The sequence below is a fragment of the Bombus vancouverensis genome, chromosome 13 (assembly GCF_051014615.1).
Source record: "Bombus vancouverensis nearcticus chromosome 13, iyBomVanc1_principal, whole genome shotgun sequence".
NCBI lineage: Eukaryota > Metazoa > Arthropoda > Insecta > Hymenoptera > Apidae > Bombus > Bombus vancouverensis.
The window spans coordinates 3989171-4133349 of record NC_134923.1 but is presented as its reverse complement, the minus strand read 5'-3'; the positions used below and the strand labels follow the sequence as shown (position 1 = coordinate 4133349).

The window sequence follows — 144179 nt, the reverse complement described above, 5'->3', positions numbered from 1 at the left end:
TTCTTTCCATGGAATTTTTAAAATTTCCCCTGAATTTAATAGACATTTTCGTGAAATGGAGCAGAATGTTATTTACAGGAGTAAGTTTGGTTCTGTGTGCCGTTTATTGGCGCTGCTCCAGCATCATCGCCATAACCAGCGCTACAACCAACAAAATGACCCTCGAGTAGGTTTGCTTAAGCGTGATGCAACCCTAATCAATTTCCTTCTCCCTCGAAACTTGTCCCTTTGTTCCGTCGCAAGTCAAACCTTCGAGGTGTCTGATCTATTCGATGAGAAATTTCCTTTAATCACGGCAATGGTCCTGATGATTCCGTCTGTTAAGTTAATCATGGATCCTGCTGTTTAAGCTAAAAAATTTTGCCGATTCTTCTGCTGGGATTGAAATTAATAGGTGCGGAGGTTCGTACGAACGATCGTACGTTAAAGAAAAATGTCGAATTTTTAAATTTATTCCCACAATGTAAGTAAGGTTATTCGAATTATTTTTGCGTTGAAATTTATATTATATATATAAAATATATTGAAATTTAATTCGTTCGATTTGTATATTTCAAAGAAATTAATTTGAAATGTGGAATTATTGAGATAATTTGTTCAAAATTTAGCAACGATTATTCGATTAATTTTTATATTGAAATTTATTTTTTGTTTGATTAATGACTTTTAAATAAACCGATATAAAATACTGATTAATTGGCTGATTCGATGTGATATTTAATTCCTAAAGACCTTCGATTGAATTATCGATCACCGGAAATTGTATATCGAGTTTCTCGTCGAAAATAAGTTAGCCAGTTACAACATAATAGTTAATCTAATTAATCTAATGCATCGCTAGAGAGTTTCGTGGATCAGTTTCGAGAGCCGGTGCCAATTGAATCCAATCAGCGCCAGTCTGTCGATTTGCAAAATCAATAGGCTACGAAGTTTATTAAAATGTTGATTCTATTCTAGAAATATTGAATAAACCATCTCCGTAAAATTTGTATTTACTTTGATTATTATCTAAAAAAAAAAATTATGTATACCTACGCATGATAAATTATTATTTATAACTATATTTGAAAAGAAATTGTTACAATATTTTAATTATTTGAATTATTTAAATGTAAAATAATTAATAAAAAGTTAATATAATTTTTAAATTATACAATGAGATATAAGATGGCTATTTAAAAAATTCAACCACTTACATAGCTATCATGTCATTTAACTTCCCTGCATTTTTTCGTTCATTTTCGCCTAAATTGTATTTTTACATTTAACATCTCAATACCTACTAAATCCCGAAATATATTCTCCTTTCGTCAACAATTTCAAAAAGCCACCTTACAACATTCCATACACCACCTTCTGCATATATTCCCCTTATCACATTCAAATGAATATTCATATTCGAATCCTCCAAACTACACCACTAACCCGTCCCATTTAGCATCGAACACGACGAACCAGCGACGTAGTTAGCTTTAAACACCAGCGAAGTGAAGCCAAAGTCCTCGACAACTATTATATGTACCTCGTTCTATCGCGGTTGTCTCGTTGCCTCTTTGACTTCCTCCCCTCTTCTTTTTTCTTTTAATTAGTGAGCAAGAAGAAAGACCTGCAGGCAGTTCATTGTGTCCCAAGTAAGGTTGATTCCTGTTAATAGAGTGTAGATGTTAATACAGAAACGCGCAGACTCGTGACTAGAAGCAAAAGAGGGATCGGTGTTCTGGAAACTCGATTGCAGCCGACTCAAGACGTCTCTTCCCTCTATCTTCTTCCAGCTTCTTGCTCGCTTCCGTATCCGCCGTTGGCACATGAATACGGCCACGAGAAAACGGAGGCAAGCAGAGATTCTACATTTATTTATTTATATCGGCACACGAAATCTCGTTGCTACTTAAACGAGAGAACCTTATGCTACCTTTTATTATTCACGCGCATACAGTCACGTTAAAAAGTTTTTGGAGAATAATTATTACGGTTTAATCCTGCTGCGATCCTTCGATTCTGTATATTGTAATCTTGCCTTCGCCTTAGTCGAATGAGAACGGCTCATAATATTTCAAGAAAATTTGTAACACATGTAATGTAGTTTCCTCGAGTTTAAGAAATTTTGTAACGATAGAGAAATACAATTCGGTCAAAACGGATCCAAAGAACGCAGTAGGTTTAGCCCTCCAGCGGCGAACAATGCCAAAATCGACTCTACTTGTTCTGTTAATTTCGGACAACCACCACGTCGACTTTTTTGCGTTTTCTTAAGTGTTTCCTTATGATAGACCTATACAAGGTGTGAATTTTCTCTATGATTTTGTATAGAAAAATATAAAAATCGGACGGGTCTGGAGGATTAATCATTCTAGTTTATTGACCTTCCCAATTTTTGCTATTTATCTTCCACATTTTCTTAGTCTGGATTAAATCTGGGTAAAGTTTCAGTAAATAAAAAAACAAAAAAAAAAAAGAAAAGAGAAAGAAAGAACAGCGCGCCGTTAGAAAAGGGAACGCTTCCTCTTTCCTAAGACAGTCTCCTTTCACGCTCGATTGGGATCTAATTTCGACATTAAGATCGCGCGCTAACGCGGCCAATAGTTATTTTCGGCCCCAGAGTCACCATATCCATAGAATTGAAATGGAGATCGAGCTGACGACAAATCGGCCGTGACTAAATGGGCTTCTCTGGCGACGAGGGTGTGGGGGTTACTACGAAAAAGGGGGGAAGTTGTTGAATCTAAACAAGCCACGCTTAATATTAATTTTCTTCCGTGCTAGGGAAAGGGCGGAATGAATAAAGTGTAAAAGTACCTGTATCTATATTCTCGCTCAAATGTCCTAGGGTATCGTTTATCTTTAATGAAATTTTAATATTTGATACAAACTATGAATTTTAAATTACAGTATATTTGATATAAATTATTACAGTAAATTTGATATAAATTATAAAGTTCAAATTACAGTATAAACTGTTCTTAACCACCCAATAAATTTATTGCGTATTTCATTCATCTTTTTTCCCATCTCTTCAAATTTACTGAAGATAGATGAATTGGGAGAGAGTCAAGAATCGATTTCGTGGTGTAATTGCAACGAAGAGGACGAAGTCGAGGCGCAAGGGTTGGAAAGGGTTCTTGCGAACGTTTTAGTCAACTATGTCGACTTGTCTATTTGTGCACGTGTATTCTAGATGTCAGCCGCTCGGAGCCTCGCACATACTATGTTAATTAAGCAGTCTCACTTACCGCTTAGATGTGCGCACCCTTTCCAGCCGCCTTTACACTGTCATGATTCTCCCTTCGTGTTTGCGGTCCCACGAAATTACGTGCGTCACAGTAATTTCTAAAATTTGTACCACGACGTTGTGACACGTCCACAACCGGCCTTTGGTCTCGACATCAAAGCAGTAATAACGATTTACGTCCCTCGAGGTGCAGTCGTTGTCCAGGATGGAGGTGACCAAATATTGGAGATGGGACGGGTACTTGTCCTATAAATATATGATTTAATCTAACTATTTACACGCTACTAGCATTGTCTTAGTCATATCAATGATGTGTAAATTGTATGGAAACCTTGAACAGGTCCTATAGCGTATTTTGGTCAAAGTTAAATTAACGGTAAAGTTTGGTTCTACAGTTTCTGTTGATCGATTTAATGCACACAGATTGTAGATACTTCGTCAAAAGTCGATGTAATGTTAAACGCATGAAGCACCTTAGATATAGGGAATTATGTGGAATAGTGGAATTTGAAAGTCACTTTCCCTTAAAATGTGTTGAATGTACTTCAGGCCATTAGTTGAGATTTCCATTCAATTGTTATTTGGCTCCTTATTTTTAATATACTTTCAAAACAATTAAAGATAGTTTTTCTACGATTTTATCATTATACATATACATCACTCGTATTGAACATTAAAAAGGTGAAGCTGTATAACATTGTTTACTGTCATGCAAAATAGGGTTTTATCAACTGTTACCTAACTCAGGAAGCAAATGGAATCTATGTAAATGTGGCTATACCTCTGGCACATATGACGGTAATTTCGGCTGCAATTACACTCGTAAAGACTTAACACATACAATACACGTGCTACCAAATATGCAAATTCTCGTTCTAGTCTCTTTTTGTATTCTTACAATAACTTTGCATTGCTAGTAAATATACAAATTTTCATCCTAATTTCTTTCTGTATTCTTATAATAATGTAATATCGGAATATATTAAAGGTGTAATTTTGTCCGATTAATTATAATTTATTAATAATGGATTGAAAATATAGGAATTAGTTAGACAGAGAAACGATGTTTGATTAACAGGAAAACTAACTGCAACGCTCGTATTTACATCAAATAACTTGACAACTATTTGATAACTCTCTCTCTCTCTCTCTCTCATTAGCAACTCTAACACTCGACACATTCGCAACTCAATTCTAACGACTCTATGCTTCGACGTCTCGATCAACTCTGATCTTCGCCAATACACTCCTGCTCGGTCGTGCTCGCTCTTGCCCTCGTCCTCTCACACACACACACACACACACACACACTTTTCGGCTCACATACTCTGGCCTCTCGATTGCCACTCCTTGAAATATGAAACCGTACTTCTGTTTTGACGCTGCTTATCTTTTCTCACGTCACTGTTACTAGGCGCTCTTGGATGTAAACAAACCACAAAAGACGACGTACACGGTGTTTTCTAATTTCAGCCGATCTCCAATCAAAGCTATTCTACGATATTACAATAATTTGAAACTTTCATTTAAATCTCAACTATTCGTCCAGCAATTTCTCTTCGCGGCCACTGACACGATCTCACATACTTATTACGGTATATCGAAGAATTGGAAATACAAAATGATCATTTTGAACTGTTGAAGTTACTCTAACTCTCTATCACGTGTACAATGAGATTCGTACGCGATAGCATTATATTAGCTTGAAATACTTCCTTATTTTTTAGCAACATCGAAACTGAACAAAATGGTCCGAGGGTTTGAATTTATAATGATTTCCCTTGTGTAGTCTCTATTTAACGAAGGTATGCGAATTTTTAATGATTTCCCCTGTGTAGATGTGTTTAATACACAACGCGCTATTGTATCGCGCGGCAAGCAATTTTCTTCCATTTTTTATTACACTACTATCCCCCAAAAAGAGGAAAATAGAGAAGCTTTCAGAATTCCCTGTACAAATGAAATTCTAAATAAAATCAATTTAGTGACAAGTCCGTTAAATATATTACAAGCTCGCCGAATGGATCTAGGATCCTTATAAACAATGCCGGACGAGTGTTTCAGAGTCGAGTACTTTCATCGTACACTCTATTTACCCAGACCAGCTCGGACACCCCCTTAAGCTACCCTCCTGGTAGTTTGCTAGGGGTGTTCAAGTGGCTCGAAGAATTATATATAGTAGGAAGATTCGCTGGAATAATTCCCCGGGCGACCAGACCTCGTTTCAACGTGTCATCTCCGTAACGCCGACCAAGTTTGCTTGGTGCAAGCACCAAATCCTTTAAGAAACCGTATAAAACGATCCAACCTTCTTCGAGTTACGAATCATGCTAGCTCGGCCATTGAAAGTGGATACGTTTCCGAACTTCGATCCAATATTCGAGCTTACTCGCGTGTATGTGGTATACAGTCTGCTTCAAAAAGTTGGGATCAATTCTTACGTAGTACCGATGTAACACTCATTAAAGTAAATAAACATGTTTTAACAAACGTGTAACCAAATCGTAAACTAACATAGTAAATCTACTTGCAAATTAAAGCTACGAACTGATTTCGATCTTGTACAGTCGTACGTCAAAAATTACCTTTCAACGCATCAGTTTTCCTTGATTGTTGATGTATACCATTGAACATATTACTGGTTGGATGCCATGGTCCGAAAACGTTTCTTTACCCCACGGTTCTTTATTGAGGATGGCCTATAAATCTTATAACTAATGATATTTGGACCCTAACGTATTTCGACCCTGACTGAAGTTAACGACCGGAATGAGTCCGCAGAAACTACCGAAAATCTCGCGAACAGGACAATGTATACGTATGTAGGTGCGGGAATATGTATATGAGAGAAAATACAGAATGTTTCGAGCGAAGTTTAAATTTGGTTAGAATCGAAGGGAGTTGGTTCAGAATGGTTAAAGTTAGGAGAAAGGGTATGGTTTCTGGAATGGAATCGTCATTTTTGTGGAAGGAAGTTTGTGGAGATAGGTTTTGACAGAAAAGGATATTTATTTATGTTTTCGAGAGAATAATGGAAAATTGCGAAAAAGAAATAAAAAAAAAATGAAATGCAAGGAGAATAACGAAACAAGATGGAAAATAATGGAAAGTACATGAAATACTAGAAGATAATAGAAAATGATAAAAAATAACGAGAAAAGACAACAGGCAGTGAAAACTAACATAAGGCGATAGAAGATTGTAAAAATTAATCGAAAACAATAAATAACAAGAAATAATACAAGAAACAATAAATAATAACAACAGTAACAAGAAATAATAAAAACTAAGGAAAATTAAAGGAAGGTGGCAGAGAATAAGGAAAATGTGTCACTATAAACGTAAAATATTCCAAAGAAAATAAAAGTATGGAGGAAGGCAAGTTCTATAGATTAGAAAAGTTCTCCGTTTAGAAAAAAAATCAAGATTTCAGAGTGTAAGTGATACTCTTCCGGCAGAAATATCCCAACATTTACAATTATTGAACATATATTATACAGGGTGGTTGGCAACTGGTAGTACAAGCGGAAAGGGGGCGATCCTACGCGAAAAAAGAAGTCGAAAATATAGAATAAAAATTTTTCGTTTGAGGCTTTGTTTTCGAGAAAATCGACTTTGAATTTTCGCTCGGTACGCGTGCACCTTATCACGTCTCGTTATAACGGATCTCACTGTAGATCGTTGTCTCGATGGAAAAACTAAAAAAGAAAAAAAAATTAAAAAAAAATTTTTATTCTATATTTTCGACTTCTTTTTTCGCGTAGAATCACCCCCTTTCCGCTTGTACCATCAGTTACCAACCACCCTGTATATGCATAATTGTCTTCATCAGGGGTTGAAATACAGACTGATACTATATCAGCTTGCGAAACACTTTTTTTATCTGTAATCATTTCTGAGTTAACTCTTAAGGGTGACTTTAGAGGGTGGTTTCACCCCCTAAATTTGAGTTATCGTAACAACAACAAAAATACATATGCAATATTTCTGGCTATTTTCCAAGCCTACAAAGTAGCATTTAACTATTTAGTGCCTGATAATAAATATCTGATAGCAAGTATAACATAATTTACTACTTAATTAGTTTCTAATAATAATTAATGTAAATAAAGCCCGAACAGTAAGTATACGTCAATATCAGCGAATACATTGTATAAATGTCGGTCATTCACCCATGTTCCGAATTCAACTTGAAAAACTTCGTGCAGCTAATACTACTGCTAGAATAATCGTTGCTATTACCATTAATAGCATACTTCCTAAAGTTCGCTGATTGTGAGTAAATAACTAGTTGGTTAGTGGATCGGTGGACTAGAATTATTGTTGAAAGGTAGCAGAGATAACTGGAAGGGTATAAAAGTGATGGAATTTCAGCAAGTCCTTGAGCTTCTTAAATTTTAATGGAATATTCGTTCATTTTCATTACTGTATGAATCCAAAATTTATTTTGTTTCATCGCAGAATAATTCGACCTGAATTAACGAAATTCCTCGTTATTCCAATGAACGGCATGTATCATGTCCTAAAATGTAATTAAAATTGAGTTAATCGTATAATATTATAAAGAAAAATTCGTTATGCTTATTTGAGAATTTTACCGTCTGTTTTTAATATCACCTATCATTATCTCTAAAGATTTCTATAATATCGTATTCTTAAAAAATTTTGAAATTTTTTATTCGTCCACGTGTACTTCTAAATGAATATTTAAATCTTCATCTTAAATTTTAGTTTGTTAAGTACTAAAATATTGTTGACCCATAAAAGCGACTTTTCTGATCCAATTAATACTTATATTGCTAATAACGAAGAATTTAAAATGCTTAAAGTTCCTGATAATATTATTATTAATACCTCTTTGCGAAACAAGTTTTACGTAAGCTATAATGAAACATAAATTGGCTTTAGGATCTTAAGTACACAATATTAAACGCTTGTTGAAAAGAATGAACGCGGTACAAAGGGAAAATACTGAAGATTATTAATATTCAACTTATTTAGTAAAAAAGTAATACTATTTTTATTATTGTTAATGTACAATAGTTCATAAAAGTATCTTAATACTTGTAAAAACTTTTTGTAAATATATTATGTGTGTTACGAATGATTTTGCGACATTCAAGATCACATTGGTAAAGATGCGGATCAATCTGAAAATGTACGATACATAGAAGATACAAAATATCTAATTGCAAATATACGCTTCATGAATTTTATAAAGTTATTTAAATCCAATAAAAAATTATCCATTATATCAATAAGCTTCAGTACTTAATGGAACTATTTCTTACATTAACTATATGTTTAAGACAACTAATTTTTTATATTTGTTCATATCTATAATAAACATATTGTAACTTTTACATACATTTCAAGACTCGTTTCAAATTCTATCCCAATGATCATGATAATCGTGTCTCATTACAATGCTAATGAAATTTCAAAAAGTTTTCATACACGTATATTACGTTCATAAAAATTTTCTAGTCAGTGTATGCGTCCTATATTGCAGCTTCACCTGATTACTTGCATCATACAAATATATTATATCACAATATAGCCACAAACATGTTAGAAATATAAATAAATGTCAAGTAGAGAGAATGAAAGAGAGAGAGGGGGGGGGGAGTGCTTTGGTTATTCAACGAACTTCTTTTTTAAACGCTGCCTCTGAAGTCTCGCCCAGAAAACTTTCCGTTTGCCCTTAAGAAAAGAACTTTCCCTTCGCTGGTGTGCACACACGCGTACAATTACAACCGCCATTCAACCTTTTCTCCTCCATCTCTGTGTTCTTATTTTGAAAACGTTGCTTTAGCCGTTTTTCGTAGCGAACCCTTTCGCCTGCAACGGGACTCAGGTCGATCTGAATGCAAGATAAATTAAAGTGTTCAAAGGGTGAAGTGAATCAGGCTGTATACGTTCGAACTCTAAAGTCACCCACTAAAGGGAACGGAGTTTTCCTGTTCTCTGATTTCTCTAGCAACAGTGTCAAAATTGAAAAGGAAGTATCGTTATGAAATAGGATCTTGGTGCAGTGATGCGGAATTTACAGGGGTTGCAAGAAAGTGGTATAATATCGTCAGAAAGAGAGTAAGGGTGTTGGAACATGCGAGACCATTCCGAACGTCGGCTATGATTTACCGTTTCGAGAAACTGTACCTCGCACTTCTCGCGAACAAATGATTTGCTCATATTTACTGCAACAGTTTCCCGTGTATCGAGCATGTGGAACACCGTTTTAAATTCTGTAATGTCTCTCAAGATTCTATGAATGCGCTGAGAAAAGAATGACGCTGTCATGATAGGTATTTGTAGGAGCAGAATTTCTTATAGCATAACTCCTTTATTTTGTATATATATTGATTTGTAGACATATCTTTAAAAATGTGGAATACTTCTTTAAATTTAAAAATTTCACTAAAAGAATGTTACTATTATAATCATCATTTACAAGAAAATTTCTTATGTAGTCTCTTAAGACTGTATTTTAAACTTTTCAAATATAGAATATCTTTTTAAGCTTTCTTTTCATTTTGAAAATTCTATGAGAAAGGACGATATTATTATAGTAGCAATTTATGGGAGTGGAATTTCTTACACAATCTCTTCTTCCGTTATATGTAGTCCTGCACACTATTTGCTATGAAATATTCTTCTAAGCGTTGTGGGTGTGACTAAGAACAAAATATAGACAACTTTTCAACCTCGAAATTCAACTTTCAACACTGCAATTCCACTAGAGACCCAAGCTCGTCGAGAAAGGGGAAATACATCGCTTCCTTAACCAGAGAAGAGCATTTGATCAACCAGTTGAGTCCTGCAATCACGTTGTAACGTGATCGAAGGGTGATTTGCACCCTCGGTAAAAAGTAATCTCTTCTAATTTCCGAAAACTACGGGACCGTGAAACGTGAGCTCTTCGTTTCCTTAGCCAACCGTACCAGGTCTTTCTTCTCCTTGGAAAAAAGTGTTTCCTCTGTAAATAAAGTGTCTGTGTTAAATAAAGACGTTCCTCAAGGAGGAGAAAAGAACAGCCATAGCAGAAATAGAACTTCTGGCCCGTGGTCATAGCCAGCCTTTGAAATATTTTGCGAGAACACCTCGTGACCTATAGCCATATCTGTCTCATGCAAGGGAAATAGAGGGAGAAGACAAGAAAGGGTAGCGAATCTACGACGGCCGAAAACGCCCAGCCAATAAGCTTAAGCCAACCTCCTCGTAATTTTAGTCTTATTTTATCATTGTCTGCGTCCTTCACCGTGCAAGGTTTGGTCTGAGAAAATTTTTGCAGATCTTTGACCCGCTTTGGCCGCTAGACATCGAGTTGAAGGAAAAGTAATCTTTCTTATTCTTCTTGCTAGGAAAAATTTATTATCTTTCAGATAGATCTTATAAATCAAATAAATTGTTAAATGAAATCTATATTTTATATACGTAATAACTGCTGTATGTTTCTAACAAGAGGGAACTTTATTGTATTTTTAGAACAAATATTATTTATTCCGAAGTTTTGTTATTAGATGTTTTACAACGGGAATATTATAAATTATAGAGAAATTTGGTCTTTCTAATTATAGAAGAATTTTACACCATATGGTTGTGGATGGTGTGACGTTAGCGAAAGACGTGGCTGATTGTTTATAAACGTTGTTAAGATATGTTAATGTTGTCAAGGAGTGTTGTGAGCGTTACCAAAGTTTGTTAAGGGAAAAAATGAGCGTGGTAATGCTGTCAGAGTTGAATTAATCGTGATCGAGAGAAGTTCATCGTTTTACTGTGACGTAGAAATAGTGATAAGCGAATTCGTGAAGCGCGATATTATATTCGATTTTGTGAGAGTATTACAATATTGTGTTTATCATACTGTCTTTTCTGTTAATTTATAATAAACATTCCTACATGATTCATATCTTTTAACGAAGACGTTTCAAAATTACAATTTGATTAGAAACTTTTCATACTCGCTATACATAGCCCGAGAGCGAAAGTATCAACAAATTCTATGGTTACATTCACCTTATCTTCTAACTAACTTCTAACTGCAGAAGAATTGTACTATTACAGTTAAACTCTCCTGACGAAAACATTAAAAAGTTACGATCTGACAAGGAATCTTTGATGGTCATTGCACATAATACGAAAACGAATGTATCAACAAGTTCCATAACAATATATAACCTATTCTTCTTCGATACTCATCTACATAAGAAACACCAGGAAGTCACCTCTCGAAGATTATATGTGGTTTCCATAGCGTATCATACGGGTCGTGGAGCATTGTCTGCGAATTCATTTTCAGAAAATAACTTTTTACGGCGAATCCGATAAGTTTCGTAGGTTGCTGAATGACTGTCGGGGAGATCCAATGGACGCGATAACTTCATGCTGCTGATGAAACCGACACAGGAAGGAGGTCGTTCTTTATCAGAAGAACGAAAGCACCCTTCGACGTGCCTCAAACGGAACAGATACCGTGTCGTTTACCATTCTGCGGGGAAAGTTTTGTACAGAACAGCTTTGCGAAGCAAATATTCCTTCCTTATCATTGTAATGAAAAGTTTAGCTGGCGAAGTCGGTTAATTTAGGGCGATTTCATAGGGCAAATTCGGAATAAGGTTTTCATAATTTTATCGGTTATTGTGTGAGTAAATTTTGTGAAATTCCTTTAGGTTGTTCATAGTGTATATTTTGTCAGTTTCTTCGGTATGTTTGCTATATTATTATAATAAATATGTCGGAGAAGGAAAGACAGCGGGATTTCCCGTCCGGAATGTTGGGACAAACCTCAATACACTAGTCCAGACTTTTACTATAGCCGCCCTTAAGTAATAAAAATAAGAAATAGTCTTAATGTTCCAATCTGACTTTATGACGATGGGTTTGGGCTCGAAGTGACATGGCAGGTCACCGGGCGTAGCCATGGTCACGGGAGGGACATGTACCTGACAGAGGTATGAAATGAATCCTTAAAACAAAGATCAAGCCGAGAAGCGGGGACAGGAGTATATAAGGGCAGCCTCTTTTGGATTGACGGAGTTAGAGCGAGAGTTAGAGCTAGTCAGTTAGTTAGTGAGTCGTTGGACGATTGAGTCATCGGGAAGTTACCCGAATCGAGTAGCACGTTGATACGAGTCCTCCTGTGGACCGTGGATTCGTTATCGAACCTGACTTCATCGTCACCATCATCTCGACCATCCTATTACCATTCCTCATAGCCTCTTGTAGCGTCCACATTCGTACTGATAAATATTGGCTACATTCGCGACAGTAAAGTAAGACGGTAAAGGTTCATCGAACGCCCCAAACTGCCAACCTGCCTCCGACAAATATATATACAGCATATAGAGCGTTGTGTCTAACGCGATGCGTGATTTTCCAATTGCGGTTATGTAGTAAGAAAAATTATGGATCACAATTTATTCGTTTAACATATACAACAAGCAGTGATGATTCAAATTTCGAAAATAGTTTATTTTCCTAGCAAAATCAAGGTCAATTTGTGTTTTTTAAATGAGATTTTATATTTTTCTTTCTAATGAATTGTAGGGGATATTAAGGCGAATTAAAAAAAGGTAACCCAAATTACGTGATATTTCTATTAACACAATACGTTTAAACAGTGTAAACATAGTTGAACCAGTTTAAATTTCTGAATCTAATACAGAATGATCTTTGAAAGTGATTATTATTCGAAGATCACCTCCAACATCATCTCACATTGCACAAATCCTTTCAAACGAGCACGAACCGAACAGGATTTCATCAAGATCTTGTTCCACGTCACCTCACCTTACAAATCATTTCAAATTAGCACAAACCGAGCGGAGTCCAATCAAAATCTCGTCCATTACCAAGGACAAAGAACCTCGGAAGCCAGCCACCTTTATTTTTCTTTTTCTCCGCCCAGCCAGCTAATGTCTTCGTAGATACAACCTATCCGTGGAAGAATTTTGTCTAATGGAAGGGGATGATGGAGTGAAGCCGTTCAAAAGTACCATAAATTCGACTAAACGCGTTTTCCCGGGTCCGCCAGGGTCGAGATGCCGCGCAGGGTGGCACAGGTTGACGTTACGGGGTGAATATATATCAGTTGAGCGTAGTGCTGGTAATGGCGATGGTAATGGTGGTTGTATCCACAGAATTCTATAGAGGGGCAAGCGAGTTAAACAGCCGGAGGCTACCAATCCCCTGGCTGCTAACTGCCTTTAACGTGCAACCCTCGGAGCTCTTTTCGGTGCTCCCGTTCAAGGATAATTCACTACCGTGTGTACACTGTGCTATATTAATCATTCTGTCTATGTACACGCCAATTGAGTACGATAGTAGCTAGTCGAAGCAATTTAACTGAGATTAAGATTCAATCGATCGATTCTTCTCGGCAGGTCTCCTTTTTTTTCTACGTTTCTTGAGGTATTTTATTTAGCTGTTATGTTTGTGAGTTTCTTGGAAGATTCTCTTGGTCGTTTAGCTTTGTTCGGTTGATAAGCTTTCGTTGATAGTATTTAGAATACTTCTGGTATCGACTGACACCGACACCGAGTTAACCGAGCCTGTTAGAAATCAAGTTGATGAAATGATCACTTTCTTTCTGCAAATATCTCAATTTCAGAGTCGAAATATGCAATTAATGCGCAAAACAATATGTGTCTCAAAATATCAACAATCGATTTCCATGAATTTATATATTGTAAGTAACTGTGAATGAATAATGATATAAATTACTGTAAATTGCAAGATGAATTTTAAAAATGTTTGTAACAGCGTCACTTTTCTCTGATTTTAATTTATGCAGTTAGTCAATGCGTATAACTTTTATGCAACCTTTACCAGGCCAATTTCGTGTCTCGTATACAATGCTGGAGTATTGTCTCTTCTTTTAGCACAATATATTATTATATGTATGTAGTAACTGATGGATTCTTAGAGTAAGGACAAGTAATGATGGTAGGTTCAAAGTTTAATGTATTTTAAGAAGTGATATTCAAATACACGAGGAATATAAATAGAGTTTAGGGTAGTTTAAATAAGCGATATTCAAGAGCAAAAGGACCGATTAGAATATCGTCGCGCGTCGATTCACACTCTGCGTCCGCTCAACTCACACTCTGCTTCTCAACTGACTCTCTGGACGTTGTAGCATTCTTTTGTTTCTTGCTAGGCCCATCGCACACGTGTTCCGCGGACGCTTGTAGCCAGGATCACGTAGGTCTTTTCGGCGAAGCTATTTATTTGAAGGACCCGATAACGCATTGATGGAGCCGACAGCGCCTCGGCTCTCGCGGCATTGTCTATAGTTGGCTCGACGTTTCTTAGGCCCTTCTCCCCGATACTACATGTAGTTGTAATGTGCATTCCTGTTCAGGACACCCGAATAATCATTAGAGAATTATCAAAATCTTCATTCAAAGTGATGGGCAAAAGATACCAGAATATAATAAAAATGGGTAGTAGAAGTAGGAATAGAAAAATGGGAAGTGTTTTATTTGAATATTTGAACCAATGGTTAACAACGTCGAATTTTTAAAAGTTAGAATAAGAATAATAGTTATTGTTCATTCAAATATAAAAAGCTCTCGAGGGGTTTTACAACGATTGTTTCATTTTGCTAATTCTTTTATATCGCTTCCTTCTACATTGTTCTTTCAAAATGTTTCTCGCGAATACAATGAAACTACTTTAGACTTTAATGTAACCCAGCTTGTACGTTGGTAGAAAATGTACACGTAGGATATTGCATTCTTGATGCCTTCCAAAAATAAATAACGCAATATTGCATACTTACTTTATTGCAGTGAAGTATACCGTGTTACAGAGTTTTGTGGCAATTGTCAAAAATTTATGATAATAGCAATCGTACTTCTGGTTTCTTTAAAGTTAAGTGATGCAAAAAGGCGGATAAGAGATATGCCGGGCAAAATGCAATTCTATGTAGTAACGCAGCGTTCAACTTACTAAGATATTCATTATGTTGTAGTTTTATACCTTTAATATTCTTCTGGATGAAAAACATTGGCAATTTTATATTTATCGAAAGAAAGAAGAAAATATGCACAGGTAAGAAACATTTCATGCATTCTAAAATTTCATATTTACATCGAATTTTCTTCCCTTTTACTCCAAATTTGAAAATTAATGAAATAACAAATTTAATACCTTCTTAATTAATAGAACATTTCATATTTGCATCGAACCTTTTTCCTATTCGTTTTAAACCTGAAATGTCCTTTAAAAATCAATGACAGGAGGAAAAAATAAAAAATTAAATATCTAAAATACTTAGCACATTATAAAATTTTACTTTGACATCGAATCCCTCTTTTTTTTTGTTCTTAAATCATACAAATCAACGAAACAGTAATTTAATTATCAGAATGTTCTCTCGAACTCCAACATCAGCGATACAGATCACGCAACTTCCGTCGTTCTTCAGCTAAATTTACTCCTGTTGCTGCGGCGCACATTAATGTACCTTTATACACTTCCGGTCTGCACAGGAATTTCAGATGAGAACGAATCTAGTCAAAACTAATACATTTTGTGTCTTCAGTTTGATACACCGTATGTGCATGACACAAGTGTCTTCGCGTTCGTATGTACGAATAACGTGTACACACAACCAACAACGCTGTCTCTTTCCGCTAGCCAAGCTGTTGATCTACCATGGAAGTCAACAGGATCGTGTACAAAAGTACTTTAGAGTCTGTTCTGGTGAAATGTTAGAACGGATTACCGTTCGATCGATATAGAAACTCAAAAACCAACATGTCTAGTTGGCGGAGCTTAAATATATTTACAAACCTGACGTCCAATAGAATTAATATAAATCGTTATTTTTGTTTGTAAGGAGGAAGACATTAATCGGTTACGTTAACATAAATCTGAAACCGAACTCTAATGTAATCTCATCCGGAACTTTCCTATACTCAAAGCTAGTATCAACGATACATGAAAGTGTAAAAATTGATCAAAAATTGTCTATATGCCGTAAACCAAGTTTAACAAGAAAAGGAAACGAAAAGTATGAAAAGCTACGAACAAAACGAGGATTTCGAATCGGGAAAGAACTTCCAGGCAAGCAATATTTACCCAGAAAAGGTTATTATAGAGGCGTGAAAGAGCAGGAAGCTTCGGAACAAAGCGACAATAGAGGAAAATACAAAAACTCTTTATACCTACAAACAAAATTTGACCAAAAAAGGTAACAGAACAGTGTGAAAGAGGTTGAAGAACTGACAACGAGAATCTGGAATCCAGAGGGGTAACAGCATCGCGAGCAAGCGAAGCAAATCGATGAAAGCCCTCGAAGATGTGCAAGAAAGAGGTTAGAAAACAATTAGCCTGACAGCCTATCTCACATCGGCATGCATCAGGAGATCCGCATCCGAGGGTAAGACGGTCCGCTGCTCCCGAGGCAGGAAAAGGACACTGCTGAGGATGAACCTTCATGAATATATCGATATCCCATTAGAGTAGGTTCCATCCTGCAACCCACGTTCCACCCTGTAGTTGGTGCTTCCTGCTCGACTCTGTTTAAAGAGTGGCTGGCAGCCAGTGTGCAGCATCGAGCGACGGTCTCTTGACGAAGGAGGGTAACTGAGGGACGCGAGGAGGAAGAAGGGATTGCCGATGGTTTCTAGGGTATTCCAGGTCCGCTTCCAAGCAGAGATGCAGTTTCGACGGCATCGAAGGACTAACGGCCTCGACCTAATCCCGACATTAATGCTAAGGCAGGCAACCGCTATCCATTTTGCACCTACAAAACGTCTCGATCTCTATATTTGTCCCTCTCTCTCTGTATTACGTCGGATAGCTGTCACGCCTCGGCCAACTGCTTGCACTGGAACACGCTACGTACTCCTTATTTTTCTACACCAAAACCGAACGTATCGTGAGCTGAATATTGGCTTCACGCTAAGGTTATCGAGTAAAGTATAAAACTTCTTCGAAAGTAATCAAAGGAAGAAGTACAGTGGATGAAAGTTTGGAATTATTTCTAATATATACGGTGTATATGTATTACAGAGGCAATTCAAATCTGAGATACACTTTCTTTCATAAATATTAGGACACCTGCTGTTTAGAACTTTGCTCACGCAAACGTGAATCAAGGAATTTAATTGAAGTATGTTTCTTATATTTACAGTAACATGGAAGTGTCCAAACGCTTTTGGACGGCAGTGTACATACGATGTATATACAGAGAAATACATATAGTTAACGAAAAATTACTCGAGTTCTCAAAAATTCATCGTAAATCCACAAGATCCATAACATTTTTGTGAGATACTAATTTCTACGAAATATCGTCATTCTTTTAGTTTTAGTGTTAAATTCAATACATTTGTTCTTTATTATAGTTTGGATCAGTCTAGTTCTGTACATGGAAACGAACGAGAATCGTGGCTCGATCGGTTGACGAGAAGAGAAATCAATGAACAAGCTCTCGATTAGGAAGCCTGTTCTTCGTTTATCGGACAGCGGACTGAGGGAAACTTTTTTCATTTCGGCCACTCGAACGTCTGGTAGACAGGACTCAAGTAGCGACGTGTGCGCTCGAAATTTCAAGCACGCCTCGAGGATATCGCTTGGTGATGATTTTTTCCCGTGTAATTATTCGGCATGATACCTGGGAAGCCTTGGTCGACAGACGTTTTGGAATTTAATTAACTGAGATTAGTTTTACTTTGTAATTTTGTTTTTGTGTACACTAGTACTGTTGGATTAGACGTTTTATCATTTAAAACAGTATTGTTTCATAGGAGTTATAGTGGTCAAGCTATTTTATTATGTCGGGTTATCATTAGGATTTAAGGCGCGTAATGATTCTTCGTTTGAATTAGCCATTGTTTTACGAAACAGAGAATATATTTACGCGAATAAACAAGATTTTACAAAATATTATGAATAATGAGTTTAATAAATGATAAGATTAACAAACGATAAGTTTAACTAATAATTAGATTAAAGAATAATAAGTTTAACGAACAATAAGAGGAACGAATAATATGTCTTACGAATAATAAATTTAACGAATAATGAGATTAACGATTGATAGGTTTTACGAATAATGAATTTAATTAACGTTATTAACAATGTTCCGGGGTTCAAACGAATCCACGGTCAACGGGATAACTCTTTACTATGCGTAGAATAATTTTAAACACAAAAATACGATTGCTGAGACACTCGGTAAATTGCTCGATGTATCACTTTCCAAGGCGATCACACGAATGAATATCTAATGAAAATCTTTTTTCGCTATACAACTGCATTTGTTTGTTATATGCTCGCTGAAGGCATCGAGAAGGTTCCAATCGTTGTTGCTAGGCAATTTCTGTCAAAAGTTTGTTGTATACTCTTTGGAAACATCGAGAAAGATCCAAACGCCGTTGCTAGGCAGTTACTGTCTGGAGATTGATTCCTAATACAACGTGTGTCCCATTATATCGACATCTCTAAAGTACAATTCTATGTGATTTCTAGGGAGAACAATACAACCGATCCACACCTTCGTCAGGCAAAACGTTTATCCCGTGACCGTGGCTACGTTCGGCGACCAGTTGTCACCTCGAACCCACTTTCGCTTTCACAAATATCAAACAATTACAAATGACAATTGTTTAATTACAGTTATGATAAAATCTAGGCTAAAGCATTAGAAGGCTTTCTCAAAATTGCAAAGGGAAGGCTCCGGTTCTCCTTTCATCTCCGACAATTATAATAACTCACTTAGCGGAATTGTATACTCGATAGTATTTATAGATACATTTATAGATACAAATACAGCAAAAATTAGATTACGAATCCTCGATATTCGTTTATTCCGGAATAAGGTTTTCTACGAAAAAAATATCATTATACATTTTTTACTCAATTTTCCATATCGATTCATCCTTTTTTAAGTTGTCTCCCTAGTATAAAAAACACTCTGTATGTACAGATGCACAGGATATGGTCGGGACTCTACTCGGTATTCCATGAAAGTTCACCGTTCCAGCTATTACACGTGGCCAATGGTAAGGAGGTTGACTTTATTTTTCACCACGTACCGAGATAGCTGGAATTTCATTTCACGCTATTCCCCCTGCAGGGGTTTGTTACATTTTTTGAGATCAGGAGATCGGGAGTCGTCCGACACGACGCGACGCTGAGAAATATTATACCATGCAGGAGATTCGTTTTTCCCTTATGCTTGTGGCAGATTTTATGACACCAAAAGTGTACTGTCTTTGTCATTGTAGTTTTGTGTCCTTTTGTGACGTTAAGGGATACGTTTCAGGGGAATATTTTGGGCTAGTGGATATAAAGTTAAAGATATTCCTAAATCGCGTCGTCTACATGATATTTATGTGATCAATTGCAAAAATTGATCAAACTTAAAAATTTTTTAATTTCGATGTACAGATATTCGATTAACTACACACACCTTGAATTTTCATGTCTCAATCATTTTGTTTTAACTTTTGTTTTAACAAACAAAAGGACTTTTAATTTGGAGGAAACCGCAAAAAGTGGAACGAGAAATTACGCATGTCAGCAGCGATCTTTCTCATATTTTCCTGAAACATAAAAAATTCTTTTTACAATAAAAAAAGAACTGAAAGAACGCAGTAGAGTTAACGTTCAATGCTCAAAAGAAACACAACTTATTTTAATGAGTTTATCTACTGCAAAAAGATAAAATAAATAATAGTGCGATAAATTATAAAAAATAAATTTAAAAGAGTATTTGTAACCACGTTTCTTTAGTTTTCAATTTGTGGAATTTATCAATGTGGTTTCCAAACGACTCATATGGAAATAAAGAAAATTAATTCAATTGTAAGCTTGGGGTAAAAAAATTCTACAGAAGAGGACAGACATTCAAATGGTAGATGATTTCAAAAGGTTTTATAGTGGGTGAAAAAAATATGTGAAATTAGGTCAAACGTCTTTTATTCGAAGAAATAGCAAAATTCATTCGCTTCGCGTATGAAAACGTGTAGTATACAGTACGCTGCGGAAAAAATTCAGTTACTTGGCCTATAAACGCTCATCTGCAAAATTACTCTCTTCCAGCAATAGTACACGGTGCTATTGAATCTTGTTTGCAATTGGAAAATTTATTGTTCTTTTCTTTTATAATTTAGTGGTTGATTAATGTTATAATCTTTCCTGGAATTATTTATGATTTATTTTTGTTAATTTTTAAATTATTTACCGCTTTGAATACTACAACGACATTAATACGTGATATAAAATGTAATTTGTATCAAAAGCGTTAATTAACGATACCTAATATCCTTGGTAGTTACTATATTTCATTTATAAATATCCCAAATGAATAATCCAAATAATAAAAATGACTAAATAAAGTAATTCCATTGAAAAATCCGACGAAACGCATTTACAACTCTTTAATTTCCATTTAAACAATTTTTCAACTTCCATAACAATTCCAACTCTGACATATGTGATATCATATCTAAATAAATAAATGAATAATAAAAATATTACAATATTTAAAATAATTCCACTTAAAAGTCCAATGAAGTTCTCGGAATATTCTTTGGTTCTCTCTGCAACTACCATATATATTTATAATTCCATTTAAAAATCCAATAAAATCTCCTTAAACTTCTTCAATTTTCACTTCAGCCACCTTTCGGCCTTTCTAATAATTCCAACCCTGTAGAAATGTCTCGACTGAACCTTTCTTGCAATCATGCCTGGAACAATTAGTATGAAAAAACTTATTTCAAAGCCTCTTTCAATATTAATACACCAATGATAAATCTTCGTCGTGATTCTATGCCTTTCGACTCAGTTTTATCACAAACATCCCACACATTATTATTATTCGAAGCGCTCGAACTACCCTCTCGAATATCCCAAGCCATTGACCCGTCTCTCGCAACTTTCGCAACGAATTTCCCCCGCTCTTATCAAGCATTTATAAATTCTTCCCGGATTCTGCCAGGCGAATCTCTTGGCCATTGGATGGTTAGATTACCGAAAAGACGCTATTACGCTATAAATCCGAGACCGAGCTGCCAGTTTTATAGAAGCAGTTAACGGTTAAACATATAAAGTGGCGGAAGGGTGTACGATGACCTCGTAAAAAGAATGGAAAAAAGAAGAGTGGGGCGAGGGCAAAGAGCTAATTAACTTGTGACTCGGCGTACCACAGCGAAACGAACGTTTAGTACCAGTGAAAATAAAGGCTGTCGAAAGGTAGTGCCGGTTGACCCTTAATTAGTCATGCGGTTAATTTTTCATACTGGTCTTGCTGTTACTTTTATGTTACTACCGTGTAATTTTTGTTACTGCGGCCAGATTTTGAAATAATTATAACGTAATATATGGTAATATTTAAATCTCTGGCATTTTTTAATTATGATTATATTTAATTACAACATTAATGAACGTTGTAGAAAAATTTGTATCATTAAATAACTTGGGAATAAAATGTGGTAGTCTGTTTTAAAGCGAAGAATGGCTACACATATAGCGAAGTTTCTCGCTGAAAAAATTTGGAATTAGATTTTTAATTATACCTACGGTAAATCTGATAGTTTTGCTATCAATTTGAAATTGACGACATGGGTATCGGAAGTAATTTTCTTTAATTCTATAGATTTTCGAACGTATTTTAGTATTTTCTTTAATACAAGATTTTAATCTCATTTTCTTTCAGTTTCTCCAATTTTATGAAACACTTGAAGATTCCAAATCATTCGGACAGATATAATCACTGGATTAAGATGTGCAATTATTTTAAACATCTCCCTATATTATTAAAGGTGAAGATGATATTTAGACTCTACAATGTGTAAAAAAAAGAGCAAGTATAAAGAGTGAAAGTGAAGTTCAAAAATGTGAAAAATCCTTTGGTATCTGCGCTAAATTTGCTCATTGCTTTACTACGTAAAAGCAAAAATATAAAAAGAAAAAGTGAATATTAAAAACGTTTAAAAATCGTACTTTTCAGTATTTGACGAAATGAAATATATGGTTAACTTTTAATATGAAATTGAAAATACGAGATGGGATAATTAATATTTCGCGGAGCGTGTGATCAATTACGCTCGTACAAAATGAATATTAACATCGATATACTTTCATTATGCGATTTTACGATGTACCGGGCACGCGATTGCGATAATTGTCCATTATTATCGATGCGCCATTATTGTTTCGTTTGGCACTCGAGATGTTCGACAAGTATGACGCGATGGAAATCGATTTGGAAGAGCTTCGAGAAGAGTTTCTATATCGAGTATCGACGTTTACCTTGCTACTCCACCACTACGAATAAAATATGTTTTTACGCTTGATTGTTTTTAATGCTAACGAAGTTTTATAATTGAAGTCGCTGAAACGTTCGTTCAATTATCTTTCGAAAACGTGACTTCAAATAAATAAATCTTATTTTACGATTTTTACGTATTTTCTAGAACAATCTATAGATGTCGTAATAGATAATGTTCTACACATTATTCTATAGTAGATATTCTGTAGAAGATAATGCAGTGGATAATCCTTTACCGATTATTCTACAATCCTATTCTATAAATAATTTTACGATGCATTTAGAAATTAGGCAAGTTCACGTATACTTGGCAGGTTTCATCAAACCGATTATTTCAAAAACGAAGCGTCACGATACATCCTATACTTTCGACTCTTTATTTTTTATCATATATTAGAATCAGCTCTTTTCAAATTTTACCGTAATCGCCGTATGACAGCCATTATAATAAGACGCTATCAACTCCAAATCATCTTCAAAACATAATAGATATTACAGCCGATCAATAATATATCGTTTCTTTGAGCTGAAACTTTCGAACTCGAAAGATCAACAAGAGCTCGGCGCAATTATTAATACAGAGGCTGAGGGATTAACTGCAAATAGAATCGAACGCTAGCCGTGAGTCAGCCAGTTCGTTTCTTAGGACTTCCTCGAGAATTCTGTTCCAGATGCCCTCGTCGAACGAAGGACACCAGAAGCGTTCAGTATCGCGGGGTAATTTTCGTAATCGGCGTCCTAGATCCAACGAATTAAATCCGCAGCCAGGCTTACCCCGACGTTGGCTACGCGGATTTCCTTTAAACGGGTTGCTGCCTCCTCCTTTGAGAAGCAACGAGATGCTTCGCGCTTCGCTTTTGTGGAATGTAATGGGAGTTGAACGGTGTACGGCTCAAAAATACAAGGAGGTATCGGGGTAAGTGGTGCGCACGGTGGAAAATGGCGTCAGGTCTTCTTGAGAGGGTAAATCGAAGCTATGGAATGGGACTTTTTAACGGCGCTACCGGCAGAGTTTCTGGTTGGTCCTTTTAACACAAAGTACCGCCATGTTCTTTCGTGTTTTGTTCTATTCGAGTGTGGTCGTTAGTTGCTTCCAAGGACCTTTTTCGACTTAGTTTTATTTTATTTCTATTTGGAAGTTTTAGGTTTAAATTGGAAACGTCTTCTGTAAGAAGTTATTGTTTCGTACCTGATAATTGGAGAGATATCATCCTAAATCATTTCGATTCTATAAACTACAAGTATCTTTTAAAATTATTATTTTATAGTCTTTCTTACAATTCTTTGCGTGAAAATAATTGTTGCAATAATGTTTTATTTTATTTTAACGCGAAGTACAGTTATGTTATTTTATGTTTTATTGTTCCATTATATCTCTTTTTATTCGCAACGTCTAAGTTGGCAGTGCTTTTTTGAGTAGTCGTTAACCTGTTATTGTTTCATATTGCTGGAAATAATCTGAGAGAATTTTTCTTATTTTAATAAATCGTTACATGCAGCGCTTTTCGTAAAAAAGATACTACAAATAAAAAATATATAAATAAATATCAATATTAATACTTCATTCTCGTATAAATCAGTATCATTCGCGTGTTTCAAAATTACTTCAAATTTAATTAAACATTATATTTAAACTAATTATACCCGAAATTAATGTCGGTTATGTAACAAAGTCACGAATTATCCTTTAATTAAGTAACTTTACATTACGTACAATAACAGCGGGATAAAATATTAATGTAGAATTTTACCACAGGCATAGTTGAAGTCAAATTCAATTACCATGTTGCGCAGGGTTTTCTCCAACTAAGGAATCACTTCAGTTTAAGCTGAAATCACGATTCCCATCTCGTCTCCCTTCGTGAACAAAGTAGTTAGTGTTTACTTAGTAATAGGTTTGAAATTACCGGCGAAACTTAAATTCGCTTAAATTCCTCGTGGATATAATAATAACTGTCATCTCGATTTAAACGTGAAAAGGCCCCGTTTAACCGGGCTCTGTTTCTCTTACACAACCCAGTCTCACAAACAATAACGGCACACCTACCTTTCCATGAACACGATCAAACGATGGCGAATTGACGCTGTAACGTAATAACGTTGTGTCGGATGCTTTTGAATTTATAACATTCTTGTTTCCACGAAACAGTCGATGCAGCTTATCGGGTCGGTCAGCTTAGTTTCTATGCGGATCCATTTACCAAAGCTTGGACAAATTCGTCAATTTCATTGATTAATCCTTCTCTAAGACTCTCATAAAGCAATTCAAAGCTTCAGAAACATATCGCGAAGAGTTCCACAATATCAGTTCACTGTCTCTCTCTTTCGACTTAAAACTTTCCAATCCTAATCCACTCTAACCTCTGCAAGTAACCCACCTCATCCGTGAATCCAAGCCCAATTTCGCACGATTCACTGCGAACATTTCACACAATTCTGGTCCTCCGAAACACACAGAGGTCCCGAAACTCTCTGTCCGGTCAAAGAGCCAGGAGTATATTAAGCCAGTGGCGCGACAAATATCGCAAGAGGTGAGCTTCGTTCAAACACGTAGCCTCTATTAAGTCGTCCTGTCGGTCAATACGCGCACGTTCACATGCCGGAAGTAATTCTCGATCAAATCGAGACGCGGAGGAAGGAGAGAGAAAGAGACCTTTGTCAAATACTTGCGGCGGATTTTCATACACAGCTCGACACCGATTAATGTTCTCTCTTCGTGAGTTCACGAAATCCCCCTCGCGTCGCTGTGTTTCGCCACGAATGCTAGATGGCTTTCTACGCGCTCGTATCTACATTTGCAGGTGGTGCTTCCGGCTGAATTCGACCACGAACGGCCTTAACGTTCCCTGTCGCAGACGATGCCGCCATTGCAATTCCGGCGATCTCCAACCCGCTTTCCGGCGTACGTGTGTACGTGAACGCGAGACCACCTCGATACATTTCGCGTGGAAATCGTGGCTCGCGACTCGTGAATAGGATTTAAACGTTACTCACCGAGGAGAAATTAGCGGCCGTTAGAAACGGTGCTTTATTCCGCGATTCTATCTGAGGTTTTTTCACCGCGGATTTGTGGCTCGCTGGTGTTCTTGTTAGAATGAAGAAAAAAGGGCTGGCTTTTGTTAGGTTTCGTCACTAGTATAAAAATGTATTTGGTAACCAAAAGTGGCGAAGTATATTAAAGTTATTTCGAAGCTTCTTTTATTATTCGAGGCTTCTGCCGGAATAAATATAGTCTCCATTATTCAACTATTTTTGGTAAAATTACATAAACACACATAGCATTTTATTAATATATAAAAATTCAGATTTTATTTACATGTCGTATAACATTAACTTAATTATCAAAATAGGCTTCACTGTTCAACTAAATGTTATAAAATTACGTGAATACACATCGTATATTATTGATTCCATCATAAAAGGAAAATATATTCGTCGGGTTCACGTCAAAAATAGGGTTAGGGGCATTTAACGAACTTTCGCTAGGATTAGCCATGGTTGTTATACAATAGCGGTTATGTTTATTATCACAATCGAGTAACCGCGGTAATTAGACATGAATGACGGTGGCCTCAGATTCGATAACGAATCCACGGCCAATGGGACGACGAATGCGATGTGATACACGATCCTGATGTCACTGAAATTGCAAGTAGTACTGTTCTGAATAGACACTAACTTTATGTCCAAGTGGAACTGCCCTTATATATTCTTCTCCCCACCTCTCGGGTCAATCTTTGTTTTTAAGGAGAACTATATAATTATTCCATACCTCTGTTAGGTACACGTTCCTCCCGTGACCGTGGCTACGTTCAGTGACTCGTTATGTCACTTCGAACCCAAGCCCATCGTCATAAACCTTGAGCACAACTATTTCTTAGTTTCATCACTTAAGTGTAGCAATAGTAAAAGTCTGGATTAGGGTATTGGGGTTTTTCCCAATATTCCAAAAGGGAGGCCCCGATGTCCTTTCATCTCCGACATATTTAATTATTGCAAAACATATAAATTAGTTGTATACTGTTATTATAGAAGAATAGTTGTTGTAAATGAATGCATTACTGAATTAACTAACATCTAATGATAGTAGTGCTTTGCTTAAAGTAATAAAACACTAAAAGTCCTTTTGATGTTTTAATCCTGTGGAAAAAGAATTAAATGAAACATTAAATCTCAAAAAAGGAAGCACTAAATCTGACAATACGACCGCTAGACAATGTACCATAAAACCGCGTCACGAAGCGTTGCTCTAGCGGAAATAAAATTATCATAGCTTAGAGCACGAGAGTTGATAATAAATGCAGCATGTGCTTGACGATCGATTTCCCGATGTTGTATGCGCTCGCATATTGTCAGGTTTTGTCAAACGATTTCGTTGAACGACCAGACAGCGTGATAAAACGTAGGGAGAAGGAAATCAAAGGAAATCTCTATTTTAGAGCGCGATAAAGAGAAGCAGCTGCAAACTTTTATTATACATATATGGCTTCTCTTTTCAACATAGCGACGAAGAAGAAATTTCACGAAAGGAAAATGAATATCCTACTCGATATAAAAGAAAATAGGGTGTATTATATACTTAGTGTCATTATTCTATGTATGGTTCGTTTGTTTCTTAGGGAAAAAACAGATTTCGTTTTACGTTAAATCAAAGATTCAGTTATTATAATAAAGAGATTTAATATATATTTGTTAGGTATGTAGTGGAGATATTTATGTTTATCATAGCAAAGAGAAAAATTAATTAAGACAATGATAAAGGGTTTCTACAAATTCGGAACAACAATTGCATTACAACTAGTAGATGTGCAGAACAGTGGTCGTTGTAATTAAGAGGCGTACCTGTGGCCGACTATATTTGACTTATACTACTGTACGCCCCTATTAAAAGCCTACATTTATTTCAGTCACTCTTGGAGACATTTAATTTTATTTATTAATTATGAATGAATATGGACAATGAAATATGAACGCGTCATATTCGTATTTTGAACACAGATATTAATGATTTATTTATGAATTTATATTATAACACGCAGTAATTGTATTTAATCTTCTGTGTCGCATTATACACACATGACTGAATGTAAATGATCTATTCCACTGTACTATTTGGAACATAATTTTAGTTCATTTATTGAACGAGTGCAGTGCAAAATAATATCAATATTTACTTCAGGATAATTTAACATGTCGAGGATAATTTAACATATACACATACTTTTGATAAAATTAATATCTTTTTCCACTGAGATAGAAACGTAAATATATATATATTTGTTATTCGTTTACACATAATCGCTTACTTTTATCATACTGCTTTTTAATTATTAAATTAATTTTTTAATTATCTTTTTAATTATCACTTATGAATAACATATTTAGATAAACATTAAAAATTGACAGTTTAACATATTTTCATTGCTTTTAAGAGTGCACAAAAAATTGCATAAAGGAATACAAATTTTGATTGATAGAAAACGTTGATTCAATAAATGTACTTCTTATTATAAACCAGAAGCTATAAGAAGATCGAATGATGGTATTAACTATTCACCGTCCAGTCAGTGTGCTTCGTATCTGTCGAACGAGTTATTACATAAAGCTCGGACTAACCTAAACTTTAATCAGAGTTTTCTGAAAATTGTCAATGCCTTGTCTGAACTGCATGAAATTTTAACTAGCCATATCTTGTACATCTAAGATATGTACACCTAATTGCATTCAGTTTTTGGCAACCAGTTTTGTTGTAAAGCTATTAGTAAAGCTACTGGTAGAGACAATTTGCAAGAAAAATAAACTTTGATTGGAGAACGATTTTATTCGTTTAGAAATATTTTCGATGCCTTCCCAAAATTGAATTCTATCATATTTCCAAATCGATTAAACTAAGACGTCACGTTTATTAACTGATTAAAGTCTAATGTTGCGGAAATATAACGTTTTATTTCCGAATTTTTAAATTCTCAAATTTTCTCTGGAAATTATAAGATACGTTTCCTTTAAAACTTTTACGAAACTTTCTTCAAATTTAGGAAATTTCCCTCAAAATTAGAAAACACGATCTCTTCAAAATTTCGGATATACTCCCATGAAACTTAGGAAAATTCGTAAGAACCATAGAACACGATATTATGTTAATTTTTAAGAATAACGAACATAGATATTTACGTGCAAAAAGCGATGCGTTCTATAAATTCTATCAATTAACAATGTGCTTTGATAGATTAAAAATTTCTTCAAAATTTGTCTAATAAATTTGCTAGAGAACGTTTACCAAACGTCACATGAGGACAACGATGACATCGTTGTTCGTCAGTTATTCGCGTTAACACGTCGATTGTCCTGTAATTCAGACGAATTAGTATCGATGCTTGGTAATACGAGCGGAATTTCGGCCGCTGACGGAAATTGGCACTCGTATCAGTGTCAATCACCTAATTGGAAGCCCGCTCGACTTCCCATTGCAAACGGCTCGTCGTTTTAACGGTCTCGTAAACTTTTACGACGTTGTAATTCAATAATTACGATCGGCTCGCCGCCGATAAAGTCACCTCTTCGCGATTCTCAACCATGGAAGACAATAGAGTAAATTATTATTTTGTTTGTAGCTGGCCGTTTTGTTTATGATAATTGCTACATATAATAATAAATAAATAAAATAATCGTCCACGCTGTCCATACCTGTATTGATGAAACAAAATGTTTCGTACATGATTTTTATTTCCCATTTTGGCGACGCAGACGTACTTCGTCTTCTCATCAGTCTTTGTTAAAGTGAAGTTTTCACATGGTTATGTGTGTGAGATAGAGTTGGGAACTTGAAATTAACTGAGCTGGTACGTTCGTTTTGTGATATAGTGATTTAGGATATTGGTATTGAATTAGAGGTAAAAGTTGATTTTTGTAAAAATTTTTGAATGTAGATAATACGTAATTGAAATTTTTTCACTTTTCATTTTCATTACAAACGTTAGTCAAATTAGGTATTAAACGAGTGGCACGGATTGTTACTTGAATAGATTGTTCTGAAATGTTTCGAAGATAATTTCGTTTAAAAAGATAATTTCATTTGTAATATTCGAATTTAAACGCGAAAAAATTTGAAATGCGAAAAATTTTAAAATCCTGCACAAAAATTAAGTTACCTTTTATCAGACTAATGGTACAATAGGTTCCAAAGTAATTTTTATTAAAATGACTGAATTATTACAATATTTCCGACACCACTGGAACTTATTATAGCATACGAATTCTGTCATAAATGGAACTTCACATCTCATTAAAACAATTATGATGAATTTTTTCAAACTTCAGTGTGTCACTGTTTGTATCATTATATTGTTAAGCTGGTTTTGAAAAGAATAATCTGTCTGGAATAAAAGTATATAAAACTAAAACATATAAGTATATAAAGATGTGCATGTGTTTCTAGGAAATTCAAATGTACAGAGACGCGAACGAAGAAACAAATCTTTATTCAGATCTCATTTTCTTAGTCGCAAAAGATATAAATTTCCTCGAACATCTACGATCTACTAATAAAACATATTAGTCACGTAAACGAATTTCGAGCGAAAGAGAATTGCTTCAACGAATCCTTTCCGATAAACCACAAAAGAATCAGTCGAATTGATCCAACTATCGTTCGGATGCTTCGAAAACAAAGGGGAAAAGACACGCGTATATCTATACACTTAATTACCATCTGCGTAAAAGCCACATCAGAGGCACAGGAACCCGCGACGATGACTCCGATCTTACTCGAATGAGATTCGAAGAGCGAGGTTCGAATTTCCAGCGAAAATTAGCTAGTTCGACGCGTAACGACGAGCCATCGCGTTGGCCAGTCCGATTCGCTCGAGTTGTCGCGTAATAGAGTCGATCGTCCGCCGCTCGAACATGGCCGACTACAATGTCGATGAGGGTATGCCACCGTTAAGTATATTACAGAAATCTGGCGTGAGATGACCGGTCCATTTGTAAATGAGATCGAAGCGACCGCGGAAGCGATCGTATCCGGCTACGGTAGAACCGAAAATGGAACGCTGCTATCAAATTGGAAGAGGAAGCCACGTAACGAGGGAAATGGAAAGGGAGAAAAATTGGATTTAAAGGGTTGGTGAGGAGGTTGCGGCGGGGTGTTGGTCGCGGTGCAGGAAATATCGTCGACCCTCTTCATCGACAGTGACGAAGCGTGTATTAAGTCAGACTTCTCTATTCCCTTTTAACCTCTCGTCTCTTGCTACTAGATCTCGTTCCATATGAAGAGGTTACGTAAGTAGGGGTTCTGCAAGTCCTTCAAGCCTTCAGACTTTATCCGAGTGCGTCTGTTCTCGTCGTTTCGAAGAGTTTCGTATAAGATATAAGGCCGTGAGTGTTACTCGAGGAATATTCATTAGCGGCCAACTTTTTATACAACGAGACTGGCACTCGGTGGTCGAGTAATCGCAACACTTGTAAGTACCATGTCGAGGAATTTTGCTTCACAAGTAAATTTTATTGTCACTTACTCAGTATGCGTATAGGAATGAAAATTACTTTCGTCGAGCTCTTTGCTTTGTTACTATAAGATAAATCATCCGATATGTGCGACAGCTATGACCAACGATAAGGGCTTCGGCCAGGCGTGGGTTAATAAAACGTGGAATTTATTGCAAAGATATAAATCTAGAAAAGTGTAGTCTTCCGATGTTTCGTTCGCCATGCTTAATTTACAAATTGATGCACAGATATAGATTCGGAAAAATCCAGTGAGACCATACAAAACTTTCTATAGAATGTATCTACAATATTTTAATGAAAATTCGCAGAATAAATACGTGAGATCCATGAGAAAGAACAGAATATTTGTAGTACAAATTGCAGGCAAAGGAAGCGTAAAAATGACAGAACCAAACAAATACGTATTTGTATTGCGCCGGTTTATTGGAACGGCGAATGCTTTTTGCATATCTAGACACGGGGCTCGCGTTACTCATCTACCAGAATGTATCGCGCGAGTGAAATTTTTAATTAACGCGGCATAAACAAAAGTTATTAAAGCCGACATTCTGGTATACGGTTCGTACTGTCCGCACAACAAACTGCATTACCATACTTGGTAAAAAAATACTGGTCAAATATTTAACGTCTTGCGAGCGAGATACTTTTTACTTATTCACACGAAGCTCCCCTTCCCGTCCTCGTTTCTTTCAGATCACACTTAAATGCATCGTTTACGATCCGTAAATCATTTTCATGGATTTTTCATCGATTATCGATTTGGGAGAACACGTTTAATTAACTCCACGAAAAGTAGAATTTGTTCAAGTATTTCCAATTAAAAAATACATCAATTCTCTTCTGGGTTGATATTTTATCACATTGTCTGTGTTTTTAATGGTATATGTATCAAATGCTTTAACTGGAATGAAGGAATATAAATACAAATTGTTCCCCTTAAAGTAATAAAGTTTATTACAATAAATAAGTTAATTAGATTGAAGTAAACATTATAAATCTCGAAAAAGTTAGAAAGAATATATGCATATGTATACGGTATAAAAGAAGGAACATATAGGATATATAGAAGATATATAACAATATATAAAATAAGATTAAAATATAACAATGCGTAAAATAAAGGTAAGGAATAAAAGAAATGAAGGAAAGGTATTGTTTAACGTAAAAGACGTTGTCGACATCGACATTGCGTATTTGTAAAATATACAAGAAACAGTCTTTTAAAAAGACAATATGTGTGTGTACTTACAGTGGCGAACAGAACAAAATTTAAAAAGTGAGAGGTACGAAAAACTACCAGGAACTTACGAAACTGAATTAACAGCCTTCCTGGAATTCTATTATTGTAAATTCAGTAGAATCATATCGCATTAAAAAGTTTAATAATCATTATAATACAAACAGGTTATAATAGAGGGGAGAATTCAGCTTCAGAGCAATTCTCTTCAGTACATAACAACGATGAAGAATTTTATCATCTTCACGCGTAAGATTTCATTGTTGAGATTGCATAATAAAGATTCCTTTGCAGTTTTCGCACGCTTTGAAATTTATGTATTTAACCGCATCCTTCTACAATCCGCATCACACACGTTTTCGATTCCATTAATTACGCCAATACAAATGAAATTTTTTTGGTTTGCCAGTCGAACGAACCATTCGAAAGCAAAACGACATACAGAGAACGAGCTCGGGGCCATAATTATTAAACCATTTCTATATCTTGATTTTAATATGTAATTATAACCGTTTAAACAATGTTCATCCGGTGAAAAGCGGTTCAATACGCAATTATATTTACGGTAATTAGACTATCCCCGAGTCGACGTAACGCGACTAATTGTAATTAATGCTACTTGCTAATGATTTCATCCTGATTACGTGTGTCTCGTTACGTTGCACGTCTCAAGCTATGATCGCTTCTCTACGCAATTATTTTTGTCTCTTGTCATTCCGACGATGCACAATTGGTCGACGTCTATTAGAAGAATACGACGATACAAAATTTAAATAAAAGTTTCTATTTAAATTTGAATAAGAAATTAAAATATTCTTTTTCATTATTGTAGGATATGTAGCAACATTGTGGCTTCGTATCATTGATTAGGAAATAAGAAAAGGTCGAATTTGTTGAGCTTTTTAAACATTAATTTCGATATAAAAATAATCGAAAGTAATTTTCTAATTATGTCAAGTCATTAAGTTAACTATAAAAAACATGTCATCATAAAAATGCAATACAGGATTTGATGATTCTATTGAAAACTATGAACCACCATAAATACGGAACTTAAAGTCTTCGAAAAATTGATTGCATTATATGATGATCTCTCACACAATATTTGTTCACAGTACAGTTCATGAGTGCTATAAAAATACTGTAAAAAATGCGACGTGTCGTTATTCTCCCCCCCCCCGCCCCTTCCCAAAAAAAGAAAGGAATATAAAGAGAAATGGAAATAGAAGAAAAGTTTCGTTGCTGCGATATCGATACGGAGCTAATCCATTGACGCTCCCAATACTACCAAAAGGCTATTTTTCGTTTTTTTCGGTACTATTGGCAACGTGCATTAACGGCGTGAACAAATCCATTACGAATAATGCATCTTTCGTTGTCCGACGTTTCGGTGGACCGTGGGGGAAACAGATGGCGTGAAGCAATCCTGTCGTGGAGTTAGTCCTGTACAGGGTGTTCGGGTATTATCTAATAGAAGATACAGTGACATTCGTTTTTATTAATAATAATTACTAATGTCCGAATGTTTGTGAAAATCCATATTTTTATCAATACGACACTGATTAAAGATATATTTCGGATGAAACTTAAATAAAGATTTGTTTCACCTACTAAATATTGCAACGTGTACTTACAGATATGCTTTATATTTTATATATCTGATACATTTTTTAATATTATACGGAATTTGTAAATTTTTACACGTCCAAATTTTTCATAAATACATGAACTTCCGCAGTCTAATAATTACATACACTCGGATATAGGTATGTTGTATGTAAATTCATATTTGAAAACTTGTGAAATGGAAATTTTCTTTATCCTTTTAATATTGCAATGAAGTCTTTACTCCGGTTATTTTATATTTATTTGCATATTATGTATGTTCTGTTACTTCTTGATACATTTAAATTTCGAATAAACGTTCGAAGAGAATTTCGTGGAGCTGAAGAATTCTTTTACCACTGTCAATATTTCTTCATGGATATTATATGAACTCCTTTGACACACTCTACTTGTACTGAACTTTTTGTTCAACCTCTTCGGAACTGCGTATAGAGTTACACCTTCTAAAGGATTCTGTAGAAATTCTTTAGAATTAGAAGACATTTGTAAGGCAATTTGTAATTCATTTTTTATACATATATAAATAGATAAATTATTTTCACAAATAAAATACGTAAATTATTTACGTACTAAATCAGATTGATAATCTGATAATGATATGTATAACCCACGGGACTCTATAGAAAAATTGTAGTAAGCACCTGTATCTTTCAAAAAATTTGAATCTCTCTTTACAATTATAGGCAGAGATATTTTTATGCCTAAAACACATTGCAAACTAATTAGAGGATTAAGAATAATCAAAATACTGAAACGCTGAAAACAAACGCGGTGGCTTAAAAATTATGATTCTCAGAAATAACAAAATTACGACATTTCATGTAAAAAATGCTTTCTACTCGGAAAAGCTTTTTATTCTAAAAAGAACTTATTGTTTCCTCTCCTTGAAAAGATTTCACGAATGACACATTATTAACATTGAAATGGTCACCCTATGTAAGGGTCATTCGTCGACCAGCGGGGTATTAACCAGGATTTAAAGCGCTATCAATGGTTGTAAACAGCGTTATCTTTGCAATTCAGCATTGGGAATCCTCTATCAATCAGCCGCGGAAAGAAGTTAAAGTATCGAACTGCTAGAAGTAATTTGTAACAGGAAGAAATCCGTAGAAGGGCAAGGAGATCGACAATAACGTGGCGATTACGAGCAACAGCACATGCTGGTTTTCCCATTTTTCCATCCTTTTTATCTGGTGCTTTATGAAATCTGTATATTACACCACGTACGAAACGATCTGTTGCAAAAACAATTTGTTTGTGAACATATTAAAATATAAACTCGCGGAACTGTTGTTCGATAACATACTCGTCGACTTATGAAATTTTAACAACATGCAATTGAAGATCCGGTCTCTGTTCGCGGAAAGAAAATAGGGAGTCGTGAAATCGTTGAAAAATTTTTGCAATGGGATTCGAGATCTTTGGTGATTTTTATTGTATTGGAAAATGCCCCTTGAGAGTATATCTTATAAACGAATTGCTTCGAATCGTTGAAATTGGTTAATCTAACATACATGCTCATCAGAATTTCGAAATATGTATTGTAAAAAATATCGGTTGCTGAAAGTCGACAATTGTAGGTAAATGAATGCTTCAATCACTCACTATGTATTGTAATCGTAAATAAAAATATTACTTAAATGCATTGTAGATCGACATTTACCGGCGTAATAAATATCTTATACATGCGTGTCATGAATGACAAATATCTATGCATATTTGTTTCCTAGCAATATATTTCTAAAGGTGTTGATTTAATCCTTTAACAGCATAAGCTGAAAGAGACGCGTAAATTATCTAGTACTATGAATTTCACGTAATATAAATAATAAAAAGTAGGCATTCCTCGTATTTGATATCCAGAATGTAGAAAATTTTGAACCTGAGAAGAGAATCATTTTTTAAATGTATTATTCTGAACTCCTCGTCATGTTATTACACTGTGAAGAGACTAGAGAATCTGCAGGAGATAAAGAGTTATTACAGATAGACGCTTGTGACAGGATCACTTGCTAGTAAGCCATGTAAAACTGAAAATACAAAAACCTGAACAGATTGTTTAAAATCCACCGAATAAATGTTAAGTCACGCAATGTACCTGAATATTGACACGCAGATGATAAAAACGTTAAATCTACACTGTCAAAAATAGCTATCATCCCCGAACATGTCATAAATCTTGGTTAACTCTGACAAATGTAGTTGCTAGCGCTTCGACAATTCTGAATGGACTATGATAGATTTTCCCCTGGAAAAAGATTTAAATAAAAAATGAGGAATGTGAGAAAAAAGATTCAAAACAAACAGAGGGGAGACAGAAGTAAATAAACAAATAATTGAAAATATAAACAGGAAAGAGAAAATGTAAACGATAACTGAAAATGTAAATAAACAGAGAAAATAAATAAGCATATTGGAACAGTGATTTGATTACGAACTAAGTCAGGGGAGAAAATATAATGGAAATTTCGTCATATCAATTTTTTAATCTTCTTTCTTACAACAAATATTTTTATCTCTTCAAAGACCGCTTAATGTATAGTTTAAAAATCGAAACGTTGCTTATTCATGTAAAAAGTGAGAATTTTCATAGTACTATTTCAAACCACATAAAAAATATAATTACCAGGATTGATATTCCTTGTAACTATTTTTCTCCTTGTGGATTCATTATTATATGTCTCGTGTGCATTAATATCCCGAACAATATTTCTATATATAACTCCAATTTTTATTTTCTGATCTTAATTTCAATTTTCATTTTCCAATATTTCGAATGGTGTCTCTAAAACTAAAAATTATGTCTTTCGTGTATAACTCTGATTTATTAACTTTCATTTATATAAATCAATATTCCTTAGAATCCAGTAAAATACAACAGAGTAAAAATGAGTTATTTTATCTGGATTTGGATATTGTTATTATATGAATCTTTTTGCATGCAAAAATTCGGAGCAGATTCGTCCCCGCTAATTTCGTATGCATCAATACTTCGAGAATTAACTCTATATACTAACTTTCTCGATCCTTGCTTTTTGCCAGCTTAGATTCTTCGTTGCGCTGTTTGTTTGATGAAGTTCCTTTTCCTGACCAAGGAAATAATTCCGTGGGATTACGTTGCCCGTAGTTATGACAGGCGATTAAGAGTTCGAAGAGAAAGTTTTTACCAACACGTCGAACGAGTTTCATCCCGTTAGTTTCGCTGTGAAACAGTGATACCTTTCTTCATTAGGATCCTGTTCGGGCTATTTCTTGTTGGTAGTCAGCATCTGCTACGGTTGGTAATATCGGTTGCGGTGATTAGGCGGATTATATCTTTGTTTTGGCACATTGCTTAATATCTTGGAAAATCGAGGCATAACCGTAAGTATTCTCTTAAGTGTTTGATCCATTAAGGATCATGCAGTGAAATCATGCATAAAAGTTGTGTTAGTGCAACGTTGTTGAAAACGTAATTAAATTAAGTCACATACTGTATCGTCTAGGTAGAACAAGCTTGTTATCAGATTGCGGATTTTCATACGTTTATGAGAAATTAGCAAAATACACAGATTGTACGTAATATGCAAGAATATATAAAATTGTTTATCTAGATTCCATTCCTTTGATTATATTCGTAAAAATAGGAATTGACATGAATATTATTTATATTTATTATATATATTTTTATATTTATACGTATATTTATATTTATTAGAGCAACAGATACTTATCTTGCAAAAATGTCCTGTATAAATTAGAATTACAACAAGGATTTTCATGATTTAAAGGAAAGGATATTATAGTAGAAAATCCAAAATCTGTAATTTTGCTCACATTTTCGTGGTCCGAATCTCTTTCTAATCAATTTGTCATTAACAATTGAGAAAAGTTAAACAAGGAAAAAGGATGGAAAGGATAGCGTTCGCGTACACTCTTGTTAAGAAACATACACGAAACAAAGCATCAGTCTTTTTGAACAGATTACGTAATAAGAACATGAAACAGAAACGAATAAGAAGTCACTAGGAATTAAGACAGGAGCTGTGAAGAAACATTTCAGAGACCTTCCACCATCTTTTTCCCCTTCTTCTCCTCCATTCTCTGAAAGCAACTGGTCTTTTCCTCAAAATAACGATTCATCATCGGAACTTTTCAACCGCTTTAAAAATTCGTTCGTATCTCCGCTTCCGTCCTTGCGAATGCTTTAATCTCTTCAGAATTTCTTCGTCCTCTGTTTTTCTTCTCTTCTGCGTACCACACTTCGCTGGTAGAGCTTGCTTTTATTCTTGTTAAATTCAGTAACGTCGAGCCAACTTCCTACTCTCTGTCTCTCTTTCTCTCTCGCTTTGTATATATTTTTCATCCGCGAAACGTATTTATCTTGTGGTGCATTTTCAATTCGAAAGATTCAAGTGTTATACCCGTTAATGTTTCTTCGTTAACGTGTATTTATTGTAAAGGACGTGGCTTGAATTTGAATATGCATGTGAATCTATGTGTAGCATCGCGTCATAAATATATAACGCAAATGTTTAACGAGGGTCCATGACGACGTGGACCTCGATAATGAACGAGACGGATACAAATGGTCTTTTAAAAACGCAATCGAGAATGTTTTATGAATATACAGGGTGTTCCAGGGTTTAATGTTTTAACTTTCTTAGCGTATTGCATGACTGTAATGACTACAAAAACCTTGGCACACCATTGCAATTGTTATAAGATTAACATATTGATTAGGTGTAAGAATATTAGAATTCATTTAGCAGTATTTCTATACGACTGTAAAAATTTGATATTATAAAAATAAAATGTAGAACCTGATTGGTAAATTAGAATATGTGCTAATACTTTTTGCGATCGTCGTATATCGAGGCTTATTAATACGATGGATTAACATTATTGGCCTGAAACTGGTCTGCATTGAAGAAATGAATTGGAATGTTCACAACAAGGCGCAATTATTAAAAATTAATATTAAAAACACAATCGTAATCCAAAGAATAACAATGTGACATATCGTGAAAGTTAAAAATCTCAGATTAACATTATCGCTCCTCTTTTCTTATATTTATTATAACTTTTTAATAAAGTTATAAATGATCCATGTTTATCGTAACGCTTTTAACCAAATAAAGGTATAACTATTACCTGTAGAATACATTGATGAAGTTTGGTCTTTAAGTACTGGGACACACTGTAGATTGCTTTAACTGTTGTACATTTGTCGACCACGTTTGTGTTCATCGTTTGGTGCCTGGCAATATTTCTAGAGCTCCTTTTTTAAATTAATACGAAACAGACACCGTTTAGACCTCCTCATCAATATTAATAATCGATCAATTGTACCGTTCCACGAATTATAGAGAGATATTTTAAAAGATATCTCAAGGTGAAGAGATGAAATTGAAATATCAAAGATGGAATTGTTTAGTGTTTGATAAGAAAAAAATTGTTTAGCGCTCAATGGTTGAAAAAGAACGTTCGCTTGACGTTTCTCTAATGTTGTTTAATATTCGAGAGTTTAATGTTCTTGGTGAACGTTTGAAGGAAAAATTGAATCAAGAAGGACGTTATTGTATCGTGTTCGTGCTCCAGTCGAACATTTCTGTTTGATAATGCCCTCATGCGGATGTTTTAAAGTTTCAGAGGTGAATATCGAATATTAAGACTTAAAGGTCGAATCCTTAAAAATCTCTTACTCTCTATCAAAACTTTGTTTCTTTGTGTTGTCTCTTTATCTGTTCTTCTTATGAGATATCCATAAGAAAGATTCCCCGCAATACGTGTGAAATCTGAAAACTACGAAATTCCAACATATCCATTACACGAGTAAAAAATTAATCAACTTTCTTTGTCGAAATAGTCCGCGATGAAATCGTTTAATGCAGCGCCCCGTGAAAAGGAATACGTAATAAATGGGGGATCCGCATGAATTATGAATTTCCATCGAACAAATTTAAATCCGTTTTCGAATTCATTAGCGTTCGGTGTCGTCACATTACGCTTTCCCCTCCTCTTTGACGCTTCCGGCCAAGGTATCCAGGGAAAGAAAAAAGAAAACAAGGAAAACTCACGAGATCGTACAACGAATATTCTTCGAGCAGTGTATGGCTTAAGGTCGCTCGTCTTACTGCTGATTAAATGCAGACGACACCAGTATAAGGTAGTTAATTATCGCCAATTCTCGATTTGCGTGATGAAGGAAACCCTTGAGACTGTGTCCTGAATTAAGTCGATATAAGACGTAATTTAATCAAGCGAAATCGTGCACGAAATTTCGTAGGAAAAATTAGAAAGCGCGTGGAATTTTCGATATAAGAAAATATAATCTAAATTATTTTTGAAAATAGGGTTTCGTAATGTGTTTTGTGATCTATTGACTGTAAGTAATGATACTAATTGGAAATGATACTTAGTCTGTATTTTACTTTCTTTTTTATTTTTAAACCTAAATTATTTTAAATTACTTAAAGCACCTTTTTAAATGTTTGATATTAAATTACTTAAAATTGCTTTAAAGTGTTAGAAAATTGTTAACGATGATCAAAATTGAGCTTTATGGTTATTTTTCTATGATTAAAAAATATCTCAAAGTTGCTCTTTAACCCAGCTTTAAAATTTTGTTTAAATCTTCGCAAAGAACGGAGACAAGAATGTTCTTTTTAGATTTTTATACAAAATCGATAATTCCCATTTTTGTTCGCGTGAATTTTTTAATTTTCTACTTAAATGATTATATTTTCTGCAAGATTCTTCCCTTGACAAGAAGAATTTTCTGTAAAGAAAATAGTGCCCGACGCCTGAAGAATTCAGTTCAGACTTTACTTCGAAGTGCACGCCTTCTTTACCGGCCAGCATTTCCAGTAAACCATCGATGAACAAAATAAAGAAGTGGAAGATTGAGTTACAGTTTCTTTGGCTCTACTGACCCCTGATCCCGTTCACTTTGTACACGGATACCGGAGGATCTGCAAAGAGAAAGAAAGAAAAAGAGAAATTCACGACCTCGATTTCTTAAATCAATTTTCCTGCACGCAACGCTGAAATAACGAGTATCGTTGTAAAATCTCAAACTATCAAAATTACAAATTTCAAACATAAATCTTCAGCTTCGAAGCTCCGAAGTTTCATGAAGAAATTTCGGAAGCTATTTGCTCGGTACACTTCTCTTAAAAACTTTGCATTTCAATCATGTAGTATCAAATGTTTAGTGAAAGTTTGAAATATTTTTGGACGATAGATTCTAACAAATTCGATTTGAAAAATTAATAGAGGAGTTGGTAATATGGAACCAGAGTAAGAATAATATTTTATGTGTCCACGTCGCACAATAATCTTGTCACTACATGCAATGCAAGTATACAATAGCAACGTGGAAGTAGAAGTCTAAAAGATAGCCTAGAAATAATTTCAGCATCTTGAAGTGAACTATCGTGAATTATGAGCACAAAAAAGATTTTAACATATAAAATGGAAACAACATTCTAATTTAACCATTTCATTTCTCAAATTATTCAAAAGGACCACTTTGATCTATTCTATTGATTCAGTATGATACTTGAAGCGCATCACGATAACTAAAGAATGTATTTGTTGTGCCAAAACATCGAAAATAATAAAGAATTCATAAAGATATTCATAGACATGATATGAAACAAAGAAGATAATAAGCTCATAATATACTAAAATGTATTTCTTATCTTCATCTACTGCAAACGTAATCCATTTCAAGAAAGAATTTTCTAATTGATCATTTAACATTGTACGTTTTAACCCGTTAAGGCGTAATCAATCAGTTTATCATAATGTTCCGAACATTTGAATTTCTCTAAATTTCATAAAATCGTAGAATCTATGTAGATGAAAGAAATAGTGACAAAAATAATTGAGCGAATTTCTGGAACTTCCTTTCATAGCTGCAAAGTTAAACAATAGGTTTCAATAGGGCAAATTGATTGAAAGAAAGCTGCAAATGAAAGGTCGCGTTAATACAACGTCGGTGCTTAATAAATTAGCATCATTTTTAATTTGATTTAGAAAAACAGTAAGAGTTATTTATTTATTTTTCTCCGGTAGCTTGACAACCTTTGCATCATCTCTCGTAAGCATGTTTCCTTGGTGGCCAAGTGTACCCGGCAATTTTTCCTCGGTGACGCTAATAAATTGCAGCGTCGCCGCGTTATCTGCCACTTATTTAGTTTCGAGCCCGAACCATAGTACACTCAGGTTAATGGGAATCAAGGTGTCCCCGTTATCTCGCGTGGATCCATTCAAGCAGCCGAGATGTTCTCTCTGGTACGTTACACAAAGTCTTTTATGCAGTTTCCACGGGGAAGAAGGAGCCCGAAGCAAATAAATCAAGCGGCCCTCGGGGCAAAACGTTTCCGTAGGAAGTTGAAATTAGTCGTCGGTGCAAATTGCATCGTTCTCCAAAAGTAATTGTACCCGGTGCCCGCGCGCACACCCTCTCGGAAACGATCCGATCGACGATCCTTTCAATTTTAAAAGCCGCAACGAAACCACGAGAGGAAACTTTTTTTTCTTTCAAACTCCGTACCTTATTGCGTTTGTACGATCCAGCTATATTTTATGCAGTCGTATACTCGTTCAGGATTGAATATTCAGAATGTATTTGAAAGAATCGCTTTCTTAACTTTACGAGGTTAGAGGTGCGTATAGTATTTTGTTACCAGACGCTTGTAGTTAATAAACGGATTTCCGAAACGTTATTAATGTAACGAAATTCTTACCCTAGAATCAATCACTGTAATCAATATAGCGCGGATATTTATGGATTTATGCGAAAGTTACGTAAATGCGCAGAGTACACGTAATATGCAAATATGTACAGAGTATTCAAAATATACCGTCGTTCATAATATTTAGTGGCTGAAGCAAATCTTTGCTTACGTTTCACTTTTCGAGTTGTGTTGATGAAAATATAAATTTGCATAAAAATCTGCAATGTACTAATCACACGTATGGCGACGTAGTTACTTTCACGCTGCAATTGTTACGCTTGTTAAAATGGCGGGTTACAGATTTTCATTTCTGCAATTGAAGCTATACGCAAGTGCTCTTGATATGGTTAAATATCGAATATTGATTAATATTAACCGTAGAAACCTGGAACGTCTTCACGCTTAAAATGGAAATTTTAAAATGAATTCATTTGATAACTCCTTCACGGAGAGGGGGAAAAGGATAAGGGAATCCAAATACAATATACGCTAAAGAAATATCGCCAAAGAAAAATTACCAAAGCACTTAGAAGGGAGGATGAAGTGGAAGGACAGAAGAATATTGGTAAGATTCAGATGTGGAAACGAGAGCAAGGGAATATTGGAAAGAAGAGGGAGGAAAAAGATGCAGACTATGTAGGAGGAAAAAAGAAGACCTGAGACATGTAATGGACGAATGTGAAATAACGGGAGGACCAAAGGACAGAGGAAAAACGCTAAATAAGACCGGAGAAGGTTTAATAGAACTGAAAGCAATAATAGAGAAGAGAAGGGCAAACGATAGGAAAGAAGCACAGCAAGGAGGCTAAAGCCCAAAGTTGCAATAATGTTTAGTCATTAGTTGTTAATTTGTAGTTTCTAGTTTTAGTTTTAGAAGTAGAATAATAAAGGGAGTGCAATAGAATAAAGTGGATAAGAGGGGAGGTAGAAATATAAGAAGCGAAATAGACATAAGAGATGTAAAACCGAAAATTCGTCCAAAGCCGAAAGGCACAGACTAAGCAATAATAAATAATAATAACTCCTTCACGCCCACGAACATAATGACGTATAACGAAGTTGAGTGTAAAACAACATTCCCGATAAAATGATACATCATTTTTGACGATGAAAGTGAAATTTCAATTTCAAGTGATTACAAGCGACGAAATTATTTAAATATATTTTTAGTATTTCTCCATCCAAATTATATACGAAATTGTTATGCGACGTTTCCGTGGAAATAACGAACGGATAGTAAATGCAATATAAGCGTAGGCGGCAACGTTAATTCCGAACGATTGCTTCTTGTGTTTCGTGACCGATGGAAATGTCTCACTCGATTTCCAAGTAGTGCATATTACTTGTGCATCATGCACGAGCGCGTTGCTCGCTCAAGCCTGCATCAAGTCTTCTTTCTCTTCCATCATACCATAAAAGAATACTGGACGAGGCTGTCTGTTTGGAAATCCAAGTAAATGAAATCAATATATACGCATGGTTGCTAATTATCCGCGCGTTCCATGTTTCCTGCGAACATCCTACGGTGCGTTTGTAAACATAATTATTATTTCACGTGATTTTGCGTTACATTATTTGGAAACAACGGTTCGTCTTTAATATTCTCGATTCGAACGCATAAATTTGATCATTTCTTTGATATTAAGAAGGTGAAAGGACGAAGAGAAAATTTACTTTCTACGTAGAACAACTTTATCGAAAGAGAAGATTGTGTAAAAATTTAATATCCAGAAGAATAATGGTGGGTTCGAAAGGTTCGATGGGATTGTTAGATTGTATCGTCGCACAGATTATTATTATCGAGGTTTGAAAACTGTTTCGGAATTGGTACGTTATTATTGTTATTATTATTATTCGATGTACAATATTGGATGTGTAAAGTTGCAATTGTATAAGATAATGAAAATAAACGTATTGCAGAATGACAGAAGTCCATAAAAGTGGTCAGTGTTTTTGCTAAAATTAATATAGATCAACGATGATTGACAAAAAATCGCTGTTATAAAAGTGTCAATTATTGTACTTATCGAAGAAATTTTCAATTTCTGAAATATCGTCGATTTACGTTGGCTTAAAAAATTACAAATTTATACGATGATTAGTGAACTTGCTGAAGTTCGGAGAATCAACCGGAGGCCAAAGATGAAAAAGACGTTAGGCAAAGCGCGCGTGACCTTTCGACGATAAATTCGGGGAAAAAAGAAGAAACACGGAGTCGGAGGAAGCGAATCAAGGGTGATATTTGAAATGCAAATGGGTTTACTTAGTCGAAGACAGATAAATCCTTTGAAAATAAATTTCAGGCCAGGAAAGATTAGAAACGGGACGACCAAAAACATACATATACTAGTGTACGCGCCACCAGAAATGCAAAGGATTACTTGTTTGAACAGGGGAAACCAGAAATCCTGTAGCGTGGAAAATTCAACATATGCATCCTAATAATTTCACCGTCAACTTCAACTATCTCATTTTTCCGATATTAATATTACTTCAATAATAATTTCGTAAAATTTTTTCGATCCGATATTATCTATGCAAAGTAAGAATGCAAAGTCACACCATTATACGAACAATTTTCTCCTCTGACTCGATAGTGCATGAAATAAAGGATTGTTCCAGTAATTGAACGTTGTTCGTAATAATTTCATACAAGCTTTTAACTTTCGTTCGAATTATTTCATATACTTTATCTCATTTATTTCATATCGAGACCCTTCTGTAAAGTATGATAGTAAACATTAAATCTGTATTAAATATTATACTTGTAAAATGTACATTACATGTACATTGTAAAATGTACATACATTATTGCTTTAACAAAATTAGACTTTTATGTAAATAATTGCTTTTTTTGTCGATACCGCATAAGGTACATATCCATTATTAACAATTTCACGCAAACCACCGATTCCATCTAAATATTTAATTTCAAACATCAATATATTAGGATACCTGTATATCGTACACATTCCGTAAATTTGGAAATTTCTCGTAAATATATAAATATCTATATCCCAATATTAATCACGTCAAATCATGCGTAATTTACAGAAAAGCTTCGCATCACCACTATTATCTATTGCAAGAGTTAATAATAATGTCCGTACGTTCATTCGCTTGAAACGCAGAATCCTTCGTGTGCTTACGAACTATCGTACGCGTGCGCTACTCTATACACGCGAAAACAGGCTGTGTGATGAATCAACACCAGTTCGTCTGCAAACCGGCACAAACACGGCCTAGTTAACCTTTACATCCAGCAAAGTGGTGTTTTAGCTTTTGCCGGCGTGTCATCACAGCGATGAAACAGTGCCAAGATAATCGCAGGTTAACTCTTCGAACGTCTCGAACCCAACAGCGTGTGCCATTTCTGAATTTACGTTGATCTCGTTTCATTTTCTTCCCAGCCACAGCCTTCCTTCTACAGCGTGTTAAAAAAATATTGGCTTATAAGATCGATTCCAACCAATGTAATCAAAAATTAACGCTAGAACTGTCAACCTCTAATCCGTACTTGCATCAGGAAGACTTTAATAAGTACTTAATCTGTACTTGTTAAACTTACTTGCATAGAAGGTTGTAGATAAGATATAATAAAGATAAATAAATATACAGCAACTCGCGAAGGCATTCTAATTCTGTGACACTGTAATGAAACCCAACTACCAGGATCATATTGGTAAAGTTCGAAACTTAAGGTAGAAGCTACGAGATATTTAGTGCAAGTATAGGTGCGTATATTTGGTGGAGATCGCAAACAAATTTAAATAGTTAATTATTCGTTACATTAGACGATGCTCATTGTCAGTGACACTATTTTCTTTACATTTATTATATGTTTAAGATGGCTGTTCGTGCTATATATTAGTTTCTTTTACTAAATGTTTGTATTAAATGTTTGTATTAAATAAATTCTGTTTTCGGGTTAATATCGTTATTGGTAAATATTCGCAAAACAGTGTACATAATACAACACCCTATATATTGGCAATAAGAGAATTGGAGGGGATTATGTAGGTCGTTGCAGGTGAAACGAACTCATTGAACTCATTGACGTTTTGTACGATGAAGAAACCAATCGTTGAAGCATATTCGAATATGCTATGCTTGCTCTCGTCGCGTTATATTTCCTTCGTTCGAGAGCTATTTTTTCGATCGTAGTAGCTCGAGCTTTATTTATCCCTACCTGGCCTCGTTCAAAGATGATCGACATCGTGTTGCTAATTACATTTTAACTTGTTTGATTTGATCTTTTATTCGGTTAATTCCGTCAAGAGGCTTTTATATAGAAGGAATTAACGAGCGTTGTTTGAAAATAGTATCGAAACAAAGGATTTCGAAATCGGGTTGTATGAAAACGCAATTTGTGAGATTTAAAGTATAATTCTAGAAGGGTGGTGAAATAAATTTATGCTTATGTTCTATCTCTTTAATTGTGTTTATAAAAACATAAATTTCCATAAATACCCGCAGCCCATTTATTGAGCTATATGTAGAATGTGTATGTATTTGTTTGTATTTATACAAAAGAACATCCAATTTGAAATTCTACAGAACAGACACACGAGATATTTCTTTCAGATATTCGAGAAACATTTCACAAGGCTCGTGAATGCAAAGGGATTAACGACGCTAAATATAGAATATATTATACCTTTAAAAACATAGTTTATTAATTTTTCTATTATATTAGATAACATTCAGTTATAAATAATGTAAAATATATATACACGAGATTCTCGTCCAAAGAGTCGTATAAACGACAACGTATTAGCAGATATCTCATTTGCGAATACAAAGGAGGTCAAGAAGTAAGAATCATTTTACGATCTTCAGACTCTGAACTATACTTAAAATGAATATTATAGAAGTACCTGGAAACTTGGACACATTGAACTAATATTATTAGCGAAATTTTCTAACTCGCGAGTAGTAAGTCGCCTGTGTTAATAAATTTTTTTGAGTAACAGTAAAAGTTTGGTAATAAAATTAGTCAAGCTCTGCAGAATTATACAGTTGAAAAAATTACGTACGATAGAAGTTTTCGTGATTTAAGCCGAGTCTCTAGTTTTCTCAAGATTCACTCATATAATTAATTGTATAGTATATTATTGTGCAAATCCCAATATCTTGGAGATATTAATGAACTATCCTTAAACAGCCCGTAAACTCCATCGACACACAGATCACAGCAAGTAGCCGTAGATGCATTGCAACCATCACCATAGTAATGAATTTATAATAACTGAATTGTATGTTCAACGATTAAAGATTTTATCTACAATTTCCAATATGTCGAGAATATCGATAAACTTTCAAACTCTGTCCATCAATAATGAAAAGAATAACCCTACAACAACGTTCTATTATCCTAACGAGCACACAGACAGCATCGAGAAGCCGTAGGCCATTGTCAACCATCAATTGAATCGATCAACTCGAACCGTTTCCCCATGTATGGCAAACGAGCCCGTCTCCTAGCTGTAACGGATCGTGACTAGGCCAACAGAGCCCCTTTTGTCGATCGAAGCAGCTGTTAACCATTCCCTTAAGTGGTAGGGACACGAATTCGTATCAGAGGGACCAATGGTCGTTTCTCATTAACGCGCTACCGTGGCCTAGTCGTTGAGAATCGGCGAAAAAATGTCATTATCGTGTTCGGTGTCTCGTGAAACGGACACGAATCGGTGTCTCGTTACGCCTTTCCTCGGAAGTTCGACGCTCGAAAGGATCCTCGAGGGCGTCCTTTCAGGCCAGCTATCCTTAATTAATCTGGAAATCGAATCGGGAAGGAAGAGGAACCTGTGAATTCTCGGCCGATAGGTCGAAGTCGGTATACTTCGGCTAGTGGATGGTTTGAGAGTTGGAAGGGGATGATCGAGCTACCGGAAATCCCTCCTGGCGGGATTTGGATTTCCCGTTTCGACTGTTTACCGCCTGCTAAATCGTTCCTCCCCTTTTGCCATCTCTAATCGCTTTTATCCCGGCGAACCTGTTATCGAGGAGGGCCGCGATCCTGACGATGCAAGGTAATTCATTGGTGAAGACCCGTGTTACCGGAAATGAAAACTGGCGGAGAAAGAACAATATGTACATTGAAAATTGAAATTCTGTAGGATAGGTGGGATAGTGTATCAATTTTTTTCTTTTTGCGAAAATATGCCTTCTATTAGTTTTTTGAAATGAGAAAGACCGATGCTTCACATTGATTAAAACAGCGACGTGCTGTGAGAAGCCCGGCACGGTTTTAGAAGAAGCTGTCTTACGTGGATCTTATGTATAGTAGTTTATCTGATGGTTACGTAGTTAATATGTAATAATAATGAGTTTAATAGATTTTTAAAGAGTAACAATCACGGGTCCTGATAGTTTATACATCGTATGGAGTTAATAACGAAAAGTTTGAAGAAGAAGTGGTAAAGATGGAAGAAGAAGGTTCTGGAAGAAGTGGATAATTTTCGTAAGAATTTCGGTAACAATTTTTATAGAAAACGTCAAATTTTTATGAAATATTTTGTGGAAAGAGATGGGAAGTAACGAAAGGAAAATAAATTTTTAAAGGATTTGGTGACAATCTTAATGGAATAGTCGGTGTAGTGTCGGATATTTCAGAAAATTATTAAGAAAAGGGAAGAAAGGTAGAGAACATTATTTCTGAGAGGGGAAAGTAATATTTTAAGAGTTTAGATGACAGTTTTAATGGAAGACTTGATATAGTATCAAATATGTTTAAGAATGACTAAAAAAAGGGAGAAAAAGGAAGAAATGAAATTTTTAAGGAAAAAATAATGTATTAGGGAATCGTGTGGCAATTTTAAAGAAAAATAATGAAAGACAGAGTATTTATTTTAGATGATAGTATCTACTGAAAGGGTAAAGCTAAAGGAATAAAAAGTGACAGAAGGGGAAGATAACAGTATTTTTTAATGCAATGAACGTCATAATGTGGCTATGACCGCGAGATTATGATACGAGTACGAAAATTATAATTGGAAGACTTTTAAGCATTAGTGAGTCTAGCGCGAATTTACGATTGTGTTAAGTGATAAGATTATGAAACTTAACAGGAACTGTATTTTATACGTACGCAATCGTAGTATAAGGTGCAGATAACGGACCCATGTAACACCTGGAGGTGTATTTAAGCACTTATGTAAAATATTGAGTGAATTAATGTTATGTAAGGGTTCTAAGGGTTCGGATTATGATTCGAGGAAGAGATAGGGAGGTTTATGGGAATAGCCAAACCTAGTAATCGATATAATTTATGGTTTACGTTACAATACCGCATAACACCGCTTTTTACTATGTTACTCACATTCTCTACTTTAGCAGTTAGCTAGAAATATGAAAGTCGTATATCTGTGAACGAAGAAAACACTTAATTTGAACTAATACTAGATTTATCAATTTTATTATAATGCTTTTGTAGTTGTTAGAAATGGGATGCCGTTTTTGACGAGACAATGTTATCTTTTATTGAAAACATAATTAATACCTATTTATATATATACCTATCCATTTTGTTCATAACTCCACTTTCATAATCCTTTGTGTATTGTATATTAAAGTATATGCATATATACACGCTACAGTACACTCTTGCACAATAATTTATCAATTAATATATTATTAAATTGACGAATTGTAAGTTATTTAAATTATAGAATTCCCTTTCGCAATTATATATCAAACAGGACAATAAGATGATCCGTGATTTATAAAATTTCAGTAATACAATAGTATTAGTACAATTGTGCGATAGCGTCCAAAAATATAAAAATTTTTTAAACCTAAGTTAAAATAACATTAATATGTGGAATATTAAAAAATTTTAATGTCAAATGGCAATCTTACCTGATTCTCAAATTCTAAAAGGGAAGGTTTTAAAGTAAAAGAACATGAACAAAATTCTGCCTGATGTTCCTCTTTATTGTTTGAAATGTCATAACGATCAGATATGGATCATGTAAAATTACAGTAAAACGTAAATATGACGAATTCATCATCGTGTATACATATACGTATATGTATATATATAATATATTTATGTATGTATATATAAATTCTTGTACGCCACCAAAAAGGATGCGTCGAGAGATCCAAGAGAAAAAAAAGAACAGTTCAATTATTCCGAACGCCATAAACGTGAATCACCCTATACTTCAACCGCCAATCGATTCAAATTTATGCCTTTTGTCGTTCGATACCAATCACTCTATCGCTTTATTTTTTAATATTCGTAAAACGAATCACACGTCGCGTGATTGTGATATCACTTCATCCTCATCGAGATCCTAATGAATTCTCCTGCTTACTTTCACCGTGTTTACCCCGACCCACCCTCTCTTTTTTTAATTACACACCGTCATAAATCTAATTCACAATCATACACTATGTACAATGTCGCGTCTTGCGTAAACGACTCGCTGTTTCAATTAAATTATATTGCTATAGAGCTTTTTCATCTTCGCTTTCCATCTCCTCTACATGACCATCGATATACTTGAATCATATACTTCACGTACTTTATTCATCCTATGCATTTATTCACACGTATATTAACATATTACATGCGTGTACGTAAAATTCCTTCGTGGAATTATTTTTAACAAGAGTCTTTTCTGCATGAGCAACGAAATTTCATGGTGGCAGTGAAGAAAAAATTCGTTTCGAGGCTAATTTTCGCCTAACAAACGAATTCAAAAAGCCTAGCAACAGTAATTTTGTCTCTTCTTCTTTTTGTAAGATTTTCTCTTTGTCAGTGAAAAGTTAAGAAAAAAGTTTTGCCCGCGAATGTGACCGAGAAGACATCTAATGCGAGCAATTTTCTGTGATACGATGAATTTCACAGTGATAGCGAAGAATTAAAAAAAAGTTGTTTTCCTGACTAATATCGGCCTAAAATTTAAAAAGGCTAATGAAATCTAATTTTTTTTAGTCTTCAGTTGCATTGAAAAATTAAGGAAATTTCTTAAAAATTGCTCGCACGAAATATCAACGAGAGCTTCCGCAGGAGAAACGAAATCACACACTAGCAGTGAAGAAAAGTTGGATCTTTTGGCTTCTTTCGATATTTGAGAGGCAACAAGCTTGGGCATATTCGATTGATAGTCGTGAATATGTTTTATGTAAATAAAATATTCGTGAACCGATTATTTCATAATTTTTCAAATACGTATTATTAAAATATAATTAGATATAAAATTACTCTGGATGCAAATCTTGTTATATATATTATATAACAATCTAGTTGTACCACATAAGTTTCAAACACATGCCATTTAAAATTCAATTTTATATTAAAATCCAAATTGTTTATACTTTTGTTTGAAAGAATTGACTAAAACATAAAATATACAATTATCGAATTTTGACACAAAATAGTTCTTATGTTACTTTTAAACATTTAATTAATTCCAAAATAAAACTAATAAAGCATCTAAAACGATACAATATTTTTATTTATATTTCAATCAGAGTATACCCAAACCTGTAAAGCAACATTACCGAACAAAGTGATCCCAGAACGATCGAACGAGCTCCAGTGGCGATTTCCAACTGGTCGTAGGTTAAACATAAGAAAGTGCTAATATACCGTGATTAAACGATCGCAGTAAGAAACAGCAGGTCATGACGAACAGGGATGGAAGGTTTACGATGCATCCGGATCTAGGCGGTTCTTGCGCCAGTCGTTGATTGCTGGCGGCCAACGTTGCGGTTTCCGTTCTCTCAAGCGCCCTCGCGTCCATGATCCCTGGCAAAGTGGACTGACAGCTGAGATTCAAAGTTCCTCCGGGGAAATGGTGTCGTTCCAGGCGTAGAGTCAGCCCTAGTCGCGTCGAGGATACGATGTTATCCTCTGAGGAGGCTGAGCTTGGCAATTCTCTGGTCAACACTTTGTTCACCTGTTGATGACAGAGGGTGATAGTGAGAGTGAGATGGTAGTGAGATGATCCTTGTCTTTCGAGGTGAAATTTCATGCAAGAGTGGAGAGATGAATGGCGAGTATACTAGAGAACTCTGCACTAAATTTTCTGGTTAATGGAGGGACGTTAAGATAACGTATTTGGATGACTGGAGAAATTTGATCAATTAGGGGATGCATGGATTTAATGGATTATTAATGCGCAGTTTAGACACGAGCCATTTTAAATGTTAAAGTGAATTTAAATTGATAGGAATTAATTAATAAGAACCATTGATACACATTAATAGATAAAATTAAGCTGGATATGGTTATCATAATTTCAACAGGATGATTAATTGTTTAAAAATATCGTTGAATAATTCTCTATCAGAATGTTATAATGCAGGGAAAAGAAATGAATATTTAGAATGCAAGTTTTTAAGCATTTATGGGAAATTTGAAGACGTAAGAATGCATAGAATGCACATAATATACAAAAGAATATAAAATATCCAAAGTAGAGTGTTTGTCATAATTCTTAGTAGATAAAACAAATTTCTATCTAAGTCCTGTTTCTTTAGTTGCGTGCATACAAATATCAATTTTCATAAAAATCCGCCTTCTATTAATGACAGTTCTTAAAACACCATCGCAATACGCAAAACGTTAACCGACCATCTAACTGAACTGACTTTCTTGGTTGATGGTCGAGGCAAATTTAATAGGGCAGCTTTCCGTCTGTTATTTTTTTTAAAACGAAAACAGCAGCTGAATGCACAGTAAGCAACTTTAAAAGTATGCTCGAGTCTAAACTGACGGTTTTAATTTCTCCATGCCCCACCACGACGAACTTTTTAAGGGGCCTGAATAAAGGGGCGCGGTCACGAGAACACTAAACGAGCACCTTTTAAGCGGTTCCCATGATTTTATATCCTTCGCTAGCGTTGAATTTGCAATTCAAAGGCATCGCGCGTTCTCTTAATTTCCAGGACTTTTTATTCTCAATCCTCACCCCATTCCAGTTCAACGCTCGTTGTTTTACGTTGTTACGTTTACGACACCGTCAATTTCGAGAGACCATTCCAAACATTCCAAAAGTTTCTATGTTTGCAAGTTTCTACGCCTCAATCAAAATCTATCAATTTTTTTGATCAATTTTATCGTGTTTCTGATCACTTAGCAATATTACAGATTGATGTACAATATTATCGGATTATAGACGTTTATGAAAATTAATGTTTTTATGTAAATCGATATATTTATTTTATTCTAATATTCTAAAGTATCCTTTTATGTATATATATATATATATATTTGTTTGATTACAAAATAAGTGTTTATATACTTGTCACACCCACTAAATATTTTATATAGTTTTACGTACATTGTATCTAGTCCTGACATTTTTGCATTTTGAAATTTCTCAGAAATGTTTGAGCATCCGGAGTCGAGTTGTTATTCCCGATTTAAAATAAGTAAAAATTCGTGAAACGATTGTTCAATCTTTAATTCCAAAATAATTCGGTATCATTTCTGTATATCGCCTCTCAATTAAAAGAATTCAATATTCATCATTGTTTTCAATTAAAATAATTCCACTTGAATAAATACTGTTTCCATTTTTATACAAAAAATTCTCCAATTAAGAAAAAACAAATTAAATATCCATGCATACCCATTACCTGTATTTTTTCTAAAAACTGATACGTAATATTCAATACGTAATATTACCATTTATTTTCTATATTTAGGTATTATTTCTTTTCCGTGTTCTTCATATGATAAGTCTTGCGAGATTAGAGTTAAAATACCCTTTAAACAAAATTTTTCGATCCAGGTATCTTAATTCCATTTAAGGAAGCTACATTGACATTGAAATCTGTTTAAATGAGAATATAAAAGAAAAATCAAAATATCTTGTTAAGTTTCCTCCATCAAATCGAACTTTCATCCGAAACATGTTTATTTTTAGTACTTACAAAAATACTTAATCAAACATTTAAAACAAACGTACTTTAGAAAACCCGTTCGTTTAATGGCTAGAAAATCTTTTGAAAAAGGAGAATGCAATTAGGACAGTTCTAATATTGAAACAAGCAATGTGAAACATCGACCAACTCGATACAAGAACGATTCTCTAAAACAAAGTGGGACGGAATCATATTTATCATCACAGACGATCGTTTATCAAGGAAACGATAAACATTGAGATCAGAGAATCGCCTGAGAGCACCTTTCTTCGTATATCTGGTCTAGGCGATACATTAGGATAGACTGCACCGTATTTCACATTGGATATCGCGCGATCAAACGGACCGCACGTACCTCGCGCTGTTTTACAGATAATAAATGTTTATACACGACATGCAGTGTGTTAAATCGCTAGAAACAGGGCAAGTGCTCGTTCATAACAGTGTCAAGAAAATTCAGCGGTTCTCAGCGGGTTAAATCGAGCCAAAATTTGTAAGAAGGATGACGACAGCTTGTTCTCAAGGATGCAAATCGACGAGTTTCGTTTGGATGAAGAATCGAAGGTTTAATTATGATCCACGTTGAAAGGTCGAATGCTTAACAATGTGATATTAAGTGAAATAGAGTGGAATCAAAACTTCCAAAACTTTAAATTACGAACGAAGAGAAACAAATAAAAATTAATTGAATTATATGGGTGATATTAAATTGTATTATAATTAAATCGATAATTATCCAATTCTTAATATATCAAGAAATTCAACAGAATCCACTGTTAAAGCGTTGAACTAGATATACGAACCCACAAGCGAAAAGACACGTGAGGGAAAAATCAGAATCGCGGAAGGAAGTTGAGGAAAAAGAAGTCCGCCTCGAGCGAGTCGTTTTTCCAGGCCGACTACAATCAGGAATTCTGAAGTTCACGGATGGCAACGAAATGTCTCTCCAGGCTCTAATACCCGTACATTCTCATAAAACTCTTTCTTTCTCTTACCTCTTTCCCGTTGAGGATAAAGACGAGCTGGGCTGGAGGGTAGCTGGCCGCGGAACTGCATTCCACTTGGAGTGTCTCACCCACTTCGTAAGACGGTCGAAGACCGCGCAGACTGGGTCGTTCCTTTGGCGGGATAGCAACGCTCATGTTTGCCTCGCCGTAGATCGTAAGAAAACTGGGCCCCTCCGAGGACACCTCGCAACCGTACGATCCCATGAGGTTCACCTTACCTGTCGTGTAAATTACTTTGTTACATCGCTGTTCTTTACTTTATTTTATTCGATTAATACATTGGTGACTGGAGCGTCTTCGTACTTTCATCTTGGTCAATTTTGCTGAATTTTTTTCTTATGAATAAATCCTATTCCTCGAAAAGTAAAAGCAACCTTAGAAACTCAAAAAAGTATAACCTACCTCAGTAGCACCAAAATATTTTTTTCGAATATTGGAAAAATATTTTTCGAGCCACTTTTTTGAAAAATATCGAATACAAATATTATATACCTTTACGAATTAAATATTCGTTGGATATAAAAGAAGAGGAATAATTGAGAACCGAAGAGATAATGTAGGTAGTTTCTGTTACTAAAGTATTGGATAGAATGACTTTTAATGACTTTTTAAATTTATTTTAAATGACATGAACATTTTTCGGATGTAGATTTCATGACAGAAAATTCCTGTCAATATGGAATCAATAAAACAAGAGTAAAATAATACACATAATGGATAGCGAGGGAAAAACAAAGCTTATAATCAATTCGTGACTGATAATGAATCCAACTGCATTTATATAACACCAATGCAGGAACAATGATTAAAACGTTTAATACAACGTATAATAATCATATGCACAGGTAAAAAATTTGAATAAATTGTACTCTCTGCTCGTATAGAATGGGTTTATTGATGTCCTACCGATTAACGCGTGTTTAATTAATGAGCTTTTAAATTGAAAAAAATTTGCATTCCCTTATTTCTGTTAAGCCCCTAATTCCCTGAATAACAGTTAAAGAGGATATTTAAACGAATAAATCGAATTAATCTGTTGCTTTTTACTGTATCGAATTAACAATACTTCATTACCATGAAAATTAACTTCTTTCTCAAATATTACAATATGTATTGCTATTGTTCCGACCTACTTATTTTTAACGCAATATGACATTTTATGTATCCGTATTTCCACAAAGATGGGAAATGCGACAGGATTAATACAAGAATATTAAACAATTACGGAATAATATTGAAATGACGAGCCAGTGTTTTGAAATGGAAAAAGAAACAGAATTATTTTCTCATTTTCTATACCTTCGTTAATCTCGAGATATCAAGTGTTTATTATGATAAGGTATTACACTTTCTTTCTATGATATGAAATCAGAAAGAAGTTGTTTTCAAATACTCTATGTCATCTCTTAAAAAATATATATTTCCGCATAATTCATAACTTCAAAAATTTCTTTTACACAGCCTCTCTATCGATCACCCCTACCCAAAACCTTCCTTCACGTCGAATCCATACGAACAATATCTAGATGAAACGAATCACTCCCAACCATTTCTCGACAGCACCAATCTCAAAAAAGCCTTAGCGCAGACAAAATTACCATGCTGTCAGTTTCCTCTTTCACGACTTACAACACGCTCTAATTCCTTTTAAGGAAACGTTCGATCGTTGCCGTTGCCCCATCGAGTGAGGTTAAACACGAACTCGTGTTTTTTTTGCGAGACTGATTTGAAAAGCATACTTCAGATTTTATTTAGATTTCCAATCGGTGGAACGTGACCCTCGAGGCAGTTGCAAAATGTTTTCTGGGAAATCAATATGGTTATTTTGAATTACAATTTTGTTTCGAACGAAATTTCATTAGACAAATTTTCGACAATTAGATCTGGATATAGTTAAATTACAATGTTCTGAAAAATCTATTTTTAAGCCTTTAGGTGTTTAATGTGTGCTGAATTAAATATCCGAGAGAGGATGGATCCATAGATTTTTACATTCTATAGCTTGATAAATTACAAAGTAAACAAGATATTATTGTACGAACAGAATCAATTTTCAAATATTTTAAAATAATCTTTTTGTTATAATGAAAGAGCGATAAGAGGGCAATAAAAATACAGGTGAGACGTGTACAAGTTCAAGTCCTAAAAAACATGTTTTCTGGAGTAGCTTTTATTACTTTAGTGAGTCAGAGAACAAAGGGTTAATACAATTTTCTTCGCTCGACTAAATACACCTTTTTCTTAAATTTAAGTAACAAGATTTGCAAAACGTCGGGAAACGTTGTTCTAGAAAAGCATCGTCGACGAACGAAGCTAAATAGAAAAGAATAAGGCATCGCGCCATGGAAATTCATCACAAGATCAGCCTTTTCGATTATAATGAATTAAGAAAGTTACGCGGACTACTTTGAAAGCTCGAATGCAAGCACCTTGAAGATTAGAAACCTAATAGCAGGCGTAAGGATGGTGGAAGAACGTAGATCCTCGTGGACCAGTGAAAAATGGGCGGGAATAGAAATTTAATAGGGGCCAGTTTCATTCGCGACGAGGAAAGTTCGTTGGTTATTTAAGTGAAATTTCAGGCAGCCCGTTAACTTTCATCGCCTGAAGTTTCGTAAGATCTCGCAGAATTACTGTTTCGATTTTAATCTAAAATTGCGAAAAAATCGAGTTTCAAGAAGATTTGTTTCTCCTGTTTCACGTTTGCTTAGACATTACGGAGAAGTATTGCAGTTTGTTATGAGGATGAAAGGAAGGAGATGAATTTTCACTGTTTGAGGGAATGAAGATAGTTAATTGCAAGATTAAGGAATATAATAGTGTAGATTATTTCTTATTATTCGCGTTTCTTACTGTATTTTGGATGAAAAACTTAAATGGACGTAAAGAAATGATGGAAAACGTGAGTTCTAGGTGTCTGAACGGCTAAAGGTAATTAAATGTAAAGCTAGAAATACAAATTCAATAATTTAGCCTGTATGATAAATGGATAAAAGATGATGGGAAAGATGTATGCGAGTTTAATGAGTTGAAAAGTCGGAAGAAAAGATATATTAGGACTGATAATGAAATTCATTAGAGTTGAAGAGAAAAACTTACGATTCTATATTTTACACTCTTTTTCTTAAATTTTCCTTGTAAAAGATTTTCATAAAATTAAATATCTTACAAAAACTACCAAGATCAATTTTTAAAATTTCGCTTGTTTTATCACCAATCTCAATTATTATTATACCAAACAGTTTTTTCAATTTCACTAACAATATTGCTTTAATTCTACAAAAGGATCCAGATAATATCCAAACGCAGGATGCCTCAAACCTCTCAGGAAAACTAAGAATCCGTAGAAACAAATCGCGATAGGGCATCCTACTCTTACCGGCATTGAAATGCGCAAACCAATACAGAACCTGAAACGCGCAACCTCGTCGACATTCAATTCAGCTTGAAATACTCCCCGCAGCAGTTAACAATTTATCAACACTCGGTGCACATTAAACCGCATAATTTCTTGGTAAATTGCGCTGCTTTCGATGCTACAGCTTCACGACCTCTCGCTCGACAAACCCTCGACAGTCGATCGTCGCGCATGATTCACCTGATACACCCCTTTCCTCGAAATCCATCGATCCTCAGATGCTCGTGAATTTCCCCTCAGACTACGATCGCACAAGCAAAAGCCTCGTCGAGTACGCACGAACAATGATCGTTAAATCGAGCAAACGGGACAAATCGCGTTTCTCTACGAACCTCTTCGATTGTTCGCCTGTCCCAACAGCGTCACCTGTTTGCTGTCGCTCTTGTTCACGTCAACGTATATTCCATCAACGGAGAAATTACGGCCAGGAGGTCTCGAGCCTGGCATGAACCTGAAGAACTCAGCCCCGTCCTTGTACCATTTGACGGAATACAAATCCTCACCGCCCAGATCGTACTCGCATTTTAGTATCACCTTCTCCCATCTTGGGTCCGCCATCTTCGGCACATCTAGCCTTAGAAGTTGTATGGAGGCTCCTGGAAAAATAAAAGTTTCGTACACGTTGAGAATTTTTTAAAAAAGATGTTAGATTTCGTAATTGAGAATTTTAAGGTTTCACAGTGTAATTCCCGTAGGACGTGCGTGGAAAGAAGGGAAGGTCCTCAATTCGGAAATTCGAAAAATTATCCGATTTTGAAGATACGCAGAGCGTATGTACAATGGTTACGAAAGGTATGCACCATTGTATTTATTATAGCATACATAATTAGGTTCAGGTATATTAAATTCCACGTCATTTGGTAGTACGTTCATATGTTTATAAAACATTGAGTTATTAATAGTACCTTCGTAAGACCGTAAACAATTAGGCAAATAATAGTAGTTTTATACGACTAGAAATAAATCGATACTGTGAAAATGATATGCAAGATTTGCTAAAATAATGCTTGGTGAATAAGTGTGTGTAGTTTTTGTAGCCATTGCAATTACGTCTTACAGAATTTTCTTTTACTGCTCGAATTCATTCCAAGTGATGATAATTAACTTATGTAAATTCGCCTATTTTTTTTATCTTACTTTGTAACTCGTTTTACGACATCAAGCGCCAATAAAGTTTTAACGGATATGCCGATATAAATTTTGAAAGTGGAGAAAAGTGATCGAATGTCTTCTCTTTGGTTCTCTTTAATATGGAGGAGTATTTTATGGGGATAGAAAGGTCGAAAGTTGGTGAAAGAAAGGCAGTAAATTTCAAAGCTCGAGAGTAAAAGAGAAATTGGTTTCCATTGATGTTTGGTTTTCCTTGTGGAACTATGTTTGAGACGAAGAGTATTTCATGGGAGGTGAAGGAAGAGCGGTGAGCTTTTATCGGTATCTTCTACCGGTTTCCTTTAAGGCGAAGAATGTAAATAGGAAAGATAAATCAATGCTTGTGAGTTCGATGATTTCGGAACGTTGGGAATAAAATTTTGCTGCAACGATCCCTTTTTCAGTGAAAATATTATGTATAAGGAAAAAATACTACGCTGTTATCTGCACGTCAAAGAGATTATTATTTTTTAAGTTAAAATTAGTTTGCACTTGCATTAGTTTTGTTTATGACGTGCATTTATTTCCTGTTGTCAATGTGTAACTCAAAGAATTAATAGACATTTAATGTTACCAGAATTAATCCATAAGAAAATTTAGTAGTTTATGTAGCACTCTAATTTATATAATTTTAATTACTTTCGTTCAGCAATATTTTCGTGATTCTACCAATCTCGTATCTTAACCAAAATTTAGTAATTGAAATTCACTCAATTACTAAACTTCATTCAATTCTCTATTAAATTTCGACATTTTGCATCTTGAACTGTGCGATTCATATATTTTACTGTCTTGTTCAAATCAGATACTTTAAAATATATACTTCACCTACGCATATGCCAGACATGCTAGCACTGAGTGCACGGATATCAAGAGAACAGAACTTCCTTCCAAGAAATGAGAACTTCGTAGAAGTTCCTTCATAGCAGTAGCATGTACTCCTAAGTACTATCAGGATTCTAAACACATTTAGTTTATAACAGGATTTTAACGAAAGTGGTATACTTTAAAGTACCTTCATTACATATAATGAGGTCAAAAGTATTATACAGGCAGAAGATGATCGTTTGTGCAAGAATGAATCAAAAGTATGGAATGAAATTATCTCATTTCAAGCTTCATTTCGGAGAAAATCGTCTTTGAAATTCTCAATTAACTTCATATTCTTAGTTTTTAATATCAAATTGGCAGATGAATCGGTATAGCACAATCCTAGCTACAATTGAAAAACAATTACAAATTTTTGGTAAATGGAGTAAATGCATTAGGCAGACAAAAGATTCACGCAATGGATTTCTCGAAAAAGAAATTTTGTACAAAAGGTTTTCATTTTACGCATTTAACATCCTTTCGCTCGAATAATCGGCGTTATTCTGATTAAGAGATCACCGGGCGGAGCTACAGAGAATATTTAAAGCGTTGAAAAAAAGCTAGTTCATTAACGAACGGCTGTGTGAAAGATGTAAATGCGACAGAATTTGTTCAGCTGGCTAGTCGTGTAAACAAACGACAAAAAGTTTACATTGAAAGCAGCTCGCCCCTAGTCGAACTTCGTTTATCGGTTGGCTGAGCGCAGAAAAAAATAGCAATTATCGGCGTAATGAGTGGGTGTTAAAAAAAAAAGAAGCACAAAAATCGTGGAACTCCGAATCTCTACAAGGGAATAATTTTCTCTCGTCCTTCGATCGAGTGTTTAACGCGATTGCATTAATTTGTTTATCTCCCTGCTTCGCCGAGCAATCGTAGCGAATAGTCTGGCTAATTAAAAATATCCGATCGACGAGGTTCGTGTAATTATCGTCCTCCAAAAAGCAATCCAACAGGCTCCAAAATGGGTGTTGCTTGGAAATGGCGCCACGATATTCCCTTTTGCAGCCGATTGTGCGATTTTAACGCATCGACATTTTTAGAATATCGTTTGCATACGTTTCCCAATTGGAGAAAATGGACGCTTGTTTGATTGCATAACATTCCTTTGACTTGATTTTACCGATATCGGGACTTACTGTACGACAACATCGCGGTAATTTCTACATTTACATAGCTCATTCGGATTTTGACATTACTCGAGATTTAAAGTTTAAAAGAAGTTATTTATTTTTCGGATCGTCCTTATTATATTCGGCTGGTAAGTATTTTTATTAATGACAGCAATTCGCGTAATGGGTGTGTGTGGAGGATAAATAAATGTTGATTATTCTAATGATTTCGTTTTTACGGTTACGAAACTGGACTACCAGGATTTTTAATTGTAGAAATTCCTCTGCAACTCAAGTTGCTGAACTCCAAACTATGGGATAACCCTCTTCAATTTCACGTGAGCCATTTTATCGCCGTCCTCTAGGGACCGCCTAGAGAAGAATTCGGCGACCAGTGCCAAAAACGATATTCCTGGAGGCTGTAGCACTCGTTCCGCGTCAAATCGCGAGCCAGCTACGCGCCACTTAAAACAATAACCTAGTCTGTCGTTCACGTCCACACAGAGAGCGGATGTAAAAAAAAGGAAGAAAAATGAAAAAAAAGAGGGGGGAGTATGGAACGTGAAAAGTAATTCTGCAGTCGCGACGTGCGGCTAAAACCGTCAAAATGTGCGAGATCGTAAACGATTTCCAGATCGTACGAATTTGTCATGCGTTTGGCACGTGAGCCGAACCGCCAACGGATGCGATAAAACCGCGAGAACAAGCGGAATTACCTCGGCCCATGGTATGGAGGAGGCAATCGCGACGAAACGATTGCGTCAAAGGCGTCAAAGAACTGGTTCCCGGTATTAAGCAGGCGAATGGCCAGACTATTGTTCTTCTGCTTTTTTACTTTGAAAGTAATCGTATTTTACTTGGTATTCTGAAATGATTCTGTAGAAGTTCTCAGTTGGAAGTGTCGTTTTATTTTAAGAGCCCATTCGCATTTGAAGACGTAATTTTTGGATGGATCTTAGAATAAAAATTGATTACACGGTTGTAGGATTAATTTCTTCGAAAATTTAAATAATATTGGAATTCCTAAGAAGATTGCAGAAGTTGGTGACAAAGCCGCGATTGTTCTATGTAGCAATCGGGGATTGACGATGAATGAAAATAAATATTTTGAATATTTCTCGAAAAAGGAATTACAAATATAGAGAAAGGCTCTTCGTTACTGTAGTTACATTCACCAGGACATATACATAACGTTACACTTTACAGAATTCTGAAAATAAATCATTTTATACTATTTGTCTGTTATATTTCCACAATATATTAAATGATGTAAATATAGAATATTTTACAAAGAAATTTGTCGAGTTATTTATTTTATATTACTTATCTGTACGGAATATTTCTAATGTATTATTAAAATATTTTGTATTCCCACCAACAGCAATTACATTACATTTTTAAATTTACGTTTTATCTACATCTGATTTACATTTGCAATCTAAACTTTATCCACACGTTCAAATTAAAAATATGCTGTCAAAAGAAAAATATGCAGAATTATTTGAAAAAATTTATTCACCGCACGTTCACCTTTCATATACAGATATTGCATTCCCAAATTTTTCGCCGCACACATTTGTTCAGCGGCTTAACCATGGTTGAAATCCATTCGCGCTTTCTGTTTGGCAATACCTCCAGCAATCCGTCAATTAACGGCATAAAGAAGTCGTCCAAAGGCAATAAAACGGCCGTAAAGCCGTGATTGTTCCATGCAGCAATCTCTCCAGTATTTCTGCAGTCTGTTGAATCTCTTATCGTGCGAGAAACTGTGCATTGTTAGAAATCTTTACTCTCTGTTTACGATCCGACGCGAATAGGCTTATAGTTTTATGGGCGAATCGTAAACGCAGAAATTTCTCAAGCATCGAATAACTATTGCCTGAGAAGCAAATTTATTTGCAGAAATTTCAACTTCTGGTCGATATTCTCAATTTTTCGAATCTATTTGTACGATACATCGCAATGTATCTGAGAAATGCGGTGAGTCTAATTTGTGGCAATATTTGTATGAAAGATGTTTTAATTTATAAAATTAGGAGCAATTTATATACGGGAAAAGAACACGACAAACTATTAAAAATTTCGATAGTTAATTATATATGACTAAATTCTATATTATTAAAACTGTTCATTCATTCAGTTTACGCGCAATATTAACGATATTTTCAAATATTTTGTGTAATATGTTCATAGTATATTCATAAAAGTATTCAATGAGTGTTTAAATATTCACAATGAGTGTGTGAGTGTTTTCACATTTTTGTAACAACATGTAAAAGAATTCTTGGAAATATGATTTGTTACTATACTGTGATCACTATCACACATGACCTAAGATTACCGCACAGTACTGTACATCTGTCCTCTATTTAGAACGATGAACTCATAAAAATTTATTGTTAGCGCATGATCATAGTACAATGTGTCAATCTAAAAGCATTTACAAAAAGCTATATAACAGTTAAAGGAATTGAAAAGAAAAATTCTACCTGCGGCGAATCTTATGTTTGTGAAAGTTTTTGAAGATAAGTTAGGCTGACACATGGATTATTGCAAGGGATCAGGATAAAAGTTAAACACGAAGATGCATTTCCCCGGAATGGGCTAACTTCTGACTTTGTCAACTTTTCACGTCCACGGGAAAGGTTTACGAAGCGTTTCTAGTCAAGTGCACCACCTACACCGCAAGCTTTCAACGTTGATTTTAGAGAAAGTAAAGCTGAGCGCAACGTATTATACTTTGAATTTTTTAGAGTTTTTATTGTATCCTTCGTTAAAAATTTGATAACGAGACACTGTCCGCGAAGCATTTAATTTCCTACCATATTTAGCAAGATAATATAATCGTTTATTTTCGTTCAAGAAAAAAAAAGAAACAAAGAACAGTAAAAACAATTGATATTCACATAAAAACAGTTTCGAAGCACGAGGAATAAAAATCAATAGCTGAAACAATTCAAATAACAAAAATATAAAGCAGCACAAGGGAATATTTTTTTAAAAGCACTAGGACAAAAGCGTGTTTTATCAGTTTGGTTGACGATATTTGAAGACAGTACGACACATAGCACATTTCGCTCTTGGCTCACACCGCCCGATTGTTTCCACAGTGTATTTTAAAGAAAATTGCGAATGCGACGGAATTGTAAATTCGAGGTGGTTTTTTAATCCGGCGTTATGAAAGTTTGAGGAGGTACTTTACATTCAGAAACGAGTTTCTTCTCTGGTCGGTTTTTACTGATTACGAGAACCGCGCTCGAAATAAAGCCAGACGTATTAAATATTTATCGCCGAAGAACTCCGGGCTTCGGTCGAAAAATAAATCGAACCCACGAGATATTATACGAATAGATTATGGAATTAATTTCATCCAGCGTAATAAACGAAGAAACCCCTTTCAACGTAAATTGGGGTATTCTTTCACGGATGATGATAGAAATTTTTGAGCCGAGTTGCAAAATTGTTTCGAGTTGCTTTATACTTCAGAACGATGACAGATGATAAAAATTTCTTTTATAGACTATAAAGTTTCATGAAATCCTTTTTTTTAATATATATATCTTTCTTTGTTCTTTTCTTTTTTTTTTTAGGTGATGATTAAAATTGTTGAAAGAAGCCACGAAGTTCTCTTTTTTTAATTTTGAAGCTTTTTCTAGACATTTGATTTTTTTTTATTCCATTTTTTTATTTCTTTATTGTACGCTAAATAGTGAAATAGATCACAAAAGTAGTATTTTAAATAAAATTTAAGCATTCATTTAAATATTAACTAAATCTGTTTCGAAACAAAATTATGTATTCAATATTTTCAAGTATATGATACGTAATTAAACAACATCAAGCACGTAGTGCAACATGTTGCATTTTATTCATCCTATCCTTAGTTCATTTCTTATATCTTGTAAAATTAACAGAACGTAATAAAAGAAAGAAAAATCGTTTCACAAAACAATAAGTAAATTCAAAGTGACAGACAGATTCCTTTTATTTCGCCATAGCGATTAATTTATCATGAGCTACTGAATCGACGAGGAGCAAATAAACAGAAAACTAGGGGAGCTGTACAAGAATGAATGGCCCGACGAGTTAGATTGCTTTCTACGAAACATTATGATCGAAGACCCAAGCGACCGGTTACTCATTGATGCGTTCCATTTGTAGCGACAGTTCTGCCTGGTAGTGGCCAATAAAGTGCCTATAGGTCTAGTTCTTCTCGTTGGAAGATCGAATCTCTATTCTATATTTGATGAAAAAATGATAGTTTCTTGATGGAAATACTTTTATCTGTTTTCAATACAATTTTCCACAATTTCTATTTGTTACAAATGGAAATAAAAATATGGAATATTTTTGTACCTTTTACTTTCAGATCCATAAATAACGAAAGTATAAGGAAAGGAAACGTAAAAGTATCATAAAAGCATTTCCGACAATCGTCCAATCAATTCCAAAAAAACTTCTAGCAAACCCTCGATTCTCAAATTGCATCAATCTTTATTTTTATTCGATAAGTAACTAACCTTCTCTAGATGAAAGTAAAATACAATATATACTGGATATATATTAAATATATACTGAAGTAAAATACAATAAATACATCACACATAAATCTCTCATTTAATTCTCATATAAATCTTTCACTTAATTGAAAATAAATAGCTACAAAACTTTAAAACTATTTCACAAAAAGATCTACTACTGAACTTATCCTCTCCAAACGGAAACAAAAAATAGAGGAAGAGGAAAGTTACAAGAATCGTAAAAAGACCTCGACAATCGTTCAACGAATCCCTAGCAATTCTCTCTTCACGTTGTAATAGTTTTTCATCTTACTCAATAAATAACGGATCCCCTCTAAATAGAAGTAAAATACCAAAACAGAAACAGGAAAAGGATTAAAATATAACACACACATCTGCTCCATTCAACTCGCATAAAACACGTAAACGATACAAAATTAATCTAAATATAAAGTACTTCATTTGAAAAAGGTAGCTGCAAAATTATAGCTTGACTGAAACAATCGATTGATTGACTTCATCGAAAATCCTTTGTCGAACTCGTCCTTTCCAAATAAAGATGCAAAAGGAAGACGAGAAAACACGAAAGAGTCAAAAAATTGTCGACAATCGCTCGACGAACCCATATCCAAACAAACTGGAACAACCCTCGATCCGCAAACTGCAACAATTTTTCTCTTACCCAATAAGCGACAAACAGTCTGGCTCCGGATCCATAGACGTGACGGCTTTAGGGAACAATCTAACGAGGCATTTTGAATAATTCGTTGTCTTTTGAACGCTTTATGCCACAGTAAGCAACAGTTAAACCGTGGTAGAATGAAGGCCAGACCCCTTATAGTTAGGCTACGATTCGAACAGGGGTGGTTCCATTTAGAGTTTTCGAGTACCCTTCCTACTTCGTCGGGACCTACTCCACCCTCCTTTCTTCTCCGCCGCCTACCATTTTTTTCGTCTTTGTCTGGCGCAAACAGAAAAATACCGGCGACCGATTCTTTTGTTTCTGTTTCATTCGTGGGCCCGTCGCTCGTTGAGACAAGTTATTGCATTATGCAAGTCGAATCGTGAGTTCCTGGTGAATACGAGACACAATGCCAGAGTCTCTCTCTCTCTCTCTCTTTCGTTTTCCCAGTGAAGAGCTCCGGGATCTAGGGCGCAGTTAAAATTTTGATATGTTTCGATCCTGCTTTGTTTCCTTCCGTTTCTACGTTTCTTTCATTTTGCTTTCGTCCCACGTTGCTTTTCCACGATGTTTCACGGCGGTTCGTCGATTATTTTTCTGTGATACAGAAAAGGATTTCAACTGAAGCGAAGGAATACGGTCGGAGTGAATGGATGCGTAGGTTTGTAGACGAGATTGAATTTTTCCGACGAACTTGCTGTTTTAAAAGGTTACTTTTTTCGGTGTTTATAATCTTGAAATCGCTGTCCGAAAAATTATTTTCTGCACGCTTAAAATCTCACGGTTACTATTTTAAAATATTACTTTTTTGAATGTTCATATCCTGGAGATAAAATGAAATTTCTATTCGAAAATTATCTTTGACTTAATTACAGAAATTTATGGATATTTAAGATTTTCGTGAAAGTTGCGATCGACATTGTTTTAAGAATAAAAATGTTTTTTTACACATGATATTTAAGATACGTAGTTTATTTGATCCATATAGATTGGTTTGTGTAAACTGTTAATGCCATTGAAACGCATTCGTACGCTTTCATGATACAATGCGCCATGTAAAATTGCCATGTAAAGTCTTTATTAATTTAAACTGTTGATCCGTCGATTTTTCCATCGATCCAGTGTATTTTATCTTTGTCGTTGGCCGACGCGTCAATTGAAGCAATATCTTGATAGCAATTGCTACGCAGCACGCACTAAATCAGTCCTACAGGACGATTCAAAGAGCGCGATCGTCGCGATAATTACGTGGATTTTATTTAACTTTGCCTTCATTCAAAACTGGCTCTTTCATTTCGATTAATTCCTCCATCATACATGTTATTTCTATTATTTGATAGAAACAACCCAATCAAATTGTCGAAGTTCATACAATGACAAGAATTCTTAATCGTATCAAGTACCTATAATACATCCTGCATGAAATTAACAATGGGAAATAGTCTGACTCTAAGAAACCGTTCGAATCTCAAAGTAAACTCATTCAAATTTATTATAGGAGTTGAATAAAGTTGACGTTAAGTCGTTCGAAAAGCAGTTCTCCGTTCTTGAGTTGAGACACAGATCGTCATCGAGTTCGAGCACCCTCGGAGGGAGCAGACACAATGGCAATTAGAGACACGAACAACGAGGTCTTGAAGATCTGAGAAGGCAGTTTGTGCACAGTTATTTAGTATCATGACAGAGATGAAATTCCTACGAATTTCGTGAAACTTTCCGTGAAGAATATTTTAAGAAGATTCGGCTTGTTCATACAGTGTAAGACTATACAATTTTTAAAACTAACATGTACAATCTCTTTTTTGTGCATGATATTACACAAAACGAAATGATATAATAACACACAAATTTATATATTCCATAAAAATGAATTCCACATTAGCTTACAAACGCGATCGCAAAAAATATTCAAATCATCGGACGTAGAAATATGAACAGAAAGAATGTATTTTGCTAACTTCGTTTCTGACTTCGTGTTCTGGTTCTCAACAAGCCGTAAAACGCAAGAATCCTCAGGCTTTTCGCGACACTGTCGAGAATACCGAATCGATGATGTTGAACCAAGCGACCAACTACGCCGCTATTCAACCACCCCTTTCTTTATCTTATTTTTCTTCCCTTTATCCTTTCGCTCGTTTTTATCTTGACCCTTTCCATCCCTCTTGTACCTTCGATCTTGCTTTCGTCTCCTCCGTTAGCATCAAGATCGAGCTGAATAGGAGCGAGCTTTTCGCGAGCCAATTAAGCCAGCAATTAGTTTAATAATTAGCGGATTAATTAACATGCCACGCGACGAGGCGGAACGAGACGAGAGGACAATAGATGGAGCAGCTGAAAGCAGTGTTCCCAGTGAGTGTCTGTCACTGAACGACCACCGTTCGTTGCTTGCTTGATTAAGGACCTTTGACAACGTGTGCGTGTGCGTTCATGAGAGTAGAAGTCTCTGAAGACGGGATTGACGGACTTATTTCTATTAGGATCAAGGCTCGACTCTTGCGTCACTCTTTTTAAATAGATTCCAAAATGTTAAGATTGATAGATATAACGTGTATTTCGATGTGTGTACTAAAGGTGCTTATTATTGTCATTATTTTAAAAAATGTATAATGGAATAGCGGTAATAGCGATGGGATTGGGAATTGGAATTATTTTAGCTAGATGCGTGGTTAATGGATTTAACAATTTAACAAATTAACTGTCTCATTCCGTTTAGGAGAGCGAAAAATCTCGTTGGTATTGTCCTTTTGTGTCGCTTTGTTGTTTGAAATTATGTATATAACCGAATTGAGGAGAAAGTAAAATTACTTTGTATCAAATTATAGAAACTCGTATAATTTAGATAAGAGTATTATTACTTTGTCTCAAAGGATTACTAAAGGTATAAATTTCGAATTTAACTTTTACTATTCCAACGACCAACATTTCATAATCAAGAACAGTAACTACAATAATTCCGCGCGCATATAATAAAGATACCAAGATTCCCTACGCATTAAAAAAGTTTTTATAATCTACCTATTCTACATATATTGTAACGAAGTACTTCTGCATAAAACATGGAGATAAAAATTTCACATTTATCACTCTCCATCCATCCCCCATGCAATACGATTATAAGATGTCCCTTTACATATAAAATATATACGTGAAATCAATTGCCTTCAACGCATAAAAACATAACATAACAAATCCAGTTTTAATTTTCAAACTTTTATTACCACCTTCTTGTCTTTCATAAAAGTAATTTCCTTCTAAAAACGAGAAAGAAAATAAAGAAGAATTTGAACCCACGATCTCAAGTTTCCGCTACAACGTTTTCTTTCTCATCTCCAACGGAATAACTCCTATCAAAACATAAAGAGAAACGAGAATGTACACGAGCAAAATCGGTATTTATCCCTAAGAAATTACAAAGGTCGATAGCAACGCGTTTAAATATGGCGTAAAGAAATGTACCAGGCAATTAGTGGTTTCCCATTTTCCGTGGTGGCGTCGCGACGAGAAAAACAGCCCCTCGAAAAAATAAAAAGAAGAGAAGCAAATACACGAGAGAAATCATTATTTATCGATAAAAAAATTACAAGAATCCATGGCAATATGTTCGGACATCGTGTTAAAATAAAATCTATCGAGCAATTAGTCGTCTCCCATTTTTCGCGGCGATGCCGCGACAAAAATACTTCGGCCATTTTTCTGCGAGCAACAGTTTTCCAGCACTGACATCCTCGGTGTTCCCAACCGGCTGCGACAGCCTATCGCGTACCGGCCGTTCTCTCGTTAATCGCGTTATTTGTCCATTAATTAAGCGCGCAATAAATTCGACAGGCAGCCGGTAGGCTTTATTGGAAACGCCTTGTGTCCTGTTTATTTCGCACGTTTACCCATTGACTTGTGCCGTGTTGTTACTTGATTCAAGATTCTTCCTTCTTCTTTTCCTTCCTTATAATTCTTCTACTTCTTTTTTCTCTCCTCTTTATTTTTCATATCTTGCTGCTTTCTTTTGCGCGATCGTTCCACTAGCAACCGGATAAATTCCTGGTTAAATCGAGCGATACGTAAAAAAAAAAACGACAGGTTATATGCAATCTAAAAATTATTTTTTGAATTACACAGATTGTCTCACAGATTGCGTGTTTTGAAATGTAAAATAATTTCTGAGTAAAATTATTATTTTATATCCAGTTCGCTTGTAAAACGTATCAATTTTCTATCCTCTCAAATACGTTCACACATTCTCAATCAAGTTCCAACTAAACCAAATCAAACATATACATCTTACTCAGTCGATATTATCTCCTCATTAAAAACAACTCTTTCAATTACCAAAATCGAAGCTTCCGAATGAAAATCATATTTTCTCCAAAGAGATGTCTGGAAGAAATCCGTTCATTCTTATTATTGTTTTATTTATTTCAGATTGTTTCTTGAACTGTACGTTATATTACATGTTCTCAAACAGCTTCGAACTAACCCAAATAAAGCGTACTTTCGCTACAAAAAATGTTCTTTCAATTACCAAAATTGAAACTTCCGGATGTAGATGGCACTTTTCTCAAAGAAATATTTGGAAGAATTCCCTTGGTCGAGCCATTAATTAGCAATGGCAACGGAACAGAGGGACTCGTGTCTCGTGGACGCGGGAAGATTAGTGGGAATTGCTGTAAATTTCTGGACTACTTGTGGGAAGGGCTGTAGGGAGCAGTATACGAGATGTGGGCGGGTCGGGATGTCAAGTGGCTGGCCGTCGTAAGTCGTGGCTCGTCGCCGTGAAGACGACGCTTCCTCGTCGTCGTTGCTGCGGTCGTCACCGTTTACGACGTCTATATACGACGTCGTTTTAAAACCGAGCCATATACGCGTGCCATTTAACGACGCGTCCTCGTATTCCGTTTTCCGGCGAGCAGTCGGCTGCGAACGCGCGGCTTAAATCGCGAGCTAACGAGCTCGCGAGCGTTTCTTCAGCGAAGGCCCCACCCTCTCCTCCGTAGCCAGCGTCAACGTTCTCATTTGTGGCATCGCTAATTGAACGTGAACGTGGTATTCATCGTTTTTCGTTGACAGGGATCCTCCACTTTGGTAATATTTTGTTCTCTGTGTTTAGACGAGCCTGTAACCGAATGCATCATCTGACTATTTTGAGGTTTTTTCGGGTAGGCGGACGCGCTTCGAAGCGGAATTTCTCCGGTGACAAGAAACTACTTTGCATCTCAGAGTCGTAGAAAATTGTTATCATCGGGAAGAATAATGAATTTGATATCGGAAAATATGTCATTTTTTTAAAAGGTAGACTCAATACACTAGCTCTGGGACTCAGATATTATTTTTTAGAACGTTTTGCACGAGATTTTTGGTAGATTAATTTAATGCTTTTTAGTATTGGTTTTGTAGATCACGTAATTTGAATCGTATCTCATCAACTCGATAAATTGAAAAGCAAATACAAGTTATGGTGTTGCAGATTTTATTCGTTAAAATTTACCTCAGAATTTATGATTATTTACAACATCCTATCGCAAAAAATAGACTTATGTAATAACTAACTTAAGTTCTAATTCATGAGAATGTAACAACTAATACTTCTCATAACACGCGGAAATAATATTCAGTTCCGTATTCCATCTTCCTCAACTAAATATTCCCAATTACAAACGTTATCCTCTGTTCCCAAATACGAGTATTCACCCAGCTGTTTCATTAATACATATATAAGTTCGTTTATGAAAATTATGTTAAACATTCTCGTAGATCGTGGATTCCATTGTGAGAAATACAATACATACTCTCTTCTTGAAATACGATATTTCATTCTACACATACGGAAGAGTTACAGAGTAAAGCATTGTTTCCCAATTTAATACATCCGAATAAACATTATGATAATAACAATATCACAGCTACCTAAAAAAATGAATGTAAAAGGAAATTCAGAAGCTTATAGTAAGCAGCGGAGCTTATTATGCAGCGAAGAAAGTTCCATTGTAACCTCGAAGAATTCACAATTTCTTAACTCGCCTAACGAGCAATAGCAACTCGCTGTCGTTCTATTCTGATTGCATTTGAAACTAGTTGTAACAGTAGCAAAGGGAAGCTGCTTGAAGGAGGAAATTGAGTCTTTCTTGGCTGCTTGTCGCCAGAAAATCCGCCACGACGTATTATACGTTGCGCCTTGAAATTTTCACGGTACATTCCCTTTCTGAAAGTCGTCGAACACTACGTCAAATTCCTTTGGCGGTGTGTCACAAACCGGGAATGAAAAAGTATCGAGTACGTATATATATATTAACGTGATTATGGTAAACTGTCCAATGAATCGCTTATTTGTCAATTCTGTTAATTCCATAAAATAAATAACAGAGAAAATTCCTGAAATTGTATAAGTATCAATCAAGTGTTCTTGCACCAAAATTTTAGAAATTTTATAAAATAGGGTTAATCAATTCGGTTCAAATAACAAATACTACGAAAAAGCTAATGACACGAATGCCAAAACTGATAATAACAGCGGCTGACAATTACATTAAATACATGTAGACGAAAACAACTGAGAAGAATTTTATTTTAATGTTGAATTATTAAAAGGGGTTTTTTAATAATTTCCTAATAATGTCTCAGTATTAGCCAATTCTTTTAAAAATCTTGTAACAGTCATTATATTTGTTACAAAGCCGGAAAAGTTTAAATAATATGAAGTAGGATAATCTGATACTCTATATCACAAAAAAAGTAACTAAGGCACGTGATGAGGTAGAGTCGTCGTACGTAAATGGAAGATAGTCAACTTTGAGAAATCTTCATTAATTTTTATGATTTCTCGTAATGACTTTCAACGTTTCATAAAATGATTCACATAGACACAAGAAACTGGCGAAATGCACTTGAATGTATTATATTTATGTTCCACAAAGATACAATAAATATTAACCTCGACACTTAGAAACTTTGACTTCATAAAAAGATACTTAACTTCATCGCAATAAAAAGAAAATATATTTCTCCGTTAAATTAATATTCTACGTCACTTCATATTCTCTTCACAGAGGGTAATATTCTCTAAACGACGAAGCAAATAAATAACTGTTCCACAACAGGCCTCCATCTATAGGAACCTTTCGTTGGCCTCGTTGATTAGTGCTTATTAAAAACGATTAGTTTTCAAACGATAGTTGACTCGAACCATCCAAGAGAGTAGAATGTCAGCCGTAGTCGTGAGGGTAAACTAGCAACATTAATTTTATCCAATTTCGGTCGTACGAGCTGCTCGTTCATTGGCCGATCTACTCGGGATAGGTTGTAACAAGACGTACAACTCGAACGGAAGTGCGTGGTCGTAAAAGCAAATGTGACGCTGCGCGATGACGAATAATTCTGTTAAGACGAGTTTGAGAAGCTTGCTCGTCGTTGAAATCAATTTATAGTAATTATTCGTTTACTTTCGTGGAAAAAGTTACAGAGATTATATTAACGAGACTAATGATCCTCTTTTTTTTCGTAGAATAAGTTAGAAAAACTTATATTGACGAGATTATGAAGTAGGATAACGGAGAAATATCTCTTTTTTCTATTGTAATGAAGTTAAGTACTTTTTATGAAGCAAAAGTTTCCAAATGTAAGTCGCACGTATATTGTACGTTTCGATGGCGTATAAAATTAATATTTACCGTTATAAGAAATTTGTCAAACATTTTTTTAAATCTTATATCTTCGTAACTCAAACACGTTCTTAATTTTATAATTAATTTATTATAATTATATTATTTTGTATAATTAATTTTTGTTACTGCATAATGCTATCATAGACTAACGTTAATTTCATTCTTTATTGTAACTTCATCAGTAAAGTTCTGATTCTGCTAGTGAGCGAGTTTAAATTCTAATACCTGCATTTTACTGTAATACGTTTTAAAAACGTGCAAGCTTAATAGTGAAACAACAATAACTCTTAATCCTTAAGTTTTATTATATCTACCTGAATTCTAATAATTCGAAAGAAATTTTAAGACGATACTGATATATGTACGAGATTGGAAGAGAATATAATGACATAAATTGATATCAACGATAAAGCGATATATTGGAAGGATATTTCAATAATGAGGCATAAAGTCGCGAACACTCGAGAACTCTGTGGAAGGTCGGATTTCGCAAAAGGAAGCAGCTACCAAGCTCAATTTAACTTTATTTTATCTGAAAGTAGCTTTCGTATTTATTCTCTTATCCCATTGTTCGATTTTTCATTAATTTAATCTCTTATGATTATCGTAAGATAGAATGTAATAATATACACATAAGTGCTAACTAAACTATAACACACTTCTTTTTTATGACGTATTCTCCATTTAAGTCTGTAAAAATGGAAATGCTAAAATTGTCTATAGCGTTCAAGTGAAATGCATATTCTCTATCAGAGAAATCCTCCACTTTATCCAACAATTCTATTTAATCTTCCCATCAAACATTCAAATTCGAGACCAATCTAACTTCAAACCAAAATCAACGCAAAAACGAAGCTTTTCGGAACGTATATATGCATGGATATATCTTATGAATGAACAACAATCTCTTTTTTCAATCTTCCCACCCATCCTTCCAATCAGAGATCCAAACTTAACAGCCATAACGCTTGAAACCGAAAAATCGATCTAAAAGTAAAACTTCTTGACACGTATATATATGTATCTTATAAAGCAACAGACCTTTCTTTCCAACAATTCTATCTAACCTTCCAATTAAAGGTGTAAGCTCAACAGCAATGATGCTTGAAAGCAAAAGATCAGCCCAGAAATGATTTTTGAAACGCAGATATCTTAAATTTCAGATATCGTAGATATCTTACAAAGTAACAATCCTCGTGGTATAAGCCTTTGGAACGTCGAAATTATAATCCGCGAATCTGAATAACGGCACGAGATATGAATATTCGATAGATATCAGCATGTGTTATCGATGTCCCAATATACTACTTTATATATCGGTTCGCGCATACTCTGCTCCTGTTAATATACCTTGAACATTATATCGAGCCCTCCTGGGTGTCATGACTGTGTCACTATAAATGATAATAGGACCTCCGCTGCGGAGTAATAGTACGTACCCTTAACGTAAGTTAATACATATTACATAGTATGTTATGTGCATGACGTTATAACGACTAGCAAACCGTGATGTATGAAAATAATGCTCGGCACGAGGGTGTGCGCGTTTGAATTTCATAAGTTCAGAGGGCGTGGAGGGGGTTAAAACGCAGCACGGTTCAGATGAGAGGGTGGTTCGAGGGCCAGATTTCGAAATCTCCACTCCTTCGTCGATTTATTAATCCTTCGTGGCTTTCAGTCGCGCACCATGCTTTTCCAAGCTTGCGCACTCATGACCATTATTTGATCCCGCAAATATTTCGTTCGTTTACGAATATAATTTACTTGCGGATTAATTTTCGTCTATTGGAAACTTTGTAATATGGATCATGCTGATTTCCTGATTTTAGTATTTACTGTGATTTACTGTTTAAAATTTTATTACTTACCGTTTTAGTATTTGCTTTTCGTTACTTAACATGTGTTTCTCTACTTATTATTCTACTATTTCATGTTATTTTATATACGATGGGATTCCGTTTATTCAAACTATGTTTACCCGAATCAATGCCGTCAGAATCAGAATTTCCGATTTACCAAACTCGTTGAGCTCTTGCGCGAACCAACTGCCGTGGTATACCGCTCATTCGAACTCACGACATTCGTAGAAACAATCGCAACGCGTTTGAAGGACAGTGGACATTTTTCCTTAAACTCGTTGGTCCACTGTCTATGAATTTAAATAGATCAGTGTAAAACCAGTTATACAAACATCAGCTCCTATTATACGAACGAAAAAGAAATAGCGCAAAGAGTTAATGAATTCCTATTGTCCGAATCGTTTTGTTCCCCGAACGATTTAGATAAATAAAGTCCAATTTTATTATTTGCTATCCTCTACTTTGATGTATAGGTATTATATCTTTCTATTTAATTAACAGTAATATAGTAATAATATTATTACTGTATGAAATTATTACTTTACCACTTTAATATCTACGATTTTATATAATTTCTTAGTGATCTGAAGATAGAACAGTTCATTGATGCTCAAATTTTTCAATAGCGTTAGCAGGCAGATCTGAATCTGTAGAAAGAGTCTTTCGTCGACATAAATTGTTATTGTGACAGTTTTGAGTGATAAAAAAAGAATTGATTTACTGGGCCAGCTGTTATCACCTGGCTTGAACGCTCGTGTTCATAAAAGAACTCGAAACATACAATGTGATAAAAAAAGAACGATAAAACATAAACAGACTGTGAAAAAAATGTATTTGAAACTAACCGTTTATAACGCGCTGCATATATCACTGAAAGAGACATACGTATGAAGACCAGATTTTTTTATATTGAGTTTTTAATATTAACGTCAGTTGATGGCTGAAGGGAAATACATACTACGAATAGCATAAAATTTTACTAACACAGAGTACAGTTTTAAGAGGCATAAAATTTGATCAATATAGAATTCAATAGCATTGAAAATTTGTTAATTAATAGTCCTTTAAATACAAATAAGTTTAATATATTCAAGTACGTCAAATTCAAAAATTTCTCGTCTAAAAAAAAAAATATAACTAATCCTGTTCTGCTCTACAGTTTTTATGTTTCTACAATTCATAAAAGGAATCAGCGTCTTCGTATAATACGATCGCAGAATTTGATTCATTGAGATAATATGAAAATCGTCGTTATTTATCGTAATGGCATTACGAGAGGGTGGACATAAATCCTCCGCCTGTATTGCGAGGATTTTTCGCCGGGAATAAATTCGAATGTAATCAGTTTGCGTTTTCACAAGGAAATCTTTGGCGAGCAACAACAAAGGCAGCCATTTATGCAAAAATTCAGGTCGCCAGTTCGAGCATGTTCTGTCGATGCATCCTCGATTGTTATATCGTAAATAAATTTCAATGTATTATCGATCGCGCACGTAAAGATCGCATGTAGGGAACAGGATAAAAAGAAAACGACAAAACGATTGAAATGCCTGTTCTGCTCTCCTAGCAACAAAACCGTATATATCTTTGTTCTCCATTTTCTATGAAATTGTATCCACAGAATCCATCGAAAGAAAATATAATAGCTATATTTATCTGACAGTGAAAAAGCGAGCTTTTGATCTTGTCCCAAAAGATTGAAATGTTTAAAATCTAACTAATTCTCTCCTACGTTCAGCTTGTATAAGCTGATGTTCATTCAAGCTTATATTTATATATATATATATATATATATATATATATATATGTCTAAAGAAATAGTATGTTTCGTTTTTCGAATATTTTAACAAGTATTTTAGTTTGGATATTTAATATATTTCTAAAGAATCTTTTACCTGTTTATTTTTCAGATTTAAGTCTACTTGCCGACTTATTAGGTATTCGGGTCATTTCATGTCAAATCGATCACTCTTTGACGTGGATGTCGGGGATTTTCTTTTTAAATAAAATATGACGTAGCAAAAAATATTGCTAGAACGCGTCAAACCTTCTACATTTGAACGAAGAATAAAGATAAAAAATAAAAAATTGAATTCAACAGCGTTTTTATAACAGTTTCTAAAAATTGTAAAATTCGAAACTCTTTATATTTTTAAATAAATTCGAAGCTAGCGAAGTGATGATTTAAACCATCCTTTAATATCACGCCCACTATATCATATTTTATTTTGAATAAAAATCTCTAACTTGATGTAAAAGGTTGCCATGAAAAGTAGTTTTAAATATTTGAAGATTTCTTTTCTTTTTAATCGTTTACAAGTATTTGATTTCTAGGGAAATTAGAAGTAAATTAGAAAATGTAGCAAGTAAAATCTCATATAAAAAGGAAATAATTTTACTATAATAATGCTATATTCTTAAATTTCTCCTATATTTTTAATTTTCCACATAGTCGAATCTTTTCATACTCATAAAGTCGTATCTTTTAAGTAAAACTTTCTTTACAGTCTTATCCCCCCATACGTCCTGTAACTTTGAAATATGTTTACTTTTTATTTGCATCTTCTTAATTACATATACTAGTTTTATATAAAAATGAAGATAAATTCCACAAAGAAAATATTTCACGTATTTCTTCATCCATAAAATTAATAACCATCAGTTTCTTTTTAAAACACCTAATTTCTTACTTCAAAACTCTAGAACCTTTTAAATTTCTTTCTTCATAAAGTCAATCATTTCCACTTGATGAAACTTAAAATAATCTTAAAGGCAGAAGGAAAAACAGCACAAAATACAGTAAACTCCGATAAGTTTCATAAAATCAATTCTGATCGCGTAGATAATCATAGGGTTGCTATTCTAACGAAGGCGATTTCGCCACAGGCAAGTTTCGTTTGTTCTTTGGGCGATAATATAATTTTAGGACACGGGCAAACTTGTCGACGTTACTGGCCACTGCACACGGTTCACCAGAGTATACTATCGCATCGGATATTCACTACTTACTGGTATATTTACGCGAATCCGCGTTTACTCCAGTTGCGATAAAGTTTGATAGAATGCCAGTTAACATACGCACGTCTGATCACAGATCCATTTCGCTAGCTGTGCCGCGTTCATGTGTGTCTCGTACAAATCGAACTCTCGAATGTTTCATTGGAATCGAATTTTGTTCGATTAATACGCGCGGCAATCGATATGACTTATGAAAAAATAAAATATATCACGAAGGTAATTTGATAAAATCTCGACTATTATGGAGTGTTTAATATTTATTTGTTACAGATATGTATTCTTCGTCGTAATATGGATCCTTTCAGTTTGTTCTAATCTTGTCTAGTAATAAAAAATAAATGATCTGAGAGAATGTAGAACAATATAAGTTTGAAAGAATAAAAGGAAATAAGAAGAAAACGGGGGAAAATTGTATAAATTATAATCCTGGTTAAAGCGTAGAATTTGATACTGAGAAAACAAAGACCGTGTAAGGGAAAATGAAAAGAAAAGAAAAATAAATAGAAAGGCTCTTAGAAAATAAAGAAAAGGGTTGAAGATATCGAATTTAATAAAGCAAGAATATGTACATACAACTTTATTTTTAAAAGGGTATAATAAAAGACGATGAAAATAAATACGGAATGAAAAAAAATAGAAAGAAAATAAATTTAAAAGAGATCCTTAGAAAACAATAATATGGGATAAGAAAATATAGGATCGAAGAGTAAAATGACAGTTAATTGTTATGTGAAAACATTTAATTCTAAAATGACACATATTAAATATTTTAAGGACTTTCAAAGACCAATTACATATCGGTAAAATTAAAATCTACTTATATCTTTTCACGATCAAATCGATTCATTTCCTCAATCACAAATATATAAACATTTAAGTCTCTTATCTCGTTCCACCCAGTGTATTTTATAACGAAACAATACAATTCTATAAGGAGACACGAATAATATTGATACCGTCCTGAAAATAGTTTCATCCGAAGAGAGAACTTTTTGATGCGTCGTAAGTCTCGCAATTTCTTCGCGAAAGAGCATCTATATTGTACCAAGGACGCCCTTTTAATGAGCCACCCCGTACCCGGCCTGAGTTACACAATCTGTTCCGAACAGTTTTCCCAAGAACCCCTCGAAGTATAACGAGGAAATGCTCGATCGACTTGTCTTGCAAACTCGCTGCAAGACTGCTTTCATACGATGAGAAACTAACCCTTAATTTTTCTAATTTCTTTGTCTTCGTTTTATATCTTGTGGATCAGTTATATTTCGAGTAGTCGCGAGTATTTTCTCTCGAAACAAAGAGGCCAAATCTGCTTAAAACATTTTTTCCTTATTTTACTGTGAATGATAAAGAAAGAGAAAGGAAGGAAATGCGATGAAACATATTTTGACAAACAATGCACACACATTGTACGTGTATTTCCTTCCCATGCAAAAATATCGGCACCGAGAAAAGAAGGAAAAATCGAAGGCGATAATTTCCATTCGTTGAAATGAGAAAGAAAGTGGATATTAAGATCGTTTCACAATTTTTCTAGTGTTTCTATTAGCGAGCCCTCGGACTATCAATACATATTGTCGATATTTCAAGGTTCAAAAGGAAAAAGAAAATATGTATTATCAAAGGAATATTGTCAATATTTAGCAACGAACCGCATTTTCGTTGAGGACTTTGAAATATTGACAATACCATAATTGATTGACTGGGGACACTCTTACAAGCCTGACATGGAATTATAGCGAAGTATTTTGGGTAGATATTACGGATTTTTATGCATTTATGGGAAGTTTATAGAAGCACAAAATGCGTATAATATGTATGCAAAAATATGTGACACGATAGCCAAGTGTTTCGTGCATCTGATCAATTTTTAACATCGATTTCCTACAAAACAAAGCTTCGGACGAGAAAGTTCCACATCACTCTTGTTACATATGTAGGTATTACTATTAGTAGTATTATTAATTGGTTCAGAAGTTCGAAATTCACGGATTATTCTCAGATTTCCGTGCACTTTTTCTGTTCCCTATGACTCTGAGATAATATATGAGTCTAATCGATATTCTGTGCTCCCAATTCAAACACACCAAACAATTAACTCCACGTTTAATAACAAAACCAATTAGCACTCCATGAAAAACATTCCCTATCTCTGTAACGATAACGCTGCAATAACATTATCTCCCATAAAGTAAGGATTTCACATGAAAAATCGTGAGATTACGAGGAAATCACGATCGAAAGGTGCGCGATGCATAAAATCGCAAAGCATTTTTAATTCGATTTTAATGAGAGAGAAGGACAGAGAATAGTCTCGATAATTGATTCTCAAGAGTCGTGCGTCCACTGGCTACTCGCCACGCCTACGTTGCGTTTTCTTTTTCGGAGTAATTCACAGCTGGTTCGTTGGTCGAACCGAACGGTGCTGATATTCTAGCCACGGGTTATGCATTAATTCGGAAATGTTCTCGCGAGAGGAATAAGGAATGCCGTCGGTGCTATTCTCGTATCAGCCGCTCTTTGGCCACGCTCGGATAATTACTTACGAGAGTTTACCCAACTATGAACAATCCTTTGCTTCGTGACCATTCCGGCGGAGCCCAATGGCGGGCTTGTAGATAGTGAAATACAGATTTTGTTCTTTAGTAGGTAGTGGTGGTAGCGTTTTCGCGTTGATAGTGTTTTCTTGCTTGATCGAAGTTCTGTTAATAAATAATTTTTGTAGATTCAATACTTGTCTGGTTTTCTTTATCTGGCTTTCTCTATATTGTAAAACATTGCTTATATACTTTAGATAGATTCGTATAAAAAATGAGAATCACAGATTCATGGATCGAGCAAGGAGGTATGGAGTTAAATGATTTTGTAAGAAGTACTGGGGTAGTAAAATAAGTTGTTATTCAAGTTGAAATTTTAAAGTTGAGACTAGAACTTGTAATCTTTCGTGGGAATAGAGATTCATGTCAGTAGATTTTGATTTGATGTAACGTTAACTAGTGTAATAGCAATTAGTTCGATGGAACTCATCAAGTTTTCCAGATTTATATTTATGAAATTATATAAATTTTGGTCAAACAGAATAAATAACGTTTATTCATAGAACAGAAATTTTGCAATCGATAAGCCGAAATATTTCCCAACCAATTTCCAATCATCTAAAAATCCCGAACTTCTCAAGTACTTCTAGACACTTATACACTATGCTGCTAACAGTACATACATGATGGTCCACCATGTTGCATAATTGCATTTACACGTCCTTGTTTGAGTAATCAAACACAGCCACTATAGAGATAACTTTGGATTGAAACGATGGCAAACTGAAACGCCGTCACCGGTCCACAGTCTACAGAAACTTGAAGGTGCTCGTACTGTGGTACCTATCTTTAACAGTTCCTTTGAGACTAATCGCTTTTGCATGTATATATGCATGACGAGTCGTAGGTAATGGAAAGCTATTATGGCATGTGAGAAGAAGGGAAACGTAGAAAGAGTGGAAAGAATGTTCATGGAAATAGTTGAAACGTTTAACTTCTTCGAAGAATTTTCTGTGTTACATTATCGTTTGGATATTTTGAATCTCGTGCATTTTGTTCGGACTCGATATCGGTAGTCGGTTATAAAGACGAGTTATAAGCGCGTATGGAGAGATTGAATTGTATTTGATTTAGTTTTTTCTCTTTTGTTTTACACATTATTATATATTTATAAATATATATATATTTAGTCATAAATAATATATTTGTAAAACAATTATAGCATACATTGCTTCTTGATGTTTACCCCGAAAGTTTAGATTTGAGAGTATTTATTTGATAAAGCTTGTTATTTGTGTAATCAAGAGCAGCCGACAAGAGCAACAGTCTGGTCGCATAATTTCAACGAAATAATTGATTTGGAATTCGGGAAATGATACACATAGAATTGATGCAAATCTCTTAATTATAGTAGTGTTTATAAATAAACGAAATTGTCTTGCATTTTTCTGTATTTTAGGAATCCCATAAACGGGATGATATGTATACATTTAATTCTGTTTCTAAAAAAATCTTTTTAAGATACAATTTAGAAACGCGATCTAATTCTCCTTTTCTGATTCTCACGATTTATTTTGATCTAACGTGGTTTAAATAATACTTTACTAAAATTGCTACTACCGACTTTAATCCTTTGCGTTTACAGATTTTCTGTTGTACTGTTATTTCATGTTTCAAGCGATGAAAATAATTTAATATCAGTGTTGGCTAAAAGAACTCGTCCATTGTGAAAAAGTGAATTAAATTTACTTTTTCTCTCCGAAGAATAATTGTCTTTACATGTATACCTACAATTATTTCTGTATCTTCATACAATATGAAATGTACTCGAATGAATAAAAATAAAATAAGGATGTAATTAAAGATACGCTGTTTGTACTGAATTTTCACTTAAAAAGTCACGTTTGCATTTTCTTATATTCACTGTTATGCGTTTTTTCGGGATTCTATCGTAAAAATAAAATTAAGTATATTTGCATAGAATAAAATTAGAGGATCCAAGGAAATTAGGAGATTATTTTAACATGTAACATAATACTGACAAAAGGGAAAATAGTAAACTATCAGAGAAGTGAATTGGGATAGATTCCCAGAGCTATCCACGCAACCACTAGCTATCGATTTGCCCTAATTGTGGTAACAGAAACGTCATGAAACGTTTTACAACAATGATCTCCCAACGAAAGCGTAATGAAACATGAAACATTACTACAGAAGTAATTATGTTATAATTGTTTCTGCCTGATTGTCTTTCTTTCAAAGAAATCACGTGGCACAATAAATCCTCCCTATTATTCGACGTCGAACGTACCGAATGTAAAAGCATAAAGGACGAGCATTTTTCGCATAATAAAATAAAGGAAAAAAGGAAGTATGATAAACGCGAATCACTGTTTTAGTAGAAAATTTTTATTTATTTCATAAGAAAAATGCGCAATTATCACGATTCTTTCTATTGTGCCTCAATAAATGACGACTACGAGATCAAAGACCTTCATTTTCTATTTCACATTCATTCGTTGATTGCGACTCTTTTAATTTTACCATGAAATCGCAGTCTGATCAATTAAAACACACGGTAGAATTTGCAATAAAATTACAACTATATCATTGATATTATTTCATTCGTACTTCAATAATAATCAAAAACTAGTTTAACATGAAAAGAATTTCGGAAAAATTATTTGAGGAATTACTCAAATCAAATATGTAAAATCTCCAAGCTAAGCTATCCCTTATAACATTCAATAACTGAAGCACATCTTTATTTAATTTCCACGCCCTTATTTATGTCCATAAAAATATAAACCCGCATAAAGATTCGCAGCCTAATTATCACATAGCCTCCATGCCTGTCAAACAATCCCAAAAATCAACAATCAACGGCACACATCGTGTATCTCACCCCTTACAAACCTGTAATTAACAAGAGATCTCGCGAACGGTGCAATGTTCATAACGAAACCAAGAGATAATTCGATCGTATCAAGCAAACCAGGTTAACGGCTAATTAATTTCGTGTTATTGCTCGACTCGACGCAATTAACGTACACACGAGCCATGTATACCACGTAATTTTAATTGTGAAATTTATTTTACCGCCGAACGCGTTCCAGCGGTTGGCTCAATTATAGTATTAGTTAATCGACTCCGGTATCGGTGTCACGAAAGTGGATTAGCCGCGTTTAGCGATCTGTTCGAGCTCGATAGCCAGTTACAACCTAGCTCCACTTGATTCGGCATCCGCCGACGGAAATTGATCGAAAGTTTCGCCGTTTGATTGGCGTCGTTCGATGTTTCGTTGAACTTTATGATGAATTACGAGCGTCGTTGAACGGACGTGGCAGCGGAATTGCGGCTGATAACTCGATTATACGACGTAGGTTTAAAGAGAAGGAGAGCGCGTGTGTCACGTGTAACAGATCGTTCAGTACACTGTGGCGGATACACGAAAGTTTAAAATTCGTTACACTATGGATTTTAGTAACTTTTATACTAAAAGGTGTTCACCATATTGGTAACAGCCGTCTGTTCCGCGGTATAGATAAGATATATATGTATTCGTTCATTGCACTTATTAAATAGAAATACATTTTGTAAAATTCTGCGGTCTCTCTATATTCCTTATTTTATAAACTTTCTTTTATTCGCCACTGTAAGTATTCGAACATTGTGCAGTATGAGATATGACAAGACGAATTGTGAAAATTCATTACAATGTTACTGAAAAATTTAAGAATCGTTAGTTTGCTTAACAAATAGACAGAGCAACAATATATTTTAATACTTATAATATACAGGGTGGTTGGTAACTGGTGGTACAAGCGGAAAGGGGGTGATTCTACGCGAAAAAAGAAGTCGAAAATATCGAATAAAAATTTTTCGTTTGAGGCTTTGTTTTCGAGAAAATCGACTTTGAATTTTCGCTCGGTACGCGTGCACTTTATCACGTCTCGTTATAACGGATCTCACTGTAGATCGTTGTCTCGATGGAAAAATTTAAAAAAAAAAATAAAAAAAATTGTTATTCTATATTTTCGACTTCTTTTTTTCGCGTAGAATCACCCCCTTTCCGCTTATACCATCAGTTACCAACCACCCTATATACTTATAATGTAGCGTAAGTGACTCGTCGATAACATGGATCGATTCTACTTTGTCTATTGATCAGTTTGGATAAAACGTGGAAAAAGGGAATATTATTATCGGAAATGAAGAGGTGAGGTATATATTCTGCTTATTAAAATAACTTGTTTGTTTGACCAAGCTCGTACAATATCTAAAAGGAGCAAATTATTCTGTCGAATTCGCAGTTCCGTGTTATTCTTACACAAATCCTGACCTAATTATTCACGATGTGAGAATAATTTCGAATTCAACAACTTTTTCTCTGTTTCCTTGCATCCTTTGTTCGACGAAAGAAATCCAATTCCGTCGTCCATTTTCTATTCCGTTTCGTGTTCGTTCGTGTCTCGATACGACGCAACATTCTTTCCCGTTCTGCTCCGTTTATTAGCATAATTCAATGGAAATCGAATTCCAACCACCCAGGCATCCCGGAAATGCAACCAGACGCGTGTGTATTCTGCGAATGCATATAGTGACCATTAACCCTATCGAGGTGCAGATTGAACTTGTTTCGGGGCCGGTAGCCTAATTCTATCGCTGTAAGAACAATGGAAATACCTGATTAAGTTTCACCACAGACGGATACCGGGTCACTAGTGTTGAATCGTAAAAGTAATCTGAGTTAGAATTTACGAACAGTAGTAACGGAGAATATTTTTGTTAGAGTGCCCCAGCGTGTTTTTCTTTTTTTTTTTTTTCGGAAGAAAGTTCCGAGCTACTCCCGTTGGACTGAATTTGTTTAACGAGTAAACCCACCTTTTTCTGATTCTCTAGTTCGAATGTATGTAGTTTGGAACTACTAGTTTGTCGATCGTGCGAAGAACAACCTCCCGTGCAATGTAAGTATCAAGTGGCGAATTGTTCTATTCTTTAAATGTATTCCTCCCTTCGGCTACGAAATTTTCTTTTCCTCATACTGAATCATAAATTTTGTGGCTCTGACGGTTAAATTAGAAAACGTACGTTTTTGATTAATAAGCTAATAAGCCAAAAGAATTTGGAGAGAATAGCAATCTACATATTGGTAGAAATGTGTATTTAGATATGTACAGAGTCTCGAAATCCTGTCAAATAATATAACATCGAGGCTGAATTGTTGCATCTGACCAGTTTAAAACATAATTCACGTTTACATTAACAATTCATTAGTAGAAATGATGGGAATTACTCATAAATATCGAAGATTTGAATGACAAATCAGAAAATTCGTTAATTTGTTAACTGAAACCTCTTGCAATTTCGTAGAAACATCCCCGGAAAAATGTCCAAAACCTAACAGACAGCTACACGCCTATTAGTGTAATTCATATTCGGATAACAATTCGCAAATTACCTAATATAAAACATAATCCAGGGTTTAACACAGTGTGGTTTCGAATCGGTGGAGATTAATATTCGATGCGTGCATTAGTGGCATCGAGCATTGGCGTGAGCCTATCTAGTCATAAATGCAATAGAAAATATATACCTATATTAACGGTTTGACGTAATAAGTGAATTATACTAAATACATTTACACCGTACTTAAAATTTTGTTTGACTTTGGTTATGAATTTAGTAGATACTAATCAATGTCGGTGAAATATTTAAGTACGAAACATTCCTAAAATTGAGCTTTATCTTAGCCTGAATTATTTTATGTTCGTGTGTTTGTATCGTAATCACAAAAATACATAGACACCGGGAAAATTTTCCGCATTATACACTTGGAAAAAGAAAATGGTTGAACGTCGCACAGCCGCGCTCGCATTTAGCATAACGCACATTCTGTTAGAGGAATGTTTGAATTTACTAATTCATAGGGACGCGTTTTCATATCCAGCAGTGCAGTTTCGCTGTTCTACGGTGCCTTGACCGCATGAATTTTTATTATTAACCAGAATTTTTCTGCGTTGAATATTATATCCGGCCTGGATACGTGTGGTGTAATACGATATGTAAACCTTGAAATCGTGGAAACATTCTCTTTTTTTAAAGAACAGGACGCGACAAATTGCGAGTTCTCACAACTTCGTGTGAAAAATTTGTCCGATGAAAAGACCATATTATTCTGCTGTTTCGATGTTATTAAAATTGAATTTTATTACTTAAATATTGAATTTATTACATTGTTATTTAAAATAATGTCACGTAGTAAATAATATTTCATCGCTATTTAGAATAATTTTGAAAGAATACCCTTTCCACAGGAAGCGATACGGTTAGTTAAAATAAAATTACATAGGGAAAAAGTTACTTTATTACTTGAAATTGAATTTTATTATTAAAATTTTCGTTAATTTATTATTATTTATTATTATTTAATATTTATTATTTAAAATAACATTCTATAATAAAATTATCATTGTAGTGACACTTGAGTCAAGGGAAAATTTCAATCGGAAGAGACTCATATTATTATGCCTTGGAATACCAACGTTGTTTTGGTTTACAAGGTCTAAAGGCAAACGAACTCCCGACGAAATATTATTGTCGTTACTGGTAATCTTCAACCGGAGTTACATAAGAACTTTAACTTTGAACTTTCTGTATATCGGATGTCGATATAAATATACGAACGTGCTCTCTAGAATAGTTGAATATTTGAATAGTTAGAGAGTTGGAGAGTTGAATTGTTATCCTTCCTGCGATCGGCATACGAGTATTGAGCGAGCGACGATTATAACCAGCATACACTATCGCTTTACTTGTACTCACACTGATTTTAATATAACTGACTATTACGATTTCATCACTCGTTTCTTTGTAAAACAAACCAACACGTTTAATACCACCTCATCATAAATAATGTAATAATACTTATTATTATTTTTCTTCTTCAATAATTTTCAAATGATATTATTTTCTTAATATATTTTATAATGGTTTCCTGTTCGTGATACTTGAGAATTACAATATAGTTAATCAACTGGTGGATCTAGAGATGGAAGAGCTACAGATGGTGTTCCGTAGCCCGTATCTTTGTTAATATTATTAGAGAGCTTATTTATTTGGATGGTTTTCTTCGTTCTTTCTGAGGAACTCTCCCGCCGTTCGATTACGTCATGAGATTATTACGACAATTTGGTCAGATAACGGCAGAACCTAGTGTCTCGTAGCCTTTCGGTGTTCCGTCGTAATTGATTACGTACCAGTTGATATAAGAAAGGGTGAACGACTCAAGAAATAGGCTACAGCAGTATGAGCAATAAAAGAAACAGAAACATAATATAATAGGAAGAATATAATTAGAAATAGGAAGAATATAATTAATGAAATTAAATAGAATAAACTTCTATATATATTCTATCAGTTAAGAGAGCAATACATTTTTTTGCTCACATAATTATAACTGTAGAAGAAAAGTGCAATCTCTCTTTCTACAAACTATTTATTTATATTTCTAGAACTGTTGAAAATCTCGCGAAAGTTTCAAATGCTTAGAAATTTATATTTTATATCGAAACAAAAAGGAATAATATTGTTCACCAATGACATGGCAATAGAAGTAAAAAAATGAATTAATAACATAGAAGCAAACACTTTGATGACATCACTTGCATGAAAAACATTATGAAATATTTCTTCAAGGATTATGAATCGACGGTTATACTCTCCAGAATGGATCAAGTAGTTATTTTACGCATTACAATTGGCCATATTCATCCCGTGACAAAGAAACTAGTCCACTTACGCAAGGAATGCAGCACGCTAGTCATAACAGACCACTTAATTCTAAACTGTGTTCAAAGTACAATACCGGTACATACATTTATCTTCGCGATGATTGTAAATTAACATATTCACACGACTTCTATGATGAAAAAGTTCGCGATTTATTAAAATTCATAGGAAAGGTAAAATTAACTACGCATTTAATACATATATAGCATATAATATTTTCACAGGTAAAATATTTTCTAAAGAAACGTTCTTTTCTATAAACGATTGATGATTGCTCTAAACGCAGTATGTGTCTGCATTTTTATATTTCTTCCCCTACATATCTTCATGCTTTCATCAAGCTTGACATAATACAACATATGACTATTACCTTTTACCATTTGTTTTTACTTCGTTTTCAACAAATTTAACATATCTTCAACAACTTCTTATGCAAACTATATTTCTTTTAGTATCGATATTTCTATGAATTAAAACAAGAATTCAAGTGATACGTAATATTGATTAAATATAAGAATCAACAAGAATATTTTTAAAAATTGCTACAAACTTGAGACTGCTATATATATCTTTTTAAATTGAAACGTGTTTTCATCATACACTGGAGAAAGTTTCCAATCCAAAACATGATCAAGCGTTAAAAGATGAAAAGGCAAAAAATAGATCGACGCCGTCGAAACAGATCGAATCGAGTCGATTTGAACGTTCTAGTCCCCCTTTCTTCGATGTTAATTAATAGCCAGCCGAGTCGGAGAAGGGAGGTGGGTGTCCCCGGTGGCGATCATCGTCATCAGCAATCTCGTTATACGAGCCAGCAAGCACCGAGCGCAGTTATTCCTTCATTGTCGTGATTACTGTCCTCCCACATTGTCATTCTACAGGCCGTGGCGTTACAATCATGCACTCCCCTAGTGTCTGTTAACGCGGAATGCAGCGGAGTGCAGCCAGTAATTTTAAACGCAGACCGACGGATATAATGGATATCCTTTCAGATGCGTCCCCGTTCTTCTTTTCCGTTGCTTCCTTTTGGATCAGACGCGACGCGTCGTCTCGTTGCCTCCACTGCGGCGAAGGCTGCACCTTGCTCGTAATTAGCTTTAATTTTTTAATCATCGTGGGACATGGTTACTTGGCCCCTTCTTGCGTCGAGTAACGTATGTCGCGATGATTGATGTCGAGAAGGAGACTTACAGTTGATGAAAATTGGTTAAATTCTATTCTTTTCATTGTTTTAGTCGTCTTTGTGTTGTTTTATGAAGATTAACACGATGATTGCTACGATGATAGTCAATGTTTTACTAAATTATTTAACACAATTAAAATTTGAACCAATAGAAAAATTCTCATTTGGCGAAAGCAATTATTTGTCCATTTTATTTTTCCAAGAAAATACAGCGGTAATTAATAATAAGGGATCTGAATGCAAGAGTAAAAAATCTTGAAAGAAGACCAAAATCTGTATGGCTTGTATTATTGGCTTGTCATTAATCCATACAGTCTAGATTCTACATTCTTATATTCTTATTATTCATTCTACATTCATATATTCTTATTATTCATTTGCCATTATAACAAAGCAAGTGGATCTATGAACTATACTTGTGATTATATCGTTTTTACAAGATATTTCATCGCAAAAATTGCATGTACAAGATATTTGAAACATTTTCGTACAACATTCGATTCCATGCGTTGCAAGCAAAAATTTACATTTTACACATTTTTTTCGTTTAGTTCGAATTTCGTATTAAAATTATACACAATGGAATATTGGAGCAAAACAAACTTTGGAAAACCTAGATATTTGAGCTTGCGATATGATATGAAAGCATATTGTATAATTCGATGCTGGGAATAGAGATCGAATAGCTGCGTGGTGATTTAAATTGAAATATATTATTTGAAAATTTCGTTCAGAATACAGAATTTGGAAATTCCTTTTGATTTTTGTCCAGTGACACTAAAAAGGCACGAAGGTTGGCTTTTCACGCGCAATGAGAAATAACTTTCTATAAAACGGAATTGAGAAGCCTGTTTGCGATTGTGAATATGTGCTTGCGACAGAGAAATATCCTGTAAAGGTTTCAAATGAGAAGAGCATGATAATTACACGTGGCACAGAGACGCAGCTCGATCTTCTGCCGTCGTGATCTTCTGCCGTTTGAAAAATTGCAATTTTTCGGCTAATGACGGACCCCTTTCATACGAAAACAATGCAGGCACGTTAAAAGTAATGAGATTTCTCCATGAACCTTTCTCCTCTGGCTTCATCCTTCCCTACAGTGTACTTTGTTGAAGAATATAAAAAGTGAATTTCAACCAGCATAATTTTCAGATAGCAAAAAATTCTTCCTCTGTTTGTTCCAAGTGTAAAAAATTTATTTAATTATTAATCATACTCGCAGCTTCCGAAATAGTGATCCATTTCTTATTCATAAATCTTGATTAAACATTATTCAGAATAGCTTTAGGCGTGCAGTGAACAAAAAAGTATTAGCAACATGTCTTGTAAAATTTGATGAATAGTTGTAAAAATGTGATCCTTTATTCAATTTCTTTATGTAAAATATAAGTAGATTAAAATAAAAAATGGTATAGTTTGAAATGAAATTGTCAAATAAAACGTATAAATATACAGAGCGAGTATCTTGGTTTTGACGACTTCAAATAACTAAAAATTCGCGTGAAAAATGTTTCTCGAAAAAACATATATATGAAGATATATGTACTGTGTGTAATGTTCGTATGTGTGCAATAGGTATAAAAAAAGAAAAGCACGTATGAACGTAGGTAAAAAATTCTACGGTTCTCTCGATTTTTATTTTTTCTCTATATGATTTTACTATTTTATTTATCTTTTTTATTTTAGCGCAATTCAATGTTTTCCAACAACAATTCTACAGTTCATGTCATCAATGATAGCGTGCAAGATAAACACAGGCCTACTTCAGATAGGATCGCGTCGGTCAACACCGTACAGGATTTATTCGCATACCACATATGTATTCACGTCCATACAATTTTTTTCGAAATACAGTGTTTGCCATAGACCAGAATGCCAACACAAAAAATCTACAAAATCGAAATTTATTTTATTCTTACTGAATAACAATCAGTTCCATCCATTTCATTAAGAGAATCCGGGACTTTATCCTTTCCAGTTTTATTTGTGCAGCACAATCGATATTATATACCAAACAACTGGGACAGTTCTATTGCAACGTTATTACAAAAGTAAATAGCGAAAAATAAAATCGCTCTACCTTCTTTTACCAATAATACTACGATTAATTATCATTCTATGGAAAATGGACAAATATCAAGCTATTTTTAAGAGTTACCGTATAACAGATAAAAAAGAATGAAATTATTAAACCCACCATTTTACCTACTATTATCTTATAATAAAGCTGTATCCCACTAAAGGTAAGCAGATCTTATATTTGTAAGCGCTACATTATACATACTCTCACACAAAAAAAAGCGTTTATGCGAAAAAAATTCGCTATTGCTCTCACGATCGCTTTTCCCTCCTCCCTCATGACGATAACGTTAATAAGATAATTTAATCGGGCGGCGTGTGCTCGATTGATTTTTCATTACATTGTAAAGAAAAGAAAAAAAAAAGACGAGAAAGAGAAGCCTGGTTCTTTTTCGCAACAAAAAAGAATCCAGGAGCTTAACGTTACGGAACACTTTGCTCGTCTGCCACGAACAATGCGTTTTTTTCTAAAGTGCGCAAAGAAATGGAAAAAGTAAGAATGCAAGAGAAGAGAGAGAGAGAGAGAGATGGAACACGAACGCTTTAATCTCGAATGATAATAAAAACACCGGAAGTCTCGGATGAATTCAATGTTTTCGATTCGCTAGTTCCATTCTAGCGACGACACCGGAAGCTATCGGGCATTCGAGAATTTGTAATCTATGCGTCCGTACGTTGCCACATCCATTCACCGGGGCCATAATTCACAAAGGATTCCGATTCCCGGAGCGGCCGAGCTGCAATATCGACGATTGATTAATTTTGCCTCATTACGCATCGGATAAATTTCGCATTTCCACGCGGTTCTGCTTCGGACAAAGACGCGCCTCTCACCTTTGTCACTCGAATTGCTTCGTCCTGTTGCTGCTGCGCTCTGCGTTTACGGCTGGTTCGAATGTTAAAAGCATACGGGGCTAAGAACAGTCGATGGGAAACTGTGAATGATTCGGCGCCGGGTTAGATTGTATTATTTGGCTTATTTAGCGTATCTAGATATTTATTGGGATACTGTCTTTTCTGGAGAAGGCAAGTCGTTAGGAGGAAGCTTTTTACTTCTCTATGTTGCAGGTTATATATGTAACTGAAACGATTCCTTGTGAGGTTAAAGCTTGACTGATTACTGCGATTCTCGTTCTTATATAAAAGTTGAGATTACTTTTGAAATTCCTATCTTTGCCGGGTTGCAAAAATTGATCGATGTGAAAATTCCTATTACCATAAGGAACAAATTATTCGATACACATAGCATTATAAACTAAGAACTAAAACATGTACCCATACCTGTACGAGTACACAACTTTCAAATCATATGATGTTACGATATTATAGTTATACAATCGCGTAAAGAACTCGATAAAAAATCTCTTCTCAAAGGAAGCAATAAAAATTGATACAATAATCATCAGGCTACTGTAAACACTTGCAAAGAAAGATGCACAAAATGATCATTTGTAATCTTCTTGATCACCATTATTCCCTCATTCTTCTCAAAGTTTTCTTGGTGTAGACCTCAATAACCTCATCTCGTACCGTAAGATTAGCGAACGTCATTCGAAGACTTGGAGAGGGCAGGTTCTTATCTCACGTTTCGCGACGATTTTACGAGGGAACGCCAGTATATACATATCATGGATCGTTGCTGGAGGCTGTTCTCTTATCTCCCTTAAATTCCAACCCCGCCAGCCGCGAAAAGGTACGACATTCACGAGGTATCACGATTTTCACGTGCCTCGTAATTTTTAATTATGCTTCCGTTTGCAGTCTTTTGTTGCGCGTTCGTGTGTATCGGTGGCGGATAACGAAGTCCTTTTTAGCAACATGCCGAATACGCAATTAAAAGCTGCTACGACGTCGTCGTCGACGACACCAGAACGTTGCACACCCTCTCCAATTCAAGCGGGGTACGACTCGTTGTCTGCTCGCATTCACGTTCTCCTGGCTTGTCGAGGTTTCCTACCGTTTGTTTTATTTTGTCCTGTGAAATCGCTCTCTTCTCGTTTCTCTTCGTCCTTCGATGTTTACAACTTTCATATAAACGACAAATGATTTATTACCTTTTAACAGAAAAGAAAAATAGAATTTTCTGACCAATTCAATGTTACATAATATTCTTCGCCTTTTATTTTGTTAACGTCGAAATTACACGATCGCATCTTTGAACAATAGTTGAAACCATACTGATCACTGTTCAGAAGTTGACAAAGAAGACAAAAGTAATGTCACTGCAAATGTTTCATCTTCAAATTTACTTTCGATCATTTCTATTATTTTCTTGTAACGAATAAACAAACGCGTTGAAGCAAGTTTTCACGTCCATTGGAAAGTAAATAATAAAATTGAGAAATTTACTAGACATGTAGAGTAGACTAATTTCCATACTCAGAAACGCAGCCATACTTTTTAATTTATACTAATATCGAACGAATCTATTGAAATCTTAATTTCGCCGATATTCTATTAGACATCAGACTTACAGAACCTTATGCTCAAGCTTCACATTTTACCACAATCTCCTCTACAACCAGAATCCACGTAGAGGAAGAAGAAAATATATGCAGAGGATCCTTCGTAGTCTCGTAGTTGCTACATGTATCGCAACCCCGTTGCATTTTCGTTGAATAATGCTTCTTGTTAGGACGCAGAACCGCGTTGCCCTCATAATTATGAACGATTGTAAGTACACGTCGTACGGGGAACCGGTACAATGTGCTTGCCCCGTTTTCTCCCGCCGCGTATCTTCTTTCTACGTTTTCGTTCGCTCTCATTTTTCCGGAAGTTCCATACGTAGTTGGAATTTTGCGCGCGTGTTTGTCGTTCGGTTGGTCGTTTCGTGCATCCGTTTCGCGTTCGTCCTATTCGAACGAATTTTCACAGTATCGGCAGACTTTTCTTTTTAGCAATAAATACACACGGTTTGTTCAAAATCGGGCCCGTTATTTTTATTCCTGTTACGTATGGAATAAATGCCGAGATCGTCCGCGCTTTTGCTGGAAATTTGTTTGTTCTTTCTAGTACAAGCGCATGTTCGCGTTCTCTGAGATTTGCAGGTGGTTTTATCTGCGCGATATGATATACGCGCGGAAACGAACGACACGCTCGATAGGAATCACCGGTAAAGATTAATATTTGTAAGTGGTTTCCTTGAGGGATTTCCAGGTGAATGGGGTAAAAGGAAAGGTTCAGCTCGTGATTATCTCGCCAGTGAGTTATTAGCTTCGATTAATTTGGTTGGGTTAAATATGGAGCGGGAGGAAGACTGATGCATTGGAAAATAAGTGTTTGGTAAATTAGTATGTAGTTATGTAAATTAATGGATTTAGAGCGAGGAATAATTTTTTAATGTCTGATCGCGTGGTGGTAGAAGTTTTTGCGCGTTGATTAATCCGTGGCAATAAAGAGGAAGGTGAATCTTGATACTTTCCGTAATTCCATCTTTGTCAAAAGTGAAAAGGAATTGTGAAACAATAAAAATTTAGTTACGTGTGAAGGTATATAGATTAGTTTTTTCTCGATTATCTCAGAAATGTACAGAGATACAAATAAGCAATATAAATTCAATACACTTTTTGAGACTCAATCTTTGCCTGGGCAATCATTTGGGTAGTCATTTATATATTTCTTTTAACAATTTTTTATTTTTTTATTTTTTTGTGAAAATATCACATAACTAGATGCTCGTTCTTTGAATAGTTTTATTAAATATGTGCAACATGTTTTTCAATATTATGGTATCAAACTTATATATTGAAAGACAGGAATATTTATGTATCTTAGTAGCATTTACGCTATACATATCACACTAATCTTATATATACTATAAGTTTGTTATACTGTAGGAGATAAAATAATACTTAAAACTACCGAAAAGAAGAAACTTCTTATCCATATAAGAGATGCTTACTAAATGCTCTTCGTTCAAAGACTAAAAAGGTAGACGAGAGAAGCTAATGTAGAAATTGCCATTATTCCATCATTACAAAATTCTTAATCCTAAAAATACCATTCAAATTAATCTTATTTCTACAACTCCAGAAAGAATTCAAACTTCAAACTCTAAATATCTTACCAATCTCATTTGTACCCAAGTTTTCAAGTAATGTCAAACTGACTCTATCAAACTTCCACGATTTTACTCTTAACCTGCCCCACGAACCTCCACAAACTACTACAAACTAAGTCCCCACGTCCCCAATCACCCGTTTAGTTCCAACCAACCAATAAACGAGGCTATTCTTTCTATATATATTCTATATGTAGTATATTTCTTTGATTCGGTACAAGAAAGCACGTAAGGTAAACAGCAATCAGGGCGATTCTGTGGCTGGAGGATCGCCTCGACGAAATTCTTACCGTTAATTAGGGACGCGATGCAATTTCAATCGGAAGTTCTAGGAGTACCAATCGCGAGAACTGGAAGATCAACGTCCAAGTAACAAGCTAACAGTCAAGGACTGTCCAATCAGCGCGAGACTCAACGCGATAACCAAATAATCGTCGTTCTGGTATCTTCCGTCAGCCGCGAAACTCGCAACCGTATCGTTCTTACCGGTTCAACGAGCTGTAGCGAAACTTTTTCCCCGTTTTAGACAAGCTCGTTGCCAGTGTTTTCGTTCTTCTTCTTCTCGAAGGCAGATTTCAATACGGCTGGGAAGCTTCTACATTTGGAAAGTTGGCGAAAGTCCTCTGGTTGCTTGAGCGTCTCTTTCCAGATTCGATTGCGGGACCCCGTTGTCACGTGATCTTATAAGGAAATTCTTCTGAGAAGAAACTGAGGAGAAACGATGTCTGTGAGTTATTGTCCCCTCTTGGAACTCTTGCAAAGGAAATTGCGCGAGTTGAATTTGTTCATTGTAATTTTCACGAGTTTACCGGGATTGAAGGATCTTGGAGTTGCGAAGTGGATGTTGAAGTTAGCAGACGATTTGTAGGAATTTACTGTGTTTTCTTTGAGAAATGGAAAATGGTATTAATGAGAAGATATTTGACAGGACGGAACACACGTTAATGGATAATTAATATTTATGATGAAGATGCTTTTGTAAAGTACCGAGTGTTGTTGGAGAGGTCGTTAAACCTGGGAACTGTTTTTAGAGATGTCTGTAGGAGACTTATAAACGATAATTGACGTCTATTACGAATTACGAAATGCGAATTTTAAAATTTAAAAATTTTTTCAATCCTACATATGGTAGAATATCGTGAAAAAAAAATGAGACAAGAAATAATTTTGAATTTTTCATGCGAGTTCTTCGAGTTGAAAGGAATGCAAAATTAGGATTTTAGCATTCTCTACAAAATCTAAAAATTCCATTAACTCTTCAATATAATTAAAATTAAAAACGTTCCGTATGTAAAGATAGAGATACAATTTTTTTAATCAGAAATATACGTATAAATGTTTGAACATGTGTTTTAATTATTTTGTATAATTGATTATAGAATAACAGATATTTAAAGATTTCCCCACGAAGAAAACAAAAATATTTCAGAATAATAGAATTCAAATATTATTGAAAATTATTAAAACACACATTTCAGGTACACTCATTCTCTATACTCTTTAATCACTTTGTTTACGCTTTTCAATCATCGTACATCGCAATCATATAATCATTTGTTAATTTGCATTGGCTTGTTCAGCCCTATGCAAACCAGATTTAATTACTTTTAATAATGAATCATTATATACGCAAATTAATTGTTAATTACTAATAATACAAGAACATACAACAACCGGTGTTACGATCTATTTTCACGCGTTTCAATAAAAAATGAAAATTATGAAATGTTTATAAATTTTCAAAAATATACACCCAAATCTAACTACAGTGGTTACAAAAAATATTTGTACACCATTGGATCTATTATAGAATTTTTATGCTAATTAATTAAGTCCAAATATATTAAATTTGTAATAAAATTTAAAATCTAACAAAAAGACGCTTCAGGGGGAAATAAAGGTGTGTTCAAGTATTTTCTGTAGCCATTGTATAACGTTTCAAACTTCTGCATTTGCCACATGCTCTACAAAACTTACTCGTATCAACTGTATAACAAAGCAATAGTACTTAAACGTGACTTTTCAAAGAAATGGCAATTCTAGCTAATACCACAAAGGCACACGATAAACATCGACATAGAAGTGACACTCGATTCACCTTTTCGTCTCTCACAAACGTGTGTCTCATACCCGTTTCACCGTAGTAAAGTGCACCCCTTGAACGTCCGTTCTGTGGACGTTAATTTTTCTCTCTCTCTCTCTCTCTCTTCTCCCATCTTTTCCTCCTTCCTCTTCTTCACGTGGGCGTATGTTCCACGCGATCGTATCTAATTACACAGCGCCACCGCTCCAAAGGATGGTTGTAATTAGCGCTACTCCGAACATAAAACGCGCGCGTATGGGCGCACTGATTTATTTACCGCTCTTAATTTGCATTCGTCCACTGTCCACGGCTTTTAATTTATGACTGATGCGGCAAGAAGCCATCTGTTATCGTTGCCACGTGAAATTAACTGGCTGACTTTGGTCAGTAGAATGAACATGGAAACCGACGTATTCTACTATGCATACTCGTGTAGTAGGATACGTGTTACAACCAAATAGGAAATTGTTCTATACGAACATTCAGTTGAAAAATGTAGAAGAACATTTTTTCACTCGAAGCTCCGTTTCAAATCAAAAATATAAAAGTGTTAATTGAATTTGGAAGCTTGTCAAGTAGCGAATTTGATCAATTACCGGCAGGACACGAGGGAACAATTGTACAGAATGTTATTCCGCATACGAAAATATCTCTGAAACGTTCAATGTAGCTTTTTTTTCAATGCTAGTCCAATGCATGCATACTGAATGACTTTTTAAGTTCTATTGTCTCGTAAACGAGATTTAAAATGGGACGATTGTATTCTGCATGAATTTGGAACTTAATTTTGCATATAGAATAACTTTCTGCCCGATTATGCTGTGTACATGCAACTGAGCGGCCAACAAGTGCTGTCTAAAATTATAAACTACGATGATCTTGAAATTCCAAGAACCTCGATAATAGATTTACAAATTTTAATAAATAAGTCTAGAAAATTTTTAGTAAGAATTAGTAAATAATTCGTAGTAAATAATTTTACTAATTAAGAAGTAACAGGATATCGTGGTAGCTCGTTATAAAAATTTATGTTCTTGTATAGAACAAGTGTAAAAGCAAGGAATCTAACGGCAGGTTCGAGGCAATGATCGCTTCTGCTTCGATAATCACAGCGCTGGGCCTAGCGCTTAGTTTTTGCATCCCGGCCGACTAAGTCGTCGCATCTGCGTTCACATTATTTTCGAGCCGTTGATCATTGTTCTTTGAATTCCGAAGTTCTAACGGCGATGCTCGCCTTACTTCGGCAGTGTTCGGCGGTAATTATTTTTCTTTTCGCGGCCGCGGAGATAAAGGGCACGGAGCGGTATAAATCAGCAAACTGCAGGAACCGGCTTACGTTTCAATCGCGATCTGGCGATAAATAGTGAATAATTTATGTGCTTCGCGTAATCGCTAATCGCCGATCTTGGCCTTAATTTATTCTAATTGGCTTACTGATACGCACTTGTACAATGTTAGCGCCGTTCTCGGATTTTAGAAACATATTGTATACACTCTATAGATTATCAAGTTCTGAACATTAAGTACTTACGTCCTTTGTATTATTTTCTTCTTCTTCGCTTTGTTAATTAAATTTAAATGTCAAAATAAACTCTAATTCCAGAAAAATTTCGCGTAGTCCGATCTTCTTGTTTAAACTTTAATCTAGCACGACGTAGAATTGGTGTTTCCAAACATTCTAATTAAGCATCAAGAAAAAATGAGTAGTCTTGTAGCTCCAGTTTTGTGATTCTTGATGGAGCTTACACGGTCTATGTTTATACTTGCATTGAAGATAAACAAGGAAGTTTTAATTTGTGGAAGCATTGCAACGAAGATTGAAAACTTCTAACGAAGGTTTGAAAACTTGTGTTGTTGTCTTGTAAGCTGTTCTCTTTAACGAAGAATTTGAACTTTCACCGACGCAAGGACGGGATTAAACTTCTCTGTTTGCTTCAGTTAAATCTGTACCTAATTTCTTATATTGAATTTTCTGAACATATCGAAGAAATATTATGATAATTTTGGTATTTATAGATGGTTGAAACTAATTTTTCATGTGAATTTTCTAAGTATAATTTTCTTTTAATTGATTACAAAATTTCACGTTATTGTACAAACAGAAGAAATAAAACATCTAACGAATATTATTTGTAATTCAATCTTCAATGTTTTACATTAAAAATTCTGGATTACGTAATCTTCAACTTTTTATATCCAATGCATCTCGATATCTTGAAAAATGTTGATCGTTCTCGTTTAGAGGAAATCTCTGTCCATAATTTAATCCTCTTAGTGTGTATTTCATTTCTGATTAGTACAGATCAAATGGATAACGCAAAGTAGAACATCAAAGTTAAAAGTTTCATCAGTTGAACGAAAATCTTTGACACAGATTCTATATAACTTCCACATAAAGCATAGCGCAAAATACCAATGTTTTCCTACAATTATCTGTTCCACAGTTCTTTTTCAACTTGGTTTTGAAATTCTGCTAAAACCCTCAATTACGTTTGTATCAGAGAACATACATATTAATTGATTCATTACTTCGTGGAAAAATAAACCATTAGAAAAAGGAAACGAAAAGTAATAGGAAGATAAATTCAAAGAGGACGAAGCTACTTTTTCTAATTAAAATTCTCAAGTAACAGCATTCGTTTTAACGTGTAAAAAGTTCCTTTAAAATATATGGACTGAAAAGGATTAAAAAATGTAAGTTGAGGGGAGGGGATGAAACTTTCTGTAATTAAAATTCTAAAGTATTAAAGCTCATAATAATATTTTCTTTACCGTTAAATAAAGGAAATGGTGGTTCGGAAAAGGATGGAACATTTATTACACGAAACTCATTGTTTTATCTAGCGTGTAAGAACACAAGTATTTAAAAAGCATTGAAATAATGGAATTTTTAAAGTATAAAAATTTTCATTTCTAAGTTCGTTGTATGTTTAAAAGAAAAAAATGCAGAAAGGCATGGGGAAACGAAATCGAAGACATCGAAACTTCTTCCAAAAGGACAGAACTATTTCTCGATTCACTGATCAAACGGTATAACTACGGTAAAACGATTCGAAATATACAAAGTTGTTTTACGATTAAGCATTAAAAAAGACGAAAAAAACAAATTCGAGGGGACCTTTTTGCTGCACGTGTTGAAAACACATCGACACAAGTCAACCAGAATGTTGCACCAAATCGGCAACGTATTGTGTGAACTAACACACACTGCCATACGACCTCGAGCGCTATAGATCGCTCAGATCTGCCGTGAAGCATACGTAAAACACGGTCGTGGAATATTGCACGCACGTACGCACGTTCCTCGTGCGTACGCCTATAATATGCGTGCGCTACCACGTTTCGTCAGCCGATTTAATCATTAATTTAACAACGAACGTACCGGTGGATTCTGTCGAACAATCGGCAGGGCGGTGTAAAAGTACACGGTAAATAATGCGCGTCAGAGAACCGAATCGTGTTTCACGGATGCTTCTATTTTGATTTAACGTCCACTCATGACCGCTCGTTCGCTTGACCGGCTCCTCGATGCTATCGTCGTTTGGATGTTTGACACATTTTAGTTTTTGACGTGCAGTTTAATTTATTTTCTTCGTGTATTGATATGGTATGTATATTAAGATTTTTTAAATATTTGTTTGTCTATTTACGTTATTTTTTTGCCTTGATTGTATTCATATGTATAACACGTACACGTATCACGTATCACATAAAACAGTATCACAGGTAGCATACAGTCTGATTTTTTAATCCTAATATTTTGTAATCTATTTATATATATATCTTTTTCGTTTTAATTGTACTTATATTTACGTTCGTGTTCACAAATGTTAAGATACTTGTTGTTATTAATCGGTTAGATTTATTAATTTAAGATCAGGAGAAATATATTTCTATTATCAATAATTGAATTAAAGAATTGTTTACAAGGGTGTAAGAGGGTTCAATACATGGATAATTATTGTGGTGATTGTTTATAGCACAAAGATAAATTCAAATTATAAATACTTCAAAAAATATCGATACTCGAATATACTTCTAATTGACACTTTAAAATTCCGCTACCTTCCAGAAAAATATAACAACCACCCCTCAAAACTTCCTAACCATCCCACTACTACTACTCGAAACAACTGGAAACAATGCAGAGACCATTACATAGTTTTATCGTCCCAACGTTTCCGAATCTTCGGAAGAATAAAAAAAAAAAAAGTCAAAAACGACACGATAACGTTAACTACACGCTCGACAAAGAAATTCGAAAAATTCTCCACAGTTACACGGTTTCCCGTATACACTTTAAACAAAATGAAAGTTTCGCGTGATGTGTGTGTTTCCACGAGAACTCCTATCGTCAAACCAACTCTGATATCGGAAAAAGCTGGAAATTGCAGAGTCGTGCTGGGAACCACGTGAAAGTAATTCGATGTTGCTTCATGTTGCACGTGTAATGGCTACGACACCACCTACGCTCGTCCGCCATTAATTACGCATATTTGCAAGTTATGTGTAGCCTGGTGTTCCTCCATTCGTTGAAGACTATGAAAGTAAATGAATATCAATGTTTGGTTAAGGGTGTGAAACCAACCGACGAACCAAGATGCTTTTGGTGTACATTCAGGGGACACAGGTGATTCCAAGTTCTCGTTCGTTCTGGTAGGATTATCGGTCATGTTGGATAAGAACGAATGTTATACGCGCTAATGAACGGTAATCGTGCTGACGTTGCTTCTAGCTCGTTCGTTCGGTGAACAAGGATTTAGTAATCGGATGAAAGAATCATGGAGACATCTGGGTGTTGGAAGTAGGTCCTGTGGGTTGTAAATAGAATAGCCGATGACCGATTGTATAGTAAGTCATTTAAGCGGATATCGACGATGAAAGTCATCGAAAGTATTGCATACATACCAGAAATACCAATAAAGAAATCATCGAAAACTCTAAAACATCAAGAAATGTAGAATCGAGAATATATATAGCTAAAATATGGAATATGGAAAGCATCAAATTTCAAGAGCACTGAAAATACCAAATTATTAATACCAGAATGATCAAAGATCCAGGATACCAAATACCTAAAGTATCGAACACTGAAACCATTTACATTATTCATATGTAATTCCAAGGTTCTAAAAACACAGATCACATAGTGATCAGATACAACAAAAAATTCTACAAATCTAGAAATTCAAACAACATCAGCAATAATCAAAAAACGTTTAAACGCAGCAACCTACAAAAATGGTAAAAATCTAAAATTTCAAAAACGCAGACCTAATACAAACCAAAAGCCATCCTCGATTCTAGAAATATCGAAAAAGCTAAAATATACCATACACTAAGTGCATACCAGTATACAAATACCGATGCAAACTTACACGAGGAACAGTCTTCTATTTTACATATTCATATCATGCACCGAGAGATAAAAAAACGCATGCGAATAGATTCAGGTTCAACAGCCTATCACGGCTCGCTTCTCTGGTACACAGACTATTACCATAAAATCTTCAATCTATCGTTAAAATAAGAGCGTCGGTGTCACCAGCAAAGGTTGTATATAGCGATCTCGATTACCGAAGCGGCGCTAACGCGTCACCTGCGCTTCGTCAATCTCATTACTCGCGTGCCGTCGGTCACAACCTTTCTAACCAAGTAAAAATCAAGAGAAAAGAATGTAGAGAAGAAAATCGTCCGAGGCATGAAATTCCAATCATCCTCTCTATCTCTTCCATGATCTTCAGGACCATCGAAGCTGACACGATACGCTGTTCATCGTCAAACGTACGTGCACGGTGCATACGGTCTTATGTACATGTATATACCTGTGTATGTACGGTAATGTACACACTCGCTTAAAACCCTTGTGTTATTTTTTTTTAGCAAGACTTCAATATCAGGTATAAACTATAAATTTTAAATTATATAGTTTTTATATGGTTTTTAGTGGAACTGTCGATATAGCAAGGTTGGGTTATTTTTGAGTCATCTGTGCTTAAAATTCGATTTTGAACTTTGCGCAGAATATTAAACTTATCGTATATCACAAGTGGACAGCGGATTTTTACAATATGCATATAATATACAGATACGTGTAAATTATCCAAGGCAGAATTCTCGTTATATTCCTTAAGAAGTACAACAAATCTCCATTCAAATATTCCTCTAGTCGTGTTCACGAAAATATAAAATTGCATAAAAATCCGTAGTTTAATTATAAGACATAATTAATCTGAACTAATCATCGCATCTTGTACGATCTTGCTGGCTGTCCAAACTCATAAACAGGGGTATAAAGTCAATTTATATTCGAACCATTTCACCTCGTCGTGAGACACCATGCACACTGAACCCTAAAGATATTCTCGATTCATACACGCGTCGATGGCTTTGATCGATTGTCCAGCTCGTGTAGTAGCGCCTCCCTGGACCAGCCACATTGCCGACAAGAGTAGACAACTCGAGACCGAGAGATAGATAGATAGATAGAGAAAGAGAGAACGAGAGAGAGAGAGAGAGAGAGAGAGAGCGAGAAACGAGAGGAGAGAGGAGATCGACAGATGAGAGTGGTCCTCGAACGTTTGCGGACCGACCCGCTTCCTCTCTCGTTTTCCTATTGTTTCTGCGGCCGACGTGAAGCACGCGACCGAATAATAAATTCGAGTTCCCACTCGGCAGACCACTCGCGAGTCCAGCACAGATCCAAGGGACAATGGCGATCAGAGCCACGACGATCAGATCGACCAGAGGAACCTGGCGAACGACACCAGAACCGCCTCCATTACCTTTTCCCCTCATTGTCAATTACCAGGCCTGGTGCCATTGTTACGCGCCACCGCCAATAAACGGATCTTCCCTTTCGTTCGTTTCTTTTTTTCCTACAGCCCATCTCATTCTACATCATCGTCGTTTCATCTCTGGCTATCTTTTTTTTTTCTTTTCTCTCATTCGATCAGAGAGGCCCATTCGCAGCGTCGCGACCAGGCATATCTCGTTTTATATCGATCCACGGAAGCGTTCCACGTTGAACGATCATCGTGTTTTATTGCGTTCCCCTACAGCCACTGACGATTTATTCGTGTGCCGAGATATCCACGAAGAGTGGATTCTTCAAAATGCGAATGGAACTCACGGGATACCGAGATTCGTCGAGATTACGCTTGGTTGGTGAAATTTGAGAAGGTAAATTTTTTTGGTACCGCTTAATGGTACTTGGAGTTTGGCGTTTGGGAGCATCATAAGCATTTTATCCATGATTTTATGGCCTGTGTGATCACTGCAGGTCTGTCTTTGTGCGAAGAGTAAAAGGATCGCAGTGTTTATCGTAGTTTATTTTATCGTAGAACAATGGTGGGAACGTTTCTTTTATTATGACCTTGAATCGATTGACATTCTACATTATTTTTAATTGTGAAATTATTATTAACATTATTATCAGTTGTAAAATAATTTAATTACGCTGTTTACGGCTCAAATATATGCAAATTTCATAGCTTAAGAATTATCGTACGTAACACAAGTATTAGTATTAGTATAGTATTATATTTTCTACAAAAAATTAGATCTACTATTCTTTCGTATAGGAGGAAGAAGCACAAAAAATGCACGAAATCTCGACGATAGAGAAAGAATTTCATCATCTATTATCTCAGTCTCAACTCAGATTTGCTCAAGTCTAGTTATAAATATACAAGGGAAACCTGATAGAATTTTTCAACTACCCTAATATTTCTCGCGATTCAGCAATGAAGATCGTCTTCGACTTTTACAGTAACTTATCGTCGCGATAAGACGCATGATCTCGATACGTTTGATTTGTAGATGCTCGAAAAGCAAATGGATGCCATTGAGAGATTTCGATGGTAGAATCGGGGAGACTATAATAGATTGGAGATAATATTATTATTCGTGATAAAGTCGAATCGAATGAATGTTGCATGGCTTCAAAAGGAACAGAGGGAAATCTTCTTACTGCTGAGAGGTATTGAAAAGTATCGACGAAACTGAACTGCGGCTTCTTGGGTAGTGTCCCAAATATTTCTACAACAGCTTTTCTTTGTCGTAAGACATTGCTTGTTCAAAGTCTTACGTCGGCAAAAAAATAGAGATCAATATCTCTACATTTATCGTTGATCGTATTCAATGATTCTTGCATCATCGGAAAAGATCGAACATCACACGATAACGGTTATTATTAATATAATCTTCGTACATGTATTTTCATGGAAATTTGTAAATTCAGATAAGGTTTTCTCGATACTCTAACAAGATAACTCCTTCTCGTATGTTAAAAGACACGACAAAGGATGTACCTGATTCAAAATATAAAATTCCGTGTATTCTCCATATTTCCGGATTTCCGGAAGTTGAAAAAGGGAAGTGGAAGAACGGAGAGAGGACTGTTTCGTAGAATGAAAATATGACGGAGGAAGCGAATGGAACAGAGAGTATCTATTATTTCTGATGTTGTATATCGAATTATCGACGAGCTGCACAGCTGGCTGCACGCGAATAATAATCGGATCTCTCATTTCCCGCTTTTTCTCTATTGTTTTAGCCCCGTCACGCCTGTACAGACGTAAACACGCGACCAAAGTTCACCGCTTCTACCGTTCCACCGTGTCTGAATAGCGTTTCACGACTTTTTATGGACGGAAACTTTCACGTGTTAACAAACCGTCGCGGTTTAGCGTGGTTTTGGCACTTTGGATTAGCAAGGGGATGAAGAATCGGGTTTTTTGTGAGATTTAATTCGTTATTGTGGTTTTTCTGGTTGAGTTCATTATATTTGGAGGTATTTAAATTCTATTTTGCAGTCCATTGATCTCTTTATAGATAGGTGTATTGATTAACGTGAGAATTTTTAATTAGTTGTGTTTTCATATATACGAAATGAAGAAAGGTACCGGATGATTTTGTCTTTTCTAATCCTTTGGTGTATTCTCGGTATTACCAGTACATATTAGGACCAAAAAAGATAACTTTATTTCTTCCTCTTCTAAGAAAAATAATTACACATACACAGTCATTAACCATTATTAGTGGAAAGATATTTGTATTAATCTTATCTTTCTTATTAAGCTGCGAATAAATGCATAAATTTGTTAAAGAAATAAAAACGTTTAGAATATACAAAATTGTATAGAATACTCCAAAATCCATTCAAACAATCATTCTAATTTCGTTTGAAATTAATTCATACCCAGCTATCCAAATTGAATATTTCTAGAAACAACTCGACATAACATTTCATGAAGAACAAACACCAAACAATATTAGCATACAATAAACCTTATTACTCAAATTAGATATTTATTAAACATAAAAAATCGACGTATGCTGCTCGTTTAAATATTCACTATAGCACACATATGGCTTGAAAATTAATTGAAACATCAAACAATCGAACAATAACCGTACATATTTTCTCACCGTATTTATTCGAACAAATCGAGTCAATCGCGCGAACACGTACCGCGTGGGCAATAGGGAAACATAAACCATGATAAATTATAAATTAGAAGCGGCAATCGACGATAATCGGCTGGACGGATTCAACTCGATCACGTCCATGCGGCGAACTCCAGATAGACCGATTATTCGACAATCGCCGGGCATTTCAAGCCGATTGCTGAACAGAACAAGCTCGATAAATTGATGTCACGCGAATCGAGGATCCCCGCGACGAGAGTTTCATCGGAATCAGCCGAACAGGCTCTCGGTGGAACGTACGGCACCAGACTTAACGATCATTTTCACATGCCAGTTGCCTCGTCATCAAATTAGTGACACTACAAATATTTGCAATGTTGGGATACTGCCTGTTATCGACACGTGAAACGTGCGACACAACAATCGGATTACTGCAGGAATGATGCAGCTATATTAAAAAAAAAAAAAAAACACTTATTGGAATTATAGATAAATAAAACGCGAATCTTACGAAGATTGTATCTCAAAGAGATTAAAAAAAATACATATGAAAAAATATATAATTCGTGGGAGAAAACAAGATTTTATTCACACATATTATCGTTCATAAGTATAGACACATTTTGGTTGATTTGTAGTAAAAATACGTTAAGTTAACTAAAATGTACAAATTAATGATGAGTTAATAATCGTGAACGAAAAATTGCTACACTTTTATGGAATAGATAGATAGAAAATTAATCCAACCTTCTTCCAATTATTTTTCGTACAATTCGAGCTATATGATCGAACGTCCAATAATCTCGCGTCAAACGGATCGCTGCATTTCGATTTCGAATCGATATCAGAGGGTTGTTCGACTTCGATTTTTCATTTCTCACTTTTTTTCGGAAGTTTTCGCTTTCTGCGATTCCACCGTTTTTTATTTTCGTCCGTATAGGTATATACCTATATATTTTTTGTTGTATTTTCAGTTCCGGAGTGTCGATTGCCTAGGGTGATTTTGATGAATCGGCGGTAACTTCCGTTATATACTTCTTTCCGCGATGACGCGTCAGCACGCGCCAATGTCGCATCAGTTGACAGGTCGCGAATTATTTTCGCGACACCCACGAAGCGCGATTTCTTCGCCCCGATGGAAACGCGACCAAACGCGCGCAATTATTGATGGCAGATTCCATCGTGGGTTTCTCGTCGGGCGCATCGCACAGATTTAGACTTTAGTTTCCTGACTACTTGCCCGAAAGGCGATTCGATAACTCTCTGATATGAATTCTTCCGCCACGAGTGTTTCGATTTTTAAACGATTCAATGTTCGTACATTGTCAACGATTCACGGATCGTTCATCTTTGTAGTAGGCATTGTTAATTGTTTCAAAATAAATTTATCTGCAATTACTGTTTTACAAAATTTATTGTAATTGTCCTATACAATTACGCTGTATCAATTAAATTTCTCACGCCAACGAGAAAAACACATATCTACTAATTTTCCACGTTCCTTACGGCATTGAATAGTTGATAGAACTCGATGTCGCATTTCCTCGCGCTTTTTCATTTTGAATTTTTCCACGGCAAAATAAGAGCACTTCACATGTAAATTAATAACGCAACACTTTTTTCTTCCGGTTTTCAGTCTGAATTAAAGTTGATTCCATAAAAACAAGCTGAACGGAGAGAGGAATAAAATTTATTCCCATATTCTGTAATACGAATATCAACTTGATGTTTCGTAATGAATTGTACTATCCTACACGTGTAGTATCGAAATGAAAATTCTATCATTTCCTCGTACTAATACCTTAAATCTTTTTACGTTGCCTCAGAAATAGAAATAAAAAGAAGTAAAAGATAAAGGAAGGAAGGGCTAATTCTCCTGTTATTGATAATATAAATATCTAATAATTGCAATCTGTTTACATTTCTTAAAAAATAAAAGTGAGAAATGTAAGGAAAGAAGGGAGAGACAAAGAAAGAAAGGAAAAGACTCGTCTCTAAGTAAAAGGATACGAGACGTTTCCAAATTGTTGGCATTGGCATAATCAAGATATTAATTAACAATCGGCGATTTCCCTTCATTAAGGGGGGCCAAGGTTAATTCGTACAAAATAAGGCATGTTTTTGTGAATTATTTGTGACGACACAGTTAAAATCTCTTTATTAAAACCAATAGTACATTAAAGTATGACATTCGAAGAATATTGTATAAAATTTTCACGGAGAAATATTAAAAAATACGGCAATGGCAGCAATTATTCGGATGTGTCTGGGAAAAAAGTAGAATTGCTCATAACTTGGTGCTGGATCATCTGAAATCAAAAAATCAAAGTTCATTCGTTAGGTAACAGTTTTCCCCAGGTAACGCTGGGAGGGTTTTTCGAAATTTCAATTTTTCACTTTTTTGGAACACTCTGAAGGGATAAATTAGCCGATTTTGCGAAAATTTGCGGCTAATTTTCAAAAACAAAAAAGTGAAAAATTGAAATTTCGAAAAACCCTTCCAGCGTTACCTGGGAAAAACTGTTACCTAACGAATGAACTTTGATTTTTTGATTTCAGATGATCCAGCACCAAGTTATGAGCAATTCTACTTTTTTCCCAGACACATCCGAATAATTGCTGCCATTGCCGTATTTTTTAATATTTCTCCGTGAAAATTTTATACAATATTCTTCGAATGTCATACTTTATTGTGCTATTGGTTTTAATAAAGAGATTTTAACTGTGTCGTCACAAATAATTCACGAAAACATGCCTTATTTTGTACGAATTAATCTTAGCCCCCCTTAAGTTGTAGCAACTCGACAATCCAAAACAGCTGCGAACTATTTCACTCTCGCAAATAGACGTCGACAGACTTTTATTCCTTGCCATCTTTCTTTCTTTAGAAAAGTTATGCGATTTCTGCCGGAATTAAATTCGCTAATATTCATACATTATAAATCATACAAATGTTTCTACTATTCGAATATTACGAATACTTTACTGCAGCATTTGTATCGTTCCCTCGAATAAATATAGCGGAAAAGAAGATCGTTATCGGATAGAGAAGCTACGTCTTTCTGCTTAGATCGGAAGAAGACGATAATAAGCTGTTTGCGTTTATCAATGTACGTAGAACAAACTAACTTCTTTTCAGCGAAATCGATTGATATTCTTGTTCCAGGATTTTTATTTGTATTTAGAGGAATTTTTATTTTCAACTTATTTAGAGAATCCTTCGTTCCTTATTTTTCAATTCTTACTTACTCACGTGCCGATTTCAGTCATATATATAAGTGGAATCTATGCGGGGAAAATGGTTCTGTTAGATGATTGAAGTCCGCATTTCAAAATATTTTTCCATTTTACTTATTGCCAAGCTTCTATTCACATCTAGTTAAAAAATTCTGCTGAGAAATTTCGTACGTTTCTCGAGAATGAGCTTCGATGGAAATATTTTTCAAAAAGATTCTCTGCAATACAGAATAAAACAAAAATTAATCAAACATCTGCAATAATTTCTGGCATACATTCGAAATAATAATCTCAACAAGATTTCACCAGTAAGCAGACAAAAATACATTTTTCCCCTTCATTTTCAAATTTCCGCCCGCAAATATGGAATAAAAAAATTCTGTTGAAAACTCCTACGCACGCGCACACATACATATACGTTTTAGAAAATTAATTTTTTTCTAATTCCATTCACTCTAATATAACATGCAAAATATATTAGTGATGCGTATGGAAGGGTGCCAAAAAACGAAGAAAATATCGCTCGAATTCGCGATTCTCGGGCAGCCATAGCAATGTTTGCGCATTCGCGCGTGAACGTGAATAAATTACGAGGTGGAGAATTTTCGCGTTGGTATTCCGGGCGCTAACACGAGATACCACGTGAAATACAGCTCATTTACCAAAAATAAACGAACTTTCTAAACAGATAATGAAGTTAGCCGGTCAACTTTGCCGGTTATATTCGAGGTCCGGATCCCAGTTTTCTGTTTGAGGGATTAGCTAGCGCGCCTCGGCATTCGACCCCACTCCTTAATCTAGATAAACATTTGCAACTTTAAATTTAATCCTTTCAACACGTCGGGTCATCGTTTTCATGAAAACGAGGAAGCAGTAGGAATTCTTCGTGATGAATATCCTAGAGAAATTAGTATGCATAAGAAAGATCTCTTACAGACTGAAATTGGACGCCGTCATATTGCGTTCTTAAATTGGGCAAGTAGAAATTCAGGAAGAAGAACCGAAGGTCTGTCTAGTTGGCTTTCTTCGGTTCGAAACTGCCGAAGAAGATTCTTCCAGCAGAATTAATTTTTGATATTAATGAAGTGGTTGATTTTATTTGAATTTTAATGCTCCGTTATTTGAGAAGAATCTAATTTCGAATTCGAAGGGAGAAGGAACTGCTTAAAATAGATTTGTATCCTTAACAACATAAGAAGGTTTACTGAGGCCTTCTTAAGTATGTTAAGTATGCATGATTTACCCGGTACGTATAACTAGAATGGACGATAACTAGAATAGAGTAGACGATAAAGATAAATATTTTAATTATGCAATGAAGTTGACATTTGTTATGTTGTATTTTAAATTTTTATAAGCCTACTTCTATAAATATCGTGTTTAAAGCTTCTACGTATCTTATAATTTACAGACGAGATTGTGGAAACTTTTTTCTTCGTTGTTTTAGTTTCAACAGACTAATTTTAACTAACGGTAATCCCTTAAAAATCGAAAATTGTGAAAGCTTCTAGAAGGGGGTGAAAACATTAAACGTGCCTTTTCTTCCAAACATTAACCTTTATATTCTTAAAATTAAAAACCTGCTGAAAGATATTATAAGGACAGGTATCTCGTGCGAATGCGTTGAAGCGAGTAACAAAGTTTTCACTGTTAGGAGTGGACTGTATATTCCAGATTGGAGGTATAAAAGCAAAATGCATGGTCACCCAAGATTTTCAGCGGACGTGACTGAATGTTCTGTAGGAATATCTGCAGAGTCTGCTTGAATCAAGTGTGAAAGAAGTGTAGAAAAAAGGAAGAAAGATGCAGATGAAAAATGCGTGGGCAAGTCAGTTTTTACTCAACCACGAATCTGTCCTTAAAAAATCTTTAAAAAGCAAGGTACTAATACAAGTGAAAATTATTTAGAATAATTATATTCATATAATTACATATACGTATACGTATTTCGATGGCGCGTGCGATTTTCGGAGATTCCAAGGTAAATTACTTAGGAAGACGCAATTAAAACCTAATAATAAACTTTCGATCAACCTAATATGCATGCATCTCCTACAATATCTTGCAAATTGGCGTTCCATCCCTTTTAACCGAAAACTCAAGCTATCTCATCGAATCAATTAGAAAGTCAGAAACTTCGACAAACGAAAGCCTCGTTGAGGATAATCCTCGATTTCCGGTTTAATTATCCTTCTCTCCGTGGGATTACCAAAGAAGCCTTTCTGGATAATTTTAATTTAATACTCAAGCCTACGGTTGAAGGGGGCGAATAAGTTTGAATCCTTTGAATTTTCGGGTGACATCGTGGTTTCTTGAAATTCGTGGCTCGACGTTGCGTGGAGTGGAAAAAAGAGAAATACTACTGGGTTGTTGTGAAGATCGTAGAAATTCGTGTCTCGGTGTACCTTTTGATCTGACACCCGCGCCGTTGAAATATTCAAGCGGATCCGAAAAGGATGAGGCTTGCAGGACACTTCTTCGTAAATGTCTCCTGCAACACGGAGATATCAGGCAACTCGGGTTATCCGTTCTGCTTTTGTGCCACTCGAAATATTCCATCGCTGTGTTTCCTGTGATACTTCACCAAGCGTCTCTGATGTCCTCTGATGAGGATTCTATTACCGTGGCGATGTGTTTCCACCAGTTTGGTTCACCGAGAATTTCGGGAATTTCTCGTGTGATCGTATTGATTGGTTTTGATATTTACGTATGTTTATGGGGAACGTTCAAAAATATTGAAAGATACTTGCTGTCTCGTAAAAAACGCAATAATAGTCGTAGATTCTCGGAGAAATGATTAATCAATTAGAATTATGCGTTCATGCAAAATATAGATCCAGGCTACGCAGAGAAGATTTGGATAAGCCATTTTTTGAACCACGACGAATAATACGTCGAGGATTATACGTAGATGCTTACAACCCTTTGATTTAAATTTCATTGAGAAAATTTTGGATAAATTTATCGGGAAAATCAATGAAGCCCGCAAGATTTAAGTTTCACACGTGGAATTAAAACAGCGATACAAAGCGGAGACTATCATTTACAGATTCTTGCTATAACATAGAATATTTGGATTTTCTATAAGCCGCAATCTAAAATAAAGTAATAATTATAAAAATCTTAATAATTTCCAATGATTTCTCAAGCTTATCTTATTTCCTGTAAGTGTTCTAATGTTAAATTAACAAGAGTATGTATTCTATCTAGAATTTCGAAATTTCTCAAGTTCTATTGCGTTTAGGAAGAAAATTTGTGTAGTGTACAACCTAAAGACTTCGAAAAAATTAAAATCAAGATAAAGAGATGAAAGGCCAGTGTTATTAAATTCACATTAACCGTTAATAGTACTATAACGTTTCATTCTCGATACATAAAACCAAAATTAGGACGACGCGTCTCCGTAAAACAACGTCTTAACGACAGTTTCTATTTAACCACCGTCAAGTCACAAAGAAAGTAACCTCTTTCCCTGGCTCCGGGATATCAGACTATCGGAAAAGAGATAAACGCTGCGCCACGAAGCCGCGCTGTGCTGCCACACTCGTTAATCATCATTTCGAATTTTTCTCTAAAACGCCTTCCAAAACATAATTTCAATACGCGTAAACATACAAATATAATTTAACCGAAACGAAAAAAGGGGAAGCAAAATCACAAAAAACAACTAAAACCAAAGCCAAAAAATAGGGAGAAGCGAAACATACAGGAAGTGACAGGAATGGGAGTGGATATAAAAATCACGAGTGCCAGATAAGCCAGGAATTCTGTTAGATTTGCTGTGGACTGATCCCACTTCGACAGTGAATCATTTGAAACAGACGAAAAATATAAAAAAAAAAAAAAAAAAACAGAAAGAGAGAGGGAAAATAGGTAACGACGACAGGGAAAAGCACGCGTGACACGAAACTGACGTAAATCTCGTTCTCCAATGTCATTGTGAGAGGTATTACTGTTGGCTGCGCCGAGGCACAAGCAAAGTAAACAGTTATTTAGGAACGCAACAACCGACAGAAAGCGGTTCAACGGTAACCCCCAAGAGACAATCTCCACCGCTATTGCCCTTTCTCGTCCCTTAAGCTCTCCTACGGACAACGGTTACAAATGCATGCGAACACCGTGCAACCATAATTACATATTTCCTTGCGTCTGACTTTGGAGCAAAACCTCTTCGAGCATCCTTTGAAACGCGCTGCTTCCACCGTGTTGGCTTTCTGTGTTTAAAACACACGCAGCAGCGCTTTCGAGTTGGTCGCTGATCAAAGACGACTCTCCTTACCACCGTTAAGACCGGGACTTGGTTTCGATTCTATTCAGACCGGTTTAGCAATGAATATTATCGGAATACAACGGGATTCTCGATGCCTGAATAAGGAATGTTAATGGCGCGAGGCTATTGCAGGGTATTAGGAGGTATTTACAATTCAACGATTTTTAAATTAACATATTTGTTGCGTCGGGCAACACTGTACCTAGACCAGGCCACACACCGCTGGCCAAGCGGGAACTAGATGTCCGCTCATCCTCGCTGCGTACCCTCAATATTCTTAAGGACCCGTTATAAATCCCAGTAATTTGCTAGCTAAGGTCCTTCCGACCCAACAAACATCTGTTTTCCGAATCATTTCTAAACACCATTGCCTACTACGGATTGACAAGGGAAAGTTAGTTTTTCTCACGTACGATGCAACTTTCCTCCTACTAACCACTTTCTATCGAGGGCGGCTAAGACCCTTCTACCCTAGTCCACCAACCTTCGTTTAACCAATTAACAACGAATCCTATTTCCCTCACTCTCTTAGCCAAAATCGTCACCAACAAATCCGATGGTCCCGTGCGCTAGACACACCCATCCTTAGCTTTCCTCCGCTACAGCATCGTCACCGAACATCACTGATTTTTCATCTTTCAAACAGTCAACATTCCTTCGACCGGGTTTACACCCGAAGATCAGTCACTCACTTATCTTATACATACGCACCAGCGTAACTGTCTTCTTCACCAAGTTGTTGGAATAAACTGTCATTTACAACTTGTTACATCAGTGTAATATTCAATTAACCACTTCTATTATCCTAATCGAAATAGGGGATCGATCATCTTCGTGGCGTCCATTATCTAATCGTAACGGGAATTTACGACTCCCGTTGGCGTGCTTCCTCGCGATCGCGTCTCTCCGCGAGTGGTCGAAACAATATTTGGAATTAGAAAATTTCAGAATTGAAATATTTGTGACCAGGAAGGCGTTAGAGTTGGAAGAATTTAAAATTGAGATGTTTGCTATTGGAATGGTTTAGAATCAGAATCTTTGGAAGATTTTAGAATGTACTTTTTAGAATCGAAGTATTCAGAATTGAAGTATTTGGAACTGGAAAATTTTAAAATTGAGGTATTTTTAACTGGAAGGATTTAGAATTGAAGCATTAGAAATTGAGTGATTTTAAAGTTGAGATATTTGGAATTAAATGGTTTTAAATTGCAAGGTATCAGAATTCTAGTATTTGCAATTGGAAGATTTTTCAAAGTAACGAAGCAATAAATGTCGGTTTGACAGTAGGCGAGAAACATTTAGTAGCGTCTATGATAAATTTTTAAGTATACATCCGGAGGAGCTACACACGCGTATCGCCAAACAAATCACTGTATAATTATACGTATTAAACAAAATGTTCAGAAAAGAATGTACTCCGCATATCCTGAAGCTTATGGAAAAAAGTAACGAATAAAAAGAAGAAAAATACAAATATTTGTTACGTAAATAAAGTATCTGATTTTTAATTTCCAACACAACTGATCCATAAACGAATCAGTGGATGTATAACGTTGTTAAAATTTCATAAAAGTCAAATTCTACTCCGAAATAAAACATTCACGATACAGTTTTCAATTAACTGTCAATCGAAAACAGATCCGCAACTCGCAAAACTGTGTCACAATCATTCACGATTAGTCACTCGTGGAACGAGCGCGACACGCTGCGCGATTTCGAGGCGCGTGCGACAGCGCGACGATAATTTCGCAATCGGCTTATGCACCGCTATTATGCGAGTCTCATTGTTAATTGTCCAGGGGTCACTGTGCCGTCCGACCAAGTTAATGCCACATGTTTTGTGCAGGTTACACGCAAACGAAAGAGACCGACAGTAGGATGGAAATGCATTGTGCGCGCGTATCGAATCGAATCCAAGCATCGTGACGAGCGTAGTATGCGACCCTGTACACTCTCATACATAAATCATCGGGGATTTCACGGATTTTAAAACTCGATTCAATGCTTATCGTGGTGGATTTTTAATAACGTTGTTAAAACGTCACAAATTATACAACGCGTGTCCGCACCAGAAGTTCATTAATTCCTCTGTTTCCAATTCTGCGACATTACATAGTATTTACTTCGTTATATATAGCTTTTAATTTGCTTTATAAATGACAAGTTTGCGAGAGAAACAAGGAAAGATGAAGCTTCGCCTTTTTGTTTTATATACAACACGATAGCCTGAACAGATTTAAAAAATTTGCTGTACTTTTCGAATAATGACGAGATAATCAATGTTTTCCAATTAATTGACATAAACTTAACTTTCGTCACAGTTTTGAAACGAATATAAAAAATACAAACCATTCTCAGACTGTTGAGCGCGGGTGTGTCGAGATGACGAATCATATACCGTCATTGCTAAGAAACAGAATATCTCTGATATATCGTTATTTGAAATGAATCGTTTTAGAGTGTAATTTTGTTACATCTTATAGTTTCTGCATTTTGGTGATAATGGCTAATCCACTTACTAATTTGGTGGTGTATAATCAACTTACCAAGTTGGAAGTATAGTAGATAATTGACTTACCTCAGGCTAACGACATAGGTCGAGCCGGAAGGGAATAAAAGGAACCAAGGAGCTCATTCGTAGACCGAAACCTTCCGCGTTTGATTTGGAATGTAATTGTGATTATGATTTAGATGAGGAATTATATTATAATTGAGTCCATTTCAAACATCGTTAGTTTTAATGGAATCGTATAATACGGATGGTGTGATTGTCAGAGTATGTATGTATGGTACGGTGCAAAAGCTTTGGATCAAACAAAAATATTTTATTTTCATGAATGAATGTAAGTTTGAAATTTATTTTGAAATAGAGGCACGAAATAATAATTTAATATATGAATCGTTCTAACTACTTCATGTTACTCTAGAATTAACATAGAGCAATTGCTTCTGTTCACATCAAATAAATAATTTTTTATTTTAAATTGAAATAACTAATAATTTGAATTTTAGATATTATATTTTCCAAGCGTTTGTATTATAATCAATATAACCAAATTATTCTAAAATTTCTATTACTTTTGAGTAATACGTGTCTGAGTTTGTGTATACTGCGATAAATTTAGTATTTCTAATGCACTTGATAATATCGACATTATAGAATTTGAGAGATTTTAGAAAACCTCTATTACTAAAGTACAAAACTACAAGTAAATAATGTGAGATGGATTAAACGTGGATTAAACGCGTTTGTTTTATAAAGAAACGAGTGGATGAATTCGTAATAGTACGATGTATTAAAATCAATATAAGTACAAGAGATAGCGTATTCCAGTTATAATCGTCGCTCGCTCAATACTATTATGCCGATCGAAGAAAGAATAACAATACTCTGTTCCAACCTTCTTATGTAACTCCTTATGTAACTCTTGTAATTGAAGATTACAAGAAACGGCAATAACAATCTGTCCCGAATTCGTTTGCCTCTAGACCTTGTAAACCAAAACAATCGTTAGTATACAAAGGCATAATAATATGGGTCTCTCCCAGATTCGAATTTTCCGTTGACCTTTCCCACGCTCATGTGCCGCTACAAATGAAATAATTCGAAAAAATATCATTTGCTTGTTCAAAGAAGCCAACAGATAATTATTTCAAAATAAAGTCTAGCTAAAGAGAGAGGTATATCATTTATTTAAATAATCATTTTACAAGTATTTCACGAGCTGGAATTTTTGCATTATATTGTACATATTACATGTATTTTCAAGAATTGAGAATGGCTCAAGTAAAGTAACTTTCAAAGATTTGTCCGAAATAAAAATATTTAATTTTAATTATAGTTTGTTTATTAAGTGTACGAACTGTATGTAAATTGATTGTGTGAAGTAATTAAAACGGAAGTTCTATGTTGTTATAATGAGACTTAATATCGGTAGTGAAGTAATTTCGTACATAATATGTTTTTAGAGGCTCATTAAATTTTCCATTAAACTTTAAACGTTCCTATCAGAAAGAGTTTATACCAGTTTCTACCCTTTATACCAGTTTATGCCATCATCTGCAAAATAACAAGAAAGATATTTATTTATGGTTAGCAAAACACGATCGAGAAACTTTAATTCTTAACTTTATAAAGAAAAAAAAAACGATTCGATGGAAAATGAATCAATGAGCGAAACAACGCTAAGAAGCCTATAAAAATACCCTTCTTTGAATGCCTGAAAATTCCTAATTAAAATCCCAAGCTTAATAGCAGTACCTAATCTCACATCTAAATCCCATAATTCCCTTCAAAGGAATAATTATACCTTTTCAACTTTATCATTCACAAAAAAGCACCCTCCACAAAAGAATACTGGAGTTAAAGCCAACTTATATAATATACAGTGAAAATCCACCCTAGAGAATTTACGTTTCCATCTTATCAGAGGCACCGGAGCAGTGCATAAGGACTCACTAATTAAAAAACATCTGTACTTATCGATTGCTAAAATATCAGGTTGAATACGAGACTCGAGAACGTCCAAATAATCGTCATAAAAGTTCCATTTATCTTGTACTACCCTGCCTAGTCCCGTTTCCTTCGAGCGAGTTAACAGCGTCCCTTTGATCTTCGAGCGTTTTGCGAAGACGGCGCCCAAGGCAGCGAAGAAATAGCATTTCGAAATTACTGGCAAATGAAATTGCCGGACTGTTTCGTTACGACGACGGCAGCGTTTTAATCGCGCAGTCTTCGGTGAAAACGCTGCCGTAATGGCAACCCCTGAGAGTGTCTAGCTCTCAGAATGTTACATATGCTTTCGGTCCACGAACAATTCCAACTAAGACCGAGAGCAATCTTTAAGGAATTTCTTGTCATTGATTTGTTCGAGAAGGTTTTCGGTGATGTATGATGATGCTTTGCAGATAGGAAATTGAAATTTGAACAGAGGACTTTGGATGAAAAGAATGAATTTTATTGTGAAATTTACAGATTTCTTACTGTAATACTATAGAGGAGTTTTAAAAACCAGATCACTCTTTGATTTGGTGGAAATTTTGGGAAGTTTATTATTACGATAAAGTAAATTAATCAAGTCAGTTGTTTAGAATTGCAGACACTATGAATCCTTACTGTATCACCAAAGTTCGAACAACAACTGAAACAGTAGAACGGCCAGAAATCACTGGACTACTTCAAAACTTTACACTTCATTCCCCAAATCACCAAATAAATTCATTTTACCTCCATCTACCACTAAAGTTTCATCTAAATTCCTTCATCGCCAACAATTCTCCATCAGTTCTCCAACTATCCTTAAAACGATAGAAATCTACAACAATAGTATAATATAAGAATTATCTGTATCGAATAAGCGAGTCTACAATTTCAAGTTAAGAATCAACGAGACGAACACCTTGACTCCTTCGAATTAATAGCCCGCGTGAAATTGAATTTTCCAGCAGACAGTGGCATTATCTTTGTGGTAATTCAAACAGAGTAGAAATCCGCTAGGTCGGCGAAACCGCCTCGGGATAACAGCAGCAACCATTCGTCTTATTGCCGTATCCCAGCCCCGCCCGTTTTCTCTTTATTCGTACATGTTTACGTATGAAAATGATGCGACCTAAGTAGACGCAAGGACTCTCTTCGTCTCGGTGTTCCTCTGGGTTACTTGTGTTTCCTGTCGAGAATTTCCATCTCTGTTCCTCTGTCTGAGATTCTGTCCGCCTCTCTCTTTTTGATTACAACGGTATTCCGCGCGCGCATACGTTCGTTACCACGGTATTATTACATCCGGAAATCATTCGGACCGTGAACCTTTGCGAACTAACCGGCAGCGCAAATTGCTTCCAGCTAATCAGATTTAAAGAGACTCGCATAATTAAGCTCGTTTCTGTGGCTCGATTTCGCTTCATGTCTAGGCAATGTTATGATTTTTGGAAGATGGAGGATGGAGAATGGATATCGCTAATGATTAGATACGAATGTCACTAGATCGCGAATTTTTATACATTTATGGAGAATTTAACACTTAAAGGCTATATAAGTTATCAAAAGATTTTTGCTTTGTCCATAATTTACCAGATTACAATAATAAGACCAATGAGAATAATACCAGATACAAAAAGAAGGTGCTTAACAGAAATATGGAAAAAGCAAATCCTATAATCTCTCCTACCAAAGAATAAAAGAAAGCGTTTGGTATTAATATCCTTTTAATAACAAACTATCGCTTTCGTGAAATTTCGCAAGAAGATTCTTTGGAACATAAAATGGCATCCACCGTGTCGAATTAGCCAATGCAATCTAGCCTCAAAAACTCTAAAACACGTGACAAAGATACCTTATCTGTTGGATTTCGTTCTTTACTGTACAAATTTCTAGGAACAATAATATCCTAACCGGAAGCGTCTACACGGAAACACGGTCGAATCACGACCGAAAGGAGCGAATCGTTGCGAGTTGTGAGACACGTATTGTTGGCGGAAACGCCTGAGAAAAAAGCGGGGATTGTTTGGCAAAACTTCTTTCGCCGGATTAGAGTTTGACGACGCGAGGATTACCAGACCAACTACGTGTGCTCCGTCTGATTGCTTCTGGCTGCTTTCGTTACCTTTCTCCGGGAAGACTTCTAAACTGGAGGTGAGATTTATCGAGCTAAAGGGATTAGATGCGAGGATATCAATGAAGACTGGTTATTTGAAGTTTTCCGGATATTGTTGCCGATATTGCGAAGCATGGATCTTTTGTAGGATTATTAGGTGAAATTAATGATTTTGTTACACGCTGAAGAGTCGACAAAAATATTCAAAAATGTCTAGTTAAAAAATCTCACTTCTGAATCCACTCGAAAGAAGAGCTGCACGCTTCTAATTCATATTTGTTCGTAGGAAACGTTTAACTAATATTCGAATATGGAGAAAGCTTCGCAAGTATTAAGTTCAAACTTCGTTTCTCGCTACTAATTGTAGTTTTTAATTTTGTAATCACAGGATATCGCAAACTGTGGCAATTTAGTAGGATTGTTTAGTAAAAATGGGAAGAAAAAGATTCTTTCCTGTTGAATCAAAGCTTTAATAATTGTTAAACCAGAAATTCCCTACCTTTATTAATTTTAAATTCTTAATTAGAGATGTTACTCGCGATATCGATTGTTTGAAGGTTACCGGATGTTGTCACAGATATTTTGAACCATAGCTGCCTTTGGAGGTCGTTTGGTAAAATAGATATGCAAACTTGGGTGCGCAGGAAGAGTCTTTGTCGTTAAATCGAAACTTTATCTAATTATTAGTTCGCAAGTTCTGTTATTTATATGAGATTGTAATTGTAAATTCTTAATTGCAGTATTGTTGTTAATATTATTAATCGTATTTGTCATACTTAACCATGAAGGAAGTTTTATTGATTAACTTTTTACAATTTGCAAGCCCACAACTTTAAGTTTATTATTTTAGAAAAATATATGAATCCCAAGTGCTACGCTTCTTTTATAATTTTGCTTTATACTGTTTGATTGTTTGAAATTTCACAATTAAAAATTCGTTTACCGTCTAGTAGTCTTTCAGTTTCTCTATCAACTGACTCCGTTCTCAATCATTCCACTTTATTATCCTGACATAGATACATCATCGTCGTTCTTCCACCCCTGACTTGCACACTGCTTAGTCTCCTTACTTGCCTAATTTGTTATAAACGTCCTTCCAAATTCCTATCAGCTAAACTTAAAGCTACACCACCTGGTGTATAAGCGATACTCCAATAAAGCTTAGAGTTACAAAAGTTCAAGTTACACCATCTGGTGTAAGTGATATTCCAATAAAAAAATCACAAACAGGGAAAATCTATTCGCTAAATTTTGCCACCTAAAATGTTGACCTGGAAAAGTAATGTTAGAAAGAATCAACAAATTAAAAGTAGTGCAACAAGCTGAAAAACACTTTCTGGCTTTCGTAAATAAATAAATATTTATTCGCGAACATTTATTTAATTTAAAAAATAACAGGAATACATAATTTTCCGTCGAAACATATGTTTTATTATTTCAACGGAACGCATCAAATGGTAATAATTAACGTGTAGATGTTTGTTGCAAATCCATCCTCTATTTCTTAACATACACAGACATATACACACTTTTACGTTTAAATAATAAAATTACACGCATGAAAGGAATCTACTTCATCAAGGAATCTCTGCCGAAGAGATAATCAAATTTTCATTAAATATATATATCACAGCTAACAAATAATTACTATGTAACAAAAATTCCATATTAATGTTTTGCTTCTAACTTTAGATATAAATTTACGAATGCAAATTTACGCTCAATATGTACGGAACTCGATACATATTGCAAATTCAAAAATTAAAACCTCAAATTCGAAGAAAAATATTTATAAGAACGGTAAAAGGAAACTTTAATATTGGTATTTACCTGTGAGTATTAGTAACTTTTATACCAATCATTATTCGGAATCTGACCATATAACAGCCATCTCTTCTGTACGTATACTATATTTATTATACAAGTACTTATTCGTATCAATTCGTTACTTTTTTTCAAAGAATTTCATGATATTTTAAAGCTAAATATTTTTCTATCTCTTACAGTTTCAAAGCTATAGCTTGTTCTAGCTACGTAAGACTTCCTGTCTACCGATTCCAATCGAAAACAGCCATATCCGTAACGTCTTTATTCTTCAATATGCCCGGAAGTTAATGTAACATTAGCGTCCCAAGAAAACACCTAACCTAGTTCATCGCGTTAATCCTTGGTCTCCCGCCGCGTTCCGTGTAATTAAAGCTGGTCCAACCTGGCGTACATTCAAATTCGCCTCGCAATTTTTTACCGCTCATAAACCGTGACAGTTTATAGTGTCAGCTCCTATCCACCCCTCTGTTGGCATTCCTTGCATTCGTTTTACGTACCACGACTACGACTATGAGACGATGGTGGACAGAAAGAATAATTCCTGCGTTAATCCATTAACCAAGCGTAAGGGAATTCGTTTTTCTCCCGGTGGGAACGCGATATAAACTATTTCGCTTATTTGTACGAGCGATTACAGCCGCCGAGCTGCGGCGGACAGATAACTTTAATCGCTGCGCTGAAGACACCCGACGACTAACTGACAGAGACAGGTTCGAAACTTTCGAGATTCTCGTACGAGCAAGGTTGTATTAGGCGTTGCTAACTGATTTATAAAGTCCGTTAGCGGTGGCTGAGCGCGTCAAACGTCCTCGTTGTCGATACAATTCGCAGTCGTTACGAACATGGAAGACTCGCGGCTAGAAATAGAGCAAGATGTTTGATAATCGGAGAGGTTAATCTGCTTTAGTGGGATTTGAAGCGAAAAGGGAATCATGCTGACCTATTTATAAGGTTGATGCAATGGAAGGTGAGTCTTCGCGGAGGTTATTATAGTAAAGACAGTTTATATTTAGATGAAACGAAAAAAAGTGATCGGAAGATTTGTTGACTCGCTATTATGAAAAAGAAGTATGCGGTAAATATTTGGAATAAGAGAAAGGGAGGACGATATGATATGAGAAAAGTGCTGTAACTCACTAAAGGAAGAATAAAGAACCGTCGTTAATAGTAAAGACTGTTTAATATTCTCGAGGATAATTGTAAAACAACGATAAGCTTCACCGAGCACGCAAAGACATAATAATAATTAATCTTCCGAGGTCACGAACTACAAAAAAGCTTCAAAAAAGAATCGTAAAGATAAAGGATCTTGGTCTTCCTGTAACTAATTCAAAATGAAATTACTTTTGATCCACTTCACAGATCTATACTTTCTACATGAACATCTCATAGGAATTGCAGCAGCAAAAAGTCACAAAGAAAACCTTATTTAAAGTCAAAAGAGGAAGAGATGAGTAGAACGAAACGAGGGCAACTTGAAAAACCTCGAAGAATAGTTACTGAAAATTTGCCGGGCTCTCTGCTGAATTAAAGCAAACATTGCACGAAACAAGAATGTCACTATTCCTCGAATTGTAGAATTCACGAGGAGGCCCTCTATTTTCACTATATGCCGCGAGCGCAAAAATTTACTCTTATTCGCCTCTGAAGCGTAGCTGCGCGACGTGTATTTTTACAAGAGTTTCGCAGAAGAAGCAGAGTCGTACATAAAGCAGAAGATACAGAAGCGTAGCGTCGTCTGTTTTGAAATTTCATGGCGTCACAACCGGAGTCTTCGTAGTAACATCCTTCAACTCACGTCAACGTTTCGTTAAAGGTTCCACGCTCGTCGTAAATCATTCTTTGCGGTACTGTAAGACTCGCGACACTCTTTCATCTCTTCAGAATTCGAAAAATGTGCTATTAAGATGAAAATTCCGCAGAAGCTTTCATTATTTGTTTTCGAATTAAAAAGGAAAACACCGATTCCACCGTTTTGAAACTTACTTTAATTGGATCAAACGTTCTACTGCGTGTCATTAACATAATCTGAGAGGAATTTCATTTCTATTTCACGAGAATCGTACAATGTAGCGGAAAAGCGATTTGCAGGCGTGTACGTCCATTTTCAACGTCAAATGGATTTTTTTATTCATTTAATGGAATAAAAGCGGCTCGCGGAGATGTAATGGGCCGAAAATTACACGATTCCTGGAAATTGCTAGTGTAGGTGTCAACAGACTGATTGACTTCAAAGAGCAACACATATTTCAGTATGTTAAAGAGTATGCGTCTTTTTGTTTCCTTTCTTTTCGACAGATGCAAAAATGGAAAATGAAATTGTATGAAGTTTCGAGATACTGTAAATTGGAAACACAGTTTCTAGCACAGTCAGAAAGATACAAATTTATTTGGTATAATTCTTTATAAGGCTATTACATTTTAGTTAAACATCTCGAACTTTCAGAATCCATCCCTCGAAAGACGGAAGTACCTCAAACAGTTTCCCGTTTAAGAGAGCGATACATACATTTTATGTTTTAAATTATATTTTACAAACTGCTATCCGCAACTCGGAGGGAAGCATTTACAAACTTCCGGAGTTGACCTCCCAAAGGACGAAATTTCACCAAACAACCTCCAATTTAAAATACAAGCAACGAACAACGTATCTAGCTAATTTTCTCAAGTAAAACTAAATCCCCTAGCATCTCACTTACTTCCACCGAAACTAAATTCAACCGTTCCACTTCCACTCAGGCTAGAAACCAGCACCTTCCCCTGAAAGATAAATTCAAACATTCTGCCCACTACTCAAACACAGAATCAACTATAATATCGTACTATACAGAAGCGAGCTTAAATATATCATTCGTATCTAGAAAGCTATTTCGACGATTCCTCTGCTATTTCATCCTTAAACTCAGCCCCCTTCGCAGCATAATCTTTCGGCCGTTAAATCTCGAGGACGAACTGGTACCGTATAAACACTTCCTCTTGCGCGCGCAATCTACCAGACGATAATCGGTGCTTTCGATACTCGTCGAGTAGATAGAAGTACGAAATTCGTCGCGAGATAACGTTCGCTTTACGTGAACCAAGAGGTTCGGTAACACGGCCAATAAGGCGGTCGAGTGGCGTTTACGTTCGGGAAACGCGTTTCCTCGCTCGTCTTCAACCGTAATCCGGAGGACGCGGGCCAATTCCAGTTCCTCTGCTACGTTTAATGGCTGAGACGAGTCGTCTTCGTCGAGAATCCGCTCGTTACGAACGCCAGAGTATCCTCGATAAAAGGACGCCCGATATTGACCCTCTCTACATCGTGATTAATACACTGCGCGTAATCCCTCGATGCTTCCTTTTACTCTTTTCTGTCTTTTTCCCTAGTTGATTTTTGCTTGTTGCGTACGATTGAAATGCGTAGCGTTTAGAAGGTATCTGATCGAGAGCCGGCCTCTAGGATGGATTTCCACTGGGACTGCAAGTTAATTCTACGAGGACGGAAGTTTTAAATACATACGGACGATGGATGTAACAGAAGTGAAGGTTTCAGCGGAGGGGATGAAGGGTGAAATCGGCAAAATGTTTGAGAGGCGTAGAGAGTAATTTCGTGATAAGAAAAATTCGAATGTGGCATGAAACTGAAATATATTCCCGTTTTTTTTTTTTTTTTTTTTTTTTTAGAGAGAATGGGATAAACTTTTTTTCCGTGAAGCGGGGATCGATTTATAGTAAGACATTATTTCCTTGAAGCGAAGAGAAGATCCGGAAAGATTTGTTTCAAGAGGATTCAAGGATAAAGGAAAAGGGAAATTTTTATGAAAATATGAGAAATGTCATAGAATTTAGATATTATTTATTTGCAGACTGATAGAAGAAAAGTGAAGTTGTACTTTGGTGAAAAAGTTGCACGGAAAGTTTGTGGTGAGAAGATTTCGGATAATATGAAAAACGTTATGCAATATAAATATCGGTTATTTAAGGAAAACAGGATGATGATGCGCTTTGCTAAAGAAGCTCGAGGGATAAAGAAAATATTTGTGCTGCTTAATAAGGGAACTTTTAGAGTTCTGTAGAAGCATCGATAATCTTCTATTGTAACAAAACAATGGATGAAAGGTTTCTTTTATAACCAATTGATTGTGAAAATACCACAATGCTGCCTAGTAAAAAAAAGTTAAAAATACTGTGAAATTAAAAGCTCCCTTTTTTGCAAGGAGGAATTTGTAGGCTAGAGAAAAGAATCAATTTGTACTCTAGAGAAAAAGTTCTATCGTTCATTAGCAATCTTTCACATTGTTTCGAAAAGGAACATTCAACAGAAGAGAAAAAAGGGAGACTTTCTTTCATGAGCACTTGATGGTGGTAATACTACTTTGCCACCTGATAAGAAAACTAACAATGTAGTACAATTGAAAGCCTTTTTGACGAGGGAAAGGATCAATTTTTGCTCTGATAATGATACTCAAAGAGCAAAAAATGTAAAATATATAATTAGCCGATAAGAAAGTTGAAAGTACCACGATATCGAAGAGTTTTTTTTTTAGGATAAAGAAAAATGGACAAATCTATACTTTACAGTCGGTGAATTAAAGAAATTTCTTTTTTATACTAATAGAATCATTAGTAATCTTGATCATCGTATGGCAGATTATGGTAGATTCGAAGAAGAGAAAAAGAAAAAAGCTCCTCACAGTGACAAAAGGTTATTCAATGCGACATTCTTAGTAGATCTACGATCCTCGAGGACTTTCTGTCGTATCCAGACATCGGAAGAGAATTTGGAGAATCAGAGACAGAACAGTTCGACTCGAAGCGTCTTTGAACAACGGTGCACTTTGAACTTCTCTCCAAGCAAACTGAGAAATTCATAAGAAGTCCACGGATTATTCGACGACAACTTGGCACTCGCTACGTGTTTTTATTAAACTCTGCAAAGAGAACTTTTCACTTGAACTGACACCTTTTAATAAAACATCTCTTAGCTTACGTATAGCTTTCCCCCTGAAGAAAAACGATGTAGCTCGTATCCCACAGATCAACTGAATTTATATGACATTGAATTGTCAAATTTTAAAAAGGAGGACAAATATCTTGAGCAAAATTTGAAAGATAAAAACGACCTTTATCAAATTTCGTCTTATTTTTGTGAAAAAAAACTTTCGTTTAATATATTTAGAAGTAAATGTACGTTTTAATATCTTCAATTTTCTTTTTCAATAAATTCCAATTGTTTCTAACGTTCGATCTATTAAATCGATCAAAATGTCTGATTTCATATCTTTTGTGTTTGCAATTTATTATCTAACGTTATTTAATTTGACATTACTACGTATATTAATTTATTTTTATCACATTATATAATCCTTCAATATATAAAAAGAAAAAAACAAAATCGGTCAAGTTTTGATTTCGTTAACAACTTCCAGTTGAAAAATATCGTCGAATGGTATTCGAAAAGAAGATTTTAGCCTTTAAAAGGAATATGTAATCAGTCTAAAGGATAAAATGAAAGTTAGATGGATGTTAAAGAGAGGCTTATCATCCAGCTCTGAACAACTTTTCGAAAGCGTCAATGAAAGGTAGGAAATGAGAGAAAGAGGCGGGATTAGAGTCGAGTGAACCAACCATGGTGCTTACGAAAACGATAAAAGCCAGAAAATTGTCCACAATATAAGGTCGAAATATTGCGGTCTGTATATTGCTCTCTTTCACCAACTTTCCCCGAATGATATTTGTTTATATCCCTACTGGCGGCAGTGCTATTCAGATCGCGAGACGACTGGAAACGTAATTTCGATATGAATACGCACGAAACGATGTCATTTCAACGTTTTCGCGCGATCTTTCGGACGCCTTCTGTTTCGCTGAATTACCGCTACAAACGGTCTGTATTTTCTACATTTCCGCTTTAGACGTTCACGAATAAGTAAAAAATATCTCGAAATAAAACATAGAGAAAAGCGATATGTTTGAAACGAAACGTGCTTTAACGACGAGTAGAGAGCACTACTATCTGTGTGTTTTTTCTAGTTGTATTTCTAGGGGGCGGAAAGAGGGCTGAATAGATAGGATTCCATATAAAGGAAATTTGTATACGTATCTACCGTAATGCTACGGGTAGGTACTTTAATTTCTTCATACTTTATAAGATTATAAAATAATAATGTTCGAAAAGAAGATAGCATGAAAGAATATTAAGCAAAAACATACATTTCATAGAAAATAATTGCAAATAAAATGATGTCAACTCGATTTTGTTCTTTCATTGTGTTTTCATTATACTTAGGTTAATTATATTTTGTATAAGTATCAAAATACTCATACATCCTAATTTCTTATCACCTCTGATTAATGTAATAGCGACATATGTTAATAAATATACTTAAAGAAGTGTAACCTAGGTAGAAAATTGTTTTATCTACTAAATATTGCAGAAAGTACTGTATTTTGGACATTCTATGTATTTTTGCAAATTACATACATTCTGTGCGTTGTTGAACCTTCAGATTCCCTATAAATGCATAAAAAATCCACAGTCTAGTAATAATTTCACACTATATGAATTTTACTAGAAACCAAGATCAAAGTAAGTGCAGCATTGCATTGGAAGTAATCACATAAGTCTTGACAAAATTGCCGATCGAATCTACAGTCAAACGTATCTTAATCAATTTTATCGGAGGTTCGTTAGTCAGAGGTCGAACGATTCCATGCTTGTCCTTCGGTCTTTATTTTCTTGCTTGATCATGGGAAAGAGTGGGAAGCTCATTTACCTCGCAGGCGGATCACTACGAAGTGATTGATCGCGTTCCGTCGTGAATCCATCGGTCAGCTTACTCTGATCGATTTCGGAGAGAATCCGCTGCAATTTTTCTTGCGGTGCATCCGGACATGAAAAATTATCTCGTACTCGTTACGAGCACGATTACTCATGATCGAGACTTTCTGTTTCAGATAAGATGAAATTAGTTGGTTACAGTTTTTGTGGGAGCCGAACGTTTCAGCATGAGATGAGAGAATTGACGTGGAAAACTTCAAATACCCGGTATGCTTAACATTTCCGATAATCTACGTTTACCTTACTCAGACATTATTTATCAGCTATTTGTAACATCATCTCTAAAACTAAAAACAGAAATGATGCCCCTTGAAGTCTCCGTATATTCGATCTGTCGCATTAAATACTTAAAATACTTCTACTATCCTTAATATTTAATATTTCCAGTGACCCACATTCATCTCACTCACACACAATTACTTATTTAGGAACAATTCCCACTATCACTCCTTAAACTAAAGATTCGAAAACCAGAAAGCAGACTGAAAAGCATACCAAACATTGACGGTTCGATCCAGCACCCTGGAGATCACGCACGAATTAAAGCTTACTGGTGACAATGTTCAAAGAAGCTCGTAATCCGTAAATCATTGGGTTGGTCTGATAATGCAAACTTAATGAAAGAGCCGACACCAAGCTGCTGCGCTTCAGTCGCGTGACCTCGGGACTACGCTGATTCCCTCGCTGGATATTCTAATGGGTGGCAACCCTTATGCGGACCATGAACGCATTTAGTCGAATGGGTTAAAACTGCAGTTATTTGCGGTGCACTTCAATCGAATTGGCTGCCGTTTGCATAATCTCCGGCCTTCTTCGCGTGCACACCGAAGCATTCTGTGTGTGCAGGCAGCTTCTTTTCCGCTTCTCAGCCGGTTCTTCCCTTTCTGCACAACCTCCATCATGCCGTCACCCCTTTCCGCCCTTCGCCGCGCCACTCTCTGGCACACTACCGATGAAAACGTTTCGCGGTTCCATCCTTCCTTTCGCTGCGGCTGTTTACGACCAGATGCAGTCTGATTTATTCCAGTCGCTACTGCTCTCCTAAGGAGCCATCGATTTCCCGATCACAGGAGCAAGATCGTTTCCGTACGCCGTCGTTTTCGAATTATACATCGTATATGTATTATATGAATAGGGTAAATAGAACGGAGTCTACAAAGACTACGTCGTTCGTTTCTCACGGTATTGAGGTGGGTATTTCGACCTGTTTGGATTATTATTTGTTGCTGCATGGAGGGTGGGAGATTGGTTCTGTTTGAAGATCTTACACAAAGAAAATTGATATGTAGGAATTACATAGCATACATGTGATGGATGAAGTAGATAAAACACCTGGAATCCTCAAAGCCAGTTACGTTTCCACCTTAAGGTTTTTTTAAGGTTGTTAGTTAGTCACGTTTGATTAGTTACTTCTGTTACTAGTTGAGGATGGGCAATTAATTCTGTTTGAAGAGCACATACTCGTATAGGGAAAATTTATGTGTTATGGGGTTATATACCATACGTATAATATGTAGAGTAAATAAATTAGAATTTTCAAAGTCAGTTCTTTCTTCTGTTCTTTTAAGACTGATAGTTAGCTATGTTTGGTTAGTTACTACTATGACTCGTTTGGAATGAAAGATTAATTTTATTTGAAAATTATGTGTAAGGAAAATTGTTTGAATACATCTGATGGTAACAAATCAGTTCAGACGATAATGCTGAGGTTTTGTAAATAGAACCAAGGGTTTAATTAATGTTATAACAATAAATATTATCGAGCTGTTTAAATTGTTTTATCAAATAGATATACACGTGATCAGATTGTTGTTGTATTATCAAATTTTATTAACATCATATCAAATATGATCATTAAAATCAGTCTACAATCCAGCATTTAATTGTCAAAGATCTTCTAGCATGGAAGAATCATGAACGACAAAAGCATTTATAGCGATCATAAGATCCTCAAGCACAAGTTACGATCGATATACGTTGTCGAAGCTATGATATCTCTAGAAGGCGTTATTACTTCCTCTCCTTAGGGAGCTCAATAACAGAGGACCAATAAATCAATCTGGTCACCTATCTACTTGATATATTGCCTGATTTACATTCAGCAGATTTGCATTCAAGGTGACTAATGACGAGCACTTCTAAGCACTCGCGAGACAGATTCGTCAGTATTTGTTTTCTAAATTTCGAATGGACAACTATCTGCCTTGATTCAAGTAACGATAAGTGTGTATATATTAATTTAATGTTCGAATCTTAGATTGATTGAAATACATGTTTCTATGTTTCTTCACATTACAAAACATTATATGTATAGTTTTCATGGAATGTCAGCCATTTGTTACGGATAAAGAATTTTGTGAAATTAGAATTTTACATGTACATTACCATTCAGAAGTACAAAAACTTACGGATAAATTGAAAGTATATGTAATAATATACAGCGTAAATAGTAAAATGTATTAGTTCAATATCCATATAAAATATTTTAATTCCATAAAAAGGTAGTGAGTGTTGTTTCTAGTTACTAATTCATATTAATTCAATTATTACAGTTTATAGATTTTGCTAAAATTCACGTGCTTGCTATTATCACAGGTCATTAGAAATGTGTGAATACTCATGAGTGGCAGTACATGTATATATGTTTCAAATTATGTTCCAACGAAATTCGAACAAGATTTTCAAAGAGGAAATCAGAATCCTCACGCTTTCAACTCAACGTCATTTAACTTCTCCTGTAGAAACGCTAGCTAAGCAGTTCCCATTTCACCGATAGCAAGGAATCGCGCAAACGACCAATTCTGCCCCCATTCGAGAAATTCCTTTCAAACGATGGAAACAAAAATTCTTTACAATTTTTATCTCAATAGAAAAGGTTACGCACCTATAAATGATTTGTAGAGGCAAAAGGAACGAAATATTCGCAGAGACAACGAAATTCTCGTGCTCATTCGCATTGAAGCGTGGAATTTTCAATGTGAACGTATTTCGCATGGATCAGCTGCACCTTCAAGAGTGAAATGGATAATATTAGATAGTAGATACAATATTAAGCGGATAAGTTAATTCAATCCCTCTAAATTTATTTATTTCTGATGATTACCCTAAATTTAAGTATTTTATCCGTTTACATCAGCTTTGGAAGACTGTCGATGTTCATGTAATTTCAGATGACTTCCTTGAATAAAGGAGAATATTTTGACAACTAAGTTTGTATATATCACGTAGTCCATGAATAAAATTTGAATTTCCGTCCAAGAGACACGGGATTAATATACACAGCTTATCGGATGAGGGAAAACACTTGCTGTTTACATTAAAAGAGGAAGGAAATACTTTCCTCTAACGTAAAATAAAGCATTTCATTTTTTATACTATTCACAAACGATTTTCCATAATTTAGTCACATTTCAAATTGGAAAATATTCATATTGATGTGAAAAATTAATGAAATACGATTTTAACCAGACGGGATGTACGAATGATATGTCGAGTACAATTTTCCCTTCCAATTTTACGTAACGGGAATATGCTCAAAATTAACCTGGACTTTTCTTCCTTAATTAAGCCAGTAATGAGTTCAATAACGAGTTCGAAACCTTGTTCGCCAACTTCATGATCCAACGTTGCTTGTGACGACACATTAAATTCTCCTCTATAAATTGATTTCCCTCCTCCATTTCAACGGCTTACGCTACTTTCGCTTCATTTCGTCCTTTGTATTTTTTCTTCCTCTTTTCTTTCCGCGTCGTGTTTCACGAATTTATTCGCAACGTAACCTTTGTTCACTACGCGACTCGGTATAACAACGTTTCCGGTGTTTCGAAGCCACGAGTCGATTTCCCATTTGCCATCATTCCTTTACAGTTGTAAAGAATTTGCGCGTAGAAACATATTTCACTTTAATATTTGCTAACATCGAAAAAAAGGTCGGATCTTATATAGAATAAGTGCAAGAAATTACACTTAATTTAAACTTCAATCTGAATTATTAAATTATTACATGTTTGTAATTTTTTGTATCATTTATAAATAGAGAAAAATATGCACGATATAATGTCTGAAGGATCTTAACTGTCAAAAGAAATTAATTGAAGTTAGTACATATTTCACGAAAATATTCTACTCTTACTTGCGAAATAATCATACAAGGAAATATTAAAGTTGCTGTTTAACATAAATATCGATATTAAATTTTTGGATGGTGTAAAAATATTGTGAAATTTAAGTCCTGTAAGATAACACTATAAAATTATTATTTCACGAAAATATACCAATCTTTAGGAAAAACTGAACGTAGGAAATATTTAAACTTGGCAAAATTACGAATAGAAATGAAATTTCTTTAATTGGATTGCAAAATTTTGTAGTTAACGAATTATTTCTAAGTCCACAAATTGTAAGTAAGAAATATTATAACAACGAACGAAAGAACACAGATTCAACTCTAAGGATGCAATTCATGAATATAAATGGAAATGATGAGAGAGTTCAGAACATGGTACGCACATCATGCTAATTTGCGCAATTTGTTACACTCAGATGTAACAACGGCCAAAGCAAACAGGTACTCCTGTTAAAAATAACAGGTAACTAGGTGTAAACAACGCATCGTGACAAATGACGAAACGTGTTGACGACAAATGACGACAAATACACAACCATATGTAAAAGTCATGTTGAATTAATTTTAAAAAATAGCAAAAGCTATGAATAAATAAGAGGGAACAAATACAATTATTTCAAAATCACTTGTGTCTAAGCTTAAGCAAATATATTTAATATTTAAAGTACACATTTAAGTAGGAAATAAAGGAACACTCGGAAGCTTCAAGTCAAACTGAAGACTATTCACATATTCGTGGAGAGCTTGAACAAACCTTTGAGCTTGAAAACTCAAGATTAAACAGAAAGCTCTTTCTTTGCAACGAGGTTAAAAATATTTAACCATAAAAGCTTAAAATTCAGCTGGAAAAAAGATTTAAATTTAAATTCAAGGATGAACTTGAAGGTATTATTTGCATAAAGAAATTAGAAAGAATTTCCCTCTGAAAATTTAAGATCAATGTGAGCTGCAGTGGATGTCATTATCGTAAATTCCACCGTACTACTACTATTGTCTACTGGAAGATTGTACCATATCAAAGAAAATTCTAAACAAGTGATTCTGATTATAAATTCAAAATCAGGTCTATTGAAGTTCTCGAAACATGTTAGAATTCTTCATTTGATTTGCAGTCTTCTGTAAATTAACGTGGCTGCTAATGAGCCAAATAGATCGATGCAAGAATAAAATCTTAATGAAAAGGAAGATATTTTTCAAAATGTAATTACCTGTCAAACTTTACGCGATTCGCTTGGGATTTCTATATGTACTTCCAGTTATGATTTCAATCAAAATATCATGCGTTTGAGTTTTACAACGCGTGGAACAAATATCACCCCGATAAAAAGCGAAGTTGCACCTGGTACGCCTCGTTTCGTCAAACAACGAATTGTGTAGGTGAAATATATTAAAATATTTGGTTAGCTGAAATATTTATTACACGGGATTTCAGTCGCCCTGCCAATCCACGCTCTTTCGCTATCACCAGTCGTTCGTCGAAACATCTCGCGATTCACTTGTACATATATTTCCGTTCATATTTATCGTCCGAGGTGAATGAAAATTACAGAAACGCGCGGCTGAAACGTTACGTTATAAACGACGATTACCGGATTCATTATTTAACAAGTGCCGCGGTTAGTCCACGGAATGCTTTTAAAGCTTCGCCCACGATTTTCAACTCGCTCTTTTGTACGAGTTGAGAGAAGGCGATTGCGTCTGAAAACGTTCGCGTCGAATAGCTCGAATTAGAAAAGTTCGTTGTAATCGCTGCATTTGGCGCGAATTTTGCGTTTCACGCATGTTATTTAGTTTTTACATCTTCAAAATGACAACGAATTAGATAAAATGATGACGAATACAGTGCGCTTCTTAGTTAATATATTCTATTTTGGGATTTCCTTACATTTTTTTTAATACGTTGAAATAGTTTAAATTTTCCATTTTTCTTTTACTTTTTAAACTGTATTCACATTTTTGTGCAAATTATGTTTCTGAGAACATAATTAAAAATATAGAATCTCGATAGAAAATTGTTTTACAAAATATTATCAAATATTACTGGTATTGTACTTTAGATATTTCATATATCTTTCATACGTGCATTCTATATAATTTTCAATTTTCAATAAATGCATAAGCTGTATAGCTGTATAAGCCATTATTAGGATAATAAAACGATGAAAGGAACAATAATATTTTTAATTAAATTTACTAGATATTTTAAATGCGACGTTTTAATTAAAGAGAACATTGCTATGAATTTCACGTTTCGCGTGTATCATTTAATCTGGATATTGATCCTAAAAACAGAACCATGCATTTTCATAAGTATGAAATTGAAATTTAATAAAGACAACTTAATTTGAAATGGGTCGATTTAATTTTTTCAAATGTAAATATAATTTGTTCTCCATGTAACGACGCAGAATATCAAAGAATAGATATTACAAACGTTAGGAAATATTTGAAAGTATATTAAACTAATCGGCTCTTCTCAACATCTCTTCTCAGAAGATGCTTTCTATGGAATCCAATACGTATGCAAAACAATGTCAGTGTTTAGACATTGTGTAGCAGCCATTGGTATGCTCGATAAACGTCATTTTCAAAAGGTATATTTTACACTCGAAATTCATAAAAATATATAAAGTATTCTCGTAACCACTTACGTATACAACAATAAATTTCGGATTCGCCGAGTGTATAAAACATGGTGAAAAAAGCAGAGAGTGTCATTCATCTCAATACATAATTCACTATAAAATATTCTAGAATTTGAACGCAAATGCGCTCTTATGATCAATGTTATCCCAGTAAACATTCAGATGACAGAAATTGTAACAATTTCGATCTGAAAATTTCACTTTGACGTATATTTAATTAAGCTCTAACGTTACATGTCGACAAACGTTGAAATTGATGAACATGTGGTTAATACACTGAAAACTGTCAATTTCTGTTATGATACACTATATCAATGAAAAATCTATTTTTTCGTCAGTATTGTAATATAATATTTCGTTGCAATTCGTCCATCTACTTTCCGAACGAAGATATAATAGAATTATTGATACAAAATAAAATAAAAATTTGGAATCATGGACTAAATTAAACTACTTCTCATTATTTCCTATTAATCTTTTGATTTTTATTCTAGTACGCACAGTATTCCATTTTATAATTGAGTTTTCTGAATATTTATGTTACTGATGGAATGATATTGATTTTCTTCCATGGTTCAGCTGGAATTACTCACTTACAGGGTATCTTCGTAATCATATTACAAACAGCAGAGGAACGATTATACGTGCAAAATTAAATGGAAAATAAAAAATGTAATTTTTCATTGCACGCTCTGTTTTCGAGAAAATTGAAATTATAATAATAAAATTAAAATTATTTATCTTACGAATTGTTATATATATATATATAATACCAACCCAAATCCCAATATCTGAATCCAAGAACACTCAGCTGTCGGCTATTTTTCACATTTCACAAAGTTAACACCTTCATCCTAAAGGTTCTGATCAGTTCGATATTTCCCAACTTAACACCTGTGTCGCAAAAATTCTGTTCAAGATCACAAACATCTAGACTATCATCCATTTCGCATATTTTCAGACCCAACACTACGTTCAAAACTACGTTCTATAGAATCCAACAGATGGCTGGCCAAATGGAAGAATCTTGTCCCGTGAATCATCCTCGTGTCTACATTCGTTAATAACTTCCGCCCCTCGGTTGCCAGTCGCCCTAAAATAAACGATTTCTCCAACAGGAGTAGCGCCAAGGGATCAAGGATGTTTCGTTGCGGGTGAATACAGCGGCCGGCTATATTTCTCAGAGCTGGTTGAATCTCGCCGTAGCAATTAAGCGTCTCAAAGCCAAAGTCTGAACGAAAAACGCGATTCAATTTACCAACCGTTCGGCTATCCGGTCAGATAGCCGGTAAACAGCAGGCGAAAACCCGTGAAAAAGTTTCAATTATCCTAGGCGAAGATTAAATTCCCTGCCGGGCATCAGAGATTAAAGCGTTAAGAAGAAACGGAAATTTATGGCCCTCGATGAATTTGTCTACCAGCCCATCAGCCTTTTGTATTCAACAGAAAGCAAGAAACAGGGAAGAATTTAAACTACATCATTTTGTACCCAATCGCTGCGAAATTTCCTAGTTCGCAGAAAAATATGAAGAACCTGCTTCCAGATTCCAGTCTCACATTAAAAATTTTCTCAAAATTTACTTATTTCTAAACAAGCCTTAATTTATGATTTAATTGGATTTGATTCCTTTCATTTGAGAAAATATTCTCATAAGTACTCAAAAAAATTCCGAATATAAAAATATACAGGAGAAAAAAAAAGACAGTCATTTTGAATAAACTGAATTGTAGTATAGAAATTCTTTGTAATTTTAAATATTCAAACAAGTTAATAATGTGTATACGTATTCACGAATGCTTGGAGATCCGTAAAACGAAAAATAATCGGTAAAATAGAAACACAATTTACGTTTCCTAATATTATCCGAACACACGGCTAACAAGTGTGTACTTCATTTCCTAACCAGAGCATTCTCATTTATCTCTATCGTAAACGTAGTATTGTATATGTTCTGCGACTTGTGAATAGTGGTGTACTGCTTTAGCTATTTCCTGCATTAGCACAATATCTAAAGCAAAACAATGAAATATTATACGCGCGTTCCATCGATCTTTCAATTTACAATTAACACTCGAACTGTTCATGACTAAAGTATGAAATTTGTACCAAACCAAATTAAATTGAAATTAAATTTATTGTGAAATTAAAATGAAAGATATACAAGAAAAAACACAATACAATGAGAAAAACAAGCTTTTATCCAAATATTTTACAAAATATTATCTGTTTCAAAAATCTCTTCAATTGATCATTTTGCTCATGCTTTGTTCAGTTCTAGTGTCAATATCAGAATTAAAATTTCACTTCGATACCGGTATAACCTAATTGATTTCATTGATCCACAATCTATTATCCACACACTACTGTTAGTCACATTAGTCACTATTATAGATATTATAATAGATTTAAAAATCTACATCATAGACTGAATAGAAAAAAATTCTACAATCGTGATTCTAATTTTCTTTATTTCAATACTGTCGTCTCATAATAATACCATTGCAATGCTATTTATATCCACTGCAAGTGATAGATCTTCCGCTCCTTCTCTATTATTAGACAGTAATAATTAGATTGCAGATATTTACGCAGATTCATATGTTTATAAACGTAATTTAAGGAGCGGTACCTAAGTAGTATTCTTTTATTCACGTACTAATTCTTTCACGTACTAAATACTGTAAGGAATAATATATTTCACACATTTTATATTTTATTTTCTGTGTATTTTTGTGCCTTCAAATTTTCCACAAATGAATAAAAATCCACAGTCTAGTAATAATAATATATTAAATTGTTAATGACCTCTAAAATAAGAAAAAATGTGCGACGAGCTCAAATTTCACCCAAAACAGGAATTAACTCTATAGCCCCAGTTCCGACTCCGATTAATTCTACAAACTTCTGCCCATAAGTGTTAAGCGAATTCTTAGAAAGAAGTAGAGACGTTTTCTCACCTGTCCCGAACAGAGAGCAGAGCAGCAGTAGCGCGAGCCGCATTTTCGTCGGACACATCCCCTTGCACCTGGAACACGAATCGCTCGCGATCGAAGTGACACTCGAGCCACTCGCTCGCCTCGAGTGCTTCATCGTTCGCTCGACATCTGAGAAATGTCTCCGCGCAGACCGGTCGTCCCTCGAGGGAACCACTCGCGTCTTGTAATTTGCACCCTGCGACTGTTAATCCAACCGATTGGGACACCTGGATAGCCTCGATCCAGGACACCTCGCACTTCTTTACCACTTGGCGAGTTTCCACCTTACTAGATTACACTTCCTCTCCTCCCTTTTATCCTCTTGCTCTTTTCCGATCTCGTCCTAGAATTTCAAAGGCTCCTTCGAATTCTTCCAGCAATTCGTGGTCGACACCGAACGTCGAAACGTTCGATGGGCGGGGACATTCGGATCGTTTGGATCGAGGTGGCGAGATGTAATACCGTCTCGAACGTTTCCTCCGCTCTTTATTCGTGATTCCAAATTATTGAAACATTGATTTTTGAGCTTGATCAGAAATATCGCTATTATCAGAATTCTTCTATTTTGGATTGATCCTTTGCTTAAAAATTAACAATATAAGTCACTCTTTGGAGATTTAGATTTTCTTTTTCTTTTGTTTTAATCTAGTTTAATGCATGGATTTATAGACAGATAGAATCACTTTAATTACACTTTATAATTATAACTGGATAATGTAGATTGAGGAAATAAATCCTTCATAAGACAATTCGTATCTTTTTCGTGTATCTTTGGATCACAGACTCGATTAGATCGAGTAATCCAATCTAATGAAATTTATAGATACTTAAATCGCTTTTGTCACTTTTTATAATTATGTTTTTATAGCGGAACGTATGTCGGGGAAATAGATGGTTTTTAGGAGATTTATGTTTCAGCAAGAATCCAATTTATCCAGTTCCGATAATCCGATTTATAGACACACAAATCACGTCGATCATCTTTTATAATTATATTTCCATGCTGGAACGTAAATCGAGGAAATAGCTTCTCTTTAACGGATGTATATATATTTTCTTCGTGTAACGTTGGGGCACAAGCTTCAAACGTTTCCAATAATCCAATCTATTAGAATTTATAGATACCTAGATCAGTTCGATCACCATAAATCGAGGCGATAGATCGACTTTGAGAAATTTACATACATTTAATCCTTATATTGGAAATTCATTTCAAACTTGAAATATTCTTAACAAATCATTTTGTCGACACTATGTTTAAATCACCTTTGATCACTTTTTATAAGCTCACGATAAAACTCATTTAATTTTTTCAAAATTCTCACATCACTATTATCCCAGACTCTTGACCATACGCACTGCTGAAGCTCACGGATCGCTTAGTTGCTCGATAATAGCTAAGAGAAACCGGTTGCAGTTGCTCATATACTTCAAGTGACCCACATCTTTTTTCTATCCACTCTCGATGGAAATTGCCAATCTTGCCGATACTTTCCGTTCGTCCTTCCGGTATCTACCGCGTTCTTACGAGAAGCTTTCGAGGCGTCTCCCCGGTCTCATTAGCCCGCCCTTTCATCCGAACACTACCAGGTCATCCGATGGCGAGTTTAATCAGCAAATCCGTCGAACCAACCAGTTCGTCAACCACCCGTATTTGTCACTTTGGTCAGCGACTAATTAGTAACCGAATTAATTATCCACTATTTTCCTGAAAGACACATGTTTTTCACCGACGATACCATTCGACTATATTCCTCTCAGTTCGTTAATCATCCAATTAAACAACATTTAGGTGTTCCAATGGAATTAAATACAATTTCAAAGAGATTGTTTCGTCTAATGATTTACGTACACTCTACTGTACAATGTGTTTACGGTACTGCAGTAGTCGGCTTCCGCGTTGACTTCTGGTAACCTGCTGCAGAAAACTAAGAGATGCTTCCTGTGTCACTCTAAAACGCATTCAAACGAGACACAGCCACGTGCCACTTAGCCGCACACCACGTGACACTGCCTCGCGATATGGTTAATTGTCACCATCTCTCTTCCTATCGATCGATACGATCGAACAGTATCACTGTATCACTCTAATCACACTTGCTGCATCCGATCACTTGTCCTCCATGAACCCATATAATCCTCATAAGGTGTAGGTATTTCGTGATTAAATTATATTCCTCTATCACTATCCGTTATATACACTCGTGAACAAGTTGTGTCGATACTTGGGCACGACTTCGAATGTAAACAGAATCTCACTGAAGGATGTTACCCAACGTTTACACGCACGGAATACAAAACGAAGTGTAAACCGACGTTCACAATCGCACACGGTGTCGAATTTTGTCCGAGTGTTACGTTATCAACGAAACGTTTCACTGTAAAACTGCTAGATTATAGAGAACTTTTCGCGTCGATCGTACACGTTGACAGGGTATCTTTTCCGTCCGAGAGTTCGTAGTTGACAGAAAGCCTTGGCGGGAGCTGCACGACGAATAAGGTGCCACTCCCACCCGCGCATGCTCCTCCACTCTAGATCGTCGTGCCCTCTCGGTCGCACGCGCTCTTTCGCTCTCTCTGCTCGTTCCTTACCTCGCCCTTTTGCCCCATTCCAGTGCACGCGCTCCTTCACCGTTCTCTCTTGTCGCCGCGTGTTTCTTGTTTTGCTTGAACGCGCTTTCTTTCTGTTTCGCCTCACCCCGCTGTTCGTTCATTGCCTTCGTCGATCACGAACCATCCCCTACC

The 144179-nt window shown here is 35.2% G+C and overlaps 1 protein-coding gene across 1 annotated transcript; it reads right to left on the bottom strand.

Annotated features, from left to right (window-relative positions):
* Window positions 1-50534: 50534 nt before the first annotated feature.
* Window positions 50535-143889, bottom strand: LOC117161082 (uncharacterized). Its single transcript, XM_033342311.2, has 4 exons — window positions 141417-143889; window positions 59255-59518; window positions 55493-55722; window positions 50535-52525 (listed from the first exon to the last, which is right to left on the bottom strand). The coding sequence occupies exons 1-4, from the start codon at window positions 141547-141549 to the stop codon at window positions 52190-52192; spliced, it is 963 nt and encodes a 320-aa protein (XP_033198202.1). The 5' UTR covers window positions 141550-143889; the 3' UTR covers window positions 50535-52189.
* Window positions 143890-144179: the final 290 nt, after the last annotated feature.

Excerpts from the sequence above, each read along its gene's own strand:
- LOC117161082 (XM_033342311.2), bottom strand. The coding sequence starts at position 141,549 with ATGAAGCACTCGAGGCGAGCGAGTGGCTCGAGTGTCACTTCGATCGCG. Across the intron at positions 59,519-141,416 it reads CTGCTCTCTGTTCGGGACAG|GAGCCTCCATACAACTTCTA; the intron begins GTGAGAAAACGT and ends TTATTTTTCCAG. Across the intron at positions 52,526-55,492 it reads TTATCCTCAACGGGAAAGAG|GTGAACAAAGTGTTGACCAG; the intron begins GTAAGAGAAAGA and ends TGTCATCAACAG.